The 136,232-nt window shown below is 38.1% G+C and overlaps 1 protein-coding gene across 1 annotated transcript; it reads right to left on the minus strand.

Annotated features, from left to right (window-relative positions):
- Nucleotides 1-10,494: 10,494 nt before the first annotated feature.
- LOC140240624 (contactin-3-like) lies at nt 10,495-121,484 on the minus strand. Its single transcript, XM_072320378.1, has 30 exons — nt 121,276-121,484; nt 112,408-112,698; nt 97,648-97,790; nt 97,035-97,218; nt 94,045-94,332; nt 89,855-90,016; nt 61,434-61,556; nt 56,035-56,188; nt 51,066-51,181; nt 48,359-48,634; nt 47,318-47,584; nt 46,469-46,666; nt 39,866-39,934; nt 38,431-38,554; nt 37,653-37,828; nt 36,574-36,708; nt 34,671-34,844; nt 33,642-33,712; nt 32,788-33,016; nt 32,183-32,253; nt 31,394-31,517; nt 30,327-30,440; nt 27,851-28,063; nt 26,593-26,787; nt 25,904-26,024; nt 24,964-25,094; nt 23,641-23,725; nt 19,756-20,030; nt 10,951-11,030; nt 10,495-10,672 (listed from the first exon to the last, which is right to left on the minus strand). Exons 1-30 carry the CDS (start codon nt 121,352-121,354, stop codon nt 10,517-10,519), a joined length of 4,824 nt encoding a protein of 1,607 aa, XP_072176479.1. The 5' UTR covers nt 121,355-121,484; the 3' UTR covers nt 10,495-10,516.
- Nucleotides 121,485-136,232: the final 14,748 nt, after the last annotated feature.

Genomic DNA, 136,232 nt, shown 5'->3' on the forward strand with positions numbered 1-136,232 from the left:
AATGGCGCTATAGAAATTGTATGTATTATTATAGGAGATCTTGCTCCATTATGATATCTGATCACATCGGTGTAATTGTTATCAATCACTTTATCTGTTCATCTTTATCTACGTAAGTATTTATCTATATTTCCCTTTTCTTGACTATTTGTATAGGCCTACATCGCAAACATTTCAGAAACCATAGCTACCTCTTCCATTCGTTTATCTTTTGCAGCTCTTTTTCGCCAAATTCTAGACGCATATTCATATATAATATTACGATATATTTCCATACATTTACTCTTATAGATTACATACACAGAAAAGAAAAAGGCGCATACTCTGGTATAACAGCATGAACGGATCGCTTTTCCACTCCACTGGGAGTTGTAGCATATCTCCGGCATCGACCAATGAGAAATCAGCTACCATCACAAGAGCGAGGAAGACAAAGGACCTCTCAGCAAGGCCGATCATGATTGGTTCCGTCGATTGGTGTCGCCTGCCATTTAAAGTTTGCGAGATGACATATGCATTTTCACTTAAGATGTGTCATTCTCCACAATGAGAGAATCGATTAACTATACCTTTAGATTGTATCAGAGGAAACGTATGTTATAAAGCTCGATATATTAACGAGTTTGGAAGTGAAAATTGCAACATCATTAAAATTTTCGTACAATATTGGCGAATATGAAAAGAGATTCTCATATTTTTCGAGTTAATGAACAAAAATGTCAAGGAATTGAATAATGTCATAAATATACTCTTCAAGAAAGGGTTCAAACAGCAATGACTCACATCTCATTGTCTACTGACACCTAAACATTGCGTTGTGGTAGTTTGTTAAGATTTTTTTTTCAACTTTACGACAGGCGCTGATACTCTTTGGGCCAAGTCCTCTTCCAAGGTATTACCAAAAATTCCTGCTCATGAAAGGCAATCTTGAGAAAAAAAAAAGTAGACGCGACATCTGTCCGCCTTAGTTTGAACAACCACAGCGAACTTTTAAATACTAATTACGAAGTCATGATGAGTTATATACGACAACATTAACATAAGACGAAATATTAGTTGATTACTCAGCAATTAGAATTAAAATTCTAGAAATCCTACAGAATTCGACGCATCAAACTCATTATCTCTATCCATCTACATCCATCTCAATAGTCAAATTTTTGCTGAACCTTGTCAAAATTCATCCATTGGATGTTTTAAAAATCCACTGGAGACTTCCCCCGGTCTCTATAATGAGAGAACCTTTTCAAATCACTTACAGTGTGCCGCAAAATTCTCACGAGCACCAATCACAGTTAGGTCCCACGTCTTCGAGAATCGGCCGAGCTCTGATAAGTACCTCGCATCCAAATCTCGAAGGTCTTAGCGACACAACAGCATCTCACATTTATTTCTCTTTTACCTCAGAGTCATGCTTTTAAAGAAAGAGAGAGAGAGAGAAAAAAAAATCGTTATCCGTCATAAACCTGCACCCAGCTGTTCTGTAAGGACAGATTACAAAAGGTAGATTTCTTTAGACATGAGTTAGCCTTGTTTTCTTCAAAGAAAGGAAAGAACGAAATAGAGAAGTATTTTTCTTCGTTAAATGCAACTATTGTGGCGTTAGTAAGACATGGAAACAGACACATGGTTGGGAGGGGGCAAGAGTGGATTTGAATTTGTCTATAACAACGGTTCTATAGCCGCTATCGAACAATAACCTCTTATCACAGCTTGTGGCCGTTTTGTTGACAGTATTTTCCCACGACATGCTTTGAATTGCTCAATGTTCACTGGAAATGATTACTGCACCTGAGCAACATAACAAAAAGTATTTGTGTTTTTGTCGCCTTAGCTATCCACGTACGGCTCTAAGATGCATATGTAATACGTGTCACGTGCCAACACTTACTGACAATGTACGGGTTTTAAATACTGTCTTGTTGTTGCTTTGTTTGTGGTAAGATTTGCCTTTTCTCCTGGTTATGATCTTAGATTTTGCATCAACACCTTCGAACCAACTTGTGCCTGTCTCGGTGGAATTAGAGGGAGATGACGTCCTACAGCATATTGTACTGCATTTCTTCGTTAGCTTTTTACCAGGAACGACGCGTCGCCATGGCAGCGGAACATCTTCTGTTATCACCGCTACATGCCGAGGAACTTCATCACAATTCGGCCAGATGTGGTGCCAAGCTTCTAAGACTTGCCAGTCAGATTATTATGCCCCTCAATTCTGATGAAAGTCGGACCATCCATTTAAACGTCAAAGAAGACTACAACAAATAAAAAAGAGTTTTAGATCTGCGACGCGAACGCTAAGACGACGCTTATTAGGCCCAAAATGGTGTTCTACTTACGCGCGAGACAGCCGTTTCCATTGTCCATCTCTGGAGGCTGCGTCGTCTGAGCGTTCGCGTCGCAGATCTAAACCTCGCTAATGTCAAACTGTTACAACGATGTAAAGATTAAAACAACAACAACAACAAAGAGTATTGCAAAATAAATCATTATTTCGTAAAAACATAATTTTCTCTACATGTTAAGGGTAATTTAACGGTATTTCCTCATGTCCTCTGAAAGTTAGTTGTGTTCATTCATTGCATTGTTAAAAAAAAAAAAAATATGTGAAGCAAACTTTGCGATCAGACTTAGATATAGAGGTCATATATCCTGGGTCGAACCTCTCGCCCACGCTATTTGCACAACATGTCTTGGACAAGCTCAGTCACTCATAACGAAGCGAACTCATAACGAAGGTGTTCTGAGTGCTTTGCTTCAAAAACAAAAACAAAAACCGCGTAATTGATTCAGTAAAAATAGATAATGCTCCCAGGGTAGTATAATTACTATAGCAACAGATTTTTAGATTTGTGGTACAGATGTCTCGATAGCCTAATTCTTTCTTGATTATGTCATATGACGGAATAAACCATGCAAAACCTCTACCACAGTATTTTTATAGCAATTGTATATCAGATGAGTACGATTTGAGATTCAGACTACGAGTAAAAAAAAAAAAACAATAGTTTGAACATGCTAAAAAGAAGTCGTTTCTCTCTCTCTCTCTCTCTCTGTGTGTGTGTGTGTGTGTGTGTGAGGGAGAGAGAGAGAGAGAGAGAAAGAAAGATGGGGGAAGCATTAGGTTTGCAAAAAGTGTCCAACCCCATCCCCTAGAGATTAGCTCATTTTCATTTGCAAAAAAAAAAAGGACAAAAAACAAAAACAAAAAACTAGCAACCCAACAGCAAAACAACGTAGAAATAAATGAAGCCGTAAAGGATTTGTTGTGGAAGAAACCCTACAGCAGTTTATTTCTGGATACCATGAGTGGAAAACAAGATCCACCCTGACATTATCAGATTAGAAAGAGAGTTTGAAGTTATCTTCCATCGCTATATTCTTTGTTTCAGGACCCATTTCATCTTCGAAGATCTAAAGGTCACCTTGCCTTATTTTCTTTCAGAGACCATTATTCCTCTCACATCTTCCCTGAAAAAAAAACAACAGTTAAAAAACCATTTGGAAACAGTTGCTTCCGCTTCACTACTAACTCTGAGAAAGCTAGGAGAATTGTGGTTTCAAAACATTGTCATCACTATAGTCTATTTATCAATAATTTTATGGAAGTGAAGTATATGCGACAATGCTACCACCTTCTTCTGTGTAAACACTAATGCTTTGAATTATCACTATTTCGTGTAATAATCTCGGAATAATGAGAATAAAATAGTCTTCTAACGTATTCCAGTTTCATTCGCACAAACAACCACATAGCTATCCCATCCTTTGTCTGAGACTAGCACCAGATTGCAGCGACTGATGCATTTATAAATAAACATCAAAGAAAATGTAGAACTGATGAGAGCGAAACAAGAAATATATTTCATTGTCAAAAACATGCTCTCTCTCTCTCTCTCAAAAAAAAAAGTTAGCTTGCATAGGTCTACCGCTCAGCTAGAACCAGGGCATAATGGACCAGCTAGACGTTTATCAAAGTAGACATTCGTAGGAAACCAGGTATTCAGGTACAGTGTATTCAGGCTCTATCAGAACGCCGCATTTCTGTGACCGTTTTGCATCTTCTAGAATAGCTCAAGTGACGGAACGTCACCTCATTACATTCTATGACTTCTGAGCTTTTCATTGATGTCTAATTGAAAAAAAAAAAATGAGCATTCGCTTTGAATTTCTACTTTAACATCGAACCTGCCTAACGCACAAAAGCGATACAAAGTAATAAAGGAAGAGAGAGAACAAAGGGTCAAGTGAGAGAAAGGGAAATGGGGAGGGAGATACACAGACGTTCATTAAACTTCTATATGCAAAAATATGATGTTTGAATAACAGATTTCAATCCGATAGTCGGGAGTGGAACCTCTGACGCATTTCCATTGTGTACAGCAAACGCAAAAACCATTCACGTCATTACCAAGTTTTACGGTTTCCGAACGGTTAAACGAAGGGCGTTAGCTAGCAAACAGTGAAGACGCCCTTTACAGATAAGAGCGTGGTGTTTTTTCTTCCTGTTCTGTGTTTAGTTTTGTATGATCAAGGTCTTGCTTGCCTCACTTGTGTATATAGGCCTATACCATTATGACGGTATGATTTCATGTTCGCCTTCTCAACTGAGGTGAAAAGCTTCATTTTTTTTTTCAAGTGACGAATTTCATACCTTTCGTTGTTCTGTAGTTACTTCTCTCTTATTCACCCCCCCCCCCCCCCATCGCTCTCTCTATTCCGAGACACGACGCTGCTTTAAAGTGTGTGTGTTTGTGTACATCGTTATTGTTTGACGACCAGTTCGGTGCAACGTTACAAGATGGCATTACCTTTGCTCTGGTTTTCACGTCTCTGTTACGATATATTCGTACATTAACGAGAAACCATGGGATAGCACCACTATAGGGCTTTTATATTGTAGTGTATATCACTTTGATATATCAGATAATGATACACACACACTTGTAGAAAGGATCATATCTGTCAGTAAAATAAATGTTCATTTTCGAGCATTATCCCGGTATAAAACCAACTGTATCACTTTAATGAATACCTTAAGATATCAGCTAAAGTTGTTCATTATTTTGCCCATTTATTTTATGCATCGACCTCCACCACCTTACACAGACACAAACACAAGCAAACACACACGCACACATACACATTTGTAAATCAGGAATGTTAGTCTCCAATTAATTTGTGCACAAGTCTTGACTAAATTATCCCGTTTGAAATGAAATCAGTGTATCTTTCGCATGCAGTTTTGGTATATAGATGAAAACAATTTTACAGCAGCGAAATTTGCGTAGTTTTGATTGCTTCATCATTTACCACAAACACAATTTTCATGACACTTTGAAATGCTATGGCATCATTGTCTCATTTACTTTGCCTGCGTGACTGTCAAAAATCACAAAGCACGAAAAGCATTTCGAAACTCAAGATTTCATCATTATTCATTTTGGGTTCGATTCCAATGAAACTTACTTCCTTCTGTTATTTTGATCAGGTAGGTGAAATTCATCCTCCTGGTTGGGTTTTACTTTAGTAATTAAAGCTAATTTGTAATCAACATTGACTGTCACAACACATGTAGAATACCAAGCAATTATTTTAAGGCACTTCTAAAACAGTCGAAGTTGCATTCTGTACTTTTTTTTAATGTATGACTATTGCTCCACTCTTTAAATTAGGAGATCCTGGGGAACTGGCTTTTGCCAATGCCGAACCAACCCTGTGGAACTCACTTCTTCAGCGTTTGAAGAACCAAAACTCTTTAACTTCCTTAAAGGACAATCTAAAGACCGAGATATCCAAAAATAAAGAGGTCCTAATAAAAGTTGGGTCCCACCTTTTATTAGGACCAGTTTGTTTTACTTTGTTTCTGATATCTCAGCCATTACAAACCGATTTTCTTTCCTCATAGAACTGTATGCTCTTTCATATTTCATAAGTGATTTCAAATTGTAACTGATTGACAAAGTGCCCTACATCGACGTAAATAAGCACCGAATTGATCAGCGTTTTGGTAGTAGTCATGATAAAAAATCATGGGCGTACGTACTCGAGCAAGATTCGAACCTACGACCTCCTGATCTCCGGACAGGCGTCATCTCCACTAGACCACCGAGCTTCCGCCCGACAGCAAGTGTTGGTTCTAATCCTTATGGCATGCAGCGGGTACTGCGTAATTATTCAAATTCATGAAATTCTTCCGTCGAGGTGTTTTCATTGCAACTGATTGACAAATTGCCCTACATCGACATGCTTATTTACGTCAGGGCAATTTGTCAATCAGTTGCAATGAAAACACCTCGAAGGAAGAATTTCATGAATTTGAATGATTTCAAATAATCTCGCAAAAATTTAAAATCTCACTTCCCCATCTCAACTAAAACTATCGAGAGACAAACACAAATACATGTTGAACACACACAGCGTGATACAATATGTTAGAAATCACAATGATTTATTATACATTACAAAAGACATAAACATATTACTTTTTTTGCATTCATTCAAGGTACTTTATATACATATGGCAAGTAAAAATATATGTACTAATTCTTAAAGCACACTACGAATATTTCAAAACAAACATTATCTTACGCACTCACGACTACAGTACGATGCTTAAAGCATTTCAAACACGGGTTACAAACTATCACTCAGTCTTTCCCACACACCTACAATTCCTGGACGAGAGAACAAACTTTAAAAAATCCCAAACAATTATAATGAAGACAGAAATGATGAATGATAGTCCAGTAATATACCTCGTCCATTTTGTAAGCCATTATCAGTATAATTGTCTCTGTGTGCTATATGATGTCATCTATGGCTACCATCAAGCACAGCATCTAATTCAATTTTTCTTCTTGTAAAGATTATCACTGATCAAACTGAACATTTTGATCATGATAAGGGATGACCTTGTCATCAAATTGACAACGTTTAAACGGAGGACTAATCACAATTGAAAAGAAAGCAACATCCAAAAATTCCTCACGGCACGAATGGAAAAGTTCCATCATGAATACCCTGGGATTCTGAGACATGGAGGAAAAAAAAAAAACACTTTTTTAGCACTAGGTATCCATCAGATCGACAGTGACTCAGCACAATACATATTTGGAAAAATTTTTCTGAAAGTTCAAATGTATACAAACAATCACCCACTATTTGTCCACAGATCTCAAAGTTCACCCTGTTGAGGACCAATGGCGAGTAAGAAAAAAAGAAAAAACAAAGTAAGACACACAACGAGAGACTGGAAAACAACAATTTCTATATTTGTACTCCCTTCACTGCATGCAATCTTTAAGTAGCACCACAGGTGAACGAGGGTAAAAGGGAGGTTCAAATTTGATATCATATGTAGTCCTTACATAACACAGTACATGTACACCTGCAAGAAATGCAGCATCTCCGTAGTAACAGAGATGTGCACATGAAGTATAGAGTAAATCTGAGTAGACCTTGTTCCTGTATTTCACTTGGAAGGGTAATCGATGCATAAAACAACATACATAATCAACCAAGACATTGAGCACTGCACAAGAGATATAACCACATCACACAAAGCATAAAGATGTAACCATATCTGTCATAAAACATCTAGTCAGTAACATGTAAAGTCTTTGTGTAAATGTACACAAGCATAATGCATACTCACTGTACAGAGTCAGAAAAAATTGCCATCATCTATGAAATCTTCAGATGATACTAAAATCATAAGTGTTGTTTGCCACTCATTACAAAGCCAAAGAGCCAGATAACTACATAAAAAAAAGAAGACAGTGTCTGATTCCCTACAAAGAGGAAGTGTGCAGTATACACACCACAACTGAAATTTGTGGTTTCTTTTTAAAGGTAATGAGTGTAATGAGCCTCTTAAAAGTGACTACATACTTTTATCCATTTTATCGCAAAGTTATTTTGTGAGAAATTTGTGAGGGGTGAGTACGAGGTAGAGTGTTGGTGTGGTTATTTTTGTCACAGAAGTGTGAGTCACTTAGTGTCCAACTTGGTAGATTTGACTGCCCCGATACATGAAATTATTTCTTGCTGATTCCAGATATCTCTCCTGTAAGCCTAGGTCAGTGTTTCCATGTAAACATCAATGAATGGTATTAAATGGCACTCCATAAGTGGTGATATCACTGAGAGGTCATGTTTGTAGTGAATGTCATTAGATAATTCTCATTCATTTGAGCTGTCATATAAAAACCTGAATCATAAAAAAACAAATACAGAGGTGCAAGAAATTAAACTGCATGCAAGAGCTAAAACAAATTACAGATAAGCGGTGAATAGCAAAGAGTAAATACAAGTAAAAAATCGAAAGAAAAGTATTTTCCAACCTAAAACTAATATGACTCTTTCAGTCTCTTGTGTAATTTAAATATAAAACAACGCTTGATTACTATGCAACATCCCTACGCTCATGGACACCTAAACAGTCATTTCAAGTGTCTTGATGCTGTAGGGATTTCCAAACAAAATCATGACACAGCCGAAATCTTTTTAGGAGTGATATTGGTCCACAGCATCAAGGTTTCTTGTTTTTGTCTAGTAAAACATTTCTATCTACAGATGTAAAAACATATGTTCCAAATACAGAAGACACTTGTGAGGAATTTTGTTGGAATGGTCATAAAAAGGAAAGACAATGTCTGTGTATCAGCATTATAACTCCACTCTTCTTTCAGCCAAAATGAGATAAATAAAATAAAATTTATATATCATTAATGTCAAAGATCACTAAAAAAAAACCCATAGGTATCAAAACCATATCAAGGAAGCAGCACACTCTGATAAAATATGCATACCTGGTATATAGGAGTCGAAAAACAATAGAAACATGGGTTATCCTTTACAAAATTGCATAGGTAAAATGATATATATCAGCCAGAATAACTCTCTATGACATTATGAGGCATATGTGACCCACAGATAAGATATTTCTTTTTTCTTAGAACTCAGCCACTGTTAAAATACTGTAAGGGAAGAAAAAAAAAAAGCAGCACACTCATAAAAATGATATTAGTCATTCATAGGACACTCTGAATACTATCTAAAAAAGATGCAAAATTGAAGTACAAAACAATGAAATCTATTTGTAGATACCTTTACAAAAAGATGATTTGCTAAAATTGCCATGAACGTCTGGATAAAATGGAATGCTCAATGACAACGGAAAGAAAACTCGTGGCTCATAAGACACAGATCTTCAGCACCACTCCACAACTCAAATCACCTCCACCGATTTTGTAATAGTGTCAATTTATGGCACACTCAAGAGATCATAACGTCTGTTGAGAATGAGAAGGCCGTTAAGTTGTCTCGAACACTATGGGTTTAGTGGCAACGTAACGCCCTTATCATTCTCAACAGACGATAAACTCTGTCCTCCCTAACATTGACATACATTTGCCTGATTTATGTAATTGCACTCTCGCCAATGACTCTTTCTCATGAATATCTCCAAAGGGCACATACATCATAGTTTCCATCTAAAAACAAGTCAGCATTATACTCGTTGACTAATGCATTCAAATCCCTGAAGACCGAGTAACGAGCGAGTCATTCCATCTGTCCCTTCAGAATACATTTCAATTCCTGAATATCAATTTGCAAGCATCAGTTGCCGATAAAATTTCTTAAAGGGGAGGCGCCTTTACAAAATTAAAGGGGGATGCATGCCCCCCTCCCCCATGTTTTTTTCTTTTTATTCTTTTGTTTTAACAATGTTTTAACAAAAAAATAAAGAGGGGCTGCACACCCGGTGCACTCCCCTCTGGATCCGCCATTGCACACACACACACACACACGCACACACCATATGAAGAGCTTCATATCTTGTGCAGGAAGCTGTGTGTTTCTGTGAGCACAAGAGCTCTTCAGCAAGTTCTGGCTTGTTGGAAGCATTTGACCTCCATGACCCTGGCAAACACACTTCTTGTGGCATGACCTTCCACATTACCTTCATCGATACCATACACTAACTGCTTATTTGCAAAAGGTCGATTTCATATAGTAAAATTTTAGGATATTTTCCTCCTGGGGATCTTGTAATCAGCAATTCCAAACCTGCTGAATCTACTGAATGCATTCACCATCACTAGGAATACAGTTTGGATGCAACCATCATTGCTATGTCGGGCAAGCCTCAGCAGAGGCTATATATTGTAGTTGTCAGGAGCAACCTTTGTCACAGAGGTATGCAAAAAATTTGAACATTGTAAGTTAGAACAGCTGGTCTATTGACATGAAGCTATGCATTCTAGGTAGAGGTATGCATAAAATTTGAATATTGTATGTAAGGTAATGTAAAGCGGGTCTATTGACATGAAATGAAGCACTCGAGGAATGTTTGCACCTGCTAAGCTGGAGCTTTGAATGTAAATAGTTCTCTAGCACCTGTTATCACATACCTCTCTCCTTTGTCAACAAAAAACTTACAATCTAAGAACTAAGGCTCCTGTGTTAGCTGCATTTTTCAAATATCTCTGCATTGTGATTGGATGATGACCTATAATGTCGTTCTCTGATTGGCTATGACAACTGAAGGGGGACTGTCGAGTGGCCTCATGTTGGGGTCATTTTCCTCTTGGTCTAGTAGGACGGCGATGGCGGCCAGGCTGTCCTTCTTTAACCGTGACTGTCCTTGTAAGTTTGACCGATTCACCTGCAATGAGGAAGTCACACATAGATATCACATGTTAATCTTTATCGTAGAGATCTCCGTGTACACGGCCAACAAATGATGTATTTCTGTTCAACAAAACGATTTACAATAATTGACATAGACATCATCTACAAAAGTAGAACAACTACTCCATGCCAACTAATGACCATGCAAAAATTTTCTAGGATCATTGTCAGGGGCAACTGTCCTTTGTGATATTAATTGAGGGAGACTTTGATGCCAGAACATATTACCATGTATTCTACCCTTTAACTTACTCTAGAGTACAGTGCCTCCAGTCCAGCCGGTGAAGTGTCTAAGATATCACTGTGTACGTTTGGTCTTCCGTTTCTTGGGTCTGTGGAGCAGAATCATGAAACACAGAGAGAGAGAGAAAAAAAATTAATGAGGTTCACACACACTTTGTCATGAAACAAGTAAATTTTGTTAAGTCTCACATTATGCATTAGCACTTGCTTATAATGTGCCATGGTGCCATAAAAGCTGTTATTTTTGCATACAAATATTTTTGTAAACAAGGAGGTCACAGTCGTTTTCGCGATTTGACATTGAAGCTATCGTAAGCGCAGTCATACCTTAGTGTGTGACGATATTTTCATGTGTGATTGAATTTGTGACCTGACAGTGATTCATAAAATTCGCAAAAATTAACCCTTGCGAAAATCAGCTCTTACAGTGTTCCACTCAGATAAGTTTGTTCTTGTACCCCGCTAATTGTGTACGTGTGAATCCTACTCACATATATTCTTCAAGATCAACACCAGTGATATGGAACGAATTGTTTTCTCAGTGTCAAGGAAAGTCACAATTTCTGCTACCATCCCCCCCCCCCCCAAATAATCAAAAGCGAAAGAGAGAAAGAGAAAGAGAGGAAAAAAACAACACAGGAGTGGCTAAACAGCATGGCTAAAGGCAGACTTTTCAAACTTGGACAATGACTGCCCAACGAAGCATAGTGTAAACATGAGGTAGAGAATAGGTACCAGGTACGAGGTAACCATGAAATTCTATTCACAACCTTTCTCTCTCTTTCCTCAGATTTATGAGTCAAATGGACTGACAAATTTCCTGACAAACACTCCCTTTCAAAGCTGCCCAGAATGCGTGCAAAAATTTCACTCAGTCACACAGTCTATTCCACACAAAGATTATCCAATCAAAACCAACCATCACAATCTATTACACTTTGACCATTATGGTAAAGAAAAGGTGGAGGGGGTGGTACCAGATATAGAGAATAAATAAAATACAGATGAATGGACTAGTGAATGTGAGAAAATAAAATGTGCAAAAAGATTAAATTCTATGGGGATGAAAGGGAAAAAAGAAAATAAAACAGGAAAGAAAAGAGTGAAAGACGAAAGGGATAAACATAATAAAATTTGAGACACTCTTGCAGAGTTTTGTTGCAGTCTAGGTCCCTATATGTTACCCTTGCAGTATTTGAGGCTGTGCTCTACGTGGATATTGATCCAACAGATTACGCGTACAATATGAATGCTGACACAATTCATCACAAATATACCACTGAGTCTATACATGCAAGGCAAGGTGCTGAGGCTAAAAAGTTTGCCTTGGTCAAATGCATGTAGAGTAGACTAGAGTATTTTTTTAATAGAATGGTGCTTGCCATCCATCAAGTGTATGGAAACACTGAAAGACACAAAAAAAGACTATCACCTTCAGTTGTTAACTTTACAAGATTGCCCGTTACAACAGACAATTGGTCTATTCTTTGTTCAGTTCAAGTCCATTATGTCCATAGATTCATTCTTTATTTCTGGTTGAGGAATATCATTATACATTCTCTCACTAATTCATTCTTTTATTAGTAAATACATGTATATTGATTGACAAATTCCACACTCACATTGGTATCACTGGCAATGTATTAAAGTGGTTGAAGCCATGCCTTACTGTCAGTTCTTTTTTAAGTTATATATGTTTGATGTAGTACAAAATGAACATTCTGAGCTCTATCCTTTATTATTTGGAGTCCTGAATGGATCTGTGGAAAGGTCCTATGCTGGAAATGGATTACTCAACCGATGGCAGTAAATTTGCTTACATGTTCTCTAGGAAAAAGAAAAATCCTACAGTTGCAGAGAGGAAGAACACATTGTCAAGTTGTTAGCACATGTTACTATATGGTTGGAAAAGGCGATCATTAATTATTACTTAACCAAAAAAGGCCTCTAACAATGTCATATAGACATTGTACTGACTTCACTTACAGTTTATGCAAGGGAAAAAAAGACAAAAAAGAAAAGTGAAAATAACAGGGGCATTAATAAGATAAATAATTAAAAGAGACACAAAACAACAAAAAAGAAGTAAATGCATAGAGAAGATGAAAAAATATTTTTGGTGCTAAAAAATGGCATGTAAAATTGTTATTCAAGGTAGGTCTATACACAGTTTTGCAACAGCTAATAATAATAACAAAAAAAAAAGAATAAAGAATGAAAAAATCCACACACCTAGAAACAGGATGATAAAAGAATTGATGCATTTGTGCGTGGAACATCCAACTCCCTGTGGGGCAAACTTTTTGGTCATTATTAGTATTTTTTATTTACAGCAAAGTTATTAAAGGGACATGCAGACCATTTATTGCTTCAAGGGCTTCTTTTTTTATTTTTTCTGCTCTCTTACATGAATCCCTTTAAGTGCAGCGGAAGGAAAATTTGGCTTCTTTAATTAGCAGAACAGGCAAAAACAAATTCACTGTTTTCAATGGGTGCAGGAGTCTTCAAGAGGTACAGGAAATGATTTTGATCTCAAATAACAACAACAACAACAACAATGTCTATTGCTATCACTTCCATGCTCATAAATGATTTTTAAACCCTTCAACAGCCACTACTCCCACACTGCCATCAACATTGTGTGTAACTACATGTATGTTACCAATGGTAATGACTATGAGTTAACTATGCTCTACAACTTTCTGGCAGATGCTGGAAAGTCTAAGAGTCCCCTCCCAAAGATCTGGCGGTGAAAATACAGTGTCTTGCCTACAGTCATAACCGCTGCAGCTGGCAGATTTGAACCAAAAGCTTCAAGATCAGGAGTTCATGGGCTAATCCCCTGAGCTACATGTACACTTCTGGCTCCAGAGGATGGGAATAGTCTTTTAAGAATATCAGGGAGGAATTAAGATCACTGTGGAGTGACAAATTATAGAAAAAGAAAGATAAATGAATTCAAAATAAAGATGATTACATTTTGTACAATGTACCTTGTGATTAAAGTCACTATGGAATGGTTAACACACTTCCAGCGGTGTGAAAGACAACAACAAAAAAGAAGTCTCAATCATCATGATCAAGACTTTAACAGCACAAACTTTCCATCAATTAATGGTGATTATGAGCTAGAAATATCTTAACTGCATTCAATCCATCCCACTCCACTGCTCTGAGTTTGAGGCTTTTATCTATAAAAAGATGGTCCAAACCCTAATCTCTTCCATTGTCAAATAACCTCATTATGTCCTGTCAGTCTCAAGGCAAGGAAACTTGCAGTTCTTTACACAATGGGAGATGATCAAAGATGGTAGCCTATAGAAGTGACAGGGACGGAAAAGCCAACAATAGACTGTCCATAATATATCAATCACTTTCAGTCCATCACATCTCTGTGCACGGTGTGAGCACAATCACTGTAAGCTTGTTTTCCCCCAAATGGCGCCATATTAACTGACACTTTTCTTACAGCACAGTTGGAGCAATTAAGTTTTCACACATAGAAGGTGTCATGAGATTACACTGGTAAGGGGGGAAAATTGCTTCTGAGTCTACAGAACTGTGCTTGCAGAGTGCCATTATCAAAACCATTAAATAAATAAATGTTCACAGAAATGAATGTTTATTCAACTATCAACCACACTGCCTAAAACTGTCATGGACGTTGGGCACGAATGAGCTACCCATGGTTACGACGGAGATAACTATCCACATGTACTGTCTGATAGATGTTTGAAGGACACTTTAAGGTCTCAAATACAGAAAATGATATCTTGAGGAAAGATGACCACTATATGCATTCAACAATTCTCTCTAAACTTGATGTGGTTGTGGATTTATAAGCTTACTCATGATTGGTGTAACAATGTTTAACAGTCCAACAGGAAGGCCATGGTGATACAATAGGGATTTAGGAGATTAGATAATCTTTGTTCATTAAACAGGGACAACTAGACTTTCATATTGGTGATTTTAATCCTTAACTCACACTTTGGAACCATTTTAAACCCTAAAACGAAATTCTACCAAAGGAAAATTTTTACTTTAAACTCTAGAATGCAACTACATCCAAAATAATTCAATCCTACTTACAAACATATTGCCAAATCACATCACTTAAAGGGAAGGTAAACCCAAAAGGCAATGTGGATTGAGTGAAAGCAGCAACATTAGTAGAACACATCAGTGAAAGTTTGAGGAAAATCGGACAATCGATGCAAAAGTTATAAATTTTTAAAGTTTTGGTGTAGAAACCGCTGGATGAGGAGACTACTAGAGGATATGACGTATGAGTGGACAACAATACAAAGAAAATATAAAGGAAATTCAACAAAAATTCACTTTTCTAGAATTATGAAAGAGCAATGGACCAACCTCTTTCAGAAAGCAGGGGGAATAATTGCTACCCCTAACATATGTCAATGTCAAGTTGATGGAATTTGTAATTTCATGAAAAATGGATTTTTGTAGAATTTTCTTTATATTTTCTTGGTATTGTTGTCCACTCATACGTCATAACCTCTAGTAGTCTCCTCGTCCAGCGGTTCAAACACCAAAACTTTAAAGATTCATAACTTTTGCATCGATTGTCCGATTTTCTTCAAACTTTCACTGATGTGTTCTACTAATGTTGCTGCTTTCACTCAATCCACATTGCTCTTGGGGTTTATCTTCCCTTTAAAGACAAATATAACTACTGCTTGTAATTGCCTTGGTCTGTCTGTATAGACTCTCAACACCATTGTGAGAAAGTATGAGAAGACACAGTAAGCATTTAACCAATTCTCACTGAATTATCTAAAGGCCAAAGCAGCAGTTGTCCCACAGCAGAAGGTAACAAAATTTTGCGAAAGGTCATTCATCATACTCAAGTGAAATGTCTATATCTCCCTGAATCTGTAATATTGTTGCTTTTCTACAGAAAACGAATAGACCAAACGAAAAAAAAAAAAAATCACACAAGCGAAAAAGTTGCATTGATCCTGCAAGTCTGACAACCTACTCAGTTCACAGCAAGTGCAGAAAGACTGCTGACCCCTACTTAACCTTTTATTTTTTAATTTTATTGCTATTATTATTTGTTTCAGGTGGGGGAGGAGGAATAGCTGAAAACATTGGCTGTGACTTTGTTTTCACAACAGAGCTGGCTCAACCCTGTGCCAGTACCACACCGTATCACTCTCTTTGGGGTCAGAAGAAGGTTAGTAATAACTTTGTGCTTGCAGGCTGTCAGTTCTTATTTTGTTCTTCTGCAATACTGAGGCAAGGTATAGTGGCAGACAAGTTTTTTAGATCAGATACTGTCCACACGAGTCAAGACAGGCAAATTTGCAACAAAAAAAAAAAAAAAATTCATTCTTAAACAGCAGATCTTGCAGCCACCTTTTGTATGCTCACCCAATTTCAAATCAAGTTTATCTTTAGTTGTCACCACCACCATATGCATGATACAATGTGCAAGATATCACTTAAATCCTGGCTCCAACTACCTTCTAGTAATGCCAACAAAAATTTGGAATGCACATGTTCACTACAATTGAAATCAAGCTGATTTTCCTTCTTGGTGTGCTTCACTGAAGTAACTTTGAGCCTCACTGAGAAAAAAAAAAAGAAAAGAAAAAAAGAATGACCACTGAAGTGACCCTTGTATGACATCTGTACATTACATCCAGTGTTTTCTAACACTAACATATCTAATAACATTCAAATGAGTCAACTCGTGATGCTAAATTTGCACAGTCCCTATCTTAAAGAGGATGGACATCTTAGCAAGGACTTTGCTATGGTTTTTTTTTTCAATAATTGAACTTTAAGTGATATAAAATCTAGAAGAACTGAGATATATGATGCATGCCCCCAACATGAAATTTGTATTGCAATGTTGAATTGCAAAATAGATATCGTCATTACGATTAGACAAGAAGTAGCATTGTGATGCACTGAAGATATATCCCGACATTTTTACTTCTTATGACAGTACTGTGATACAGTTTTATACAAACTTTGACACATCTCAGTCAAACTTGCCAACTAAAAAAATAAAACTTGCGGTTAGGGTGGTGAAAACCAAGATTAATAATTCCTAAAGCCTGTAATTTGTTGTACAGAGGTGCTTTTGATATGCTCTTACTCTACGAGTTATTGACACAAGTACAATGTACTGCTACTGCAAAAAATCAGCTTGACAAGATGAAATGTTTACATCAGAAATGCACCAACTGAAATTCTCCAATCAATGGAGTGATGTATGATACACCATTCAGCGCACTCACAGCACAGAATGGAAGGCACCGTTACGACATCAATTCAAGTGAGACCGAGTCTGCGGCAAGTTTGAATCAACACAATGGCTTTGCTTTCTGCTTGACTGAGTATTCTTAATATCGATTCATACACCACTGAATATGAATACATTACACAATGGAACCTTGCACTGCCTGGTCCTTTCTTGTCTTACTGTTTCTCTGGGTCTCAGAAATATATGTATTCTAAAAGGCTTAAGAAAAAAAGATATACATGTATATAGAGCCTATATACACACTAAGAGAGAGATATGTATTAAGAGAGAAATATATAACATATACTCACATATATTTCTCTCTGTCTATCTTTCTCTCATTCATTCTAAAGTTTTTGACCTTCCATTGGCTCCTGCAACTCTCGCTCACATTTTGTTAACTTTTTTTTTTTTCAGCCACTCTTTTTGTTTTGTTCGTTGACTTTTCTTCACGCACCAATTGTATGTCAGGGTTTCGAATGACTGGCTCCCACCACCATGCAACATGATAACAATCTCTTCCCACACTGTCCATTGCCTCCCTTAAATGTGTAGATAATCTATCAAAATAAACCAAACATTTCTGGATTTAAAATACAATAATGAATCCCTAACTGAGTTAGAGGCCTCCAAAGACTCTTCAAGTGATGAGTCTCAAACCACAAGATGATTGCTTGCTTGTAATGAGTGAAGTCTCTGTACTTCCCCTATTAGTGGTACATGGATGATATAATTTTCATTCCCTGGTTTGTCAGTTGTCAATTATTTCTCACAAATGCACAGAATGATGAGTCTTTTACGTGATGTAAGCAGTTGGGGCTGTGGCAGTATGGTGTGACTTTTGCACATCAAAGCTTTTTAAAAAAAAAAATATTATTATCAAAAACGTTTCAAACCAAACTGAAAGGAGCTCCTACAATATCAATTTAAGATTCAAGTAATAATCTCTCATTTTCCAAGCATCTTCAAAGCCTCGATATAAAACTCTCTCATATCCTTTGAGCTGATTATCTTTCGAACAGAAAGACAAAAAAAAAAAAAAAAAGCCCGACTAGCAGGGGAAAATAAAACAAGTTTCCATGGCCAGACAGGAGACCAGCCAATTATTTTCATTTTATCAACACAGATCACCACTTCTGATCACATGAGTTGGTTTGAATTGGTCATTACTGCCTAAGACACTGATGCGACATGGCATAAGATCAGATCGGGGAAAAAAAAGAAATACAAGAGGCAAATAACTGAGCAAAGACTGTTGTCATCATCCACTCTCATTCATCCAATTCATTTCTTGTTTAATAAAAGACACAACTTCAAACCAGATGCTAAGGATTTATTACACCCCCCCCCCCCTATATATTCAGCTTACAGCAACTTCAACAACAACAAATATTCTTTCGGAATAGAAGCCCCGCTGTTTTATGACAATTAGAATTTTGGTGCAATAACAAAAAACACATCACAGGGCTCAAGCTTACCAGTAAACAGAGATGAAAGAAATCATCAAATGGAATAATCATGTCAGTTTGCCGCGCATTTGGTTCTCAAGCAGAAGTGAAGTGAACAAGATTGAATTGACATTGGCCATCGTGACGTCACAATGAGTTTGATTTTGGAAAGATGGATGCCTTGTGATCCATGCATTCCTGGTCTGGACTAATAAATAAAGGTGCAATGAGCCTGTCACTGTCAAATAAGGACTGTTTGACAGCCTTCACTTTCTTGCAATGATTTTGTTTTGTTTTCAGATTCTTCACAGTGAGTGCACCAACCTTGTGTCCGTCCTTCCAACTGTAATAGTTTACCTACCACCCACAGTAGGCTATTGTCAATCCCAATTTTAACTCATTTCTTTTTGAAATTTTAAATAAAAGATCTGCAGATATTTGTATGTTATCACTAGAGTGATCAGTTGATCCCGCATTGATTATTTATTCCTTAGATTTTTCACTGCACATACTCAATCAAAAACAGTTCATCAACCAATCGATCATTCAGATGGTCAAGCAGAGACTAAATTCATTATGCATATTTCAGGGTTAGCAAGATAACAGTGATTATTTACAAGAAAATTCTTGACAAAGCCTTGTATATCATTTCATTGACAACTTTCAGGATGTAGTCCATGTTAGCATGATATGGCCGTATTCGGGAATATTTTTCACATCATTCACACCCACGCATTGAATGTGAGGAAATGTCCTGGTGTATGGGTTGATGTTCTTCTGATAGTCTATCAAATATAATCACAAAGACTCGGTACATATTGTACTTCAGAATTTACTGTTTAGAGAAAATTTAATTCAATATCTGCCCAAAGAATCTAGAAAAGAATAGGAAAAGGGTCTGAATGAACGAAGTCTGGTGATATACTATAAGCATATTGGATTCAAGTAACTGACTTGCCCAATGAGCTTTTCATTTTTATCCCTCACAACTTTTGTTTTGCTTTTAAAAAAAAATTCTATCTCTTTTGTTACCTTTATATTTTCTATTTTTAATCATCTAAAAGAAAGCTTTCAGTGAAGGAAACTTACTTGGTGCAGTGGGGTAAAGGTTGACTGAGCCAGTGGTCGGTAGGGTCAGTGTGGGCACGGCCTTCACAGACAGCTGGGCGCTGGCTGGAGAGGAGCTAGCCCTGGGCCGAGTCGGGTCCAGGGGCCCCCCTCCATCCAGCTCATCGCTGCTTACGCCGCTGCGGATGAGGGGCTGGGAGTCCATCATTGGGGTGGTGCCGGGGGTGGAGGGAAGGCCGGTGGAGGTGCCCATACCGCTGCTGTTACTAGGGGAGTGCGATCTACAGACAGAGTTGCTATGGGGGGTTCAGCAAGTCGGGCGGGGTGAGAGGGAGTTTGGGGGAGGGGTGTGGTCGCAAGAGGCAAGAGGGAAAGAAAGAAAGTGAAAGAGGGAGAGAAGGCAAACTTTGAGATCAAAGCTGACTGAATCAAACTACATATTACTCACACCACATAGATTGAAAGATTAGATATCCCTAATAAAACCAATTTTGTGATACATTTAATCAGAGTATTTGTGCTAATGATTTATTGAAAAAAGGAATTATGTGCCCAAATGTAATATGCATTATGAATAATACAGAATTGTAATAGAGTTCAAACACAAGACATAAGACATACTGTTGCAGAAGGGGAGTAAGACAAAGTAAAAGCGAAAAACATATAAATCGAAACTACAGGACAAAGAATTACGAAAAAAAAGAGACTCTTTAGTAGGTGTAAGTCTAATGGACTAGTGGTAATGAGAAAGTATGGAAAGAGTGTCCTAGAAGAAATACACAGCAGAGAAGAAAAACAGACAGGAATTTTAACAAAGGAGATTGATTTGTACACCTGGGGCCTGTTGCATAAAAGTTACAAATATGGTTATCTTTGCCATCCAATGGTAACTACCATGACAATAATACTCAACAGCCAATCAAAATCAAGAATTCCATGGAAGTTACCACTGGATGGCAAAGTTACCATAATTGTAACTTTTGTGCAACGGGCCCCAGAAGGAAAAGAAAATGAAAAAGCTGACAAAAGGATAAAGACTTGACACATTCAAGAAGAACATATTGACAGACAAGACCTGAACAGGAAGAAGGAATAGAAGAGAGGGGAAAAGCACACACAACACAAGGAAAGGAATGTCATTCGTATTTACTCTGCTATTACTCTGGACGCCATAGCAGGTGCCTTTTTTCTTCCCCTTTTCTAAAAAGAATGATCATAAAGCCTGGAGAGTGGGCATACAGAAGGGGAGAAGTCTCAGATGGAAGTGACATGAAAGGTGTCAAAAAAAGATATCTTTCTTTTTTATACCTTTCATCTTTATTCAAGCCTTAAGCAAAGACTGAATGCTATATGTCAAGGATAGATGCACACTCTATGGGAACAGGGTAAAAATTTGTGTGCTGATACAAGAGGGAACATTTGGTATAATTAAGTTTGCACTTTTTTTCCCTGTTTGTGTATTGAATCGTAACAACAGAGTTGGCTGATCAATCTTTTGTGCGCAAGAGTTTTTTTTCACACCATAGGCAATGCACTGAAACTTTCAAAAACCTCACTTTAAAGTATGGTGAACGAGAAAAAAAGGACGATATTCATAAACAAGGTGAATTATACATTTCTGGAAAGCTTAAGTCTCTAGGAATATGAATAATTAACTTTCAGAAGGTAAAAATGTCTCCAGAACGACGGAGAGATGGTGTTTTGAGACCCTTTTTAGACCACCAGAACCCAATCTGACGGCGAAATTGTGGCGACCAAAATTATGACGTCACGAAATGTGCGCTTTGCTACCACTCTAGATCCACACAGTGGGCTCCGTCTATGGAGGGCCATTGCGGACGTGGTTCGTTTGGGGCATACGTATGGAGAGGCAGTGTGCCCGTTTCCATGTATGCCCCTAACGAGTTGTGTCCGCAGCGGCCTTCCATATCAGTCGCCTCTCCCTCTCTTCCTCTACCACTCCGACTTTGCCCCTGTCACTATCAGTGTCATTGTCACTGTCAACACTCAATTCACTCTCGATGTCAAACTCAAAGTCCTTCCATACAATATAAGGTAAAAATTGGTCTTTTTAATGTCTCAGCCGAAAAAGCAGAGGCGACTAAAGACAGGCCAGATTTTGCATCCGCTCACCAAGAAATACGTGCTTTATGAATGGCGGCCTCGATGTCCCGCTGCACTCGTAAAGGGTTTTGTTCATTTCGTGACGTCATTATTTTAGGGCTCGAAAAAGACGGCTGTTCCGGAGTGAATATCGGTGAAGCAAATCAGTCAGTTTTAACTCGCGATTTCTCACTGGCGCAAAGATCTTTTAATAAGTCACATAAAAAATCTGTTCTGGATACATTTTCCTTTGCTTTGACACCTTCTTTCATATGATTTTCTTGATTTTAATGTCTCGTTCACCATACTTTAAGTGAATTAGTATTCATGTAGGAGAATGATGTAATTGACTGATGTCCATTCAGCACATTCAACTAACCACATGATTATACGTTTTATCCCCACCTTTCGCCAAAACCTGTCATACTGTGTACATGCATGATTATATGCTACACATTTGTACATTCTATACATTGGGCAACACCTTCAGTGACTACCCCTGTATGAAGATCACCTGTTCTTATAGCGGCTAGCATTTCCCATTTTCTTTGAGTGTGGTTTGGGTGACACATTTGGTCCACAAACTAAATGTGCTGCTAGATAAAGAACTACTCAGATCACCAAAAGAAAAACACGACATGCTTCTGGGAATAGTCAGGACTGCATGACAGTTTCCACAAATCTGTGTATGAGTCAACCATGAAATCAATAGAATCCAAAACCAAGTAAAAAGATGCTTGATGCTTCTGATAGGCAGTGACTCACTATGTACTTAGATTTCTCTCCCACTAACCCTTTCAGTGATAGGGACATCAGATAGTGCGTACAACGCTGCAGGGTTTTCTGCACCAATCGGCACCAAAGCACGCAAGGGGTCAACTAACAAGAAATGTACACTTGCATCAGTGATTGAAGAATCTTAATCACATGAACTACATGAAATGCGTGGTACTATAAATAATACATTCAAAAAGCACAACTATTCTAAACATGACATGTAGCTGTGAAACAACTGACCCTGGCAAATAATCCTTCCTTTGAATCAAACTCAACTGTGACGATTCTGTCATTTCAAACAGCAACTGAACATTTGAAGAGGAGAAACTGCTACAGTAGTGCATCAATATGTCATTTTCAGCATAAAGTTGTATCTGGTTAATTTTCTGATGAAAGTCGTAATGGATCTAGCGGGGGAGGGGGGCTGTCAAGAGAGGAAGATGTGGGGTAGAGGGCAATATAGGGCTAGGGAGGGCACTACAACCCTTGCTGGTGGATTGATTTTTTTGGAGATCAAGAGGTGAGTAGGGAGGGGAAGCTGCCTGCTTGAGGAAGTTTGAAACTGAAGAGGTGAGAAGGGAGGGCAATATAACCTCTGCTAGAGACAGTTTGAAATTGAAATAAGGTGAATAGGAAGCTGTAGTGCAATATAACACTTGTTGGTGGAAGCTTGGAAATAAGAGGTACATGTAAGTAGGGAGGGCAATATAACCCCCTACTGGTGGAAATTTGGAAATAAAAGGTGGGTAGGGAGTGCAATATAACCCCTTGCTGGTAGAAGTTTGGAAATAAGTGGTGGGTAAGGAGGGCAATATAATCCCCCATGGAGGAACTTTTGACAGTATGGGGTTGGAAGACAGGGCAACATAGCTTATCCTGATGGACATCTAGAAAGACGTATGTGTAGGTGAGGGTGGAGAGGAGAGGGTGATATAAGTCCTGCTAGAGGTTGTCTAGACAAGGAAAGGATGGGTTTGCTGAGGCAACATAACTGATGCAGGTGCAAGTCTGGGACATCCTCCTTACCTTCCCGATCTTGATTGGTTGCCAATTATGCCCTCATCAATCGGTGTGCTGGCTCCGGGAGAGCCCTGCCCATCATTTGGCAACACTGTGGCAGAAACACAGGAAACATACAACTCAGTTTTTTGATGTGTTAGTCCCAGCATGTAAGAGAGATTATCTCAGTATAAAAATAAAAGAAGAAGGGGGGATACAAAAATTTTTCACATGAGGCAAACTCATAAATAAAGATTCAATATCTCTGTTGGGCCATATGGCCGCTAGACTTGAAAAATAAGGTTAAACGTACAATGTACAATCCTTGAGTTTGAGTTTGAGTTCAGGATAGAACAAACATCCCTTTCACATACACTGAACTAAGATATTTGGGGTGGTTTTTCCTTTTTAACACTTTGATGTAGCAGCAAAATAAGTGCCTTATATGACTCAATTTTAGAACACGCTCAGTGTGGGAGGTTTGCTGGTTGCTCTTAAGATGCTTAGAATAGTGACCCTTTGCTATGTGGTAGAATATAAGCATAACAATGGCACAAAAGTTGAGGGCCTTGCAAGGACAAAAGAGGGCGCTACTCCTTTAACTGGTACAGAGCCATCTCTGGCTCTGATCCCTCAATTTTTGTTACTGGTTTCACTTCTAGGTTGAAATGAAACTTGTGGTAAGGTGAGAGTGAGAGAGGGTGGGGTGAGGTGGGTGATGGTGGGGTGAGGTTAGGAGGGGTGGTGTGAGGTGGTAGAGGGGGCAACGAACAGGGAGGTGTTGGGTGAGGTAGGGAGGGTGGGGTGAGATGGGGAGGGAATGGAATGAGGTGGGGGAGTGGTGGAAAGAGATGGGGGAGGGTGGGGTATGGTGGGGAGGGGTGGAGTGAGGTAGGATAGGGGTGGATTGAGGCATACCTGCCAACATTTCAAGATGAAATATCTTACTCGTGGATTGCAAAAATCTGATTTTATATGCAAACTGAAGTTAAAAATCTCACTTCCAGTCAAATCTTCAGAAAATACACATGAAAGGTATATCTAAATATTTTTTAAAAATCTGATTTCTCTGACAGAAAATCTGATTTTGCTATTTTTTACCTAAAAAATCTTACTGAATCTGATAAAATCTTACTAGTTGGCAAGTATGATTGAGGTGGGAGAGGGGAGGGGTGAGGTGGGGAGGGGTGGAGTGAAGTAGGGGAGGGGTGGGGTGAGGTGGAAAGGGGTGGGTGAAGGTAGGGTGAGGTGGGGAGGGGTGGGGTAGATGATGTAGGGGAGGGATGGTGTGAGGTGGGAGAGGGTAAGTAGGGGAGGGAAACATTTTTTTAGGAATTGACTCCAACTCACACAGGGTGGCTTTCCTCTTTATATGCCGTGGCGTTTTTCTGCTGCTGCACCAGGCTGAGAGGACGGCAATGGCCACTATGATGGCCAGAAAGCCCACGCCAATCACTGACAGGAAGAGGATGAGGGAGACCCTGTGCATGATGGGATAGCAAAAAAAAAAAAAAAAGAAGAGATGAGAAATAGGTCTGCAGTCTGAAATCATCATACCTTTTCTTTTCCTTTCCTTTATATCTGCTATATTTTGTTGATACTGATAGTTCTGTTCTTTTTCTCTTTCTGACTATCAATTCTACGAATTCTTCTATTTTTTCCTTTAAAATGAGTTTGCATCGCTGCATCAAGGACAGTGGTATTCTCCCAGAACAATGGGGAAACCTACATGATAACCTGGATGGCTACATGTTCATTTGATCACTGCATATATACAATCTGCCCTGACCCCCAAACAAGTCATGACAATGAGTATGAGCCATGTACATGTACCTGTATTCTAGCAGCCAGAATTCTATTGCTTGACATATTGATAGCACTTTACCAAGCACGATGATTCAGCGCATGATGTCTATTACGTCAACGTGCATACATACATCCATATTTATGAGTTGAACAAGAAATATGTATTTAATTACATATCCATTGATTTGCTTTGTTCAATAATTTATTCATGATTTGTCCAGTCATTCATCCTTCTATAATCAATCCATTCATTCACTCATTCATTCATTCATTCATTCACTGATACTTTCACTTATTTATTCATTCATTCATCCATCCATCTCATCCATCTATTTATTCGTTCATCCATTACCAAGTCATTCACTCATTTTTATTTACCCAGCAATCCATGCATGCATTCATTTGTTCCTTCCTTCCTTCATTTATTCATCTAACTAGCCATCCAATGAAACCATCTAAAATGCAATCATTTGCTCCTACTAACTTGGGAAGGTTGAAGAGATTAAAGAAAGAGGCATTGCCGGGGTCGTCGGATGTTGTGTTAGGGCTTCTTGTTGCCGTGGTGACCATGGGAGTGGTAGGCTCTGTCGTTGGAGGTGCTTTCCCTAAAACAGACAGACACAGGAGACAGACACATGAATAAGGATGCACCTCTGACTGCAACATTATCATGTAATTGTAGATGAGACAATAATCTCACAGAATTAAAGACACAAACATATATCTTTGACACATGAAATATATCCCCTACATCTCTAAAAACTAGTGATACATGACTATACACTATCATTAGTGGAATAGGATACTTTCAATCTTAACATCTATCTGCAGCACAGTAACTAAAGCTTTAAAAAAAAATCCTTATTTTACATGAGTGAGAGTGTAGGAAAATTATATGATACACGTGTGTATGTTCATAGAAAAGAGAACATATTGTGTGGATGCAACTATTGTACACTAAGGTAATGAAACACTCATATTCATAGAATTAGAAGCTGTAAAATGGGATCCTCTCTTCAAATTTATCAAGTGCACAGTATTCATTAAGGAATTAACAGCAGGCATGCATACATTATCTAGACAAGGAGCATAGTATTGACAATAATCTGCTTCAGAACAACACTGTCAAAAATTATCTGGTGTCATACGTTTCAGTCTATTATTAACGCTTACCTGTGAAGACATAGAGGCTGACAATATCTGCCGAATACCCAGCGCTGGTTTTTGCCGCTACCCACACCCCGAATCTCATCTCCGGTAGTAGCCCAGTGAGCGTGTGCCTGGTTTCCGTGGTATCCAAGAAGCCATGCGTCTCGTTTCGGTAGCGATACGTGACCTCCCTTCTCCTCCTTCTCCTTTTCAGTGAACCTAGCAAAAACAAAAACATGACGAGATAGCATAAAAAGAAATGTTCTTCTTGTTTCTTTTAAAATCAAAATGTGGTCACAAACAGAGGATTAGATGTGACACTAAGAATCTGATACCCTCTGAGCCATACTTTTTTTTCAACTATTTATGATACAATTCTGACAGCACAGCACACAGCACAAGATGTAAGCTTGGTTTCAGTGAAATGCTATCTTCATGAATGCTAGATTCAATGATTCTAACATTGCATATAAAGTTATTCTGTACAAGTACTGCTAGGAGTTCATTTCAACTCTGCAGTCTTCCGTAAATTTCAACACTATGATGAATTTAAAGTGCAACTCAACACCAACCATGTGCCTGTTAATCTTATAAAGTACAGTAAAATTAGATGTTGTTGGGGAAAAATTTGTAATATTTACAAAGTTTCACATGTTTGAACTGAAGAGTGGTTCTGATAAAAATCCATTATGCAAATTAACTGACGGCAATGATGCCATTAACTTGGGAGTGTCTTGCTGGCTTGGGCGGAAACTAGTTGCAGAAAAAAATATAATGCTTTGTTATTTAATTTTGTTGATACTTAAAACCTTTCTGGATTCTAGAAGTCACCATTGCTTGGTTATTGCAACACAACAAAAATTTGATCCCAATGTTACACATTCTTCTTTCTAGTTTCATATCAAAAAGACAAATTAAATCTTTTGAAAAGATTTGAGTTTAATTGAGGTGGGAGACTTTTATTACGCCATGACCACGTCAACTCATTTAATTTGCATAATTACATGGTTGCTACTAATATCACATTTTTTTCCCTGAAAGCAACATGTGAACTTTAAAAATACCATAGGATTCTTTCTTTGACATTTGATCTGATGAATCTGCTACTGCATTGTTTGTTTGGTTTCATCCTAATCAAAATACTCTGCAACTGTCAAGCACATTCTTTCTTGTTCCTTTTTTTTTTTTTTTTTTTTTGGGGGGGGGTATTTCTATGTTTGTTTTTTTAATCAAACAATTAAACAATACACACTAGCGAGTCCTCTTACAGTACAAGTTGTACCTGTGACAGGTGCAGCAGTGGAAAGTGGTTCTACAGTCTCTACAGTCTCGGTGGGTGTCACTTCTGTTGTCATGACAACCTCATCCACCGGCATGGCCGTGTACTTGACTCCGTAGCCAATGATCTGTCCATTGGTCACTAGGGGAGGGCTCCACTGCAGCGTGATGGAATCCTGTCTCTGGATCGCCGTCAGTTGAGTCACGGGTCCTGGAACTGCAAGATCGGATATTAGATGGGAAAAGTTACCTTTGACCTTTGGAAAAATTTCTCTCTTATTATAGGCATGACTTGAATCTGTGCCTATACATGAAGCTATGAATGTCGGAATAAACAAATGTACATAATTGATAGTATTTAATATGGCACTTAGTGAATGGTGACACACCATATCAGGGCAGTTACCCCCGGCTAAATACTGGTTAGTGATAAGGCTAGAGTAAAGATTAGGGTTAGGGTTAAGTTTATGGTTAGAGTTTGGGTTAGGGTTAGGATTAGGTTCAGAATTAGGATTAGGGTTTACTGGTTAGGGTCAGGAGAAGGGTCTGAGGTAATTGCCCAGGGAGTAATTATCCTAGACCCCTGATATACATGGTAGCTCTCATTTTGAAAGGATGAATAATGACAAAGACAAAGATGAAGAACTTCTGTTTGTTAACACTGAAATACCTGTTGGCAAAGTCTCTCACCAATTTATCCAGCTAAATTTGATGTGAGGGCATTAACACTTCATACAGTATTTCATATGCCTGAAATTGCTGACCTTGGTGAAAATTTCCTCCTACTCATTTGTACTTAATCTAGTCAGTAGTAAATGACATTACACAGAGGCCATTAGATGGAGATGGGGTGAGCTCTTCTTCACCTGTATAGTTAAAGACCAAGTGTCTTTTTTATTAAAAAAAAAAAAAAAAAAAAATGAATACTCAAAGCATTTTACACAGTGTGCATTTGATTGTTGAGATGATTCCAATATCAGCCGAGTAATATCTACCATATCATGGCAATTACCCCCCTGCTAAAAACTAGTTAGTGACAAGGTTAGAGCAAAATTAGGGTTAGGGTTAGGTTCAGGTTAGAGTTTGGGTCAGGGTTAGGATTATGTTCAGGATCAGGATTAGGGCTAGGGTCAGGGGAAGGGTCTGAGGTAATTGCCCATAGGGTAATTGTCCTAGACCCATATCTACCACACTTAACTTTATAAAACCTTTCAAGTTAAAAGAAAATTCTCTTTTGACAGTTATTCATTTTCTTTTAAAGATAATAAAAAGTTTTGGTACCTCAAAAGCTTCCCTGAATTTCCTTGTCTTGGTTTGTGTTTCAGGTTAAAGTATGTTGTCTGTGAGAATTACTCACCCCAAAGTGCTCTCATGTCTTTAATAGTAATCATGCAATAATGGTTTCGTACCAGTGCCGACGCTGGACAGCGTCGATAAATACATTGTATTGTACGAAACCACTGACTGCGACCAGCAGCGTGCAGCCCATTGTACGCATAGCTAAGTGCGACCAGCAGCCCCATACGCATAGCGTAATGGGGCTTCGCATTGTAGCATTCAGGATCATGACAGAATTAGTATCGCGGGTAAATGTCAACTTAAAATCCAAAAAATTCTTCGATTTGAAGACTTACCAATTAAGTTGAAGTATTGAAAACAGGCTTCGAACAACGTTTGGTTCTGCCAATAGTCCCTTTCTGTTCGAATTGATGACTGAATGTGACTCGGTCGAGAGGACCTTGGGAGAGCTACATACACTGGATACCATGGCCAGCGCATGCGCACACAAACATCTTATCCGTTCATGGATTTGAAATGTGTGTGCATGTGATGTGTTCGCATGCACTGGCTGTAGTATTCAGTGTACTGTACAGCGGTGTAGCTCTCCTAAGGTCCTGTCGACCGAGTCACATTCAGTCATCAATTCGAACAGAAAGGGACTGTAGGCAGAACCAAACGTTGCCCGAAGCCTGTTTTCAATACTTCAAGTTAATTGGTAAGTCTTCAAATTGAAGAATTTATGGGATTTTAAGTTGACATTTACCCTGCGATACTAAATCTGCCATGATCCTGAATGCTACAATGCGAAGCCCGATTACGCTAAGCGTATGGGACTGCTGGTCGCTATGCGTATGGGGCTACTGATCGCAGTTAATTGCATGATTACTAAGACATGAGAGCACTTTGGGGCGAGTAAGTCTCACAGTGTTAGTTATATGAAAGGTACTTTAACCTGAAACACAAACTAAGACAAGGAAAGTCAAGGACACTTTTGAGGTACCAAAACTTTTTATTATCTTTAAATGAATTTGCTGCAAGCTTTCAAACATTCCCATAAATGTATATGAAGTTCATTCCCTATCAACCATCCAAAACTTCTCCAGGAATCAAATCCATCGAGCTTGCTTGATACAATCCTAACTACGTTTAACACTATTGGATAATGCTTTGAAATGCAAATCATCAACATCACAACTTACTGCCATCTGCAGTTGACACTGACTGTACAGTGGTCCTTGGTCCACTCAGCTTCATCCCATCCACAAGGTTGTAGGCCAGGATCTGAATCATGTACTGCTGGGCCACACGAAGACCTGCGAGAAAATTTACAAACATGAACAAAAACCGAGGACATGAAAAATCTTCTTGCTCATGCTGTCTAGCTCCCTCCTCATACACACATACTTGATATACAAGTACATGTAGATGTGCATGTACATCTATCTATCTATCTATCTATCTATCTATCTATCTATCTATCTATCTATCTATCTATCTATCTATCTACCAGGTATTTAATAATATCTTTCTAGCTATCTATTATTATCTATCTTCTAGGTATATGATATCTTTTAAGCAATCTGTCATCTCTCTTCTTGTCTACGCATACCATATATCTCTCTCCATCAACTCCCTTTCTCTCTCACCCTCTCTAATTTTTCTATGTGTATATATTCATTTTTTCTCTCTCTCTCACTTTTCTATCCAACTGTGCATACTACCCCAATACTTCGGTCCCTACACTGGCTTCCTGTAGAAAAATGTATTAACTTCAAGATTCTTCTTCTTGTTTACCGTACACTGCACAAATTTGCCCCTGTCTACTTTCAGAACACTTCACCTTCACCAACCACCACGTAATCTCCGTTCATCAAACTCGCTAAAATTACAGGTACCTCGAATCAAGCATAATTGGGGGGATCGGGCTTTTTCATATATGGGCCCAAAACTATGGAATGGCCTACCAAAATCTCTTAGAGAAGCATCTTCCATTGATGGTTTCAAAAAGAATCTCAAGACATATATTTTCAATTTAAATTGACAATATTGTATATCTGTATGTATAGTAAGTGTACGTATATAGGCCTATTGTTTGTTGGTTTATTGTCTTATTATTTTTTGTGATACTGTTGTAACATGACACAATATGTACTCTGTTCTATAGCGCCTTGAGTATCTTTTTTAGGTAGAAATGTGTGCTTTATAAGAGTCTCACTGTTATTATTATTATCCGTATATTTTTCTCTTTCTCTCTGTCTCTCCTCACCATTTATCTCTGCAGATGACTCCTCAGGCCCAACATCCATCTCCATGTAGGATGCTGTCCCTGCCTCCCGGTAGAACACTGTGAAGCCATCGATGGGTCCACGTCTACTCGATGAGGGCACCGGCTGAGAGAGTGAAGGTAAATTTAAAGGATGCTTCATCTTTCATAACCCCTTTAAATACAGTTCACTTGTACCAAACAGTTTTCACAAAAGTCTTTGCATAATTCTGTGACAGTCATCAAAATACATATACAAATAAGTAATTATTTTATTTGCATCATACTGTTTTAGAGTCATCATGATCGAAGGATGATGAAGTTTTTTCACAGGGGGACTTGTCATAGTTGCAATTAAAATCATTGACAAAAACTTAACAAACACCTTAATATTTTTGTGTAAAAAGCAGTATGAAATGTGTGAGATGACATCATAACTTCATTGAATTTGCCTATACAAGGATGCCCAATCAACCATTACAAAGTCATACCTGAGAAAATTTATTTCATGCAAGGCCTCAAGGCCTTTTCTCTAGTTCTCTTTTTCATGCATGTTTGATATGGCAAATTTATAAATTCTAATTTTGTTTGCTTGCTTGATGTGATTGATTTCATTTTGACTGAACACCTTTTTTTCTTTTTTTTTGTAGCCACTGATCTTTTGTTGAAATGAAAAACAAAACAAAACAAGCAAACAAGGAAAGAGAGAAAGAAACAAACAAAACGAGTTATTCCTTAATGGTATACATGAATAACTAAAAATCAATTGACAGTATCTGTGAGTATTCTTACCTGCCAGGTAATTCCAATACTTGTCTGGTTGATTGTTTCCAAGACCACATCTTGGGGTGCTTCTGTGGGAGCTGTGGAGTCAGAGTAAAAGGGCAAACTTTTACAAGACCTTTATTCAAGTCACATTCTTGCATCATATCAAAACACTTCACTTTGATTTCATTTTTCATTTGAGATCAGATAAAAAAAGGATACATTGTATTGTGCATGGCAAATAATGAAAAACGCATGAAGTACACCACCATGACTTTTTCTTTTTCTTCTTCTCTTCCTATCATTTTTTTTTTCTTATCATTAGCATTTTTTCCCCACTGGGATAGTTATTATTCTACATCAAAAACAGATTTCATCTAAACACATAATACATCATATTTCAAACAAAGTGCTTTGAAAAACAGGCAATGAAATATCATGACTCAGACCATTATTAGTAATAAATCAATAATAATTGTTTCCAGCTATAATCATACAAGCAATGCTGAGCATTACAATAGGATTCATACACATTACAAAAATACATGTTTAACCCTGAACATATGCATATGATATATAAGAATATTTTGACATAACAATGCAGTGTTTGTGATGTTACACATTCTACTCACCATCAGCAATTGTTCTGACCATCACGCCATCACTGGCTGGACCTATCCCGTCCGTGTTGAGGCCATGCACTCTGACCTCATAGGTCGTCCACGGCAACAGTCCGGTCAGGAGGTCGGAGGTCACGTCAGCAATGACATCTTTCCTGCTGTAGTCCTGCAAACTTCCCGCCTCTCGATAGGATATGCCATACCCCAGGATGGGTCCGTTACGGTAGTACTCCGGTATGGGCTTAACAGATCAAGGGAGGAAAAAAACTCAAGTGTAGAAATATACAAAGTAAAGTATAAATGAATGTGCTGCAATAGATAACAAAAGAACACAATGAACTTGTGCATTGAATCTGCAGATTACGCTATTGTAACTTTCGTTTCAACCATAGTAAAGTTTAGTAAAGTATAGTATAGTATAGTATAGTATAGTATAGTGTTTTTGTTTGCTCCCTCATGTAGACAGCTTGTTAACTGCCATCAAACACAGCACTACATTAATTTACAGCGAGTGTTTCAACTGTGCAGATACACAATTTACGAGACTCATAAAATCCCTAATAAAATGCAGCGAGTGAACCATCACAGTTTAACACCTGTTTCAAGACTATCAAAACTAACTGTGGGTACGATCTTCCCGGACTAAACAAAGAAAAGAAAAGAGAGATTTGAATGTCAATCATAGAGAAGCTAGAGCAACATTAAATGTCTATAGGCTCGAGACGCACTGCGTTTCCTGAGGATAACATCGATTCCATAATTCACACCGCTACTGAAGGACAAAAGTAAACTGAAGCGAGACAGAGAGGAAAAAGGAAAATAAACCAATGCCTGATTACATGACACAAAACCTTCCTGGAACTTACCGCCCATGACACATTGATTGATGTCGATGAAACAGCAACAGCGCTAACATTGCCTGGGAAACCATCGGGAGCTACAAGTGTAGAACAAGATTAAAGGACAGTATAACTACATTATAACAACCTTGATGTAAACACATTTAAAAAGTAGCTCCCATCTAAAAGCCTCTAACTTCATTATCATTGTGCTACCATGTTTGTAACACTGAGATTTATTCATTTTCTCTCTTTTTTTTTTTTTTTCAATATGGCAGGTATTCTGTTGCATTTAATGGTTTGTGTTCTGGAATCCAGGTTTTTCTGATGAGTTCTTTGAAATATAAGAGTCATGGTCAAAATTACTAGACAAAAAAAAAAGTTAGATTTAAAGGCTATACACAACAATACTATAATCATGATAATGTTACCAGGAAAATTTGCACAACATGTGTAACATTCAATGAATGTGCATGTGAGTTCCAGGGAACGGAGAGCTTCAGACAAAAGATTGAATAGGAAACACATAAAAGATTATGAATGAAACAAAGGAGATAGAAAGAGAGCAAATATATGCCAAGGCCATTTTAAAATAATAGACGTTATGTGTGCATGCATTTTGATAAATCACAACAACTTTCAGTGGTGGTGCTATTTTTCATGAGGCTGAATTTTCTCCTTCAGTTTAGACACGAGACCCTCTAATCATCTATATTATCTTATGTAGTTCATGTATCGACAGCAAAGAGCAGACTATCACATCCACAAGCCTGAGTGTTTAGATACAAAACTTCCCTCTGAAATTTCATCAGGCAATGTCAGTGCATTTTGGTAGTGTGACTGGATAAGACAGTGTTATGATTCAAAGGGACTCCCTGTGGAAAAGGGGTTAACCTTCTGTATGCTTTGAGTGCTGATTAACACAGAAAACCCTGCAGCATTGTACACATTGTCAAACTACCTGACATAGAAAGAGTTAATAAATGTTTAAACACATCCACTTCAGTATCGTCAATATCAACATTTCCATGGCAATCGAGACAAGACTTAATTTACCAGCCGTTTGAGTCCTCTGCTCCACATAGTCTGTGCAGTTCCCCCACTGTCTCTCCCCGTTGTGCAAGGTGGCGGCACACACCCGCAGCATGTAGACGGTGTTTGGCCGCAGTCCGCCCACCGCGGTGGTCACCGTAGCTTGACCACTGCCCGGAATGTGCTGCGTTCCGTATTCTGAAATACAGTAAAAGATGCAAAATGTAAACCATCGTTCATCCACAAAACATCACGGTGAATGATTTATACATACACTGAAGAAAATATTGAAATACTAGAACTATTGCCTATTAAAATAAGTTATTCACCACAGAGCAAGGCCCATGCAGTTAGCAGGATTTGTCTGGTTGGCATGGTAGCAGTTTTAATGGCATAATAAGTTCAATTACTGTCTCAGCAACTCTCTTATTCCGCGGGAGAATAAACACTGAGGTAAAATGTTGAGGAAGTGTAATCAATCATTTATATGCTACAGTGTGACCCTGGGGTATAGTTTTATGCCATCCCCTGTGGTGCGGTCTTACAGCAGAGAGAATCATATGGTAAATGCTGTCTCTTTGTTGATTTGTGGTAAGGAAACTCCTGGGCGGCACAATCACTCTGTATACTGTGAAGAGTATCACTGGCATATCTGTCAAACTTGACGCCTGTCATCTCCCATGGGCATGAAACAAGGGTGCGAGAATGACATGTTGGCTGACTGACACAGTTAGACTTAAAGGTAGGGGATACCTTTTACAGACCTCCCAAAATGCAGCAAAACATTAAATATGAACCTCAGGGGACTTGTTTAGGCCACTGCTGAGAAATTTGGAAGTCAACAGTTATCTACAATTTGAATAATGCACAAAACTCAACTACTCAGTAGTTCTGTGTGTCAGCCACACTTAAGCCTTTTTGTTGCAGTCTTCTGTATTTTTTTTTTTATCTATAAACACAAATCTAAAAGTATAAGAGCTGATGTAATAACAGAGTGTGTGGCAAGAATGTATATAGAAATGTTTGTAAGTTTTGATGAACTTTCTTCACAAAATATACATGATGGACACACATGCAGTGCATGGGTCTGCAAAGGTAGCCTAGTAGTGTACTGGAATTTACGGTGAGCCCCGAAAAAAATTCAATTCAAAATCTAACGGTCAATAAAAATGTACTAAATGTTACCTTCCACTTTCAATACTTTATGGGAGTTTCTAAAAAGATATTCTCTTCAACATACTACTGTATTTATACAACTCTTCATTTAAGGCATGCAAATGGGATTCCCTACCTTTAACATTTGTTTCCAACAAATGCATGAGATTTGTAAATAAGCATCGGCTAGATGGATAAAAGGATGGACAGACAGATACATTATGTAGATACACACATGCATACTAGATAGACAACAGAATGAAGATAGATAGATAGATAGATAGATAAATAGATAGATGGATGGATAGCAATATGGACAGTTAAAATAGATAGGTACTATATTGACAGATAGATATGTAGAAAGATGGATCATAGATAGATAGATACAATGTAAATGGATAAAATAATAATCAATTACATAAATAATCAAATAAATAACTAAATAAAATAACAAATAAAATCAGTAGATAGGTGAGTGGATAGCCAGGAGCTACACAGATGGACAGATACATCTATAGACAGGTATGTAGTAGGTAGATGAATAGAGCGACAGACATATAGAAGACAGTTCTAAGCATAAATGTTGCAAAATCACTGTGGAAATCTAAATACAGAATGCACACAGTGATAACAAATAAATTTGTGCACAGTTCAGTCCCTTTGTGCTAGGAACAATCACTTTGACCAAATCTTCTACAAATCAGTTATATTAATGACATTAAAAGTACCCAAGGTGGAGACAGAAGAAACCCATGGCAGAGAGGTTATTTACCATTTGTGTTGAGCTTGGTGTACTCTATGAGGTATGTGTCGATTGGACCATTCCTGTCCACAGGGATCTCCCAGATCAACCCTACTGCCGTAGCATTGAACGATGTCACACGGAAATTCCTTGGAGCAGATGGACCTAGGAAAAGCACAACCAAGGGAGAAAGATCACAAGCTATTGAATACTACTACAGTAACTGACATCGCTGCTGCTACTTATAACTACCCAAACAAATGCAATGATATATGACAATTTTATGTGACGGTAATAAGATTGTATAACAAAACTGTACCAATAACCAAAATACTACAACTATTACTATGTGTACGACAGCAATGATAAAAATTGTAATAATAATGTATCAACAATATTAATACCAAAGACAAAAAGTCAAAAATTATAGAGAGCTTGAATGGCACTAAAAAATGACACAAGATAATGTGTTATGTAAACAGGAGTGCTTATATCCCTTTATAAGTATGGTACAACTTCATGTTATTGATGACATTGACTCACACACAGCCACTGACTTCTTTTTTTTTCTTGTTGTAATCATCAGAAATGGTATTGTACATAATCTTGAAGATATATTATACAACTTGTTTTGTGTGTTTTATTTGTCAGATAAAGGCATATCGTATACTGTGTAAGAAGTGCATACAATGGATATACTCTGTATTCATATCACCAATAATATTGAACACTGCAACTGATTGACAAATTGCCCTACAACGTACGTCGACGTAAATAAGCACTGAATTGATCAGTGTTTTAGTATGATAAAAGAATTTGAGTATGTACACCCTTGATTTCTTTTATCATAGCTACTACTAAAACACTGATTAATTCAGTGCTTTTTTACGTTGATGTAGGGCAATTCGTCAATCAGTTGCAATGAAAACATCTCGATGGAAGAATTTCATGAATTTGAATATTGAACACATCACATATATTTCTGAAGTGAAAACCGGAAGCGTAAACGGTATGAAATGAAAATTCATTGTCGTGTGATACCATATGGCTACAAACTTGGTAAAATTGATAATCCTAGGATGACTTGCAGTTTGATCTCAAGGTCTTACCAGTGACAGCGGGCGTGGTCACAATCTCCATGGTGCTGGGGGTTTGACCAATCACATTCTTTGCCAGCACCCTGACGTGATACTCTCTGTTCTCCTGTAGACTGTGCAGGGTGTAGGTTTGGTTACCAGGCATCACTTCTAAATTATCAACGTATGTCAGCCATGTTTGTGATGAGCTGGAAATAAGAGGCCATGACAACAAACACATTCAAAAAAAAGGGTAGAAATATATTACCAGGAAGTCTACTGTACAATCATATAAACAAAGACATGTCCAGTGCACAGTAAATGCGGATATGTAAATCAATCAATGAATATGTCAATAGATGGATAGGTATGTTTGTATATAGGTAGATGAATGGACAGATGGATGGACAGAAAGATAACAGATATATAAACATGAATACACATATAAAACTATGTACATGTGGTCAATAAGTGAAGATATATTTTGTATATCAAAGAAATGTGTGAATATACTATGCATACATACATGTAAAAAAAAACAACAGAACACAGTGTGTTGAAATCTCACAATGTGGGTAAGAATTTATTACTCAATATGTGAATATGCCTATCCCCCTTCATATCTGATTACTTTGTAAGCCAGCCACAATAATTTGTGCACCTTGTCTGTGTCAATTGCATGTTCTATGCTCAAAACTTTCTGCATACAAGTACAAGTTTTAGGTAGTGACAAGAAAAACATTTAGTTCTGTCCTTATACAATTTTTGCTTTCCAATGAGCATCCACATCTTCCTAAATTTTGCTTCCCACCTGAGCTTGTATTGGATTTGGAAGTGCGTCGTGTCACCGGCGTCTCCTCCGACAGTCCACACCAGATACACGGATGTGGCCGACATCGGTGATGCTGTCAGGATGACTGGCTGTCCAGGTACATCTATGCAAATGAGATCATCAATTGAGCTCTCGATCATCATGTAATCAATATTTGAAATAAGATCGAAAGGAATGCATGCTTCAAACCATGCTATAATGCAGAGTTTTAGTGACACTGCAACTTATGGTAACTCCCCCCCCCCCCCCTTTGAAAAGTTTTCCTCAGACATATGTCATCTAGTATAAAACCTTGCTGGGAAATACAGTACAGATGTACTACATGCACTGACAAGTACTCTACACTTTGTCCATGAAATGAATTTTGTGATATAATTTACCACCTATCACTGCAGTACATGTATATATTACTTAGACCCCCATCCCACATTGCTCTGAATTGAATTCCATCAAAAAGAAACTTTTTGAGGGAAAGAGAGGGTAGCAGGATGAAGCAATTTCTTCCTGCCGTCTTAACAAACTGTCATCTCAGTCTGCTTCTCATATATTTCTTGCCCATTTATCATTCTTTTCCCCCATTCATCATCACAGTGACTATCATTGAAATGGTCGATACAAACCATTCCAATGCAGACAAACTGTGCTTGACAGGTGTTTCTCCCTCTATTAGATTGACTCCAACAAATCAAGGCGACAGAGACTGTTAATGTCACATAAATTTGATGGCTCAAGACCAAGATATTAAATCATGAGGTCATTAAAATTCATTGAGTTTAATATCTTTATTGGAGGGCAAATTGGCAAACTGATGTACGACTTCCTGAGTGGATGTCATTCAGTGCTCTCCTAATTTTCTCTTTTAAGATGTCATTTTAAAAAAAATCAATCCCTTCACCCACCAAAATTTGATTCTTTTCACTCTTTTATTTTTCAGATATCAGCAAAAAATTTAAGACCCAATCGTGTGAAAAATCATGGGTGGTTCGATTGACTGAATCAATCTTCACTTACTGCCGACAGGAGTACGTTCGAAAATCACAAATTGTGCCCGTCAAAGAATATGCGCATTGAAGCTCCTATAGCTCATGGGTAGCAGATGACACCTGTCAAGATTCTTTGGCTGTGTGTGAGTATGTACATACACTGTACAGATCAGTAATAATGCTCTATATAATTTGTTACAAGGATTCTCAAATATATTCGAGCCGGCCAGGACAGCCTTCCCACTCCAAAGTATCCCCACGCTGCTACAAATGTACAGTAAGTCCTTAAATCATTAATATGGCTTTCAAGACAGTGGAAGTATAGTATTGTATGGGAAACTTACATTGTAGTCATTACACTGTGTATTGTGCAAAAAAAAAAAAAAATGTTTGTTATGATCTAAGTAATGATAGCAAGGTAAGTAACTTACCTATTACTGTGAGGTAGAATGATTCACGGGCATTTCCCACATCATTGTGTGCCACACAGCTGTACCATCCTATTATGTAGATACACAAACAAAATAAATACAGAATAAACACATGGGAAAGTGTCCATATACAGCATGTCACAGTGAAAATGATTAATCACCCAAACATCACATACACACACATCCACACAAACACATCTGTTTACATTGCGTAAATGTCAAATATGTCGTGGCCTCATCAGAATGTACAAAAGTTGAATAATATACGGCCTCCATGAATCGAAATTAAATAAACATTTATTACATTGATTAATAGAGAATTATTTCATTTCCGACTATCTAATACTATTATCAAACATTCATTGAGACTGACAACATAAAAGTACACTCTTTAGATCTCTGCATCCCCCTGATATGTATGACTATGAAAATCACATACAACTGTACATGTACTATTAAACACAGATGCGGATACAAATGCTCCTACAATACGTAATAGTATCACACATTCTGCATGTGAAAAACTTCAAGTTGATACACAAAGGTGTTTTGTTCGATGGTCACAGCGACATCTGAAATACAAAATTAGATGTAGTCAGTAAGAAATTGAAATATTCACCTCCAGAGAAACTCATACTGTAAAAGTGGAAATTTTTGCACATTTTGTGCAACCAGAAGCAAACTAAATAACTCTCTGTTCCACAGAGAGTCAGTTTATGATTTGATGGCTTACACAAAATAATCTTAAACATCTGAACTTTACACTTTCCATCATTTATATTCCAATCCCAAACATATTCTCGAACCTTAGCATTGAACTAGTAGACTCAAGGAATACAAGAAAACCAGGATTAAATTTGATAATCATGATATTGTCAGATCTTGACTCCACGATGACACAATTATTTGGTCATGGTTGCGATGTGAGCAAACTTTCAAAGACTATACTGAGGAGCATTGCCCTACTTGCAGAAAAAAAAGGAGGGAAAAAAAAGCAACAGGCCTCTAGTCACGGTTGGCGGAAAAAGGAAAGTGCTTGAGCCCTCAAAATTCACACTTCATTACAACCCCTGGAGAGAGAGAGAGAGTACGAGGGAAAGAGAGAAAAGATGAAGAAGAAGAAGAAGAAAAAGTAACGCAACATCCAGGTTCTTCACAGACAATTTGCCCCTGATCAGCACAACCCAATTAACGCCAGAATCTGCCTTTCCTCCCCGATAGCCTTGTTTGTGCTATAACTCGTTGGGAGGCTGGCAACACCTAATCGCTACGGGCAACCCGTTGACGGATTGCATTCGCTGGAGAGCTCAATACATGGGGCTTTTTTCCCCCCTTTTTCAAACCTTTCCCATGGCCCTCTGAAAGGCTCTTATTTTTACTGACACACTTGATCAAAAAAAAGCGGGGATGAAGAAAAAAGAAAATGACCAGCATTAACCTCTGATTTCAGTCATGCATCAGCACATTCTCACTGGTTCTATTTCAGGCTTATTTGAAGTTGTTTTAATTTGTTTTTGACCTTTTCACAGTGACCCCAGTCTCAGAGGCCTTGTTTTCACAGAACAAGGAAAAGATTCAATTTTATTTTGACATATCTTCATCTGCTCACTTCTTTTTTTTTCCTTCATTCTATTAATTCTACCCCTTTCAAATCATAATGGTAAAACTTGTCTCAGTTTTGGTGTTATTATAACAGGTAGAATAAAATTAAACAATGACAGCTACAGTCTCATTTGAATCATAAGTTGAATAACAATATTGAATGATTATACATGTGTACATCATATAACTTTCCTTTCTTATTTCTTGAATTTGCTTTGGCAATCACATGCATACTTCTAAATTGAACTGCAGTTCATTGGGTAGAGACATTACACTTGTACATCAGGGGATTTATGTTCACCTGTTTGAGTTTACCTGACACATTACACTAAAGGATTCTAGAAAAAAAAAAATTACCAAAAATTCAAAGCAGAAAAATATTCTTACTTTTATCTCTCTTGAAATGATGGCAGTTTGAACCACAATATTGACACCCACTTTTCTGGCACCCAGTATTACTGCTGAGTGAAATGTCATGGGTTCTATGACAGTTTGGTAAACTACTCGCACCAGTGCACATTTTATAAAAGGGAATATAGGCAACAGAATTACAATAGGGTCTTGCAGATTGAGCAAAAGCCGCCACAAACTCACCAGAAACTGAATGCATGAAGATTATAACTGATTAATTTTCTTCTTGTATCCTACACTGTGAGGCTGTTTTATTTTGTTTTATTTTTGTTCTGGTTGATTTGCTGTGCCCTGTAGAAATTCACTCTTCCTTGGAAAATTCTGTTATTTGCCATCTTAAGCTCCTCACATGCATTGCTGCAATCTCTTATGTCCCTCCCACCCTCAAGAATTCATTCTTCTTAAATTTCTTCTTTGTAATTCCCACCCCCACCCCCCAATTTCCATGTCTTTTTCACTTCCCCTCTATCTTGCTTGGTATCTTACTTTCACTTCCCCCAGATTTCGATCAGCATCCAACACTTCCTCCGAAGATGGGGACCCAAAAGACAAAAAGGGTAAAAAAGAGGGCAAAACTTTTCTGCGGGGGATCCCACTCTTGATTGAGGCTGACTTCATTCAGCGCACATGATGGGGGTGAGAGATAATGCCCAAGTCATGTAACCCACAGGAAGTATGGACGTTTGTATACAGTTGCTCGTTAAGCCTGTCATTACCGCCAGCAAACTGCAGTGCATGGTAGCAGCAATGGTATTTTGATTTTGTGGTCGAGACGGGGTTAAAGGGGCAAGCATGTATTGTGCTCTAGGAAACTGTGTGTTCTGTGTGTCGAAAAGGGTGACAATTCTCACTGTGCCCAGCTCAGCTTGGAATCATGACAATACAAAATATGCTGCTCAACCTAGAATATACGTGTACATGGCAGCATGATAGAAATGTCAGATTTAAGAAAGAAAGTTTGATGTTTTTACTGTTTTAATGTTTATGATGAACTACATACAACCATGTTAATGCACTCTAAACAACACTCTGAGACAACAAAAAAACCTTTCCACATAACAATTCTCTCTTCTAAAAGACCAATTTACAGGAACGTTCATCAACTGGTATACATGGTTGCACAGTGTATGCCTAATTATTGCAGGGCTTGACACTAACGTTTACCTCTGGTGGCCCCTTTGGGCCACTGAAATTTTTAAATCTGAAATTTTGGTGGCCTGAAAAAGAAATGCCATGGCCCAAAAGAAACACACAAAAAAAAACTATTTTGAATCCCAAGTGCCCGATCAGGCCACCAAAAAATAGACTTTTTGGAAATTTGGCGACCCAAAATCAAATTTAGTGGCCCCAAGCCATCAGGCCACAGCGAATTTTGAGCCCATGACCAAATAAAGTACATTGTAAATGCTTCAATGGTGGACTATCATGGTCCCACAGAAAATCTTGGTTGGGTGTATACTTCAATGACAGAGGAACTGCAACCTTTTGACCCTTGACCTTGAATTAAAAAAAAAAAAAAGAAGGCCAAACCAGACTTGTATGTTAAGGTCAGATGCTGAAAGAGGAGATTCTCAGCCTCAAAAATAATTACAGTCTTAAAAATTTGATGTTTCCATCCCAGCAGATATAATCATAGAAAATCAAACACACAGGAATACTGCTTTTGAGATAATAGGCTTTAAAGAGTTGTTCTGTTTAAAGGTGACTTTGTCAGATAACACCTAAAACTTCAAATCAGCTGGGTTAATGTGAAATGCATAGTTTATTTTTCAATTCATGGACAAACAACCTGTGTCACATTCTGTGGGCTCTGTGTCCCGGGGTCACGTTTGCAGCGAGACCTGTTCCACAGCAAAACACATACATCACTTGGATACTGCCTACTTTAATTAAGTCCTGCACGCACAATTTTGTATGAGGTTTTATGGCAACAAGTGCGAAATGACATGCACCCACTGACAAGGATGTCACCTATACCAATCATCAATGTGTTGTGAGACCCAACAGCCGCCATGGAACATTCAGACCACGAGACGGCTCGGGACAGGCATGAGTGTGCCACACCTCAGATGGAGTCTTAAACTCCGTGTGACCGCGCAACGTCTCTCGTCACTAATGAAAGGAGATGGCAATATCTTTAACTGATTCTCAAATTGGCAACATCCCTCCCTTCAGACTACATACAAGCCTTTCAACAACAACGACAACGGAAGAAAAAAAAAAACATTTCACACTCTTTCCTTCCCCTTCCAACTATGTTTGTAACATTCTGACAAACATCACGCAATCCCTGGCCAGTGGAGCTCACATCGCAGCAGAGTGCACCACTGCCGGACTGCCTATTTTAACGAGCCACCTGTCAGCCAACATGAGTAAGATTACGAACAAAAAAACAAATAAGATGAAAGATGACGGTGCTGATGAAAATACCTCAGATACTTATCACCGATAAACTTCGCATACACTGTAGCATTTGATAAGGCCAAAGAGGCACTAGAGAACGCTCACACTACATTGCTTGTGTCTGCGTGGGATACGCATGTCTCTGCATCTATTATTCTGCAATTTCACGTGACTACTTATCCCTATGTCACTGATCAAAAAGATAAATGTACCCCTAACCCTAACCCTAAGCTCTTTAACTGGTTCCAAACAGGCAACTTGTTGTTCATGCATGCTGGTTTGGATTTTATCAAATGTGAAGTACAGAAAGCTTCTGGTGTACTTCTACCAAAAACACAAACAATCAAAGAATAAAGAATAAGAATTATGAGGAAACGAAATTATAGTATCCAAATAAATTGGTTGGAATGATATATAGGAGACATCAACACCTTTATTCCAAGGTCTATAGAGCATGAAAGCGTCGTCACCTCGGTCCCTCGGAAGGCCAATGAAAGAAACGCCCGCGAAAATAATCCTGTTTATGTCTCCATTACTCTGGAGGATCATATTTCAGACGGGTCACCCCTGATTGCCTCCAATTATCCTTGTCTTCCTGTAAAGAAATATCATGTACCACAGCCCAAGCCCTTAACACTATAGGGGGGGGGGACAGTTCCTTGAGTCGCATAATTACTTGAAATCACATAGGAAAGGACAACAGGGTGTGTGACTTTATGCATTTAGGTTTTCTAGAACATGTGTGTGTGTCTCTGTGTGTGCTTGTGAGGTTCTGTCCTTAAATGTGGAATCATGTGACGCCTTTTGGGTGAAGATATATCCAAGAATCCAACCCTAGAGTGTGAGTTATCTCAAGTTCACAGAAATGATATCCACAGGCTCTAGGAAATTGCAATAAAGTAATGGAACATAAAGACAGGTGACAAGATATACCAACAAGAGCTTCCTTAAAATGGGTGTGAACACAGAAAGCGATGGAAATATGAGAACTACCGTACTTCCCACGTGCTGACATCACTATGAAAATCAGTTGACTCTAATTCTGAAGCATGTCAGTGGAATTATTTCTCGCTCAAAAATATCACATGTTTGGGTGTGATGAAAATCTCACTATCAACACAATCTGAGATCATGTGCTGTGCACATATATCAAAGTATCTCTAGAAGTAAGTATTCTGGAGTAATGTGAGAGGAATATTTCAAGGGTGCAAAGAGTGATTAATGAAGGCAATATACATATTCAGTTCTAGCAGAGATATTTGTAAAGTGATGATAGCTTGGACGGACCTCAGTGCCAGCAGAGAAGTACTACTTCGTGGATCAACAATGTTCTGTGGTAATAGGTAAACAAAATCAATGACACTTGGGTACAAATTTGCCATGGTAACCCAGGGATATGGTTTCGTTCATAAATGTTTTTCTAGATGATAATGTTGTATATAGATGTGTCAACTTTGACACTCTTTTTGTAATTTTGCTTTTCTGCTCTGTTTTTTTCCCCGAAGGGCTTATGCAGCTCCTAACCACTGTTAAGGAGAGATATGCACAGAAAGTTTGAACAAGCATTCAACATCAGTAACAATTATACTGAGATGGTAAAGATATTCCTTAGTACAGGCCATATATCCACAACACACACAAACAATCTCCATGGAGAATTTACTCAGCTATGAGTTCAAGGCTACAGTGAAGAAAATTGCACCAATTTGATACCAAAAGTGTTTTGAAACCTTCAAGGCTCACTAGAATCAGCTGGCATGCAAACTGCTATTACATTGTAATTGGCTGATAGATCCTTTAATACTAATTCTAATTGCAAATAATGTGAAACTTTGTCTCGGCTTTAATTAATCTTGATATACAATGTATAAAAACCATTACTGATATGACTTTAAACACACATGCTTCATTAATGTACAGATTATATATTCTGCAAAGATCTTGTTGAAAAGAACACTATTGTAAAAGGAGGAATATTTGCGTGCATCTCAATTTCACAAATTTTGTGAGAGCCAAGATTCGTGAAATAAAAATGCACATGAAAATTCTTGTGTACACTATATGCCACTGGCATTGAATGCCAGTGGCAATTCACAAAAATTTCATGCCGCAAAGAAGGCTGTCGGCTCCAATACGCGAAAATTTCAAACCGAGCAAGACAGTGGTGATTATGTTTTGTGTTCTCACCTTCGTCCGCATTGCCCAATGAGTCAATGGTCAACAGACCGTCCGCCGTCACTGTGACCCTCCCACCGGTCGACAGGACATCTTGACCTTTCAGCCAGGTGAACATGGGGCTCGGGGACCCGGAGGCGGAGCAGGGGATGGACAGGGGGCGGTTCGCGAGGAGCGTCATATTCTGCAGGGGGTCCACCATCGGCTCCACTGTGTGGGAACAAATGGGAAAATGATGATACAACTAGTGTGCTCAAAAAATGTTATCTGGCTGGGTAACATACATGCACAGATACTAGAAAAGCACTCAGAGAGTGCAAACTTCTGCAAAGCACCTCATTTCTACCCATTAAAATGCACTGAGAATCGCCTTGTTTCCCATGAATAATAAAGAAGTCTTGTTCACACATCTCATCAGCTTTTGCCTGCTCTGCACCTTGAGTGCATGCTCAGTGTATGTATGTAAACCTCAGATACAACGCACACATAGCTTGAACTCACTCATTTGTTGACCCAAATTTGCCAAAAAAATCCTTGCAAAAATTCATAAAAATTCCTGGATCACTACCAAAATTTGATCATCTCTTCCTTGTGATATCATCAACTTTTCCTGTAAATTTTATCCAAATCCATTCTCAACTTTTTGAGTTATTTTGCAAGCAGACAGACAGACAAACCGACGCTGGTAAAAACAATGTTACCTCCTTTGTGGAGGTAATGAGATACCGAATCACCTTGTGAAAATCAATGGAAAAGTAATAATCAAACTTTCAGATTGCATTAATTCTAACAAATCAAAATGAAATCTGCAATTGCATTTAAACAGAGAAACCACATTCAGTTTATATTACCACCACTCACCTAGGACATCCAGAAAAGCTTCAGCTGTAACAATACCCTGGGCATTCTGCGCCACGCACGCGAACTTTCCGATCATCTCGGGCAGGGCCTTGGCAATGCTCAGCATCCGTCCTGCATCGCTCACGTAGCCCCACGAGGGTAGGGCACCACCGTCGAAGAGCCAGGAGAGAGTTGGTTCGGGTATTCCCGTTGCGTTGCAGCTAAAGGTGACCACCATGTTCTCTTGTACCGTCTTATTCTGAGGCCTCATCACAAAGGCAGGCACACCTGTCAGAGAAAAATAAAATGTAAAAATGATTAAAAAAAATATAAAATGTGAATTGAGTGATAGGTCAATAAAAAAATTAATTGCGTGAAAATATTGACGTTTAAAGTAATATGTCCTATTACAGTCAATTCATGGAAAAGCATCAAATCTATCCATGATTCCCAAGGGACAGATCGAACCCTCTGGATGATTCGATTCACTAAGTAAAAAAAAAAAAAAAAAAAAAAAAAAAAAAGTAAAAATTACAAAATAAATTAATAAATTAATAAACATGTTCAGGCCTTTACATACAGTACATACCGGTACTGCAGTAAATCATAGAGTAAATCATCATCGTTTCTGTGGAGTAACACAAGAGTGAGAGCAAGAGGCAGTGATGAAGAATGGTGACATTTTTATTGTCAAGTTTGACATCAAAAAGTACCAAAAAGGCAATGATTTCAAAATGGTCAGTATGAGTGTGATATTCCCCTTTATGGAGTTACATAAAGCGGAAATTTTCGCGTGTGTAGAAATATTTTGTGCAGCATGAAACTAGTGCTTAAATAAAAGCACACAATTTTTTTTTCTTGTAATACAATGTATGTATTAATATTTTGTCTCTTTGATTCCATGGAATAAAAAATGTGATATTCATTGTACTCTACTGAGCGCAAACAAAAAAAAAAAAAATCACTCACATGAAAATTTGTGCTTATGAATTAAAATGTACCTCCCTCTGAGAACACTGATTTTGTTAGCTTTGTTTTATTTTCCTATTTTTTGACACTCACTCCACACAATAAGAGTTCCCTCTGACTCTGCCGTTCCAACCCTGTTCTCGCTGCGACATCTGTACATCCCAGCATGCTCCAGCTGCGCCTCGGTCAGAAAGAGTCCCTGATTGGTCACCACAAAGGACGGGTCCAACGAGTCAAGCTCCAGCACGGCCCCGTCCCGGAACCAGGTGACGTTAGGGGCGGGGTCACCGATGACCGCACAGGGAATGGTGGTCTGGGACCCCTCGGCCACTGTAACCTCCCCAGGTCCAGATGTAATCTGGGGCGGGACTGTGTGTTGAAGGTATTGGCAAGGATATGGACACACATGTAAATGTGTTCACTGTGATGTTAAAGGTTGATATGCAGTTTATGTGACATTTATGGAAAAACATTAACTCATATGCCTTAATATCAAATAAAAATGGCATTTACGCTCTTGATACATTTTTCAGTATATTTGGTGCAGAGAAAAAAGAGTAAGAATACTAGCTATTGATCATCATCACTTGGCAGGGATAGCAACGATGAATAACCACTGATAGGTCATTAACCAGTGATGTTATAAAAAGGATTGAAATTCAAATGGTTAATATTACTTCAATTTTAGCAAATTTCACTCACAGATTTTCTTTGATCTGCTGCTTTAAAACATTTGGTTTGGGGTGCATTACCCTATAAACTGTCACACAGTAATACCTCAATCTTTCATTGAGTTTATTCTTAAAATTTGCTATCTACTGTATATATATCCATCTCTCCCTTTTATGTATCAGATCTACATGTAGATTGATAGATACATGTACACTGTACAGGCGTAGATACATTCCTATACAGGGCTCCCATTATAATGAAGTCCTTGGGATTAATAGTTTCCTTTCGTTATATCAAAATTATTTTTATGCGTAGAAAAATGAGCAAATTTTGTTATAAACTGAGCAAAGTCGATATAAATGTACAGATATAGACAATAATTGACCTGAATTTGTACTTTGTTGTAATGAAATTTTGTTATGACTGTGCTTGTAATGACGAGAGTGCACTGTGTAATGTTTATGGCAGATGCAGCACTACTTTCTCAGACAAACACATTCTACATTGAAAATGGGCAATCTGAAATAATCCACAATTTTCTGCTTTGTCTGGTATTAACAAAGATTCAAATAACCGTAAGCCTGATAAGGTCATCAAAACATCACATTTTCACTCTAATCAAAATAGCATTCTACAAAGAGAGAGTTACCCCTAGGAATCAAGTATTGATCTCGCATCCCATCTGGTGTTTGTCTGATTTGTTTTTTTGTCAATTCTTTATTTCTTTTCTTCCTCTTTTAATGCAACTTTGAGGTAGAAATAACAGGCTGAGTGTGGATTGGAGGGTTGATCTCAGATTTCCTCCAAGAATTGAGTCTGGTATGACGGCAGATTAGCAACGCCATAACAACAAGCAGACGGAGCTTGTCAGCTGGAGAGGGGGGGGGGGGGGGGACTATATCTGCTCTGTCACTTGTCTTCTCTTGGTAAAACAAAAAGAAACAAAGAACAGGAAAAAGAATCTACGCCAGAGGAAATGAGGGCTGGGGTTTGGTATTGTGCAGCTCTCGTGAAATTTGCAATAACATTCTAATTTCCTAATCCCGTCTTCCCGGCTGATCTTGACAACTGTTCAAACCAGACAGGTATTATACTTCAGACACATTTGACAATCCATTCTTTACTTGTGTTGTGTTTGTTTGTTTTTTCTTTACATGGTGTGCAGCATTCCATGACAATGTGTCATCTGTCATCTGTCTAGTCCTTGTGTTTTTAATCAGCAGGTATGCCACAACATTGGATTTTCGTTTAACACTACACGAGCTGTTAATTTTTTTTTTTTTAAGCAGTGTCACAAAACAAAACAAAATGCACACAAAATCACATTCTTTTTTTATATCTGTAAAAATCTTTACTTTAATACAATGTACACTAATATGAGTAGATACCCCAGAATATTATTAATTCATGATTTTCATAGGTGGAGTGAGAGGAAGAAGGTATGTGAGAAAGATGATGTTTGCTTGTTTATTTCACATCATGGGAAGTCCAGCAGATATTGATCATTTCATATCCAAACTGTATAAGAATTTAACCCATTCCATACTGAATTCTGAAATGCTCATAGACTTAATACACAGGCCACCAGGTTCCTGTGCAGAATGGGTTACATCTGTATTATTCCAGAAGTGTGGCAAAGTCAGTAAGGTCAGCAAACGCGTTGGTAAGGTGAATCCATATCTGAGCTCTCCCTTCTCTCTCTCTCTCTCTTTTTTAATACAAAGTTTTGTGTGGCTTTTCACTTTTTAATTTTCCAGTCCACTCTACTTTTTGGTGATGGAAGTCAGCTCCTAAAGAACAACCCAAAGTATTATGTACAACTAATTGTGACGGCACAAAACTGCTGCAAAGTACCAACCATTACGCCACCTTATTAAATTTTTGGTTGGGTACGCATCTTCATGAGATTAGATTAGATGGGGAAGGGTGAAGGTGCTCTTCAGAAAGTCTTGGAAGACTATGAGCAGCTAATGACTGGCTTGATTCATACCAAGTGAGTGATTAATTTGCCGATGATACACGGGAGAATGGTTTTGGAGTCATGATTGTCTCCGATTCAGAACAAGAGCATCACCTAATACCACAACAAGAAGAAAGACATGTGAACAATGGTCTATGGGTGACTCACTCAGCACGTCGACGAATGCGAGCGCCGTGTCGGTACCGTAGGAGTTGCTCGCCTCACAACTGTAGGTCCCTTCATCGATGGCGACAACGCTCCTAATGTGGAGTAGTCCATTCGAACTGGTGAAGTGGGAAGAACACAGCATGTGAAGCGGTAAGAACACAGCGTGGCTTTGAAATGGTGGTGATCTCATCATTTGATATATAAACAGAAATCAATGCAAATATTGGCTGTTACAGTAAAACAAAAATGCGTGCCAGAAATACCACAACACTCCACAACTAATGAAAGGAAAGACAGCTGAAATGAAAAGGAAAGATAGCCCTCCTGGTATGAATTGGTGTACATTCAAACCAGATGCAGAATTTATAATTCCACAAAATTCTTTTATTTTTCTTGACATTATGATATCTAATGGCAAACAATAAATATCACACAAGGATGATAGACAAATGTCTCATGAAAAAAGCTGACAGTAAAAAAAAAAAATTATTTCACTCAGATCCCTGAAATATATCAAAATCTATCTATCTATCTTTCTATCTATCTATATCTATTTATCTATCTATCTATATGTCCATACAGTATTATATTCATGTGTCTATTGCACTATTAAATGCACTTTGCAATTTATTAGATATCATTGTGTAAAAAAGTTTCTACACAAAAGCCCTCCAGATCTGTTGTATTTATCATGGAGGGCAAACAAAAGTTGTCAGTAGCTAAGTGACACACAGCACAACAAGAGCACTAATTGAAGACGAGTGTTCTCCTTCCGTGCGTAATCAACCGTGAAGCTATGGACATCCTGTGATTTGCTGCCAGCTTTCAAAAGTTCTGCACTTCTCTCCCCTCCCCCCCCCCCCCATCCCTACATATGTCTTCATGACTACACATTGTACCCTACAAGGAGCGTAGTCATGAAGTTTCACTTTGACAAAGATACAATCAAAACAAAGACAATAAAACAATGACACTGTTGCCAATTTCAGCCACAGAAGGCCTATACTCATGAGACAAACCCCAGATATGGTTGGAAATGAAAACTACCTGGAGGCCATGACACATAAGGAGTTAAACTCCATGATACCCTTGTCGTGTTTGTGGTCATTTTTCCATTCCTATTATTTGCCCTTCTTTTTGCTTTAAAGTTATCTCCAACTTAAAAAATAAAAATTAAATTTAAAGACTGAGTCTCCATAATAGAAAATAACATGATGCATTCCTTTTTTAAACAACAACAGAAAAGAAAATCAATAATTAATATATGAAGAAATTGTTATACCCTTGCCACCCAGAAAGTATGGAGTTGTAATAACTCAGCCCATGACTAGAGTGGGACTATGACACTGATTAATCATCAACGGAAAATATTTTTGGTTAATGAAAAAGCATTGATGTAATTGATATGACATCACTACAAATCACTACATACGATTTACATGATTGAAATGTGATTGAAACCAATATCATTATTTATGGGATCGAATCAAGAGAATAATCGAAATTCCATAACTTTCTTCTTGTGTGTTTGATATGAGAGTCCCATACCCTACAAGCTTTGCTTTTTAAGTGGGACCCTCCATTTCCATTCTAATCTTTGCATTAGGTATACACCTCAGAAACAAAATTCTGTTGTTACTCGTGACCACTTGTACGTTTTCCTTGAAATTGTCATAAATTTGTTCCGTAAATGTATTGTATATATTTTTTTTTCTGATTATTCAATGGAAATGGAAATAAAATTGAATTGAATTGAATTGAATTGAATATTAATCAAACTCCAACTGTCGTGTTTGTTTGCCTTTATTCCGTCAATCAAAGTCAACTTTAACGTGGAGTGGATTTTCCCTTTAAAAACATTCAGGTCTTTGTTTAATTCATTTTTCTTGTTTGCTATGTTTTCTATAACACTTTTTCTTGGTGATTGAGGCCTGGCAGAACAGCACTTTCAGAGTGGAGAAAGCCATAACTCCACAAAGGGGTAAAAACCTGCTCTTAATTTTCAAGGTAATTGGCAAACACAAAGCATGGATGGCCTGTTATTGTCTTGGGGACGATCTGTGATTTCTGCTCACAACTGGAGCGTCTGACCAGGAAACTCTGTATAATTGGAGGAACATGGGACCAGGGCGATGGGGGGATATACAGAGTGTATGTGCTGGCAGGTGGAGCAGAGGAGATTGCATGACTTGTGACACCAGTTTGACACTTGATAGAAAAAGACCAACTGGATCAATATTTGCCATTAAGAGTACATATTATAGGCCTGTTCACACACACACACACACACCAGAAAATAATGGTTTTCAAATTTCATATCAATTTTTGCAATGGACTGCAAAAACTTGTCATCCCTGTGTGTGAACACAAAAGAAAAAAACAAACAATGTGTGATTATGACATTGTAATGAGAAAATCAGACATTCATCTTGGTTTTCAGAGAAGTTCTCGAAATAATTTGCCTCTTGAATGCAGTGTGTTTGAATGAAAGGCAACTATCTTTTAATATCATGACCTATAACTTGCCACATTATTAAAAGTCCGGGGTGAGGGTGCCTTGAGCCAGTGGGGTCATTATTAGTCATTTACAGTTAAGAGATTTACAGTGCTTCACCATGTAGCCGAGTGAGTCGTTTCATTCAATCAGGTTTTTCATCAGAAATTCAACAATCCACAAACCGACCATTTTACATCCAGTAGATAGTGCTACATCCAGCATACATAATAATTGTTTGGTTATGCCCCTTGACACCTCCTAATACATATATCTGATTATTGTCTTACAATTAAGCCTGGGATCCGTTAACTAATCAGTTTAAAAAAAAAAAAATGTTCTCAACCATGAGCTTTACAATGTATCTGCAGCTTCCAAGACGCAGAGAAGGAAACTACATAGAATGCCTAATCATGCCAGTTATGTCTCACTGGACACATCAGCGAAAAATTCCTCACTCATCTGACATGCAATGAACAACAGGAAGTGGGCAAAATGTCCACTAAGACTTTCTAACGTCTCCAGATTTCAGCAAAGTGCCAGGACAGACTTTTAAAGCCTCAAACTTTAAAGTATAAGACACACAGACCAGGTATCATCAGCAAGCATACACTTGTACATCGTATGCACTATGTTTAAATAATATGTAATATTCACAACTGCTTAGATTTAAATGAAACAAAACAAAAGGACATACATCGCATTCATCGTCATCATACTTGCAGTACATTGTCATGTTGGGGTAATACATTAAGTGTTTGAAACATGTCCATTCCACTATGCTGTATTTGACTGTGTCCATTAAAGTTTTGTAAATGTTTTTGACAGTACTACATTAAGGCTAAAAGCTGCCTGTAGTCTTTAGAGCAACTCAGAAGCATTGACCCTATCTTTCCAAATGTCCTTGCCTTTAAGAAGACATTTATGGTTATATGGTTATGAAGATTATAACACCATTCACCATCAGCATTATCATCATCATCACCAATATATTATTATCAGAATTTATCATCATTATCATTGTCATTATTATTACTATTACTATTATCATGATTGCTTTGCAGTAGTATGACAATGAATGTTAAACAACGGTATATGGAGCCACAATTGCACAAAATAATAGTGAAATGGGACAAATGATCAATGTCACACAACCCATCAAATGACAAGTTGAAAACAGAAAAAGATCCATTAAAATACAAAAACAGAACATTTTTTTATAAAGAGTCTCTATAAATGGGTAGTTGGGCACACAAATTAAAAAAAAAAGTTTTGCAGCTTTGATTTTTGACCAGTTATGTGTGTTTACCACATTGTACATAATATACTTTTTTTTTTTGTATTATCATTTATATCTCAATAAAAACAAAACAAAACTATGCAATGTTATTCCAAGCGGCACTTCCCTTAACCTTTACATGACCTTTAACCTTACCCAACCATGGATGAGACAAAGGAAAAAGAATGATGACTAAAGTAATAACATTAAGATGAATCAGTGTTAGGTGCACCATCGCCATCCCATACATGAGCGCTATATATACGTTCCTCAGCAGGTCGAATGTGGGCATACGTCGGGAGCAATTATACACTGTGATGGAGTGAGTGAACGACACACATGCATGCTGGCGTACTGTCAGAGAAAGCCCACACTCTGATTGGTTGGTTGATAATCTCATGTTCACTTGACAGATTAAATGGAGTCATAGAGAGCTCCATCTCTCCGTCAAGGCGTACTGCCTGTCAACCATCTTGTACCTGATTCGGATGTACAGCAAAGTGTCATGATATGCTTCATCCCAGTTCATAAATATGCAAATTCACTTATGAAAAAAAAAATATACATAAAGATAGAGATTTGAGCAGCTTAGAATAATGAAGTTCCGAACATTACACAGAGCAGTAGATGAGTAGGAGAATCGACATCACACTGTAAGGAGCTAATTTGAGGTATGAATATTGTGTCAATGTGGTCCTTAACCCATTGAGGACGAGCCCCGAGTATAAAGTGTCTATGGGAAATGCAAGTTATAGCAAACTCAGGCTGTCCTCAATGGGTTAAAGAGAAACTGGAATACATGGACATGTAGGTTAAATAGTGCGAAAATTGAAATAATACCAAAAATATCATATGTATGATTGCAGGACAAAGCTAACTTGAATATATCTGGACTTTTGAAACTCAGGATACACATAGTAAGTTTGCAAATTTGTAATTTTACAATTTGAGCTGAGCATTACGTTTGTCTTTTTACAATTCTGTTACTTTACTTTACGCTTGTATAAGTTTGAATATATGTTAATTACCAAAATGTGGTCAGCATCTAATTTTCCCCTTTGCAATGGTAGAATGATGTCAAATATATGATGACCAAACAGACAAGTACATGTATATAAAAATAACACAAATACTGCCTTGAAACTGAGGTGTTATTACTAACACCTATTTCAGAATTAAAACCGAGAAGAACTCACCTGATGGTAGTGCGGCTGTTTGCCGTCAGCAGCCGGCCGTCCTTGTACCAGACTATGGTGGGACGAGGGTCCCCTGCCGCTTGGCAGTCAAGGCTGAGTTCACTGCCCAGAACTACCTCAGTCCTGTTTGGTGGGTTGGTGATGCTGGCACGCACTGGAGAGTAGGGAAAAGCCATGGACACAGTGGTAAAAACATAGATAGATATGCAGATAGATGGATAGACAGATAGATAGATGGATAGATGGATAGATAAATAGATAAATAGATAGATAGATGGATGGATGGATGGATAGAATGATAGATGGGTTTGGATGGATGGACGGATAGATAAAAATAAACATGTAGACAGATAGATAGAAAGATAGATAGATAGATAGATAGATAGATAGATGCAGATAGATAGAAAGAAAGATAGGTATCCATAGATAGATGGATAGATAGATAGATGATTAGATTGAGACAGACAGATACTAGACATTTGATGATAAATGGATACATATCATATACATGTAGGGATGGACAATTGTATTGATAGATAGGTGGATGGATAGGTAGTAGAAAGAGATAAATGAGGATATAAAAATGGAGAAATAAACAGTGAGCGAGATAGAGAGAGAGTGTGTGTGTGTGTAAATAGTGTAAATAGTTAAAGTGAGAAGAGGGTATAAAAAGAAGATAACGATAAGAGTAATACAAAATGGGGTCAAAAAAGCTAGAAATTAAATTAAAAGGGATGGATGAGTAAAAACAAAGAAGAGGATTTAACAGGGACAGAAGACAAGAAAGTGGAAATGAATCATGAAAGAAAGAATACAAAGAAGAGAGTGGAAAAAGCTAAAGACAACATTAGAAGAAAGTAATTACAGATTGCGTAAGTGAAACAAATAGGAAATGAAGGTAGTAGGAATAAAATATGAAGAGGTAAGCAATACACACACAGAAATTGACAATGCATACAATTATATCTCACAACATTGTAACTTCTTTTGAGAGTAGCTACTGTACGCTACAAATAATTCCACTGATTTGATTCTGCGTCTTGAAAAATTTCATTTTACTCAAATACTCAATACTGAGAATTGACCAAGTAAAGTGTGATATGATTTATTTTGGTGGTAATCATACAATAAATGTGGCTGCAATGTCTGAATAAAAAGACATAGATGAGAAGTGCTACAAATATCATCAAATCAATTAATGATCATCTAAAAATCCTCACTTTCAGCATCAAAACAGACATTGTACACGACTGGAAAAAAAAGAAGGTATGAAATGAATAACTTCACCTGTGATCTGATATTTACATTGAAAATAGAGCAATGAGGTACACAGTGTGAGATAATCACTGGAATTATGATGAAGGCAAACCTCTAACTTTATATTTCTAAGAAATCAAAGCTAAAAATGAAAATGACAGTGATGTGTAGTGACTTTCCTCACTACTAAATATCCAGGAGAAAGACAAAATACTCTATTGATGACAAATAACATTTTGACAATCCCTTCTGATGCCAATGTTACACAAAGAACGAAGAAAGTGTGCACCCGAGGAAGTAATAGTATTATCAAGAGGGAGAGGAAAAAAATCCACGCTCTAATTCCATTACCCACAATATAAATGTCAAAAAGAGGACACCGTAAAAAAGAAAAGGCCGGTTCATTGTAATCATCTTGTGACACTATAGAGATCACTATCTATCCATCAATGACAGTAATTGTGTACGTCTCGATTAAAACGTCATCCGGTAGCCGCGGGATTTGCGACAAGAGGCAGGAAATAAGAACTGACAGAGAGAATGGCAGGAAACACGCCCCCCTGACCAAGACAGTTGAAGAGGGTTCCAAAGAGCAGGAAGGAAACTATCATTTTAGAGCTAAAATCTTACGTTTACCTGCCAAAAGGTGAATTGATAAACAAACAAGAACGATGCCTTGGAAACAAGAAAAAAAAATCAGAAAACAAAGTAAACAAAACAAAAATATTGGAATTTTTAGGACTGAAGAGTTGAGATATTTTTATATTGCAAGTAAAGTACTCTTAAAGGGAAATTTCACCCCGACACTATGCTGCTTTGTATGAAAAACAGGAAAATCAGGAGGGGGAAAAATTGAACACATAAAGAAATTGTAAATTGTTCAAGTTCTAGGGACTAAGACAGCTTGGCAATTCTGTGTGTTGAGGGGCTCTCCAGTTTGTACACAAAAATCCATAAATTGTAACTTTTCTCCTGAGAGATTTTTTCTTCAGATTGAGTCTGTTCTTCAGACCTTTACATTGTTTAGATTAACACAAAGTTACATGTCCTCCTCAGAGGATAATTTCTGTTTGTGACAAATATTTGACAAAAATGAAATAAATAAATACACAATGTACATTGCAGATAATCTGATAAGAACCAACAATCAGTGTTTCATAAGATACTGTCATAAACCATATGCACTCAAGCCACATAAATTATTCCAAGTCAAATAATCTCCTATAAATTAATAATTAATCATTCCTTCAAGTCGCAATTGCTTAGTATTCCAATGCAAATGTACAATGGTACAAGAGAGAATAATCCTTGATTAATTGCAGACTGTTCAAATATTTCTAAAACTCAAAAAAATTGTGGCTGCTCCTTGCTTCAAATACTGCCATACCTACCCCCAGCCATCTTACTTCCATTTTCTATTAAACCTCTAGTAACTCACAGTTTGGAGCTTCTTTTTTTTTTCATCATCTACATTTGTTCAATCTAATAAAGAGGTTTTTCTTTTTGCTTTGTTTTGGCTTGTTGTTGTTGGTTTTTTTTAATATAACACTTCTCCTAATCTAATTTTGAGCCTAAAACCACTGCGGACCAAATGTTATGGCGGCTGATACTCAACGATAATTACATCACAGGGACTGTGATGACTGCCCGGCTGGACAAAGTGCTGAAGCAGGCATGACCATGCAGTAATAAGGGTATCTCATTTATTTATGAGTGACTGGACAAATTATGCCAGGTTAAAATATAGTGAGTCATTCCAGTATCCAAACTCCAACCTTTAAATGAATGACTTTATAAACCTTTTCTTTTTCCTTTCATTAGTTATCAACCAAGAAAACAGAAGAATGACACAAAATTGATAGAATATAGAATAGATAGAATGTGTGTTTTAGAATAGAATGTAACATATTTCAATTTATTTGTGTGTATGTATCTTTTATTTGTTGTTCCTGGTTATGTATAATATGTAATTGTTGAGTATATTTTGTAGTATGTTAGGTCAATCAAGAGTTGATTCCATAAGATCTTTTACTGATACTGTGTTATGAGCCTGTTACGACTTTTTCCTTCTGTTTTTTTATTCTTTAAAAAATTTTGTTATGTTTTTCCTTCTGTCAGTGCCTTATATTTAAATGTCTTCTGCCTAATCCAAGATGCAACCTACAATGTAGGTTTTCCATGTTACATTGTTTCTTGATATAAAAGAGAATGTTGATCAACAATATTTGTGGAGAGAGATGGGGCTGGCTGAGACAAAACTTTTTGAAATCATCTCGCTGAAAGTCATGTAGCATGGCCATTCCTGTCCACTCACCTGAACAATAACTCTGAATTATTTCATGACAAAGAATAAATATATATATATATTGACATTTGGTCATAAAATTTATCATGCTACTGAGTAATACTTCCTTAGAAGACTGGGCATATTTTATCGCATTCTGAATAGGACTTGTGGAAACTTTGAAAAACCAACAACAATAACAACAACAAAAACAAACAGAAAATTTCAATAATGATTCAATCATTAAATGTCAAAATCCGGTTGCAATAAAGTTCTGAGAGGTTTTAATCAAATAACACTGTACCTCCTTGCTGGAAACCCGGCCCTGTGTGTGTAAGGTTCTAAGAACTTCCTGTAAGTTGCACTGAGGAAGAAATTGCTGCCTAACATTGTGCAAGAACTGTGGATTTTTACTCAATTCCCAGAGGTTTATTTAATCTATTTATTTTTTTTTTTAAGTCAGCCCTCAGGTGTGTGTGTGTGTGAGGGGGGGGGGGGGGGGGGAGGGAGAGGAGAACTTCCTTACCTGGCATAAATGGCCAGAAATGTCAGGTATTAAAGTGCTCCTTGTTTTGCTTTGTTCATTTCAGCGACAAATGGTTATCAAAACCTCAAGAAGAAATTCAGCACAGTCACAGCACAGTTTCCACAGAAAATTACAGTTTTCCTTTCCAAATCATCTCAACCCTGTTTTTTTTTTTTTCTTCCTTTAAGAAGTGACTGAAGTTATGAAACAAATTTGTTTGTGGGATTCAAGTATAGCAGCTACAATGTGCAGATATGATGTACAGTCAGAAAGCTACAAGTTATATTATACACTTATTACATACTGTATACGCCAAATATTTCGTGAGGTTTTTATTTTCACGAATTTCGCGAGTCGGCTGCTATTCGCGAAATTAAAGACACATGAAAATATTGACTCTGATCCCCGATGTGAATGTGATGTACGCGTGTACTCTTCTCCATTCAGTAGAGGACTCCACAATCGCAAATTTAACCACTCGTAAAATTGTCAGGAATTCCTGAATATGAAAATTTAGACTCGCGAAATATATGGCGTATACAGTACTCCATGGAAGAGATGAGTCACTATGTCTCTGCCGATGGCTTGCTCCGGTATACCTGTTCTTCTCACATGTATGTTATACAACCTTTTGTTTTAAAAGTATTATTTACACTTTTGCAAGAAGTGGCCTGATCTTTCCAAAATGAACACCTTGCAAATACATTGCCTCCCTTAAATAACAGAAATGCAATTTAAGTAGATATTCTCTCCAGGTGAGATATTGCTAACTTTCCTCTTTACGATTGACGATGCTCATTTCTAATGCTGTCATTGTGGTTCTCGATAAAGAATCAAACCACTTGCAAACTGCTAAGTACAAGTCCCTGTAATCTAAAAAGAATCTCTGTTATGCCCTGTCAATATGCATAGACAAAAATAATTGGTTTATTTACCATGTATTTATATTTAAAATTTGATAAGGATGGACAATTGATATACAAATATGAAAAAACAAAACAAAACAAAACAAAATCAAGGTAGAGCGCCTTCTTGAGTCGTAATACAGACAACCCCCATCGATTCCACATGTGGATGAAGATTCATTCCTTATTCCCGGAGGCCTTGTTCACGTCTCGGTGGGAAATCTAATTGGGGTGAAATAACCACTAAATGTCAAAACAAGTTTACGTCAGCCGGGACAGAGAAAACGCTCCGGCCAAATTTAGGGTTGACGAAACAACAAACTCATTGGACTTTTGTGCGAGAAGCTTTCTCCCTGAAGATCAGAGAGCACATCAAAATAAGTTGTGAAAATACACCATCTGGAATGACCGACATGGACATACATACCTGCGACGGTCAATGTTGCCCTGCGTGATGTCACCTGCCGTGGAATGTATTCATTGCTGGCCACACAAAAGTAGCTACCCTCATCTTCCTTGCTGACCGACAAGATGAACAGGTGTCCTTCAGCTATGAATGACCAGAGGACAAAATAAAAAGAAGAAATAATTGAAATAGATAAATTAATACTTGCATGGAATCAAGGCTGACACTTTCTGTAATCATACTTTGATCAATGGTGGAGCAACAAATAAAATCCAGAAATTTTTGGCAGATTTCTGCCTGTTTATTTCCTTTTTTTAACATACCTTGGAAAAAGAACACTTTCTTGAAATTTGCAAAGTGCAATGGTATAATTGCAATTTGTTTCTTTGCTGAAAATTCATATGAATAAATGATAATTCATAAAGATCACTTTTGAAGCAGTTGACTGTGTTGATGAGACAGTGGAATGTCAAAACATATAAATGTAGATTGGATAAAAGATCACATGTTTGTCATGAAAATGAAATTAAACTCTCTTCCATTTCCAAACTTACTATGTCAAAACCATTGAACAAATCAATTGCAAAAAACTTCATGTTGAGAAAGACATGTTTTGAATGAAAGTGACAGCATGTCATGCTTTGGTTAAGAGTGCTAAATACATTTCAATGCCACAACGGACTGGAAATTAAGACATTGATAAAACAAATTTTCAAAGTTGATAAGAGATGATAAAAAGTTGAGAATGATACTGCAGAGCGTGACATTATATTTTGTTACTATTTAAAGATGGCATCTTGTTTGCTAAATTAACTAGTAAGAGGGAATGTCTAATTTTAGGATCACATAGCAAGCTTTTGAGGAGAATTTACCCACAATAGACAGCTGTTCTGAATGACAGAAGCATATCATAGAAAGAGATCAGGAAAATTTTTGAACAAAATGAGAGAAGTGTTAAGGAGGTCTTGTGGGGGGCAGTTATCTTGACGTAGCCTGCTTGGTCACATGAACGTGACTTGAATCCTTGTGAAGAAATCCTTTGTTGTTGTTTTCTCTTTTTTTTTTTGGGGGGGGGGAGTTTGAATTATATGTTACAGTTTTGTTGAAGGAAGTCACTATCCTTCTGTTGTGGAGGAAGTGAAATATTGCTGATTTATTTTCAGCAATGTCACGAAGCCAAGACAAGATGTGCTGTATCAAAATAAACTAAGTATTGGAAATGATGATGTTTCACATCACACACTGTCAATACTGCAATTCTGTGATCAAGATAACTTTCAATGACATGAATGTTCACAAACACTGTCCAACTCTTCTGATTTTGTTCAAATTTTCATTGCTCTGTTATTCATCTTTCTTTGCAAATAACATGTATTGCATAATGTATCCCGTACCATATCATCCCTTGGGATACGGTTTTCAGAATTACTTCATTATGTCTTCGGTGAAAATACAGGGGTTAATTTGCATGGGTGAGCCATTAGGTGGAAGCAAGCCATTAGGTGGAAGCAGGCCAATCTCCACAAAACCCTGCTTTGAGAATAAGACAATCATAGTCCAAGAGACTGCAATATCACACCTCTACACTTCTTCTTTATCCCCCCCCCCCTTTTCTCACGATCCACTGAATTTATTCCAGCATCCTGTTTGTCCTACCTTTGGCGACATTAATCACAAAGTTTGCTCCTTTGTGTTCCACTTTATCCATGATTCTAGGGGGCTTTCCCCATATCATCCTTTTGTCACTACCCCCCTCTCCCCATGAGTGCATTGTTTGCATTTTATGTCACTCGCATTTTAATTCTGCCCCTCCCATTACTCCCTCTCTCTCCCTATCTCTTTCTTTCTCTCTCTCATTCATGCCTAAATAATTTCCTGCTAATGATTCTTCAGAAAAAAATCTCTCACAAAAATATGCTAGCAATTAATTAACAACTGCCTCCTTAGTTTTGGTTTCCTTTCCTCTCCATTCTGAATTCTTTCTGTAGTTCCAAATGTTCTATTCACTGTTATTTCTTTATATATATATACATATATAGATAAGTTTTTATCACATACACTGTAAAACGAGGAATGTTTGTGTGCATTTTAATATCGCGAATTTCGCGAGAGCCAAGATTCGCGAAATCAAAATGCACACAAAAGTTCTTGTCTACACTACAGTGTATATGCATTGAACGTTAGAGACAACTCACAAATATTTCATGCCAACAAAAAAGGCCGTCAGCTCCAATTCGCAAAAATTTCATGCCGTGAAAACATCGTGTTTTACAGTACTTTTCTCCAAAAGTACTAATAGCATGCTGTTTGAAACCAGCCCCGATGACCTCTCATCACATTAACTTCAATGCAGCCAAGATATGTCATTGTAGGATACATTGGAACACACAATAGGGATGACATAAAATTCATGTGAACAAATAAAGAATTAATCTAAATGTTCATAAATGGAGGAAATTGTTAGATAGATAAATGGCAGTCCCTGATACAAGAATTTCAATTCTTTGTTCTCACAAATTTCTCTGTATACCTCATAATGCACAAATTTGGCTGAAAATCAGTGATGTATAGTATGCTTATGTGTATGCACCTGTAGTGCAACGGCAACAGTTTATTATGTGTCTTTGCATTGCCCTCTGAACGGGGAAGTGAAATATAGTATACTCAATAAAGAAATGTAGATACAATTCACAGATTCATATAACATCACTTCACAATACACCTGGGTCAAAAGGTCGAAATCTCTCAGCATTGAGGATGGCGTCTTTTGGACAGGAGCGCGAGACCTGAGATTTTATTGGGGAGAAGTTCCTTCTGTTGTGGAGGGGGAGGGGCACATAGTATAGCTACATGATTAATATTTCCTCTTTGGGGTTGAGAAGAGCAAGAGAGGTAGAGCAGAAAGGGTTGCCGAGGAAGAGGAATCAATTGAAAAAGCCAAACTTGGTGGGTCAACTTTGACAGGCTCAGTTGTTTGTGCAAAACAAGAGCGTCTCTAGTAGTGAGGTATGTGCTATGTCAGGCTTTGCAAGCCATTCGGGTGACTCATTCATTGATGAGGTGGGTGTGAGACAAGTTTGGAAAACATCCTTTCTACTCTTGGGCTCAAAATAGCAGGCTCGTTTGTTTGTTTGTTTTTTTACAGAGTGCTCTACAAAATGCAAACATTTATTATATAGATGTGTGACATGTGTCTTGAAATATTTGGAATACAAGCTAGTGTTATTAAACAGATTGGGAAAAATGAAGTAAATTATGACACCTGCTGTAAGCAACATGATTTTTTTTTTTTTTTTTTTTTTATAGATAGGATAGGAACATTTGACTCATACACCCTTATTACTAGTATGCTGCAAATACCCTAATACAGCATAAATTGGAGAGCATCAAGAAACATTGGTTTTTCCCATAAACAAAGACACTTAAGCGAGGCACAGTCGCGGATGAGAGATCGGCCTCGAATGGAGCGAACTTTCCAGCCAGTTCTCTCGACGGACGGACGCCGCTGCTTGGATTTCGTTCCGCCGTTTCCGAGAACTGGGTCACGGATTGTTCCTCTTCCCCCTATGTGCTGATAGGCAGCTCTGAGTAATGCCACCCGTGGCTTGGTGGTTTCGATACAACCTTAACCCCCTGTCTGCCACGGACAGTAATCCCCATCATCTAAGTACACAGCATACCCAATCCCTGGAAGCAGAGGGTGAACTTAAAGATGCACATTGTTCTCTTACGGTTAAGGGTTGTGAGCCACATACTCCTCTACGAAGTATTAATAGTTGCAATTATCATAAGTTTGATCTTGATGGTCTAAGAATCAATTTAAATTGCAAGTTCCGGCATGGTCACAGTGAATAAGGCGAACTCCTTAAAAATATCTTTTGCAACAAACAAACTCCTATCTGCCCCCCTCAAATAAATAATGATAATAATTGTTTTTTGTTTGTTTGTTTGTTTCAGTTCCATCTGAGAAGATGGCTGGATAGCCCGTATTCAGCTCTGCTAATAAGCTGGTCTCCCATGGGGTTCAGTTGGATGTGAGGCGGGACCACTCACCGGGTTAAACACCCTGCTCTTAGCGATGAATCAATGAAGCAGAATCTTTTATGTGCACAAGTTGGGACTCTCTCACACATGATGGGACCTCAATTTCATGTCCTATCCATGTGACAGAGTGTTTTCAAATTGCCTCTTACTAGAGGGGATGGTATGATTATGCACAATATTGCTGAGTGAGACTCGTGAATCGAATCTGGGTCCTTTGGATCTGGAGGGAGACGTTCTGCCGACTGAGCCAACACAATAACCACAAAGAGTAAGACAGTCTTGCTTGGCTTATTCAAACTAAAAAATTGAACTCACACATTCTATTTGTACTCTCACAGAAATTTATCAAGGGAAGTATGAGACAGCATCATCTTCTCAAAGTACATCATCACCTCATCTATTTCGTACAGGTGTGTGACTACATCACTATTTTCTGAAAGCATGTGAAGAATTACAACTCCATGACTTTCGTATGGCAGGTCAGATTCTGAGGAAACTTATGCCGTTCTATTTTGTATAATTTCGATACTACTCTATTCATTATAGTTACCTTATTTATAAACCTCGGGTAGGATTGTATTTTATCCCTTACTGCACCTTTGTTCGCCGACTGGCACGCGTCCCGGCGTGATCTCTTCAAAAATTGGAACAGATGTCTGCAAACTTAATGTCAATTAATGAATAGAGCTTGCCTAATCCCCCAAATCCATTTTTGTGTCACCATGACCTTGTAGTTGGACTGAGGCACATTGCTCTACACCTGATTGGGCTTGCTCATATTGTACAACTCCTGATAAGTTTGGATGGATTAATGAATGCTGACAAAAAAGCTTGGCAAGTTTAATAAGCTACTGTGACCTGGGCCCCGTTGCAAGAAAGTTGCAATCAATTGCAAATAATTGCTAATTTTGAAACAACCATTCTGATTGGCTCAGGGTCTGCCCTATTAAGAAGACATGCATGCAACAATGATTTTGATTGGCCAGTGACAATCAGTTGCAAGTTGCATTTAAACGCAAAGTTTCTAGCAACGGGGCCAAGGTACATAAGGGGTTAGGTTAATCAACTGATGAGGAAGAATTCAGTGAAAGGTATGATATCCCTCAATCTACATGTATCATATCTGTTTGTGTGTTTGTTTGTTTGGTTTTTTTTTTTATTGGGGGGGGGGGAGGGGAAATTTCTTATGTTAATAAATGTCCTGAGCATAAAGATACTAAAGAGGAGAATCAGAAAGAAATTAAAACAGTAAAAAAAAAAAAACACACACAAAAAAACACTGATGAAATTTATTGCTTCAGGCAAAACTTACTCTTGTCAGAACACAAAAAATTAGGTTATTAGGTTGAGTGCATCAGAAAGCCAAACTGCGAGTCATTTTCCCTTTGTGTGCACGTGCCTGTACGACACACGCAAAGTCAGACAATATTCACCAATACCAACTTTGGCTAATAGCACTGTTTGCCGGGGCAAGTTTTTCCTGCGCTTACCTGTATCGAATTACAGAACCAGAAGTTATCGAGAGAGATGACAGCTGATATGAATATTGGAAGTTTGAAACATGTGTTTCACCATTCCTGTTCAAAAACGGCAACCTGCAGCCATGTGTAAACCGTTCTTTCACGTACAAATAAAATCTCTGGACATCCCTCCAAGGACAGTTTATCTCCCTGTAGGTTATAATCGACCAGTCCATGATGACAAACTATTTAATACAGTATGCCAACTTGGCATATGCTGGAACGAAAGAAATCCATTTTCCAAGGACAGAACAACTGAAAAACTCGCAATTATAATCTGAGAAAAACACTACCATTTGACATCTACAATTTGATAAAAATATGAAAATAGTTCAGAGCCAGAAATCTCTTTTTTAACTTGTATCGATCTGCAACATTAAAGATATGAAGAAATGCTTTTTTTTTCTTGCTTTTGTTTTGTTTACAGTAAAAGGGAGCTAGTCTGTTGTGCACCATTCTTTGCTGACAGAGAACGCTTACAATCAGCACCCATCTGAGATCACTTAATTCCTTGGAGTGCACATTTCTCTTAAAGAACATCATTTATATATCTCTTTAACCTCTAGGCAAATCAGGTTGTGATTTTACACTTTTTGTTGAATTCATATTGTGTGTCATGAAGAAATCATTGACAAGCTTGAAAAAGATAGGGAAGTTAGAAAAATTTGGGAAACACATATTTCAATATCTGCTTGCGTGTTTGTATCGTAAAACAGTTGTTCTCTGCAATATACAATAGTATTGAAAGTTATTGGACCTCACACATACAGCTTTTGACATAATGACAAGATGTTTTACCCAGTGCGTCCCCCTTGGTCAATAATACATGGGTATCTGGCCATATGCCCATGGGGTGGTGTTTAAGCATAGCAAGGGTCTCTGCAAGAGTGACAGATTGCACTGTTCAAAGAGGCAATCCTGGGTATATATAACCCTATTACTGTCATTACTTGAGCCAAGTCCATTATGCATTATCTTCATGGTCATATTTGATGGAAAGAATTACATTCGGCCTTGAGTATGAAGGTCACATAATTTTGCTTGGCCAAATACCTCAACTTTCACTTATACTAGGTCACGTTTTTGGAATTTCCTGACAACTGAAATATATGTACTTTAGAGCACAGACAAGAATAGATGAATGGAGGATATATTAGTAGACCTCGACACGCACAAATTTCATATTGTACCACTATCTGAAAAATGATAAAGGAAGTTCATGGGGACAAAGAAAAACAAAAAGGAGGAAAAAGTTGACGTCTAAAAAGCTCCGCTCAGTTTACTTATAGCTCTTAAATTGGAGGATGAAATGTTGTATATCCTGTTGAATTTCCTCAGGCCCCGGGGGTTAATTCTCGTTCCCTTTCCTTCCCTCCGCGTAGCTCTGTCCTTTCCTACCTTGCGCTCCGCTAACATACCCTCGCACTCACGGATGCAATTAATTACGGTGATAGCTGGGGAAACCTGAAGAGGACAGGAAAACTAAAACATGAACTGCAACACGTGAGCACAAGCAGGCAGGACAATTACAAAAAACAACACTAAATTTACTTTTGTAAAAACGCCAAATTTTAGTGTTAACCCAGTCCAAAATAAAAAGAGACTTTCCGAAACAGTCTACAAAAAAGCACTCGATTTTGGGAAAAATTTTTTAAAAATTGATCCATCAATGTGCAAAAAATGGTATTTTCTACTGAAAACGCTGCTGCCAGGTTCGCCAAAAAGCGAACCTGGCCGCCAGGTTCGCCACAAAGCAAACCTGGCCGCCAGGTTCGCCAAAAAGCGAACCTGGCAGCCAGGTTCGCCAAAAAGCGAACCTGGCAGCCAGGTTCGCCAAAAAGCGAACCTGGCAGCCAGGTTCGCCAAAAAGCGAACCTGTCCGCCAGGTTCGCCAAAAAGCGAACCTGGCCGCCAGGTTCGCCAAAAAGCGAACCTGTCCGCCAGGTTCGCCAAAAAGTGAACCTGGCTGCAAGGTTTGCCAAAAAGCGAACTTGGCTGCCAGGTTCGCCAAAAAGCGAACCTGGCAGCCAGGTTCGCCAAAAAGCGAACCTGGCAGCCAGGTTCGCCAAAAAGCGAACCTGTCCGCCAGGTTCGCCAAAAAGCGAACCTGGCCGCAAGGTTCGCCAAAAAGCGAACCTGGCCGCCAGGTTCGCCAAAAAGCGAACCTGTCCGCCAGGTTCGCCAAAAAGCGAACCTGGCCGCAAGGTTCGCCAAAAAGCGAACCTGGCCGCAAGGTTCGCCAAAAAGCGAACCTGGCCGCAAGGTTCGCCAAAAAGCGAACCTGGCAGCCAAGTTCGCCAAAAATCGAACCTGGCCGCCAGGTTCGCCAAAAAGCGAACCTGTCCGCCAGGTTCGCCAAAAAGCGAACCTGGCAGCCTGGTTCGCCAAAAAGCGAACCTGGCAGCCAGGTTCGCCAAAAAGCGAACCTGGCAGCCAGGTTCGCCAAAAAGCGAACCTGGTTGCCAGGTTTGCCAAAAAGCGAACCTGGAATACATCACAAAATCCTTTTCAAGCAAGAGAAAATGTTAGGTGCATTTTGATCTCCAAAAGGCTATTCTAATGGTTTTCATCAGATTTTCCTTCAGTAAATGTGAAATTATCACTCTTGGTTTTGTGTATGAAGAGTTTAGATAAGTGAACAAACATTTGTCAGTAACAATCAATTTTACCTGTGTAATTACTCTGTACTAATCGTTAATTTCAGCCCATTGGGCCATGTATGTCCGTAACAAAAAAAAAAAAACATGTTTTTCTTTTAAGTTTTACAAATCACGCACTCGGTAAAGAAGAACACACTAATTAAATGCAAAGCAAGGTCATAACCCTCTTCCGAAACACTCATAAAGAAACTTCTGCTCTGTAATAATTAAGTAATTTGTTTAAAAGTGTACATCTGTAACAGACACATATAGTGTGACTGTATGTGAGCTTTACAATTTCATGAGGATTGATTTGTTGATTTTATTTTCTGATGTTTATTTGTGATTTAATTGAAAGGTAGCATGGAACATCTTGATAACTACGATTAAGTTGGAATACTTGTTGATCAAACTAATTAGCAGTGTTTGTTTGTTCGTTTTGTTTGTTTGTTGTTGTTTTGTAAATTGCATTGCACACATATTCAAAATTTCCGAGAAAGACCCAAAGTATATGGAAATGCTAAATTGCATAGATCTCTCATCTTTTGTGTATCAGGAGACAGAGAGTAAAACAAAGAGCATTGTTACTGTCTCAGATGAGCATACAACACAAGCGAACATCTATACATGTTGATCTATATAATTATGGAGCATATCTTGATTAGGATTAAACAAAAAATACCTTTAACTACCCACAATCCATGTGGTTTCAAATGTACACATACCCAGTTCAAGCCAAGTCTTCCTTGATACAAAAGTAGAAGGAAACTATCAATGCAGATAATGATAAAGTGGCTTTTTGTCATGGTAAGGGTGTACAACGAAAGTGTGTTCTCAGTGGACGGACAAGATAGTACTGTAAAAAAAAAAAAAAAGAAGAAAAAAAAAAGAGCAGTTTGGAGATACATGACATTCATGTGTAAAATGGGCGGGCAGCTACATCAACCCCACAAACAAGCTATGAGGTAGAAATACTAAGAATCCCACAAAAGATGTGATTACTAAAGGAAATGATGTCAACTGAGATAGAAGTTGGATTGAAAGGCACCCCTATTTGCAAATAGCTGTACCTGTACCAAATGCTCACACAGTCATTAGGCCTACTAGTATATAAGGAGCATAATGTGAGTATCAAAAGTACCATTGAATGCTTTAGAATACAGGAAAGTCCAATTAGACAGGTTTAAGATCGATGATTCTATTGTCAGTCTAGATGAGAAACCTGAAGATGACACGTCAGTGAATGATAAACTTGATGTAAATGTTGGGGATTTAGTGTTTTAGATGAATATCACATGGAAACATTTCCGGGTGAGGTTCTTTAAATAGGGTACTAAGGGCAGGAATCTCAGGATCAATGTCAAGCATCCTGCAAGTGGTCACCAAATCACCAGATCAAATATTTTCCTTAAAAAACAAACAAACAAAAAACAGGGTACTAAGGGCAGGAATCTCAGGATCAATGTCAAGCATCCTGCAAGTGGTCACCAAATCACCAGATCAAATATTTTCCTTAAAAAACAAACAAACAAACAAACAAACAAAAAAAAAACAAAAAACAAAAAAAACACTGCCAGAAAAATCACACTACAAACAGTTGATGGCAATCGTGGTCAGTTTACACGTAGCTGGAGTCTGGGACTCGCATTCAAACTCTTTGCTCTGTAAATTATGTCCTTCATCCATTAAAGTCTCAATCATTCCATGTTACACTATTTTTAATACCCCCCAAAAAGTGAAATTATTACTTCAATTTTAACCATACAAACCAGTATAATTTTGATTTTAACATGCTGAGAAATAAAAGATTTTTGGAGTACTCACAATTCATAGAGCAAGGGACACCATGATGTGTTTTCAAAATCCACATTTTCAAAATCCACATTAAGATTATTATTCTGGTGATCATGATAGTTTACTGTCAATTTGTTTTTATGTACAAATGTATCTATTCTTTTTTATTTCAAAACTTTGATCAGGTATAGAGTCTACAATTCAGATATGTTTGAAAGGATTTTGTGTGAAATGCTTGCAAAATATAGTAGGCCTACACCATCAATTTTTCATGTGTGGTGCAAACCATTTCTGCACAGCTTTGTGTGTACTGCATACATGAACAATGGATCCCTAGATAGTTTTATGGTGGCATTAATCAAATCTGATTCCAATATTAAATTAATTTCTTTTCTACAAATTAATATTCTAGACAATAATGTGTTTGTCAAAATGAAATAGGCTACAACATGACCAACTGACAAGCTAATTTACCATGAAAGGATATTTCTTTGGATAATGTAATCATCCTGTTGCTCAGTGAAGCATGAACTGTATGCAAGGTGATGATTTGGGGAAGGTTTTTGCAGATTTCAGTAAAAAAAAAAATGCGATTGTCATCTCAAATTATTAAGATTAAGACCCTACAGCATGAGAAGTCACTGAATTCTGGTAAAGGGATCTTAAAATAAATCCATCAAAATAATAAAATTAATAACTTTTTCAAAACGTACGTCTGTAACGGAAATTTTGTACGTCCGTAAAATACTGTACGTCCGTAACACAAAAAGGGTGCAATTAATTGCTAATTTAAAAAAAAAAATAATTCTTCATTTCTGCACTTTTGGGTTGTTTAACATCTAATTGAATGAAAAGAATGAATTTGCTGGAAAGTACCCCACAATTCACAGAGTTTTCCACTTTACATTCAAATGTCAGAAATTTCAACTCATGCGAGTACGTCTGTAACAGCCTTATTTTCATCATATCAAGGTCAAAGTATTGATCATATTGAATATAATTTTGTGATCACTTTACCTTCGAGATGGATGTTAGAAATTAAAAGTATCAAATCTTGTGAATGAAATCAAGTCTAGTTGTTAGAGCTTTTTAAAGTGTATGAAATGTACGTTTGTAATTATGGAATTGCCCATAAAAGACAATGAAAACAAGAGAGAAAGAGATAGATGGCGTTTCTCAGCTCAAACACAAACTTTGATGCACTACAGATTGAAAAGTAGTGACATTACTTCAATTTTTTTTTAATGTATCAACAGAAAATATACTTCTGCTGATATTTTGAGGCCTGATACGCAATTTTACTGCTGTGGTGTGTCTCCTTAAAATGAAGAAAATGAAAGGAAGGTAGGATCCCCTCCATAGGCTCACGTGTTATGAAGCTTGCGGTTTCATTACTATATAAAATGACCGCCGTTGGGCTCAATGTGAGGCCCCATGGCGTACTACATCCATTTTTGTGCGAAATCGCGAGAGTATACACCCTCTTAGCCTAGCTATGTATACTATTTGCTATGAGTTAATAAACGCAACTTTTCAGGAAGACGTTTATCACAGGGCTTTGGAAACGACTTTTGATAGTGGGTATGCATGGAAAGCCTTTTTGTAATTCGCGGAAAGATGATAAATGCAGCCTTTAGGCCTATGCTTCTCCTATATTTTCTATATCACACCTGAGAACTGGATTGTATTCGGCTATTGATAGATAGCCCTGCTTGTGGTGTGTGTGTGAGTGTGTGAACATATACATACATGTAATTATCCATACATGGCCTTGCATATGCAAAGTTTGTATGTGCTAGGCTTTGCATTATGCGTAACAAGTTTGAATATTTTGCACACTACACAGTATGCACATGAAGTAGAACATTATCATTTTTATTTTAATGCAATTTACGTGTAATGGTAAAGCAAGAACTGTAACTATTTTATACCGGTACACAATCAATGCAATATTTTGCAACAACATTCCCGCATGCATATTGATCAGAAGAAAGCTATATAAAGTTATAGGGCCAGTACCAGGTATCGCAGGTATCGCACAAACATTTAATACGTACAGTCCAAATAACGTCATTGACAAACACAAGTAAGTCAAATGCTCACAACTCAAAAAAGGATATAGTTCTGGACACTCAATCGAAATGTTTATGCACAGCTCCTAATCATTGCATGATCACCATCCAGTGCACCACTGGCCTCATCCTGTGAAGTGAACAGTTTACAAGAGAATATTGGATAGACTTACAGTTGTACAAACTACTATGAAATCCGTTTAACAATATTTGTGAGTCAGGACACCGCTCTCTTATCACAGTCGTCATCTTATGGCGAGTGCTCTTCTTCAAATGGCCATGTTCACGATGAGCAACATATACATGCTGGTTTCAGAGGATTTATATTGTTGGGATAGAAAGTGTGAAACGATGTCTGGCCTATGTCCATCAGTGCAGGGGTCAGAAAAGGTCAAGACCTAGCCAACTGCCAAATCCGCAGAGGGTTCAGTGAGTGGAATGTGATAATTCAGACGCACTAGCACAGTGCCTGCACTACATTGTAGCTGTACAGTTCTCATTGCAGTGTGTCTGCAAACCAAGGCCATAGACAATGTTTTGGTGGGACAAAGCCACTTGTATGAAATATAATATTAAACTAACAATCCCACCTCATCCCTGCTCGTGGATATACAGTTCTGTATCATACACTTGAACATTAAAGGGGATGGCTAGTAACTGTTCAGTGGGAATCAGTGGGAATGCTGGGGGATGATCAAGGATTGCAACAATCACCCCTCAGCATTCCCACTGATTCCCACTGATCAATTTGGTAAGAGTAGCCATCCCCTGTAAGTATGCATTTCAGTTAATTGAAACAGGTTTGTTTAGTATTTGTTAGTTCATGTGTTTGCTTGTTTTGGTGATCATGGCGATCATGGAAATTTATTCACGTCATGAAACACAACTGAAACGTGTTTATTTTTTGTGGGCTTGTTTTTGGAGATGGCCTGTGTTCATGGATATTTGACAGAAGTACATAATCATACCCAATTTAAGGATAACTGTGACATACTTGCCTAACTAGTAAGATTTTATCAGATTCAGTAAGATTTTTTACATTAAAAATAGCAAAATTAGATTTTCTGTCAGAGAAATCAGATTTTTAAAAATTATTTAGATATACTGTACCTTTCATGTGTATTTTCTGAAGATTTGACCGAAAGTAAGATTTTTAACTTCAGTTTGCATATAAAATAAGATTTTTGCAATCCACAAGTAAGATATTTCGTCTTGAAATGTTGGCAGGTATGCTGTGAAGATAAAGGCAATTTTGATTTTGATATTTTACATAGAGATAAACATGGTTTTGCTATTGTCCTGTCGCAAATATAACTTTAATTCCCAGTAATTGGTCCCTTTTAAACCTGGTTAAACCCACTTGTGATGTTACTCTATTCAAAATATCAGGATACACTTTGCATTTATGCATATGTCAGTGTGCTTTCACTGAACAGACAGGTCGCGGGCGCAGTGCGGCTTGCTGTGGCGAAATTAGTAGTCCCAGAATACTGTATGGTGTCTTCAAGGAGACAAATTGAAAACAGCATCCATATCCATTATCGGCCTGCAATAAACATATGCCTTGTATTAAAACATTGTTTGGGCAATATGCTTTTGGTGAAAAATGATTTAAATATTTCAAAAAATAATGGTTTGGGTAACTAACAGGAGAATAAATTGGAACTATGAGAATGGTGCAAATTGTACACTACTAGGGTACAAAATGAGTGCTGAATTCACAAATATTATGAAGGCATTAGCATATAAAATGGGGATCCCAATTGTTTAAACAATGCAGCAAAGATGTGTCGTGTCCAAGATCCAATTCGTATTGGAATTCATGAATGACTAATAACTGTTCTGGAGATACATTTAATGTTTTTACCCTCAGGCTGACCTAAAAATCATGATTCAAAGTGGACGGAGGGGCTAATATTCATTATAGACATTGCTTCTGAAAGCTTTGTTTACAAGAGGAGATTCCTACAGTAAGTGTTGGCCTATACTTATTCGTAATCTGTATTTTCTGACATCAGTCTTAACTTTTTTGTGTGTGCGTGTGTTTCTTTTACTTTCACCATTCTGCTTTCCTAAGTTGTGTGTTTGTACTCCTTATAGCGTCTCCTTTTGTTGCAACTTCAATTTTTCTTAATACTGAAATTTGATAGCATTGACTTGATCCTTTGTTATTATTTGATAGTTAACAAGAATTTGAACATCTACAGTGTAAAAAAAATCATAGTAAATGAAAAGCTGTTCCTGGTTTTTATTTTTGGGCGATGAGCTTCTAATCTGTGTGGATGTAGCTCTTTCTTTTTCTTTCCTTGCTGTCTATCTTAGCTTATCCATCATTTTCTTTGTCCATTCCTATCTCATCTTAGGTTGATTCTGATTTCAGTTCGATGAAGCAATTTGGAGACTGAAGTTGTTTTTTTTTTTTTGTACAAAATAGTCATCAATGGTACCATTTAGTGGAAGTGTTCAAAAAAAAACAGATAAACACACCAATTTTCTATCTTACTGACAAGAGTTCATTTTTCTTTTCATATCTTCGAGGTAAGGCAATGTCTGCACGGAGTTATACACCTTGAGCTTATACCTTGTTAATCTTTATCCTTTTCCCTATGATATGTCATTCTGTCTCATTATGTTTTATATTATCTTGTCATATTTTCCCACTGTTCCTCCCCTTATGTTATTTACAGTATTGTTTTATTTCATCTCATCTTCCATCTTTCCTCCCCTTTTATCCTCTGTCAATCATCATTTTCCCTTTTTATGATTCCATCATCTTCTCTTCTTATGCTTTGTTAAGTGTTATTTCTCTCTGTATATCAATTTGAATGGTTTTCATTCCGTGATATGGACTCTTTTCGATGAGTCCCCTTGAAGACACGCGTATAAAGCTTTTATGGGCTAATTTTGCCCCAGCTAGCCACACCGCACCTGTGATCTGATTGTTTAGCAAAAGCCTGTTTGGAATACGAGAAGTACAGAGGTTACACTCTAGAAAGATATGTTCATACAGGGTGGGTCGTGGCTCAAAAAAAAAAAAAAAAAAAAAAAAAAGGCCTAACCAGTTTCCCATGGTCAGTTTCTGCAATATTTGTTATCAGTAATTTAGATGCGCCATTTTCTAAGAAAAACGATACCAAGAATGATCGTCAATTTTGGTCAAGTAGTTTTTGTTTTATGCTACAAATCATACTGTGGAAGGAAGCCCCACCGCCATGCTTATCTACCGATGAACGCCACGGTGGGGCTGAATTCACGAGTAGGTTTAGGCCTATAAAGCAGGCGAGTCGTCGTAGTATTAGTACAGAAACGCAGTGGTGGTGGGGCTATCGTGAAATAGGCCCCACCGCAGTGCGTGGGCACCGTACCCGTGTGTTTATAGCAAGCAAGGGTAGGTCCTAGGGTTTAGGGTTAGGTAGGGTTGTATTCATGGTTAAATTGGCCGTAAAATTAGTCGAGGGACATATTAGGAAGTCATTTTCGCCGCATTCACGAGTATTGACTATGGAAGGCAGCCCCACCGCCGTGCTTACCTACCGATGAACGCCACACGATGGGGCTGAATTCACGAGTATTTAAACAGGCGAGTCACCGTAGTATTAGTACAGACACGCAGTGGTGGGGCCTATTTCACAAGTTTGCCGAAAATAATGAATATCCAAGCGTACCACAGTTGTAATCTGTATTATTGGCAGTATTAAATCCGATACAATTCATTGAATATTCTTTTGTCTAAAGGCTTAGCCAATGACAATAATGCAGCGCCTGCTATGCGCTCGCTAGCTCGCTCCCCAGCCAGCGCTAGCCGCCGGCCGGCTGTCGCTGCGCTGCGCTAGCATAGCCTTGCAAGCTCGCTGGCTATCAACCAGACAATCAATATCGACGACTCCGTTCTTAGATGTCATCACAATTTAGAAGTGATAGTGCCAAAGTATAGAAAGTTTTCCAAAACCGAGGAAATTGCATCCATTATGTTAACAAATGTAGAACAAAATTCAGAACAGTACAAAACCCCGCACGACCATAGAATTACTTAGAATTTAACATTTGATATTATTACATCATTAAGAAAAAAATGTCTAAACCATTTTATTAGGTCTTTAATGTCAGGCCTTGTTTGATATTTTGTATCAAATTATAATGCATGTAGTGTTTTGTTCTTGTTTGTATGTCATGTGTTTTCTTCAATAAAACATCGAAAAAAAAAAGAAAAAAAGTTTTACTCATCAGACTGCAATCACATACCCTTTCTTGGGTGGCCGGAAGCAGCATACTTTGCATTCGATGACCTGACCTTACCCAGAGACTCCAACCCCAAGCACCTTCTGATCTGGAGATTCTCCCGCCCGAAACCCCTAACAGACGGGAGACTCCAAGTTGATATGTGCGAAGCGCGAAGTTCCTAGGGTTTTAGATGTTCTCTGGTGCTATCTTAGGCTTATTTTTTCAAAATACGATAGCAATAAGTAAGAAATCCTTTCCACCGGGAGACACAGAGCCAGGGCGGGAGAAATCAAATCTCAATCGGGAGAACGGGAGATTTTGCGAAAATGGGCTTTCAGCGGGAGATCTCCAGTTGAAAACGGGAGGGTATGGAGTCTCTGCTTACCCAACCCTTTGTATATTAGGCCATGTTATTCACGAAAAGTAGGTAACGCGACACGAATATGATCACCTAATGAAACAATGTAAAGCCTTATAATTGAGGTTTGTTGAAGTCAAGGGTAAATCAAGAAAATATTGATTTCAATTTTAGGGCATAACAATATCACAATGCCAAAACAGTTTAGAACTCTGCTATTAAAGGAAAAAGGGGTAACTGAAAAAATTTTAGCAACTAAAGTATGGAACATGTTAACAATATTCTTAATCGGGGGTCCTAAGTCAAAACTTGTTATCCGTGACATTAACTACCACATTTCTGTGACAAATTTGTTCTGCGCCAATCCAATCATGTAAGGATTTCATTACAACAGCTATAATTGCAATTTGGCACTCATAAAAAGTTTCATGAAAAGGGCCCTGGACACTATACTTTCTCAATGCAGGAAGTTGTATGTTCACAATGAGTGCAGAGATGCCAAGTTCAAAAAACTTTTATGAGTGAGATTTTTATGACTCGGCGTCTTGGCGCTCATGCGCATGCGAACGAGGAGGGTGTCCCACTCCCATTGTAGGGAGCTTTTTTAAATTATTAGCTCTTAATGATGCGATCTGGTGCATACTTTAGTGACTATTTTTTACTAATTTTGAAAGGCAAAAGGGAAATATACCTTCAATTGCAACTATCACTTTAATCCTTTGAGCTATGCTCCTTATTTTTGGCCCAAATTGCAGACTTCACCAGATGCGTGAGAAAAATGGGTGCCATGCATGAGATCGTGAGACAGACCCTAAATGCTCGAGTTTCACGCATTCTGCGTGAGACTTGGTAGCTCTGTGAGTGTCCAGTGTATGCTGTATTGTGGGGAAAGTATTTAACTTTTGCCCCTGTACAGTTCAGGGGTCAAAAAGAATGTCACCTTGATAAGACTTGGCCAAAACATTCACCAGACTCATGGTCAGGGGAGAGTAAAGTAACATTAGCCCACTGTATAGCACTTTGCTGTGTGCACCATGCACTCTGTGTGCCACCAAGTTTGGTTGTCTTAAAGGGACCCTTAACTTTTGCAAATACATTCATTCTGGCATAGGCCTGTACAAACATTACTGTTCTGTCACCACAGCCAGATTAGTGAGATCCCTAGGGCTTACAATTAATCAATTACATGGCAGTATAGCTAAATTGGATGAAAAGGATGAGGACCTCATATCAAGGTGACTTAAAAAAAAACAGCTTTCTATAAAATAATACCAGACGTTCTAGACATAAAAAAAGAAAAAAAAAAATCATGGGTACATCCCATCATCTTTGCACTTTTCGTTTGAATAATTCTTAACACAAACGCAAAACAGACACACACACACACACACACACACACACACACACACAAAAAAAAAACTTTAAAGAAATTGAAAACACTTGGATCGATGTATAGGACTGCCTCTATCCACCTGAAAACTTCATAAATAACTTTTTTTTAAAAGGTGCCCATTTGCATAAATTGAGATTCTATTCCCCTCGGGATGGATGCTACCTGCCAAGTTTGGTGAACTATGTTGTATCAGTCATGGGGTTTTCAAGAAGAAAATGAAAGTACAAAATTAACGCATGACGCACATCACACACCGGACAAAGAGCACACGCAATAACTCAATTGAGCCTTCAGCTCAGGTGAGCTATAAAAAGGATGTCAAAAAGTACAGATTATGAATATCAAGTATGGGTTTCCTCCTGTTATCAATGTCTGCAGATGCAATGTAGCCCCTCTGTTCACTTTGAGTAATGATTTTCATATGTCAATGTGAAGGTAATTGATCTCCATAGCAAATGTATGAGTCTTTATGTTGCTTGAACAAGGATCAAAATTTCATTTGTGATCTTATAGTCGATCCTCATCAAATGCTAATGAATTTTCATTCATTAATTGAGTACTTATCTTAATGCACTAGTATACTTTTGCACCATTCCTTTTGAATTTCTGATTTCTCCTGTTTACGTAATACCCCGCTCATTATTCTTTGAACGGATGAATTAAATCATCTACTACCAAAAACATAGGCCTTCAGGGTACTGCCAAAGCAGTGTTATTGCTGTGTAGGCCTACATGCCATAAGATCGTTACACTGCCATTAATCATGGATATGGATGCTGTTTCAATGTGCTTTCTTGAAGACACCATACAGCTTTTTTGTATGCTCCAAGCAAGCTGCATCACTGATCTTATAAAGGATCAGTTGCCGCATCATGAATGACACGTCCACCCACGGCCCAACTGTTAAGCTTAAGTTATATATACGCCAGAGCAAAAGAGTATCCTGATATTTGTATGTCATGTCTATATACGTAAGAAGTGGGTTTTTAGAGGCAGCTTCTAGGACAATAAAGAAACCATGCAGCTCACTATAATTCTTATTAAGCTTCTAGCATTCACATGTAAATTATCAAAATCATCTAAATTGCCTTAACTTCACAATCAACATAAAACTGGGTATGTTACTGTGGAGTTCTGTCAAATTTCCATGATCGCCATGATCGCCAAAACAAGCAAACACATGAACAAGCAAATACTAAACAAACCTGTTTCAATTAACTGAAATGCATACTTACAGGGGATAGCCTGTATTACCAAACTGATCAGTAGGAATCAGTGGGAATGCTGAGGGGTGATTGTTGCAATCCTTGTGGGATTCTTTTATGAGTATATTATACATGTATATCTATTGTTGAATGAAAATTATTTGCCTCAGAATGATCTCATATTCAAGCAATGTGCAGTATATGCCCCGTCACTGTCAGGCATGCTAACCTGGAAACATTGAACTGCACATAACTTGAATAATAATTATATGAGACCATTCATTCTCAAGCAAATAATTTTCACACAACAATAGATACCGGTATATAAAGTAGTCTATCCCGCAAGGATTGGAACAATCATCCCCCAGCATTCCCACTGAACAGTTGCTAGCACTCATTTTGGTCCTTTCTCACTCTAAAACTTTATTTCATTTGCATGCATTTCTATTGATATCACTCATTTTGACTCCTAAATTATAGCATTGGCCTATGGGAGTCTCACTCTCAACTAAAGTTTCCAATTATGGCAGCCCTGTACTAGCCATCCCCTTTTATAATGTTCATGTGTATGATATATTCACAAGCAGGGATGAGGTGGGATTGTTAGTTTAATACATCTCATACAAGTGGCTTCCCACCAAAACATTATCAATAACCTTGGTTTGCACACACGCTGCCATGAGAACTGTATAGCTATGTGTAGTGCAGGCTATAGTGTGTCTGAATTATCACATTTCACTCACTGAACCCTCTGCGGATTTGGCAGTTGGCTAGGTCTTGACCTTTTCTGACCCCTGCACTGATGGACATAGGCCAGACATCGTTCCACACTTTCCATCCCCACAATATAAATCCTCTGAAACCAGCATGTTATATGTTGCTCATGTGAACATGGCCATTTGAAGAAGAGGACTCGCCATAAGATGACGACTGTGATAAGAGAGCAGTGTCCTGACTCACAAATATTGTTAAACGGATTTCATAGTACGTACACCATGTAGTTTGTACAACTGTAAGTCTATCCCATATTCTCTTGTAAACTGTTTACTTCACAGGATGAGGCCAGTGGTGCACTGGATGGTGATCATGCAATGATTAGGAGCTGTGAATAAACATTTCGATTGAGTGTCCAGAACTACTGTATATCCTTTTATGAGTTGTGAGCATTTGACTTACTTATGTTTGTCAATTTGACATTTGGACTTCATCAAATGTTGGTGCGATACCTGGTACTGGCCCTATAACTTTATATAGCTTTCTTCTGATCAATATGCATGCTTGAATGTTGTTGCAAAATATTACATTGATTGTGTACCGGTAGTTACAGTTCTTGCTTTACCATTACACGTAAATTGCATTTAATGATAATGTTCCACTTCATGTGTATGCTGTGTAGTGTGCAAAATATTCAAACTTGTTACGCAGAATGCAAAGCCTAGCACATACAAACTTTGCATACATGTGCAGGTCAGGGCTGCCAACTCTCATGCATTGAGGTCCTTTCTCACTCGATCTAAAACTTATTTCATTTCCATGCATTTCTATTGATCTCACGCATTTTGACTCCTAATAGCATTGGCCTATGGGAGTCTCACTCTCAACTAGTTTCCTATGTTGACAGCCCTGGCATGTATGGATAATTACATGTACAGAGCATATGTATGTTCACACACTCACACACCACATGCAGGGCTATATCTATCAATACTAATAGCCGAATACAATCCAGTTCTCAGGTGCGATGTAGAAAATATAGGAGAAGCATAGGCCTAAAGGCTGCATTTATCATCTTTCTGCGAATTACAAAATTACAAAAAGGCTTAATTTCCATGCACACCCACTATCAAAAGTTATTTTTTAATATGTGTGCAATGCAATCTACAAAAAAACAAAACGAACAAACAAGCACTGCTAATTAGTTTTGATTAACAAGTATTCCAACTTAATCATAGTTATCGAGATGTTCCATGCTACCTTTCAATTAAATCACAAATAAAGATCAGAAAATAAAATCAACAAATCAATCCTCATGAAATTATAAAGCTCACATACAGTCACACTATATGTCACACTATATGTGTCTGCCTCGCTTTTTGGTGAACCTGGCAGCCAGCTTCGCTTTTTGGCAAACCTGGCGGCCAGGTTCGCTTTTTGGCAAACCTGGCAGCCAGGTTCGCTTTTTGGCGAACCTGGCGGCCAAGTTCGCTTTTTGGCAAACCTTGCAGCCAGGTTCGCTTATTATCGAACCTGGCGGCCAGGTTCGCTTTTTGGCGAACCTTGCAGCCAGGTTCGCTTTTTGGCGAACCTTGCGGCCAGGTTCGCTTTTTGGCGAACCTGGCGGTCAGGTTCGCTTTTTGGCGAACCTGGCGGCCAGGTTCGCCTTTTGGCGAACCTGGCGGCCAGGTTCGCTTTTTGGCAAACCTTGCAGCCAGGTTCGCTTTTTGGCGAACCTGGCAGCCAGGTTCGCTTTTTGGCAAACCTTGCAGCCAGGTTCGCTTATTGGCGAACCTGGCAGCCAGGCAGCCAGGTTCGCTTTTTGGCGAACCTTGCAGCCAGGTTCGCTTTTTGGCGAACCTGGCGGTCAGGTTTGCTTTTTGGCGAACCTGGCGGCCAGGTTCGCTTTTTGGCAAACCTTGCAGCCAGGTTCGCTTTTTGGCGAACCTGGCAGCCAGGTTCGCTTTTTGGCGAACCTGGCAGCCAAGTTCGCTTTTTGGCAAACCTTGCAGCCAGGTTCGCTTATTGGCGAACCTGGCGGCCAGGTTCGCTTTTTGGCGAACCTTGCAGCCAGGTTCGCTTTTTGGCGAACCTGGCGGCCAGGTTCGCTTTCTGGCAAACCTTGCAGCCAGGTTCGCTTTTTGGGGAACCTTGCAGCCAGGTTTGCTTTTTTTGCGAACCTGGCGGCCAGGTTCGCTTTTTGGCAAACCTTGCAGCCAGGTTCGCTTTTTGGCGAACCTGGCTGCCAGGTTCGCTTTTTGGCGAACCTGGGAGCATCATTTTCAGTAGCAAAAGCCATTTTTTGCACATTGATGGATCAATTTGTAACAAATTTTTCCCAAAATCGAGTGCTTTTTTGTAGACTGTTTTGGAAAGTCTCTTTTTATTTTGGACTGGGTTCGTTGCTTTTTTTCCCCTCCCACTTATATTTATGGAACTCAATTGCTAGTTGCTGAGATGTTTTCAGTTTTCACAACAAATACATGTACTTGAAGAAAGAAAAGCTGAATTGGAGTATGAAAACTTTGAGACTTTGAAAAGATAATGAATATTTTCAAAAAGCATGATTGAGAAGAGTTCTTATTAATTCTACTAAATGTATTCCATCCATAATAGGGATGTATGCAGACCTGGACGCACAATGTGACAAATCAGGAATTGTCAGGTACCTAGTACATAGGTGTTGCACACGACCCATATACCTTGAGGGATCGGGAATTATCAGGAGGGGGGTTGATAGGGGAATCTGGGCTATACCCTAATATCCGAGGCATCACATGGTTGCCTCCTCTCCATCAACCCCCTCCCCTCCCCCCCCCCACCTCACCACCCCCAGCTGCCCTAATGAACTTCCATCGACACTTTTTGAAATTTGGATTGTTATCCAGTGAGGATCTCCCTGCATGTACATTCTTGATCTTCTTTTTTCCTTGCGCCCCCCTGAACCTCCTTGTTTTTGTTTGTTTGTTTGTTTGTTTTGTTTTGTTTTGTTTTTTTTTGGGGGGGTTGTTTTTTTTTTCCACCCATTTATTGTTTCATGTCTGCAGTACTTTTGATAATGGCTATATCTTCATTTAACATCATTTTCATTTTATTTCTATGCTAAATGCTATCAATTTGTCTACTATCCCCAAGTATACAACTTGGAAATATATCTTGTTCTACCCCTCTCCACTATCTTCCTCCCCTCTCTCTTTTAGCACAATCTTTCTCTCCAACGCAAATGTTCTCTCTCTCACATACGCACACATTAAAAGTTAAAACCTACCTAACTTTGATTGCACTTACATTCATCACAAAACTTTGCATTCTGACATACAGTTTGGTGACAAACATACTGTGTACTGCTTTATTATATTTGAGATCTTGGAACACAGAATGATTAAGACACACAGCATAGCACTGATTCCCCCATATATCTGTGGACAGGTGCACCTACACGTAGCTAACTGATAATGTAATTGAGTAAGCTGTTATGTAATCACATGCAGCAAGCATTGATATTACTATAGCAACAAAACCAAACCTGCAAACAACACCAAACCAATATTCTTCATATATCTCAATCAACTTGTTGCCACGCACAAGGACATACCTTCCGACACTTTGTATGTCAGCAAGTATTTCACTGGTAGCTGTACCTACCCTCTGTACTACCAGAAGCACACAATCTGCACTTCAGATGACAGAAACGCACAGCGACATCATATACCACGTGACTGCAAATGTGTGTAGACGTGTAGACAATACGTGTTACAAATGTAAGTATCTTTTTTAGCAAACCTATTGCATATTGGGTCCATCAGCCACACAACCCAAACATCTTCATGTTCATTTGAACAGTTATTGGCATATCTTGCAGTCCTGGACAGTAGAGAAAACAGGACATAAAATTTGAATCCTGTTTGGGTAGCGACAAAGATAAAAATAGGTCAATCTGCTATCTTGCGCTCATCTACGGCAACTTATCCAATCGTCGTTCTTGCACTGGCTAGCGGCATCACACGGTAAATCTGGAGTCAGGTGCGCCCGTATCACACGGCATCAAGGCGGTGTGCGTGCCACATGTGAAACCAACGGGGCAAGGCAGGCCGTTTTATCTGTTCTCGGCATGCTGCAATTAATTTGATTTAATTCTCCGTTGAAGTGTCATCCACAATTTCTAAAACCACAGGTACTGCACACACACAGAACCATCAGCTAACAGCATACATGCATTACGGCAATCCTACATTTGGTTTTTTTTTTTTTTTTTAATTCAACCCTCCCACTTGGGACATATTAGATTATTTCCTAAAATACTTGATTTCGAGGAAATCTTTCCTCATGGTCTGAATTAGATGCTGGTTGCGTGTCTATCTTGGTGTGCCACATACACAGATTTATGTTCAGCAGGTCTGATATACTCTGTTTGCATAATGTAACATGATTGTTACTTGGGGAATTCTGTGAAAAGCCATATACTCGGCTTCACTGATTACACCCAAGAGATAATAGACACACTCACCATATCAGAGCAAGTTTTCAAGCAATCAGTGGTTATTCCATACATATTGTAAATAATTGCATTTCATCTACGCTTTTACAGCTTACAGTTTAAAGCAGCCATACAATGAAATATTAGCACTTTATGAAATTACATTATTATTCCATCTAGCTGTATCAACGACACAAACTGCATTTCTCAAACAGGCAGAAGTCCTAAATGCCTTCAAATTGTACAACTGTACCAGAGGAGGCACACAGGTCACTCCTAGATAGAGTTCATGCCCTATTTTCAAACATCTCACTCCAGAGAGGGGATGAATTTAGCTGCCCCCATGGGTGCTGGGTCAGGGGTGCAGCCATAGCGCCATGGACACGCACCAGTGCACAACACCCTGCCCTCCACCCTTGACTGGGAGGGTGCCTATACCGGGCGTTACGGCAAGGCGTCAGTCCATTTCCCCACCGACTGGGACGGGGAAGCGTGCTATCCAGGCGTAGCGCAAATATTTACGATTCGGGGGCTCCTCGTCTTAATTGGGTTTTCCCCTCGGCTTAAAATGTGCTAGGAGGCACAGCCTGATGATAAGATAGCAATGGTGCAAACTCACTTAGGGCTATATTCCCCTAAGGTGTCTAAAAGTGGAGAAAACAGGGCTGGAGTCTGCATGGTGAAATGAATTCTATTTCCAGAGTGGCACTCTCTAGTCATCACTTGTCTGACCTTCCTTCCGTCAACTTCCAATGTTTTAACCAACGTTGAATCCGCCGGCATCTCCGTCTGTCTTGTCATTGACTAGAAAATCTTCTCTTTGACCCTCTCTCTTGGAGTTTGAACACAAACACACATTCTTATTCTGTCCTTTCCCTCTTTTTCTCCTTCATTTCTTCCTTCCCTCTATCATCCCATCCTTCTATCTTCTCTCTCTCTCTGATCTCTTTTCCTGCCATTCTTTATATCAGGGCTTGACACTAACTCTTTTTTTTCTCTGGTGGGCCATTTGGGCCACTATTTAATATCTTTAAATCTGAAATTTTGGTGGTTTGAAATAAAACCAAACGTAACAATTCATTTTGAATCACAATTACCCAATTAAGGGACCAAAAGATAACCTTTTCTGAAATTTGGTGGCCCAACATCAATTTTCAGTGGTCTTGGGCCACCGCTAATGTTGAGCCCATTCCTTTTAAATTCACTGAACTATTCAAAATCCTACAACTTTCCCCATCTACATGTAATTCTCAGTCAAAAATAACATACTCCAAGAAATTGATTTTTATTCTCAATGATTCTGTTCTGACCCCTCTTTGGCTTATTACTGTGTGTGAGCAAATGCAACTCTGCACAACTTACCCAGCTCTCACACACTAGAATACGAGGTCGTCAGTCATACTTCATAAGTCATGAAGTCATATCGGTTGCTCACCGGCCTAACCGCTTCCTCTAGGGAGTTTTATCTTTATATTCCACTTTGTGTGTTCTGTGCATGGAGTAAAGTGATGTTCAGAGGTAGAGGATGGGGTAAGGGGATAGGAAAGTGGATGGGTTGGGGGTGGGGAGGGGGATGGGAATCTGACATCCCTTCTCCCAGGGTTTAACATAAAATTTGCAATATCTCGCTCAGAAGGCACACAGTTCTTGGCCTCAATTTCCCTTTCCTCCTGTCTGTGTTCTATCAGCTGATACCATAATCTGGGCATTCAGGTAGAATTTCCGTAAAAATTTCTTGGATCTCCATTTTATCCTCCCCTTTTTTAAAAATCATTTAGTCTCCTTGTCCTCTTCTAGGTAGTTAATCCTTGGAATCTTTTGTCTCCTGGTGCCAGCCTGTCTCTGAAGTTTGCATGTACTTGTAAACTGCTATCAAGGTCTCATATCCCTGATTTTAATATCTCATAGGTGTAAAAAGTTTGTCTGAACTCCCCCTCACCCCTCCTCCCCCATCCTAGCTTCATCTTTTTGTACGATCTCTTTATGACTGTTCTCCCTATCATGGCAAACCTAATTTCCTTTATAGCATTTCTTACTCTGCATCCCCCACTCGTAACTGCTTAAGAGCCTACAATGAGAAAATTAGCAAAAAAAAAAAAAATGGGATACCATTTTCTTTGTGTTTTTCATTTAAATACATTATATACACTGTATCTTTCTACGCAATTTCCCTTGTTTGCATTTCTTAAAAGTTTGTTAGTTTGTTTGTTTGTTTGTTTGTTTGGGTTTTTTGTGGGGGGGTTTGGTTGTTTTTATGTCTTTTTGTCTTCTCTCTGCCAAACTCTTTTCTGGGTCAAGCAGATTCCTTTTACACTTTGTTTGTGACTCTTACTCTTACACAAGATAGTGGTTACCTATTCAGTTTTTGGTCTATTCATCATTCTATCTACCCAGATATCTATCTATCTATCTATCTATCTACCTATCTATCTGTCTATTTATCTATTCATCTATCTATCTATCGATACCAATCTACCTACCTACTTTCCTACATGTACCTACCTTCTTACTTACTTATCTATTAAAGATATTATATCTACTTTATCTATTTATCAACCTATCTATCTGTATCTCTCTACCAATTACATCCTAATAAACTATGATATCATTCTCTCTTCTCTTCTCTTCTCTTCTCTTCTCTAAACACACCCCTGGGAATAATGGCGGTTAGGAGAGATAACTAGGGTGAGATCTGACGACTTCCCAGGACAGTGTCCAGTGTCCTTGAGTGGACGGTCTGCTGTGGGATTAGCCTCCCAACCAGCCGACTAAATATATATTTTTCCTTTCCAACAACACATTGAATTAATAGTAATGTTTTTAAACCATCACATGCATCAAACTAGAGACAAACAATGTCAGATTGAAAGCAAATATTTGATATTCAAGATATATGATTTTGAGAATTAAAATGCCATGAAGATACTACTGTCAAGATGAAGGTAAAGAGATAGGTTGTATGCAAAGTATCAGTGATATTCATGTTATTGTTCCCAAATACATGTGTAAATGCATGCAAGTATTTCTGGTTTTACAGTACATGTATCTGGGCTATATAGCTAGTCTTGGCTGACCTGACTCTAATGCAGAAGAAGGGATGGTACATGTATCTTTGAATTTAGAATGTTCCAGTTTTTTTTTGAGGCAGAACAGAACATCAAATGATAGTTCAGGCCGGGATAGTCGAGTCTTAAACTCAGCAGGATCATCTCTTTCAATAGCAATGAAAAGACCAGGAAGCTAAAAATCATCTCCAACCAATAAAGACGAATCCTGAGAATATACTCGGGCAAGTGTCTATGGGAAATGCATGTTGTAGCAAAAAATCAGTCCGTCTTCAACAGGTTAATGTGCATGTGGACTATGATAGATGAAACTAGTGCATGTGTGTTGTTCCATCATATATGTGCCGAAAGTCATACCTAAACCATAGGTTGTGCAAAGTATTGAACCTAGCTCGCAAGGCATTTTGAATCAATCTCTCTCAAATTAGATTTTTTTTTTTGTAAATTTCTCTCTGATTTAGGGTAAATATAATGTACTCTCAACCAATTCAATCTATTAAATCTTTTTTAAACAGTAAAATGCAGAGTTGGGCATTTAATGATGACCAGATGATTATTTCTGCAGTAAAATTCTACAATAACTTGATGTAATAATGGATGGGATGGGCATTGGTTCGGGCAAAGATTGGACAAGGGTTCCATGACATTTGCTCCTGTGACAATTGCTCCAATGAAATATCTGCACGCTAAGCCAAAAACATACAGTGTAAATTCTACCAACAAACATAACCCTAATCCTCACATCAAACTAAATCTAAAACCCTATCACAACCCGAAAGCTAACCCAAAGTCCTTGGAGAAAACAAGATCGGAGCAACTGTCACAGGAGCACCTGGACAAGATGATAGACAATGAAGGGAGAAGATGATGAAAGAAGAGGACGGGGTAGAGACAGAGGGTGAGAGAGCTCCATGAAAGAAAATCTGCAGCACTGACTTACACGTCACAACGGCTCTCAAGTGTGGGGTGAAGACCTGATCATTCTTAAACCAGGTGACGTTGGCAGGGGGTCTACTGGCTGGTGGGCTACAGGCCAGGGTGACCGGCCGACCCTGGAGCTCCTCGACGTCAGATGGCTCGGTGACAAAGTTCCAGTCCATACCTGGCAATTGGAAAGGAGGGAAACATAGATTATAAAGCCATGACAGGTGTCTCGGTGTAAGAGTGTAGATGATGTTATTTCAGGCAATCATCATATCAAATCAAATAGTGTCACGCTTGTGTCTGTCAAATTTCAAAGCAAGGTTTTATTGCGCATGTATGTACAATATGCAGGATTTCATTCTTGAGGCAATACACCGCCTTTGCAATGTCTACATGTCCTAGGTACCACTTCTCTCATTTGACCATTAATGCCAGTCTCCAAACACTTTAACTATATTATGTTGAATGTTTCGCAAGGTTTTCATTTTCACAAATTTAGCAAGTTGGGTGTTATTCGCGAAATTAAAAACATGCAAAAATATTGAACTCTGATCCCGACATGAATGTGATGTGTACAGATACATTTCTCTGTTCAGTACTGGACTCCACAGTCATGAATTTAACCACATAAGAAACTGTCAGGAAGTCACAATTCACAAAAAATTAGCCTCACTATTCTTTTAATGGCGTATAAAGTGACTCCTTAGTATTTATATCTGTGATTCTCAGAAATGCAGTAGGACATAACGTCTTTTTTAAAAGTTCAACATAAATCACTGGGAAATTTTGATTGACAGCTCAAACTACATTTAAATAGATCATTGAGAAAGCAACTATGTAATGGCTCTACAGATTATTGCTCATCTCTCCATGAGTTTATGTCTCATGACAGGTTGGTATTAATCAGACAGTCACATTAAAATGTGCTTTCAAGCCAAAAATATCCCTGAAGAGGCAATATTAAAGTCATGGCTAATTCTAAATAAAGTGAGAGCAACCTGAGTCAACCTGGACCTTGAAGAAACCTAGTACGTATACATCTCGCTTTCCCCCTCTTCCTTCCCTGTTCTTTTCATCTCTCATCTATCTTCTCTTTCTTTTCTTTTCTTTCTTTTTTTAAAAGCAAATCTAGCAAAGGAACAAGAGTAAAAATGCACTGCATATGCAAGATGCATGATTTGCAGTAAACTTACAAGGAAAGGATTAAAACAGAATATGATGGAAAACTAATGTCATTATTAAACAATAATCTATTATGATGATGGTGATGATGATGATGATGAAGAAACAACATTTATATACAGTAACGCCACTAATCTGTAGTAACATTCGAAGGTGCCTAGCTCCCACAATGTGTCACACATCACTTACGAAGTTGCTGGAAAAAAATAAGTCTTTAATTCAGATTTGAAGCTATTGAGGTTGTTACAATTCCGAAGTGGGATGGTAGAGAGTTCCACAGATATGGCGCAACAGAAGAGAATATGCAACATATTTTGCAAGTACATGTACATTATTTTGCTAATTGCGACTCATACGGCAATTGAGCAAGCGGTTGAATTTAGGATTGAGGACCACAAATAACAGAATAAAAAATAAGAATTTTAAATTTGTTTTCAGGAGAATAGTGATATCCCACCTTTGAAAAGATAATACTGTGCATCTGTGTCACGGGAGGCTACATTTTCATGAGTTGATAATTGCAAATATCAGTTAACTCGCAAAAATAAACACAACACAAAATGTAGCGTGCATACGGTAATTTCTCATCTAATTGAGAAATGCATTTATGAATTTCACAATAAGAAAACATAAAATGCACTTTTTGTTAATGAAAACCTGCCAAAGACATCACATTTTTCCAAGAAAAACAAAATGAGAACCCACAAAATACCCCGAAAATGTACTTAAGAAAAGGACACTCAAAAAGCAGAGAACTAGAGCAGGAGCTCAAAATATCCACAGATGGGGAAATGCTAAGGAAATACAAGCAAGGAAATTGACACCGGCACAGCTAATCTGTCCAGCAGAACATGGGAGTGCAGCCATACACTTTCTACTAAAAATCAAAACAATAGGCAATTTGCTCTTTTGGCATCATGAGTATCTACATGAACATTTATGCATTATAGAGTGTAACTCATTCAATTAGCAGCTAATGATTACCCAGTTAAATATAAGATCTGACAGCAGTATCCCAAATTAACTTGGCAACATTGAGTTGGTGGTTTGGTCTCTATCCATATTTTATTCTGAATCAGCAATCAATCTCTTATCAGAATAGGAAGTAGTTCCTTCAGCCCTTTCGGAAAGTAAAGCAAATAGAGGATTGGGCTTTAATGCAACAGTTCCATGACATTTTGCTCCTGCGACAATTGCTCCCATGGAATATCTGCATGATATTAAAGCCAAATATAAATTCTGCCCACATACCTGTACACAACCATAACCCTAATCCTAATCCTCACATCAAACTAAACCTAAAACCCTATCACTACCCTAACCCTGACTTTAAGTCGTTGGAGAAAATAAGACCAGAGCAATTGTCGTAGGAGCAAATGTCGTGTGATGAATGCAACCCACAAGTGTGTTTCTTGCCTCTCTGATGCATCATTTTCTATGTATTAGAAAAGTCACAGTAAGCTGACTTATTACAGGTTAATGGATTTGAATTTTATTGCGAATTAATTCAAAATTCATATACCTCCAAAATATGTCGACATAGACAGTATTCACACAAATGCTAATGACATAAATTTCAGCTTGCAATTTCAAAACTGTGAATGCAAATACATGTATGGTATTGAAAATTTTCAAATGAGCTTGATATTAACTAAAAGTCTTCAATTGTAAGAGCACTGCCAGTGCTTTGCATACATGTAGTGTGCATGATAGAACACTTGCTGGGCATTCTCATTTCAAATTTGGAATAAGTGCCAGAAAATCAACTGAAAATTAGAAAATTAAATTATATCTTCTTCTCTTGTGGTTAAGAATGAATTACACTGTACATGTATCCAATCCAGGAAACCTCTGAGTCACTTTTTAAAGTGGTGCACACATGCTTTCACGTATCCACTCAAATACAGCCCTACATGTCTGCTATATTCACAAGTACACATAATATTCAGAAAGTATGCTCGACATATATGTGTGTGTGTGTGTGTGTGTGCTTGAGAACTTTTAAAGGCATTAGTTGTATTTACCATTTGCAGATGAAGCAAAAACCCACTGGTTTATTGCTTCAAAATAGTTCTAAAATGTGAGTTAGAGATGGAAACAACCAGTATAAAAATGTCAATCAGTATAATCAATGTAAGTACTGTTAATCATACAAAATGTGAACAGTAATATAATAAAATTGTTTCTAGAATAAGCCATCTACAGTTATGGTTTATTACAAAAAATAGTAATATCTCCTTATATTTTAGGCTTTATTGCAAAATTTTCATATGGTGGGATGCTTTGTGATACAACTGACCTACATATATGCGTTGAATGTGAGAACTCGATAGCTCCAAATGGTAAACAGTACCTTTATTAAGTGTGGGAGGCAGCTGTGCTTATTGTTTTCAAACTGCAAGTGATGATGATTGGTACTCTGTGTGAAAATCATGGCTTTAAGCATACATATAAACATGACCCCAAAGAGACAGCATAATCTTGAATATTTCAACTTAAAATTTTAACCTATGATGTCCTGTGAACATGGTTTTAGATGAAATCTCACAACTAAACTGACCTAGATCCCATTAGAGACAGGGACTGAATTGATGGGCCTACAAAAGGGAAATTACTGTCTCTAGTTTCCTATTTTTTTGGCCATGTCACATTATTGTCTGCATGGCCGTGGGTATACAGACAGGAAAGGGCAAATCTATTAAAGAATACACTAAGGACTGGTAAAACTGAATTCTTCCATTATGGGCAACTTTTTATTACCCCTACAATAACTCTCCCTTCCTCCCCATTATCCACATTTAAACTTTTCTTAACCAGTCCAACCCCAACCAGTCCCCTACCCCTTGTAATTATTTTATCCATTCCCACTCCTTACCCATACTCATTCTACCTACCCCCCCCCCCACTTCCCATCTATACATTCACCTCCCGTTCCCTTGACCCATTTACCCGCTCTCCGCCTGAAGAAATGAAGTGAAGTGACACCGAACAGAAAAATTAAAGACACTTTCCAGATATACTCACTTGCAACAGTCAGGGTGGCGCTGCTGGTGGACACCGAACCCAGCCGGCTGGTTCCTGTGCAGACATAGCTAGCCTCGTCGTCCAGGCTCACGGACGAAAAGTGCAGCGAGCCGCTAGACAACACGACGGCGTTGGTGGAGTTGCTGAGGTCTGCGGGCACCCCATCAATGAGCCAGGCGATGATCGGGGCGGGGTCACCGAGAATAACGCAGGGGAAAGTCGCTGGTTGGCCCACAGGAACGATTTGACTGGTAGGCCCGGTACTGATGTACGGGGCCCCTGGGTTTGCTGTAGGAATGATACATCAGGCAAAAACAACTATAGGCCACCTAACTTATTCATACATCACATTTGTTGAATGAATTCATGGAACAGACTGCTTGAATGGACCAAAGTAGTTTGTGGACAATGCAACGAACAAAGTTACCTGTGATGGATTCAAGAAATGATTCAAGAACTTTAAAAATCTGGGTATAAGTGAAAAATGAAACCGACAACATTCCTCAGATCAGGGCCTTTTGTTATGTGCTCGTTAGAATAAGCCAATGTAATTTCATCAATATCAATCTTACAAGTGATTGCAGCTAATAAATACTACGAGTCTATATGCTATCTCTCTATTTGGCAAACATTTTCAAGTTTTGATGCAAGCAACTGTTATTCCAATCATTGAACAGCATCAATGGTATGATACTTTGACTTCTGAAACGTTGAAAAAAAAAAAGTAATTTTCTGAATTTATAGAACAATTGCTTTTAAGCAACTTCTCCAGAGAAGAAGAGGCTGCAGGATAAAGTGAAGAACCATGCATTTTTCTGAAACAAGTTACTGTACTACTGCAGTGGGCAGCAAGCCAGATGGAGATTATAACTATTAAACAGTGTATTAACCCGTTGAGGATGGTTTGATTTTGCTACAACACGCATTTCCCATAGACACCTCCCCGAGTATACTCGGGACTCGTCCTCAACGGGTTAAAGGGAAGATAAACCCCAAGAGCAATGTGGATTGAGTGAAAGCAGCAACATTAGTAGAACACATCAGTGAAAGTTTGAAGAAAATCGGACAATCGATGCAAAAGTTATGAATTTTTAAAGTTTTGGTGTTGGAACCGCTGGACGAGGAGACTACTAGAGGTTATGACGTATGAGTGGACAACAATACCAAGAAAATATAAAGAAAATTCTACAAAAATCCGTTTTTCATGAAAATTACAAATTCCATCAACTTGATATTGACATATGTTAGGGGTAGCAATTATTCCCCCTGCTTTCTGAAAGAGGTTGGTCCATTGCTCTTTCATAATTCTAGAAAAGTGAATTTTTGTTGAATTTCCTTTATATTTTCTTTGTATTGCTGTCCACTCATACGTCATATCCTCTAGTAGTCTCCTCATCCAGCGGTTTCAACACCAAAACTTTAAAAATTCATAACTTTTGCATCGATTGCCCGATTTTCCTCAAACTTTCACTGATGTGTTCTACCAATGTTGCTGCTTTCACTCAATCCACATTGCTCTTGGGGTTTATCTTCCCTTTAAGGCAGTGAGGTGGTTCAGTCCATTAGTACATCTGTCTTGTAACTAAATGGCTTGGGATTGAGTCCCACTGAGTCGAGCTGAGCAATGTAACTGTGCAATCATGTCATCCACTCTAGTAAAAGATTAAAATACATTAACCCTTTGTGTGTCTTGAGTGCCGATTGGCAAAGAAAACCCCATAGTGTTGAACACACCATCCAAAATCACTGGTACAGAAGGGCATAAATGGAGGACCCATGCGTTGAGTCATGACTCAGAAATGTTAAAGATCCCCCTTTAGTGTGTTGGTTAAATAAAAACAGACTTAACTCGACAAAACTGGACAATCTCCAAAACAATAGATCATCGAGCACTACTGATGTATCAAAAATGATCAATCATCAGCCCCGGCAATACATCTGTCCAGCACAGCTTCAATGAGCAGCAACGCGTGAGCTGTTTCCCTGGTTGCTGACTCTCTCTTCAACTGCATTAATCATGATTGATATGGAGGGACTGCTGGGGAATGCGCAGCATGCAGGTATTCACGCACAGCTGTCCAATTTCTACATTTCTGATTCCCCTTGAAAAAACCACCAAAAGTGACATGGTCTCTTATCCCTCCCACTATTCCCAGCTCAGATCACCTTTAATCCAGACTTGATCCCTCCTGCAAGAACTGGAAAGTCAGACCCTCCGAAAATAGGTCCTAACTAGACACAATATCTGTTGTGTAGCACTCAATATTCCATCCATCCCCTCAAGTGTATGACAAACTCTTACTCAGAATCACTGGGGACCACGTACTGATTGAAAATGTTATTTACAGGTATCAATTTCCATGACTCTTACCCCCCCCCCCCTCTCTCTCTCTCTCAAACTCTATCTTTCTCCATGTTAGTCAATGATTTAAAATAGCAACTTTAACATTCCCCTCGTATGACTAGATTTAATTGTGCTTGCTCTTTAACCATTATAGGTACACAGTGTTTATTTTAATTATGACTCACAGTAATATAACATTTTCTCTAAATATGCACTGTGTCCATGACATTGCCAAAAATATCTACCGGTAGACATATCATGGACACCATCGTTAATGTAGCTGTCTGTAAACTGACATGCGGTTAGGAATTATCATTTTACTAGTACTTCACTTTTTGTCTCTATTAGTGTTGATGCTATAAATGCGATTATACCATTCTTATCTTGAAATATCGGCATGAGCCACTGCACCAATTTGATACAGACACGACTGATTGGCTGCTGCCTTAGTGTTGCCATGGCAGCACATATCACTGCATGAGTCGCCAGTGAGGCAGGATCATCACTTAAAAGAGCCCTGGTGCTCTTGTTTTAACTTGTTTCCTTTTGTTCAAAGCTGCTTTCCTCTAGCCTGCAGACTACTAAAATTGGTAGAAGCCTGAATCTCCTATTGTACTGTATGATCTCTCCAAGTTTGGCCACTCACCATTGACGGTGAGTAATCCAGGGGCGCTCCTCATGGGCTGGTTCGGTAGGAGTGGGTTGGTCACCACGCACCGGTACAGCCCGGCGTGGGACACTGTCACCGCATTGATCTGCAGTGTTCCGGACACCTTCAAGGAATTCTGATCCCCAAACTGGGATGAATAGATCAACATGTCCATCTCCCCCTGTGGCAGGCAGGTTGAGAAGAAGACAAAAAGTATGACAACAACTTCACAATTTCAGCTGAACTTTAATCAGGGTTCCTGCATCTGCTACACATTGATATTCAAGGCCTTTCATTCAGCTAGGTCATACAAACCTGGGAGGGTAGTAATTCAAAATCCAACACTTGTCATTACATTCAATGGATAAAATTCAGACAAGTGATTTGAGAAGTCATATAAAGGTGGGGATTTCAGATGGGTGTAAAATAAGATAACATCCTCATACATATACAATGTATAAGTAAAATTAAAACTAATGTCACATACGGCTTTCACTGCCATGTTTCTTTGAAACTTATCTATTTCTAAAAGTTAACTACACATAGGACATCATTTCTTTGGACAGGGTCTCCACTTTTAAAAGTGCTGCAGGCCCTAGTATTTGCTTACATCACGGAGTGGCTGGCCGTCTTTCTCCCAAGAGACGCTGGCGAGGGGCAGACTGTCCCCCGTGATGCACTGGAAGTAGGCCGGTGTCTCTTGCCTGTCCACAGCGGTCAGGTTGTTGGGCTGGTAGAACACCTCCTCCAGATCTGCAGGGGAAGAGACAGGACAGACAGAGGGTGAGATATGGGGAGAGATTGAGGGAGAAAAGGAGAGGGAGGGAGCTGCAAATGGATCAAATCCTGCATATATATATGGTATAGCATTTATTGCTGGTAATTAATTTATCTTGCATAATATAAAAAACATCTCTTGCTGGGTATTTAAGCAATGCTAATACTCTTTTCAACATCAAACTTGCTCATAATCATGATCACAATCACTTGTTATAGATGCCCATGTCCAATTTTTCCAGCCAGAGATGCAAACTTCGAATGTACATACAGCCTGTACTTACAGGAAATTTCCTTTGTGCTACAATGTACTTCTAAAGATATAAAGGAGAAGTTTCCCAAAATATTCAATGTACTTGAGTGATTGAGTAAATGCTGCAATATCAGTAGAATACATCAGTGAAAGATTTTCCTCAAACTTTCACGGATGTGTCTTTCTAATACTGCTATATTCACTCAATCCATTGTATATTTGGGGATAACTTCCCCTTCAACACAACCACCGTTAACTCAAGCAGTAGAGTACAACAGCACTGCAGTGGCCAAATAGCCATGTTTACAGCTCTGACAGCTGTTGCAAATCTTGCACTGCAATCAAAAGCTTACTGACAGATAAATCAGAAATACGTAGGAATTCTATGTTATTACAATTCAAAAAATTTCTAGCTACACTATCATATTTAGCTTCAGGTCATCACTTTTATTTGGTACTAGACACCTTATACAAACAACGCAACATGTCTTGATACACCACAGACAAAGATCCCCAGAAGGTACTGACAATGTTGTGTACAACCTTTAAAATGTGCATAAGGATCTCCAACTTTTAAACAACAAAATAGATGCCACATTATTCAGCACCATATCTCTCTTTTTATCTATCTGAATTAGTATTGATAGTTATGAAATAAATAAAATGTGAAACACTTTTAAAAGTAGATTTTTAAAAATGATATTGATCATGTAATGATACTAATGCCATATTACTGAAAATGATACAATTTGACTGTTTGCTGGAAGAAGCAGTTGAGAAATAGGCCTACATTTGTATTCACTCCTAAATACTATCAAATTGGGGGAGAGCACGCCAGTCTGTTCCTGTTTTGATGGCTATTTTGATGTTGGCGTAGCTTGTGGTCGCAGAGAATCGTGTCGAAACGGAGTGTGTGGACGAGACTGGTCTCACATCAATAGGAAATCAATTAAACTGACAAGGAACGAGAAAGGAAACAGTTTGCCCTTGTTGCCAGTGTAATTATCACAAATTTACGATGTGGTTTTGACAGCAGACATGACTGGATTACGACTTTGGGGCTTTGGGACATGCGACACTGAAATTGACAAATTGATGGGCGTTTAGATCATGAACCTAGAGTGATTATTTACAGCAAAAGTAAAGAGAAGTCAAGTGGCACAACCAGTTTAGAGCAAATCAATTTTGTGCTCGCTTAATTCATTCTTGCCAATTTGGTTTTTGCCATTGATGAAACATTTTGACAAGGTACATTCACAGATGAAATGAAACTGAATTATACAATCAAAGATCCCAAGCCTGATCAATTTTCTTCTCTCGCTATAACCACAGAATGTGAACAGGAATGATACATAGAATTGTTAAACAAAAATGCATTTAAACATTAAGAAAGTCAAAAACTCATCTAGTAATTTCTACTATATCTCTAAGAACTACTCTATCATCCAAAGAGAGGACATACAATATATTGAACAGTAGAGAATAAAAAAGATTATAAATATAAATACAGTTTAAACATACTGTATATCCCTGTCATTTGTAAGACCTTCTATTATAAGGTACTGTACATATAACAAAACTCTTGTTAAGTGGTATACTACATAGATTCTCTCTGCTACGACAAATTTTCATATTCAAAGCCACCTCTATTTTCTGAGAAATCGCTACAGGGGCACGAGGAACTAATATTACTCAAAAAAGAAAGAAAGACTGAATGAAAACAGTCCAAGAATAGAAATGATGTTGAAAATTGGAGACGCGGAGACAAACAGATGGCTAGCAGTAAAGTAATATCAAACTGCCAGCCCCTTGCCCTCTCATTCCCCTTTGAATATTGGGGAAAAGACAAAAAAAAAAAGTTAAATGGAAAAAAATGCAACACTTTAATAACAGGTTGAAAAGCATAGGAGAGAAATTTGGTAATGACCTCCTTCCCCAATATCCTCAGGTGAGTTTGGATTTTAACGAGATTGTTTGCTCAGCCAGTTGGTGAGCTCACTCGACCCCAGACCACTGCCACAACCCCCCCCCCCCTTCCCCCTTCCCTTGACATCCCGCGACAACACCCTAGAGATTTCAAAGCTCCTGTAAGTAATTTCCAAGAAATCCTGCAAAATTTGTGCAGTGGCTTTTCAACTGTCTAAATTCTGATATTCAGAATTTTTTTTTATCCCTGAGGGACCAAAATTTATGACTCCACTGCAAATGATCAAATAAATTTATTTCATGGGGGGAAAAAAAAATCTTCATAATGAATAGAGACTGTACTAGCATCAGACTGGTATGTTATTGTAATGGATTCAATTTCATTACTCAATGTGCAATCAGGAAAAAAAAATAATCATACATGTACACTTGTACCTAAAAGTTTAATATTTAAGCTTCTTGAACTATTCATAGTGTTTTTGGGTGAGTGAAATCACAAGAATTAAAGTTGATGAATTTCTTCCGTTATGTCAGACTTAGACAGTAAATTTGTTCACTGCATGGGTTAAAAAAAAAGATGAAAAAAAAAATATTGTGCAATTCTCACCTCAAACTATGATTTCAGTTTGATATTGGCAAGTCACCAGCCGGTTTCTGAATAGTTAGAACTCTCGTGTGACATGGACAAGACCACTGAAGACGTCACAATGACCTCACAAAAAAAAAATGCACTTGTGTATTAAGATTTTGTCATGAATGTACTTAGCAATTACATCATAGGCTGGCTTGATTATGCCAACTTTTTACAATATGCAACTTTGTGGTTTCAGTGGGTCAGAAAAAAAAGAGTCTGGCAAGTACCTAATCACTCACAGGAAATGAGGTTGATAAGGGAAGTTATAAAGAAGCTGCTACAGGGAAGGGGAAAGGTCAGCCTCCTTTCACACTGAAAATTTAAACAACAACAACAGCAACAACAACGAAAACAAAAAGTGCCATTACAGGCCTACACCATCAAATCTTGCACCGGAGCATTATCATAAATTAATATTAATTTTATAGGCAGATTCTGTGGGACTCAGTGAAACAGAGATATCATTAATCCTTTGAAATGTCAAGCGATAATTTCCTTGCTTTTCTCATTGCATTGACTGAGGCATCTGTTCAATCAGCAAAGATGGTTTTGATGATATTACAGTAACTATGCTTAAGTGTCTTAGAACGAATTGTGGAGAATAAGTACTGCAAACTATTGACTCTTCTATGGTATAAGATTGCTCATCACAATGCTCACAGCATTGTACATGTATATATCATCAAATACGAAAGAGATTATTTTATTAAAACGGCACAATCTGGTCATGCTGAATGCATGTTGTAGTGCATGAATAAACTCAAAAGTTCTTTAAACTCATGATGAAATTCTTTAAATCAGCAAAAATTATACCTGTATATGGGCAATTCCATGAGAAATGTTCACTTTGATGAAAAAATTAAGTTTTGAGTTTCACTTAAGTTCTCAAATATTCTGAAAAAGTAACAAATATATTTTAATTTTTCACTAGTCTCATGTTTGTCATTACAAAATTTTTTTTTTTTTCAGTCAATGAAAATACTGTATGATGTGTTGCAATGAGGCAAAAATTTGGCTATTTTTAAAGAGTTTAGTGTTCCTGTCTCTAAAGCAGGCCAGATATGTCCTAGAGGCCTTGTTCAGCTTTTGAATTATAGTCCAGTGTATACATCAACGGAAAATCACAACCAACTTCCTCAGCATTCATCAGTTTTTGACCCATTGATCCTCAAAGTTGTGTGATTTCTCTAACATTTGAAGCGTCATGTCCGTTACGTTTTTTACTATAAGTTTTCATAGCCAAGAGGAAATTAGTGTAAAGTTGCTGCAAATTAATTTTCTATGTTAGGATTGAATCCCCTTGCATGTGTGGAAACCACTTTTCCATACCACTTCTAGTTTTCCTGTAAATGGCGTAACGGACATGACGCTTTGCGTAACGGACATGACACCTCATATTAGACAAGTGGCAGAAATAACACTGTGGCTCAGTGAAACAAGGTGGTGATTAGTTTTAATTGCTTGAGGATAGTAGGACATTTCTATACTTGAGTAAATAATTAAGTCTGCACATCACTCAATAAAACAAAAACAAGCAGACTTTGCTTTCTGCCACTGGAAGACTGTTGATTTCAGATGATCTTGCTACCCGGTTACACCGGTTTGATCCATTCCCACCTCTTGTAATCCTGACTGATAAACAGCAGCTGTCATTCCAAGGAGTATTTAGACAATGGAGTTTTCACTGTTGGCCTTCCCTTCAATACTTAAAATGAGCACTTTCTACATATAAGTACATTGTAGACAACATTTAACACATATTCGCCATGGAGTCAACACAACAGCCAGGAACTCCTGCACAAATGCATCCTCGTGCATCCAATGAACATGATCACTGATGATACAACAAAAAATCCAAATGTCACCAGCGTCAATGTCTTCAATGATAATTAAAAAAAAAAAGTTTGTGCTGCATCCATACATGTACCTCTCTGATCTCTATGACTCTATAAATCCACACCTTCAGTGGCACGTTAATGAGATATCACTTGCCAAGAGGGCTGAGAATGGAATTGTTTCTTTATTAAGCGTGTTGACAGTACATGTAGCTCTATCGTCAGAGAAAGTCGGTCTAAATGCTGCCTATCCATTTCATCAATACAAAAAACTACAGTTGAACCTCTCGTATCCGGACAAGTCGGGACCGGGGCTCATCCGGATAAGGGATTTGGCCGGATACGGGAGACTCAATGCTTTATGCATGTACATATACATACACATGTGGGTCCTACTGATGTAGCCCATTGTAGTACCACAAGTAGTAATGTGTATACTGCAACCTTTTCATTGTTACACTCAGTAACAGACCCCAAAAGAGAGGTGTATGTTAATGTTGGAAGTAATATGTAATTCATGTGTGTTTGTGTAGGAGTTCTCAAGGAGTTGGGAATCCCCCTTTCCTCCCGTAATTATAAAAAAAAAAAAAAAAAAAAAAAAAAAATAACGGCGAGATTGCGTCTGTATAATAGAGAGATCCGGATAAAGGGAGGCCGGACAAGAGAGGTTCAACTGTAGATGTACCTCTATGCCAAGGGATATACCGGTATATATGACAGCGCACAGCATCATACAAAAAGCACAATTTTGAGATGCTATGAGAAGATGTTTATCCACTGAAAGGTACATTGTATAATCATTTACAACCAGTTTGTAGGGAAAGCATCCAGTATTTTAAAAAGTCCTACTCACAAGCTGGTGAGAATAATGTAACCAGTACACCACTCTGGCAAGCCTAAGCAAGCAAGAAGTTGATTATACAATTTGTATGAGTTGAATTTGCCGTGAAGAAAACAAGAAATACTTTGTTGCCCAGGTGACCACTCTACATGGAAATGGATTACCGGTATATGTTGTGAAAATTCTCAGAAAAAAAAAGGGGCTTGATCATTCACTTCTAGCCAAGAAAATAAAGCATTTGTTGACAATGATAAAGTACTGGTACTAGCAGTGGAAGTTTTTACAATAGTCTATCCAAGATTGGATAACAGAGGATGATTCTACTCCAAGGATGACATTAATGCCAAATGAAAGAACTTTGCAGAAATAAAATTTACATACCTTATTTCTTTCAGATGATAACATTAATTTGATAATGGTACCAAACAGTTTTGTGGTCCTGTTTCATTGCATAAAAGTTGATGCAATCCTGAGTTCATTTTAATGATGTTGTATTCAAACTTTTTATTTCATACAGATCTGGTTCTGGTTTGTTCTGTTTTCTTTGCCTATCCGCAGATATGGAGACATGATCTTCTATGTTGTACATGTATGCCATTGTGGTACTCTGGGCATTGTACTCCATGTGCTTTTATAGAGTAGCTGTTAGATCACTGAAACCTGCAATAAAAGGACTTTTTGATGTTTTGTTCAAGAACATAATGTAGTTAGCAGTGTGCAGTTATTTTAATCTTTTTATTTTGAAACAAAGAAGTGAAAATATGGTTCACCTTACAAGGGTGTCATGTCCGTTACGCTAGTGTATACTACTAAGTATCAAATATTAGGCCACTAAAAGAAAAAAATAACCACAGTATAAGATAGTAATATGTCCTGTTTTGCTATGGTGGGTGGTAGTAACTGGAAATTTGTCACTAATTGTAGCTAGCTGGCTACTGTGGCTCAGTGAAACAAGGTGGTGATTAGTTTTAATTGCTTGAGGATAGTAGGACATTTCTATACTTGAGTAAATAATTAAGTCTGCACATCACTCAATAAAACAAAAACAAGCAGACTTTGCTTTCTGCCACTGGAAGACTGTTGATTTCAGATGATCTTGCTACCCGGTTACACCGGTTTGATCCATTCCCACCTCTTGTAATCCTGACTGATAAACAGCAGCTGTCATTCCAAGGAGTATTTAGACAATGGAGTTTTCACTGTTGGCCTTCCCTTCAATACTTAAAATGAGCACTTTCTACATATAAGTACATTGTAGACAACATTTAACACATATTCGCCATGGAGTCAACACAACAGCCAGGAACTCCTGCACAAATGCATCCTCGTGCATCCAATGAACATGATCACTGATGATACAACAAAAAATCCAAATGTCACCAGCGTCAATGTCTTCAATGATAATTAAAAAAAAAAAGTTTGTGCTGCATCCATACATGTACCTCTCTGATCTCTATGACTCTATAAATCCACACCTTCAGTGGCACGTTAATGAGATATCACTTGCCAAGAGGGCTGAGAATGGAATTGTTTCTTTATTAAGCGTGTTGACAGTACATGTAGCTCTATCGTCAGAGAAAGTCGGTCTAAATGCTGCCTATCCATTTCATCAATACAAAAAACTACAGTTGAACCTCTCGTATCCGGACAAGTCGGGACCGGGGCTCATCCGGATAAGGGATTTGGCCGGATACGGGAGACTCAATGCTTTATGCATGTACATATACATACACATGTGGGTCCTACTGATGTAGCCCATTGTAGTACCACAAGTAGTAATGTGTATACTGCAACCTTTTCATTGTTACACTCAGTAACAGACCCCAAAAGAGAGGTGTATGTTAATGTTGGAAGTAATATGTAATTCATGTGTGTTTGTGTAGGAGTTCTCAAGGAGTTGGGAATCCCCCTTTCCTCCCGTAATTATAAAAAAAAAAAAATAAAAATAAAAAAATAACGGCGAGATTGCGTCTGTATAATAGAGAGATCCGGATAAAGGGAGGCCGGACAAGAGAGGTTCAACTGTAGATGTACCTCTATGCCAAGGGATATACCGGTATATATGACAGCGCACAGCATCATACAAAAAGCACAATTTTGAGATGCTATGAGAAGATGTTTATCCACTGAAAGGTACATTGTATAATCATTTACAACCAGTTTGTAGGGAAAGCATCCAGTATTTTAAAAAGTCCTACTCACAAGCTGGTGAGAATAATGTAACCAGTACACCACTCTGGCAAGCCTAAGCAAGCAAGAAGTTGATTATACAATTTGTATGAGTTGAATTTGCCGTGAAGAAAACAAGAAATACTTTGTTGCCCAGGTGACCACTCTACATGGAAATGGATTACCGGTATATGTTGTGAAAATTCTCAGAAAAAAAAAGGGGCTTGATCATTCACTTCTAGCCAAGAAAATAAAGCATTTGTTGACAATGATAAAGTACTGGTACTAGCAGTGGAAGTTTTTACAATAGTCTATCCAAGATTGGATAACAGAGGATGATTCTACTCCAAGGATGACATTAATGCCAAATGAAAGAACTTTGCAGAAATAAAATTTACATACCTTATTTCTTTCAGATGATAACATTAATTTGATAATGGTACCAAACAGTTTTGTGGTCCTGTTTCATTGCATAAAAGTTGATGCAATCCTGAGTTCATTTTAATGATGTTGTATTCAAACTTTTTATTTCATACAGATCTGGTTCTGGTTTGTTCTGTTTTCTTTGCCTATCCGCAGATATGGAGACATGATCTTCTATGTTGTACATGTATGCCATTGTGGTACTCTGGGCATTGTACTCCATGTGCTTTTATAGAGTAGCTGTTAGATCACTGAAACCTGCAATAAAAGGACTTTTTGATGTTTTGTTCAAGAACATAATGTAGTTAGCAGTGTGCAGTTATTTTAATCTTTTTATTTTGAAACAAAGAAGTGAAAATATGGTTCAACTTACAAGGGTGTCATGTCCGTTACGCTAGTGTATACTACTAAGTATCAAATATTAGGCCACTAAAAGAAAAAAATAACCACAGTATAAGATAGTAATATGTCCTGTTTTGCTATGGTGGGTGGTAGTAACTGGAAATTTGTCACTAATTGTAGCTAGCTGGTGCAGGAGCGAATTTTTTTATATTTGTTTGTTTTGTAAATGTACAAAGACTACCCCCCCCCCCTAAAATGATATAAATATAAGAAATATTACATGATTGCAGTTATGATGTGTGTCCATATGTTCTAACCTTACTATGCCAACAATAGAATATCTGCTATACCTTGTAATAAAAAAAAATTCTCTTAGCTTACAAAAAGTGGACAAAACTGTCATGTCCGTTACACTCGAAGTGTCATGTCCGTTACGCAATATTTTAAACTATTAAAAAAGAATGAACAGTAAAACTACTCTAAATTAGGACTTTGTGAGTAAAGCATGACCTAAAGGTTTAATCAAGACCAAAACCAGATGCTCTGCATCTTATCCAAAAATTCACAGGAATTTTCATAATGGTATAAGTAGATCAAAATGCCTTGTCCATTTAGTGTCATGTCCGTTACGCTCGCTAAAAATGCAATTTCTCAACAACCACTTGATAAATTTCCATGAAATTTTCAGTGTACGTTCCATATACTTAAATGTGTCTCATAAACTCAATTAGAAACTTTTGGAGACTCCCAATTTCACTGTGTGATGGTTTGAATCACAAAAAAGTGGTCTAAATGTCATGTCCGTTACGCTGGAATTGACCATATATGGTATTGTTTGTACCTACAATGTACATACAGCGTACTGGTACGCTGAATCTGGCAAATATATGAAGCCAGGAGAATACTGCAGGGGCCATAAGGAAATTAACAGAAAAGTATAATTTGTAACCAATTCATTGATATTTCATAAAATTCACTTTATTGTCCTAGAACAAATATGGTGGTCCTGTATATCATCTCAAATGCCAAGCTGACAGAGATACAGTGTATTCCAAATTTTTAAAGTCCCCTCAAATTGATGCACTCAACAGGAATCAAGAAAACTGAATGCAAAGATGTTCCATTATAATGTCGAAACAGGACTAGAATCCTATACTTTGCAGCCACATCCCAAGTTACTGGTACTCTACAATGTATTCTGTACCTCTAGGACGTCATGGTGCAATTATAACCCATTTTGAATTCAAAAGAAAAACTTGTACCATGGGGAAAGAGCTACGCTCTGCTCTCTAGGAAATATCACTGAAACCTCGACCACCACTCATGTTTATTCATTCATGTATAAAGATTTTTATGGTGTCTTCATCAAGACAGACAAGGCAAGGTAATCAGTAGCCATAACCAGTTCATCACACAGGAAGCAGGGAAAGAATGCCAAATTGTTGATTTCACAGTCACTTAATAACAGAATCCAGACCTTAAAATCCTCATATCAGGATGATTTTAATGCTCTTGGGAATGCTACCTTTTAAACATATTGACAAATGTGTGAGTGTGTGTGTTTGTGTGTGTGTGTGTGTGTGTCCTTGGAGATCAGCATTTGGGAAAGAGAATTTTGAAACAGAACCTGAATAAATAGGAGGGGGAAAACTGGGGCATTAGACTTGAAAAAGAGAAGCGAATCGGAAACGTGATAAAGAGAGTGAAGAAGGATGTCAAGGGTAGAGGAGGGAAAGAGTGGAGGATCCGTTACGATGAGATCATGGCAGGATGCGAGGACGATCATGGTTCAGCGGTCGGCAAACAGCGAGCAACGACTTTGCCTTGCTCGCCGTCCCTTGTCATCGATCTCCATCTTTCTCCTTTAAAGCCCCGAGTACGTTCTTGGGATGTTGCCAGATTTTACGAAAAGAAACCCAACATATAGATCATACAACTTCCATGTAAGTTTTCCCTTAAAAAATCCTTTGAAAGAAGACATCATTATATGTATTGTTTGAGACATGTGGTTTGAAGATATTTTAACAATAAGCTCAAGTCAATTCCACAGATTGGACAGTAAAACTTTAAGGGGATTACTATTATTGTTATTATTATGCTTACTAAAATTACCTCATTATCATACCTGTAGTTGATGTCGAATATTGTTGTTATGATAACCATTATCATTTATTCCATAATCATTATGTTTATAGCTTTGAATATCTTAAAAGGATATGTATCAAATTCTATCTTCAAGTGCCACGTTCAATGCCGGGACCAAGAGAATTTTGCGAAATAGGGGATGTCATATGCTTGTTAAACAGTACAATGAACATACTGTAGTTGAGTAGTTGAATTGAATGCTTTCAAGTTAAATGAGCCCAACTACAATTGACTGATTGTATACGGGTACTTACAAAGTTATACTGCCATGTTCTCCAGCTCAGTCTAAGGAGCTCAGCCACAATTATCGTATTATTATCATGACTATGTGTATTAATCATCATTAATCATTGTTATCATGATTGTTGATATTATTATTATCATCATCATTACTGTCATCATTATTATCTAAAAGGGCTGGCCCATCCAAAAGTGCTATCCATTGTAACGTTCATCAAGTTATATTGATCCTTATGTGCAGTTTTCACAGTGAACATTGCTCAAAAGTTTTGCCAAGTTCCAGAATGTTTGCTATCCTATTGATGATCTATGGGACACATGTAAATGGCAAACTATGAAGTCATCATTTATGAACAATTGTGTCTAATCTAATGATGGCAAATTCATGTCCGATGTCATGCATTAAAAGTATATTTACAATTTAAGTGACTCAAATATTAATGAGATAAGCCATCAATTTTTCAAAAGTATTTAATTTAAGTGACTCAAATAGTGTGTATCTATGAGATGGAAGCCATCAATTTTGCAATCCTGTATGAATTTGGAGCAGTTGCTCCACTAAAGCCTAGAAGAGAATCATTGTTTTACCATTGGGGAGTGTGGCGCTTCAAGAGCGTGATTTGTACAATGGCTCACAGCTCACATCTGTAGGCATGCAAGCCCTAGGTCAGGTTCCTCCCCCATCCCCACATCCCCACGCTACATGTACAGTGTATGTCAGTCATGGGCTGCTTGTCACCAAGGCCAAGTCATCAGAGTCGTGTGTCACGGTGACAGCTCGATGACAGGACACCAGTCAAGTACCAATCTGCGGACTGATTGACCCTCTTTCCAGAAAATAAAAAGGGGGAAAAAATCTATTCATCCTACCCCCCTCCCACATTTTTATCCTACCCCGTCAATCCCAAATCTAGCTGTGGAGGAGTCATGCATGCCTGTAGAAATCAGGGAGGTGAGACGGTAGAAATCAAATCTCGGCAGGTTGTCCACTGGGTCCTATTGAACAATATCCGGTCCGGTCCTGTCACTCTGTCTTGTCCACTATCTAGTCTGACAAGCATCACCGGTATAATACCTGTTGCATTACTTCATATCCCCTCCTACTGTTAATTTCACTTCTTTTTTTCTCCTGCCTTTCAACCCCCACTCCAGCCTGACTCCATGATTACACTGTACGTGTGCTTCTTTTATTTCAGATTTAGTTTAAAGTTCTTTCACCTGTACAATGTGGTGCTCTTGCTTGATGAAATGTCTCACAATAAGAAATTATGACAACATATAACATGAGGAGAAAAAAAAATGCAAAAAAATTACCCTCTTTCTTCACTTCTTTTTTTTTTTCACTTATGTACTGTCAACAATTTCAACTGATTGCTTCCTCAAACAATTGTACCATGTACAGCCATTCCCCTTTCATGAAAAATGGTTACCATTTCAGAATCTGTAATTATAGTTTCCTCAGGAACTGTCGTGAACCAAATCTGTGACGTTCAAGTTGTCGTTGTTGTTGTTTTTTTTTTTGTGGGGGGGGGACTGTTCCATTGAGAAACATGTAACACAAACACTGTTGTAGATGCACAATGTATGCATTCTTTGAAATGAAGAAGAAAAGTGTGAACACAATGTAAAATACTTGTATGAGAATTAAAACAGACCTTGACGAAATCATATGCCTACAGGGTACATCATAACAGCTGGAAAGAGCTGTACTAGAGTCTAGTCAGCTGCTGTTTAACTCCGTCACTTGGAATCGTTTGAACATAGTAGACTACTGAACCAGGGAGGTGGGATTGAACATACAATGTACATGTACCTTGTTTTATAGCCATATTCCTCCTCTAAAAAGAATTTAGATGTGACTTTCATAAACACTGTGTGAATGGATCTGTATGCTTTTAATAGCTACATTAATTTTGTATGTGTGTATATAGAAGAAGCTAACAAATCGTGCCCTACGATAAAGTCGAGCAAGTTCTAAATTCACAACAAATGGTTGAAGCGGATACATAGACAGGACCCTGCATTAGCACAAAGAGAGTTTCCTATTCTGACATAATGCATTCTGGTGTATCTGCCATGTTTAAACTTTGGAGAGGAGGTATTAAAGCTGTAATACCAACTACGATGCAGTAGTGAGTACTGACTTTGCGCTATAAGGTTGCATCTCCGAGTTAACCAACACTTGCCAGTCATCACCTGCGAAGAGTGACTATCTGACTCCAGGCTACGTCCACTGACAGGCAAAACTGATGGAGCGCGACGGAGTTAGCAACGAACGTGATATCAGCGAATTACACGCTTTGTGGACCGCGGATTTAACTGGTGACAGATCATGACTGTGACGAGATTCTTTTTCATCCATTTACTACACTAACACGAGGCAAGTTCATGATCCTTTTTTCAGGAGGGGGGGGGGGGTGGCCTGTTTGATTGGTTTGATTATACATGTAACTTTACAACTGGACCTTGTCGTACCAAATGAAATCTTACATTCACTCTGCTCCGCCTGAAGTGGGATCATGCTTACAGTTGCATACTCTCCAAATGTGAACCGTAACTCATACTTCGGTGTTCATTAATTAATGTAAAAGTGGAAATTTCGCAGTGTGGAAATTTTCATGCATTTTGCGCAACTAGAAACCAATGTGAAAATAAGAGTAAGCAAATATTTTATAAGCAAATATCTTTGCATACAAGATGTTATTACGAAGTTCCAGTAGTTCATGTCTTGATTCTGTGGAATTAAAAACACGCGAAACTCATCATACCCGGCCCAGCATGAAAAATTACTTACACAAAAATATCTACTTAACATTTTGAATCAATCATGTTTTAACATGACATTGTTTTTTGTTTCTTTCGTCACATTTGAAATAATAATTTCATTTTAATAATTCTGTGATTTAGATGGATATTGTTGTCCAGTTTAAGCAAGCAGTTCCAGACATTTGCGTGTGTCATATGATGTTAGACAAATTTATCAAAGTAATACCTGAAACTTTCTAAAACTCTTTAGGTCTGTAAATACCACATGTGACACACTTCCACAAAATATAACCCCCCCCCCCCAAAAAAAAAAAAAAAAAAAAAGGCTCTAGATGTCAAATATTGAAAACAAAACAAAACAGAATTACATGAAGAGGAAGACTCGTTTCAAACACTGATGCACCTCAGGCGGCGTCATATTGAACCGAAAGTTGTCAGGTGCCCCCGTGCGGGAAGATCGACATTTAATTCACACTATTTCTCTCGCTTTCCAGCCACTTCCTGCGGGGGTGAAAATGTTGTTGACACCGTCCCTCTGGAGACGAAGACACAGGCAAGCTAGAGAAGGCATATCTCCTGGTTCTTGTTTATTAAGTCTTTACTGGTCTGCCACCTGCATTTATCTGATGCAGACATGCTGAGGTAGGCAGTAGACTTTGGAGAGTTGGTTTGAATACCCCTGTAACATTTTCAGCTCTTATTGTGATATATGGTTATCTTTCCCTATGTCTCATTCATTCAGAGCCACATGTAGGAAGACAAGAAAAGTAAAATGTACAGAAAAAAAAAAATCAGTCATATTCTGGCTTCAATGTCAGAGATTTGTGCTTCAAAACAGCATGCAATGACAACATCCTCTAATGCAAGCAGAGAGAGCTGTAAAAATGATAAAATTTTACTTGAAATGAAATGTCTGTGATGGAATAATGACCTACAGGTAGTTGTTACTCATTGAGGAGTCTGTCCCCTGAAAAAATTGAACACAAAACTTGGCAGAGTTTGTGTGCATTTGTACTCACAGGCAAACTGGAGCCTAGCAGGTGTTGTTGACCTTGAATCTTGGACCTGACCAAGGTTGTCGATGGCGCTTGCGGTGCAGCTGTAGTTGCCCTGGTCTTCGCCCTGCGTGGTCGAAAGGTACAGGGTCCCGTTTGGGAACAGGGAAAAGCGCCCTCCCAGCTGGACTGTGGTGCCATTCTGTCGCCACGATGTCACGACCATCCCCAGGTTCATGTCGTCGTACGAGGCGCAGTGAAACATGGCCGGCTGTCCCATTACGACCACTGTGTCCTGGGGCGTTTCTGTGAACACTACAAGACAAAGACAAGAATAGTGTTGCTTGAATACTGCTAATTGCACTATGACATAACCTAACACCAATATTCTCTCCCCTTATTGGCACTGGAGGTCTATCACAACTATCATAATCTATTGAATTTGACTTCACACTGCTATCATCACCATACAAATAGACATTTTTTCAGTCCTTCCATAACCTAGTCAATAAGCCTACATGGAAGGAATCCTGATGAATCAAAATGAAGAAGTCATGAGACTTGTAAATAACTATTGTAGGAACAAAGCTTTCCCTGTACTAGAAGTGAGATGTGCAAGAGTTTGTTAAATTAGTAATAAAACTTAATGCAAAGAAGACTATCAGTACACTAAAAATGCCTGAAATAAGAAAGCTAATCTCCCACACTCTGAAGGCTTTATAGAATTGTTTCATAATTCAACGTACCTCTTGGTATAATGCAAATGTCACATTACATTGCAAAAATAAAGTATACATTTGTGGTTCTCATGGATTGCTAGTTACAGTCAGCAGCATGTAGAAATTTTCTTTAGATACCTTTAAGAAATAATGATCCTTTACAAATTTCAATGCCTATTTAACATACCTGCATAAATCTGCCTTTACTTAAGAATTCATACCTCTCCTCGATAGCTGAATGTCTTAATTGTTTACAGTACCGTATCAGTGAAGTATGACAGCTTGTTACAGCTTTCATTTCATGTTCAACATAACGGTTGAAAGTTCTGTGACAGGAAGGGGCTAATTCACTTTCAATTGTACATGTGTAGCATAGCAGCATGAAGTAGAGCACACACTGTTTTTGTAGAACTTTGTCAATATAGTCACAGATGGCCTGTAAGTGAGCAATTAATCATTATTATTCCCTTAGAATGCTGGATGTACTTATTACACACATAAACACAGCTACTGGACACAAACAAGTACATAGCAGTATGTTTTGTATCAATGAAAACATTTGAGCAATATTTGATCCCAAAGATACTTGACAAGAACTACAACATGCACAGACCCTAGAGTCAGATAATATTCAATCAAAAGTGGGCAAATGGGCAAGTATCGCTGGCACTGCATTTGTTAAAAATTTGACAGTTTGGTGGGACTGTTTGTTGCTCAAATAGAAACAGTGCACCTTACATGACTGGGTGTCCCAGATTTCAAGGCGCCTTGATCACTATGGCACCTACAGTTGTGTATCCCTCCCCCACACCCCCCCCCCCCCCTTCCCTGGGTCATGTCATTACACATTAATCCATCACTTCCTCTTGGTAGACATTACACTGGAGACAGCTAAATTATCCCCAGTTAACAGCTTAAATAGGGGGGATCAGTGTAAGGGATTAACTCACTCCTTCCCTGCCTTAATGGCACTATAGCAGTCATGTGCTGATCAATATTACTTTACACCATATCCAGGACAGGCAGTTTTAATCCTTAATCCGCCAGTAAATCTTCCACCACAACATTTGATACACTATGTAATGCTATGTGTTCAGGTTGCATGGTTATTGTCCTTTTCATAATTATTATGATTGATGGTGTTTGTGTATCATGTGTATCAGAATGCATAATGTGTGTGTTTATTTGTGTCTGCTCATATGTGACAACATACAACCCTTGTATTTTGAAATTCAGTTTTGATACAGTATGTGATGACTTCATCACTGATTGAGTTTTAAAAGAGTTCTAGAGTTTCTATCAACAGGTAGATATACAAATGTACCAAGGTGTGTACCAAGAATCAGGGAAAATTCAAACTCTGCATTAAAAGCTTTGCTTTCAAAAAAGTCTGTCATTCATACATTGTGGATTGAGGAGGGAAATGTGTGGCATAACACCAAGTTTAAAGAACCTACAGTGTATTATTGTTTTTCTTTGTATCTCCTGCACCTATTCCCCCCCCCCCCCCACACACACACACATTTAATATCCACGATCCACAACCTGATCAAGGATCAAGAATTTGTATAGTTATGTTGTGGAACACGATTTCTGTGGAATAAAAAAAATGGCATGCAGCCATTGGGCATTTAAAGGTGGGATCTGCAGGATCAGCAAATTCAGTCTGCATTTTAACATCACATTTAAAAACTAGATATATCGCTATGGCGACTGATATGCCTCCGCCATAATGCATGGGTCTCCTAATAGGTCTGTAGTACAATGTCTTGACAATGTGTGATGACAGTTTCACACAATTGGCAAAATATTAAAATGACAGGTTTGCCACAAATGTGCTGAATGTTCACTTTCCTAGAACTAGGTTCAATTGGATGAATGATTAAAAATGTCAGAGTGCAGGTATTTGGGGAACTGATGATTTTTACTTGACTTTTGACCCTTTTATAAGTTTATGCATTGAGTAATTTTCAAGGTATTGAGAAAAAGTATAATTTTAGTATCAAATGGGAAAATAGCATTATCTAAACCTGGCCTTTGACCTTTGACCTCACAGTTCCAAAGAGAATCACTGTTAGGTTGAACATGCATAAACATGTAAGTTTCATGATGATACCTTGAGTTACTTTTGAGATATGGAGGAAAAAGTGCAATTCAACACTTTCACTTGACCTTTGACCTTTTGACCTTTGACCTTTTGGCAAGAAACTTCCCACAGAATATTCATCGGGTAATACATGCATACATCAAGTTAAAAAAAAAACTCAGGCATTGCATAAATATAAGGAAAGTAGTGATATTTTGAGGAGTTGACCTTGACCTTTGACCCCCTGACCTTTGAACCATGACCCCCAACTTCCTTAGATAATCACTGCCCATTGGAACAAGTATATATACTAAGTTCCATTAAGATACCTTGAACCATTTGCGAGATATGGAGAAAAACATGAATTTTCAACCTTTTTTTTCACAAAATAACCTGTGACCTTTGACCTTCGACCCCGTGACCCTAAAATCCAAACAAAGTATTATCCCCCCAGGATATACCCTCATACCAAGTTTGATGTAAAACCACCACACGGTTCTTGAGATATCGACAAAAACAAAATGGGACGGACGTACTTACGTACGGACGGACGACCCGAAAACATAATGCCTCCGGCCTTTTCGTTGGCGGAGGCATAAAAAAAATTGATCGCGAAGCAAGGCCAGCGTCGCACACACAAACAGACCCTGTTAAATTTACGTTTTCATGTATAATTAGACGGAACAAGCGAGGGCACCATCACCAAAAACAATAGGCATCTTCGTTTTACCATAACACACCTTCATGCCAAATTTGAAGATGATCTATTAAGAAGAACTGCAGCCAGTAGAGTGCTCACAAGAAAATCTCTGCGGCGGACGCGGCGCAACGAGGCCAAATCCATAGTATGAGTGGATGACCTATATGTCAACACTCAGCATACTTTCACACCCCATGATAGCATACTATGCAAATGATATGCAAATGAGTCCATTATGCCCATTGCATATGGATATGAAAGATTGAAAATACTGAAAAATGTGAAATACATACACTTTGTATGACTACGTTCCTTTTTAACTTGAACATTTTCTCTGTGTGTACAGCTATAATTGTCATCTACAGAAACATTCAAATCCAAACTTCAAAACGTTACCTATTCCTTTCACACTGAGGACTATAATTGCAGTCTATAATGTTCGGAACAATTGTATTCTTTATCTGGTATGTGTTTGTTGTTGTTTGCCATTTTCTTCTCTGTTGTCATGTTTGAACATGTGTTATATCTATCTTTTCATTTATGAAGCGCCATGAGCACTAAAAAGCGGACCTGTGCGCTATACAAGTACGAGTAGCCACTATTATCATTATTATTATCATTGCTACTTCTACTACTATTACTACTACTACTACTACTACTATACTACTACTACTACTACTACTACTAATAATAATAATAATAATAATACTAATAATACTACTATTAATACTAATACTAATTGAACTCTGCAATACATCTTGTAAAACTATGTCTGCTGATTCTTTAACTCCTTTGTACATGTATCAGTGTTTTTTTGGGAGTGAATACAATATATATACAATGTATGCTACTGTCATACATTGTATAGTACATGTGTGAATAATGTGCACAGCTATTAATATTTACCAGGTACCATATTTTTTCCTTTCATTGATTTCACATTTTTTCAGAGGAAGACATTCAAAACTACAGAAGCACTCTGAGAGCGCAGACCTCCGCCAAGCATGCAGCTCATTTCGACCAAGTCTGATCTTGTTCTTCCATAGAAGTGATTTCCACCCATACATATACTTATAGCATTGTGTGCTGAAAGTTGCCCAATTTCCCAATATAGAAGCCTTTGTTACGTCATAAACCATCAGCTGCACGGCACGCCTCACCCTAGCAGAAACTAGAGCACGCACTTAGTGCGCGCATGCAAACCTCAAATACGTGCAGCCTGAACTCCCAAGTTCACTGACCCTACCTGCCAAAATATCAAAAATCCTTCATAAATTCCTCCAAAATTCTCAGATCACTACCAAAATTTGGTCATCTGTTACTTGTATCAATCTAAACATTTCCTGCAAGTTTCATCCAAATTCGTTACCTACTTTTTGAGTTACTTTGCACACAGACAAACTAACTAACTAACTAACAAACAAACAAACAAACAAACAAACCAACGGTAACGAAAACATAACCTTCCCCCTTGGCGGAGGTAATAACACAGTAACAGCAGATTTGTGACAGAAAAAATCTACTTTGTCTGCAGACTATCCTATCATTGTTTTGATAGCAGAAATTCTAAAGAATTTGATAGGATTGGGGTTTTAGGTGGTATGGAATTGTTATGGTATTGTTAAATTCAAGTATCAGAATGGCTAATCACTTTCGACATCCAGCTGAATCCCTGCTTGGCAAACTGCTTGGCACACTCTCTTATTGCCACAAACTAGCATTACACTAACATCAAAACATATGAGTGGGACTGTAAGGACAGCAGCAATTCTGCTTCACCCACCACCTAGGCTTCAGTTTCTGTACCCGTTCACATGGGTGAACCAACATTTTAGAATTTTTAGCTGGCAGAAATGTATCAATACATTGCTTTGAAAGTGATTGCAGAATCAGAGCGTATGTGAGTTTTGTCCTGGCAGCTCATATTACAGGATATAACAGTAGTTGTTGAATTCATGTTCATGGAATACAGCAGTGAACACAGAAATGTACACATGCATCCGTGTTACATGATCAGGAGTTGATATTTTCACATGTTGTTAGATTTGCGAATAGTACCCAGATCGCAGAATTCCCACAAATAACCCCAGGAAAACAGGTACAGTATGAAGTCTCATTAATAAAGATTGTCTTTGACCCCGTTTACAGTGCGGGGCCGGGCTCGGCCGCGGCTCGGCCGCGGCCGAGTCCGGCCTCAATTGCGCGGCCGAGCCTCGCAATTTTGTCCGTTTACACTGCTGGGCTCGGCCGCGCTTTTGATTCAAACCTTTCAATATTTTGTCGTAGTGGCGCTCTGCTTGTAAACAAACGCAATTTGGTATTGTCTGGTTTTCAGACCCTTTGCCAAATGAATTCCGTGGCGACGAAGTCGCCGTTCGGGCAAAGGCCTTTGCCGAAGAAAAAAAATCCTTTGCAGGACAAAACCACCTTAAACTATACTAGTTTTCAACGTTGAGGGGGTTAATATCCTGAATAGCGAATGATACAGGCAGAGGGTTTGGAAGCCAGACTAAAATTGGCCGCGCAATTGGCCGCGCATTTGGCCCAGTTTGCGTTTACACCAAGAAGAGGCAGGGCTCGGCCGCGGCTCGGCCGCGGCCGAGACCACCTCCAGAGCGAGGCCAAATGCGAGGCCAATTTTGGCCTCGCATTTGGCCTTTTGCGCGTTTACACTGAAGCGGGGCTGGGCTCGGCCGCGGCTCGGCCGCGGCCGAGCCTCGCACTGTAAACGGGGTCTTTGATGCGTTTGAGGTGACAAAAAATGATGTCAAGTATCAAAACTAAATGCAATCGTAAAATTTGCTTTGTATTTGCTTTGTGTTTGCTCTGTGTTGTGGGCTGCTCAGGTACAGCCCTGTCGCGATTTATACAGCGACTGGGCTGTGTATAGTTAGTGTACAGTGCATTTACATATGCACAGCCCTGTACAGTGTATTTACATAATATGTGTATGCACAGGCCTGTCACATCATTATCACAGCAAGTCATGACTGTGTATAGTTAGTGTACAGTGTATTTACATGGGCCCCTGGGCCTGGGCCCACTTGGACCACTTGGGCCACTAGGCCGGGGCCCGGGGCCACTGGGCCTGGGCCCACTTGGGCTCTGGGCCCCTGGTTCCGGGCTAAGGCCCGTGGCCTTGGGTCCGGCCTTAGGCCCCGCCTTTGGCCCGGCTGTACTTTGTACATGGTCTATGTGAAATCAGGCTTGTCTGTAACTGTATAATTACAAATATTTACAAATAATCACAAATGATCAACAGGTCCGTACTACATACTGGACTATATGAATATATGAATATATGATTATATGAATATATACAATGTATGTGAATATATATATCATTATATATGAATATATGATTATATGAATATATACAATGTATGTGAATATATATATATTATTATATATGAATATATAAATGTGATCAGGCATTCTGTTACGGTGTCAGATCTGCAGTCATTCATATATATAGCAAATTTTATGCATATGGCATACATTCATGTGTACAGTATGCTACTTGATTGAACCAGCCAATGGAGAAAGATCACACCACTGAATAACACTTGAAAGACATGTACAGTTCAATGACTCAATGCTTGTTATTATGAACTCTGTAGAGGTATGCAGCCCTCTTCAGATCTGTGGAAAACATACAGTTGGCTATCAAACAGAGCTTGCAAAACCATTGACAATTTATTGAGTTGGATTTGTGTGTGTGAGTGTGTGTGTGTGTGTGTGTGTGTGTGTGTGTGTGTGATAGAGCTATTTGGCTTGTTTCCTTTGCATGCATCATCACAAATTCCCGAAGTCTGAATAAAGTGAAACCAAGACCTTCATATAGATGTGCTGCATTGTAAGGTGCTGGATCAGAGCACTACCATAAGATTGACACCATGGCGGGAATTGTGCTAACAGTGTACTATCCTTCCTGTGCATTTATGTTAAAGTGTACCAATTTTAAAAAATAACCTGTGACCTTTGACCTTCGACCCCATGACCCTAAAATCCAAACAAAGTATTATCCCCCCAGGATATACCCTCATACCAAGTTTGATGTAAAACCACCACACAGTTCTTGAGATATCGACAAAAACAAAACGGGACGGACGTATGGACGGACGGACGGATGGACGACTCGAAAACATAATGCCTCCGGCCACTTCGTTGGTGGAGGCATAAAAAAGGGGGGGGGGGGGGAGAGTGGGCAAAATTACAATACCCTGACATTAGAAGTGAGTTATCAATCCAAGATCATTCTGTATTGCTCATGCTAGTGGTTTTTGACAGTAACTAGGAATGTAATAAATATATGTAATTATCACTCTGATTTCAAGTATGGTCCTATGCCTCCCTAACACTATTTTTGTGTTTGATATGCATATATTTGTATGGGACAGTTAGAACTCCAGTTGTGATATTTTACAAATGATTGATGATAAGAAATATTAGTTTCAAAAAGAAGTTTGATTCTTTCTTTTTTTGCTCACAAAAAAAGTTCACCAGTGAATTCTAATTATAATACATCTCTAGCATTAGTGATAAGGCTAGGGAAGCACGGCCCAGTTATCCCCAGTGAGACACAGTATATGGGTTATGTAGGGACTGGATTCTTTAATAGAAGACATGTTTGAAACAAATTCTGGGTAACTATAAATCCGCTGTTCTTGTTGATTGATTAGCTTTATATCCTGTCAATGTAGCAGTGGATCATACGTTGTGAGGGGAAAAACTGCAGAAAAGAGCATGGGATGGATTATGCCAATAGATCGCTGGGTATGTGAATTGTAGATAGACCTATAGATACATGTAGATAAATAGATAGATAGATCAGACAGATAGATAGATAATGTAGATAGATAGATAGATAGATAGATAGATAGATAGATAGATAGACAGATAGATAGATAGATAGATAGACAGATAGATAGATAGACAGACAGATACAATATGTAGATGAATAGATTGATAGATAGATGGATAGACTGATGGATAATTATGGATCAGATAGATAGATAGATTAGAGATTTGAGTCTTTGTGGAAAAGTGATTCTAACTTTTTTGTCAAAATTTATGTGAGTGACTAAAAATTGCGCATTTGGAAACTTTTGAATATTTTCATTGTTTCGATAATCAAACAAATAAAATATTTTTTTTTTGGGATAATCATGAGCTCTAGTTGCTAGTCTTTTTTAAAAAAAAACATGCATCAGTTTATAATGCTCTTCAGAAGAAGAAAAAAAATTATTTGTTGAACATTAGATCTCATTTTGTTTCTTTTTGAAAGGATAGTATCTCACTTGCATGTTATGGCACGCTGATGAAAGATGGCTTTAAAGGGAAAGATGTGAAAATCACAAAAGTGTCAAATAATGCTTTGTACATACCAACAATGGCTGTGCAGCTGGATAGAAATAAGATGGCAGCTATGAATGCTGAATATCGTAATGAATGGAAATCTGCCATGGTGGCGTTGAGAAATCAAGTGCTCCTGTGGATCGTCTGCTGCTGAGAATGACAGGGTTTCTTCTATCAGCTAGACTTTTCACCGTTGTGCTTCTAAACCTGCAGTCCCAAACATAGACTTCTGGGTGAACATCGATCAACTCCAGGTTTTCCTCACTTTGTCACGCAGTCAGTTCCAGTGACATATTCCTCTCTTTCTTTCTTTCTTTGTTTTTTTTTTGGCTCAGCCTCCAATTTTTGCCCACTGTCAAATGCGCCCTTGCATCACTCGCTCAAGTCTGGAATTTGGCGAACGCTCCCCCGTCACAGGATCCGAGCGGAAATCTGAGGAAATGAGAGAGGAAATACAAATTTGTTGGGAGTATCAAGGAATTTGTGGAAACATGCCACTAGCAACGCACACATTGGATGAATTTATTTATGTGCCATTTGATCAGTCTTGATCGGCAGTAATGCAGGATTTAAAACTCAGAATATCAGTCTATCGGAAACATTTCTGCCCTGTGACAAGTATTTTGTTTTGAAAGCATTCCACATCATAAATCTTCCATTTATACAAATTTCAACCGATAAAAACAACATGATCATGCAGAGCTGCGACTCATTCCCGACGATAGCTTTTACACATATCATCAGTGCTTTGGATCCCTTCCTGCTTGCTGGACAATTTAATTTGATTTAATCAGTCAGGTACCAAAGAGGGGATTCCCCGGCCAATTCAAACTGGTTCAATGATGCCCTGAGGAACACCATTAATGCTCACTGACCGAAAGATTACTGTATACGCCATATATTTCTCGAGTCTAAATTTTTGTGCATTACAACTTCCCGACGATTTTGTGAGTGGTTAAATTTGCGATTGTTGAGTACTGTACTGAACGGAAGAATGTAAACATGCATGTCACATTCATACGAGGATCAGAGTCGATATTTTCGTGTGTCTTTAAATTCACAAATAGCACCCGACTCACGAAATTCACAAAAAATAAAAACCTCACGAAATATTTGGTGTATACAGTAATCCTAATGATAATGTTCTGCGTGGCAGATAGGAGCACATAGAATATTCAGTGGCGGATCCAGAGGGGGGCGCTCCGGGCGCGCGCCACCTCTTTATTTTTTATTAAAACAAAGGAAATAAAAAGTAAAAGATGGGGGGGGGGGGCGTTGCGTGTGCCCCCCTTTAATTTTGTAAGGCGCCTCCCCTTTACGGAATTCCTGGATCCGCTCCTGATATTGGATTACTAACATTAGACCAAACCCTACTCTTCCCGAGAAAAGAAAGATTAACCCGTTGAGGACGAGTCCTGAGTCTACTTGAGCAGGTGTCTACGGGAAATGCATGTTGTGGCAAAATCAGTCCGTCTTCAATGGGTTAAACAGAAGGAGACTGTGTGTGTCTTGCTAGAATGCCTGTGTGATCTGAATGTAAAGATAAGACCACGGTAAGTCCACAAGGCAAAATGTATATTGCATCAGAGAGAAGGTTACACTATAAAAACTCCTCACAAGCAGGTCTGCTTGAACATAAATTGATAATTCCCATGAGTTTATTCAGATTTACTCAACTTTCCCCACTTGAGCAGACTGTTTTCATTAAACAGCTTTCTTGCTGAGTAAATTCTCCCTCAAAAGAACTGCAAAATGATAGCTTGTTCAAATTCAGATTTTACTATTTTAAACTAACAAGAACTTTTTTCTTTTCTCGACTTGCTTAATGTCTAGGGGGTCAATGTCAAATTTATAAATCGCATTGTTTGATGTGAGCTTTTGATCTCCTTATTCTATTTCCCAGTCTGAAAAAAGAAATTAATGATGAGTACCAGTCTGGAAAATTATGAGTGACAGTGTTCAGGGTATCGATCAGTCTCACCCCTGGAGGTCGACTGTCAGATTTATTGAACACGACGGGGAAGCTTCAAGACCAAGGTCAACACAAGGAACAATGGGAAACCAATTCTGACATAGCGACACCCCATCGACAATACTCAGCTGCCTCTAAAAGCTATCTCATAGCACTTTGCTTCTCCCTCTTTTTTTTTTCCTTTTTTTTTTGGGGGGGGGGGGAGTGGGTTGTTTCTTTTTTAATTTTTGCTCTTCTCTTCAGTTAGAATAATGTTCACTCTGGTAGATCCAATAATGTCTACAGTACAAGAACAAAAGATGATTTTTCCTGTTGGAAAGTTACAGATCTCTTTGTTTTGTTTTGTTTTGTTTTGTTTTGTTTTGTTTTGTTTTGTTTTGTTTTGTTTTGTTTTGTTTTGTTTTTCTTGATGGGCCACCATTATGGAACCCCATGCAGTAGTCTTCAGCCATGCAACAATGGGATCAAAACAAAACAAAACAAAACAAAATGGGAGTTGATCCTATCCTAAATTGGTCTTTCCTGTGAACTTTTAAGAAAGAACAAATGAAACTCTCTGAGAAGTTCATGACCAAATTTAAACTAAATCTGATTGGTCCCTTGTTCTGATCATTTGACGAGATGCTCAGAAATTGCTAGTGTGACAGTCTACATTATTTGCACGCAAACTCTGACAGTCTGAGGCTTTATTGAAACGCTTTTCCTTCTTGCATTAATCTACTTTCACGCACATCTCACACATCAATGCACTGCACTCAATGAAGATTGAGTGTAGTGCAAATTACAATCTCTATTATTTCTTTTGCTTTCTATCAAAAGGTCTCTGAAACAATGACAGAAGACTGCAAAGAAATTAAGGGTGAAAGTCCTAAATATACCAATTACACATTGTCAGAGGCTCTGTTAAGTCCTTTTTTAACACACTGTGAAATCAGCATTTCACTTGATCTCATGGCAAGTTATGAGGTAAAACATGTCTGATATGCTTAAAATGTATTTTGCGTCTCTCTTGAGTACTTGAATACGAAATCAGAAGGAAACCATAGGAATTAATGTTTTATCATGCTCAATCAAACCTGCGGAAGTGTAAGATAAATTCTAAACTAAGCACATTCACTTAATATCTGATCAAAACAAAGAATTAAACACATATGAATATGATCCTTAGCTAATGTTTCACCAGCACTTCCTATAAATACCGCATAGTACGATCAGATCTTTTCTCTGCATGATCTTGATATTGTGGCTACTTTCTTTTGGTTTACCTTTACACGAGTACAATGCACTGAAATCATAGATTGTGGTTTCCCCATAAAAAGGGAATTTCAGTCACCCTGGGAAAGTTGGTACAATGTCACCTACAGTATGAGTGTGACTATGTACGCACCCCGATGAGCCTTTGAGGTTTTCATAAATGGCCAGTATATGCCAAGTCATCATTATAAAATTACACATAATTTTGTAACTGTCATGAATAACTGTGCAACACTTTAAAGCAAAGTCAGTTAATTTTGCAAACAAACAGATAAGATTCTTCTTTTTTTTTAACTGTAAAGGATTGTCTAAGATGTTTTGAGAATAATGAGCATTTTTAATAGAAAGATAGAATTGCTGCAGAATTAAGTCAATAACACAGAAGAAAAGTACAATGTAAACATTGATCGATATCTAACACCAAAATATTTGTGGCAAATTCTCTTTTCAACACTGTGTTTAAAATTTGTTTCGGCATATATCCCTGGCATTCTTGATTGTTTTTTTTTCTTTCTCATTCACCTTTCCTCTTTTAATCTATAAATACTTTATTTGTCATCTGTCTGTCTGTTTGTCTGTCTCTATCTTCCCATTCATCCTCTTCTCCCTCTTTCTCCCTTCCAAACTTCTCCAATCTTTATCACTATTTTGATTTGATTTTCTCTAGGATTTTCTTTGAAAATTTTCCTTGTTTCTCCATCTTCTTCTTCTTCTTCACTATAAGTACAGGCTGCCATCAGGTGTATTTTCATCCTGTATGAAGAGGTTTAACACTTTTAATGATAATATATTTCAAATTACATGTAACAGGGCAGTAAAAGATACAGTGTAGAAGCATGAATTGTCAAATAGGAAGGTTTTGATCCTTTGTGTGCTACTTCAGTGGCTATAAAAACTGCCCCCCCCCCCGAAAAAAAAAAGAGGTGCTTCTTATTTGCACCTAATAATGACTGTCTTCATCATTAGAAAGTTCTTCAACTTGACAATGGAACATATCTTTGGCAAATGCTAAATGTGAGAGGAGAAATTCTTATGAATACATTTAAACAAAAATATGACTATGACATTGTATTAATGTCATAGTGTAGAGCACTTCTGGTATCCATGATTAATCTGCACAAATGTTATTTGATGGCTTCTACCAAAATGATCATGGCAGCCTCTGCCATATCCATTAAATCTATTACTTTATTTCCTGGAAACTATATTTGGGGTGTAATACTGTCTTGTGATCAACAGGTTTGTCGCCTTCAGCTTCAAAATAAACTTGGCACCGGCATACCAAAGCTTGGCACTAACCGCACAACTCTCAAGGCACACAGAGGGATGGAGACATCTCATCCTCGTATCAGGGCACCGTTTTATGAAAGTTGTCAGCCCTGACAAGTTGTCAGTCTCTGACGATCGCCATAGTAACAGTCAGTGACCAGAGCTTCTCAGCCAATCAAAACCATGGATTTTACTGAAATTGTCAGAGACTGATGACAACTCATCAGGACTGACAACTTTCATGAAACAGTGCCCAGGTGTCACAAATTTTTCTGGTTGTTGAACATGCAGGCACATTTGCAAAGAGATAACAGCCAAGTTAGAATTAAAATTTGACAAAAGAAATAAATATAACCCATTGTTCTACACATGATTATAAGGGTTCAGGGGTTGATCTAGGTTGTGAAATAAAGTTTAAAATGGACCATATAAAAAAAAAAAAAAAGATGGCAAGCTACTGGCGTGCTCTCATTCTAATTTTCATCATGATGAGAGTAATACACTGGTCAGATACAAGTGAACCGAGTTATGTCCGCGGATGTTTGTTCGAGTTTTCCTCTCTCTTCCACCGACGAGCAAAAATTGCTTGCTTCCATATCTCTCACCGATTTTTGTGCGAGTCAAAAACCTTTTGCTGAACAATGGAGCCGACTCTCTGATCGTACAGAAGAAAAATAAAGCAGAAATTAATTGCTTCCTAAAATAGATAATCAAATTATTGTGCCAAAGCCTAGAGGGCAACAATTTCTCAAGACTCTGGAACTGAACACGAGATTTTGTACATTCTTAGTAAAATGATGCAGCAGTAAATATAGGGCAATTCAAGGCAGTTGTCCCATAATTGGCAGAAACAAGTGCATACAATATAAACAATCTGAAATAAAGACACACTGTGTATGACTTGTGTGTGTGTGTGTGTGTGTGTGTGTGTGTGTGAATGTTTTCTGTCCTTTCTTCAATCATTTCATTTTTTGTAATCTACATCTTCAAGACAATACATAGAAACTTAAGACTGGCAACTCAATATGCCTTTATCACATTGTACAACTGTGCAAAGCAACCACTGACACCCTCCTTGATACATAGGGCCTACATTGTACTTATGTGACCTAAAAGTACACTACTACATAAGTGCTGTTTTGAGACTCAAAAACATGACCCTCCCAATCCACCCCCCCCCCCCCCGCCCCCCTGACCATTCACTGAATTTCTCTATGTGATCAGTGGCAAAAGGAAAATCCATCTGTTTTCAGCAAGCAAAAGGCAAACAATTACAGAAGATTACTGCACGAGGACAATGCTCAGCCTTGCCCCATGCCTGACAGACAGCCTTTCCATGGACTTGACTTTTTGTGGCGTCTTCACAGATCACCATCCTTCAGCCTGACCGAGAAAACTTTCTCGGGTTTATGTCCTGCTTCCTTGAGTGTCCAACATGATGTGAATTACATGCTTGTCGACAGTTTTTGGAAAGGCACAATTTCATCTTTTTTCCCCTCCAAAATATTTTGTAAATGAACGACGGATACCATAAACATATGCCTTCAAAGCTACATACAGACATGAAAACTGGCAAATCAAAGTTTTGACAATTTACTTATTGGCATAAACCTCTCTGTCCAAAAATATAAAATGACAAGGAGAAATTGACTGAGATCATACAAGTATCTGTCCTACATTCCTTTGTCTATTAGATCTATATATATAGATGCTAATGCTAGTTCAAATGAGTAATGATGTTAAACTTAAACAGAAAATTGCTTCCAATACCGAAGTTTTGACAATTGTATCGACAGCAAAAATAAAGAAAACACATAAAGTGTACGACAAAACTACAGAGATGAGCAAAATATTGTTGTCTTACATTTGCATGTCTATGTTGGCAATGGACAAAAAAAAAAAAGCTCCTCCTCTCTAAAATTTAATCCCACCCAGTCAAGTTTACACACCATTTTTCCGCACCTTATATAATCTTTTCATTGCATTTTTTCTTTATCCTTATGCTATCTATTTTCCTGAAACACAATCAACTAAGGCACTTAACATGTTGTTTTTATTTCCAGGGAAATTAGCACATGAGACATCTTAATACAGATTGAAATACACAGTCAAATTTCCTCATCAGGAAATTTGACAGACTTCATTTGATATATTTCCTCTACTTTAATCCTTTCAAGGAAATAGACACACAGCTCTTAGATTAAGGACAGTTCAGTATTTTCAATCTAGAGTATTTTTTTGGTGCACTTGATAAGGAAAGCATCTAGAATTCTAATGTGAACACAATCTGAATTAATCTGTCAGATTAAAAAGAACTATTGCTTACATATCTTTCTGTCTTCTCTGGCAAAACCCCACCCTTTCTTTCTCTCTTCTCTTGCATGTCGCATCATTTACAGGGTTCATTCCTGTGCTAATGTGAGCACTGGATCAAGTGTGTTTAAATGTTCAATGATTAACTGTCATTTTTTTTTTTTACTGATCATACAAATCTATGAAAGAGCCTTTGGCAACTACACCCAGGGGAACAGACTTCAGTTGACACATTACAGATCTATGTTTTAGGGTCAGAGATCCTTTTCCTTTGACAAGATGGGCGTAAAATGCATAAAATAAGTGGTCCATGTCTACACATAAACTAACAGCAGCAATTAAGATTACATTCCTTTGTAGATAAAAAAAAAAAAGAACACTAGCTCTAAGGGAATTGTTGAATTAGATTTCTTTCTTACTGATAAAAAAAAAAAATGAAAGAAAGAAAGAAGGAGAATACCAAACGATCTTAGCACAAATAAACATGCATGAGTAAAGATGCAGTGTGTTTGATGGTTAAAAGTCATAAAAACATTATGTCAATGTTATTTGGTCTGATTTATTTGTGCGAGTGTGTCCCAGAATATATGCAAAGCTCTTAGAAGACCGCTCTAAAGTAATTTTCACATGCAATATACATGATACATTACATGATACATCATTATTAGTGCATGGCATCCTTTTTTCTTTTTCTTTTTCTTGACTTTTCAGGAATGCTTATAGGGCTGCCAACCTCTGCATTTAAGAAAAAACAAATCAAAACATATTGATCCACATTAAAGACTTATTAGTTCAAAATGAAAATGAAAAAAAGAAAGATAGGCCTACATGCCAAACATGCTAAATCACATCTTTGAAAAATAGTTTTCCATTTCTAAATATTATTCATGTATTCCATAAACCACTGTTACTATTGATGAAATAATAATAATTTAAAAAAAATATACTACATACTATCGTAATAACTATGTTTCTGGGAGCTCTGGGTTTTCATGGATGAGGCTTTATAGCTCTTGATTGAACTACATCATAGCTTTGGAGCAAATTCTCAATAAAACTAACCATAAAAGAAAATCTCTTTGATCTCTTTTCATCAGATCACATATCAAAATATAAAACTAAACTCTCAAGAACATGAACAACATGCCTTCCATTATTCAGGGCATATTTCCATTCTAGTAATATTTAAATGATGATATTTCAAATAATATTTTAATGTGATTTCAATAAACTCAAATCATTTCAGTCAATATTACAGCCCTGATGGAGAGAATACGAAGTGTATTATTGCTGAATTTTCAGGTATTGATCATCAGTCATTTTCATATGGGGGGGGGGGGGAACCTACATATACATTGACTATCTAAACACTGTTACTAAAAAATTGTACGATGTTTTCATCCTGTTTTATATTACAAGGTTTTACTGTCTTTCACATACGATGCCAACACTGTTTGGATAATCTCCCACCTTATTTCCTGCCTACACATGTATATCTGTCGGTCCGGCGATGACTAATTCCAAAAGGTACTTCCCAAAAAATGGCCTAATATACATTAGAAGCTGATGGGCATACAGTATGTTCTGCTTTCTACTTCATTTTCATTTGACTCTTTGATCAATGCAATCAAATACATGTGTAGTATGAACTCACTCAAACCCAGTTATACCTACAGTGTAGTCTGCCTTAGATATTGAGTGTAACATACAGTACTGTGGTGTCCAATTTCAAGGTACATTCTTCACTGGATACATCATGGAAAGATTGTTTTGGATGTGTAGTATCTGAATACTACTGACTTTAAAGGGATGGTACAGTATTGTTAGAGATGAGAATTGGGCTTTTAACTTTTTGCGAGATACCAAAAAAACTATGTACTTATGAAAGAGTACAGAGCATACCATTTTAAGAGGAATTCAAAGTTTATTTGAAGAAAATCGGATTTGGAATGACTGAAACATCCAAAAACAAAGTAAAACAAAGCGATCATAATAAAAGATGGGTTCCACACTTTATTAGAGTCACTCTGTTTTGGATATCTCAGCCATTTCAAAACCAATTTTCATCAAATAAACGTTGAATTCCTCATGAAATTACATGCTCTTTCATATTTCATAGGAGGTTTCTCATTATCTCACCAAAAAATGTTAGAAACCTGAAAGTAGGTCTTAACCAAAACTATACAATCCCTTTAAGCTCGTACTTTGGTTATTCATGTAACAAATTACTTAGAAATCTAAGTGATTGGCTAGAACACTATGCAATAATAGCATTTTCTTCAATATTCTAGACAGAACAAGTTGTAAAATGTGTTGATTTTGTTTCAGTTGAACTCCCTACACTGCACCATACAGAAAGTTGTAATCAAACCAGAATTCAAATCTCCAACTGAATTTCAGACTGGAAGCATTGGTCATTTTTCTTTTAAACCACAATTGTTTCCAAAATTACTAAAAACTTAAGCATAGTGATACCGGGAGTTTGACATGGATTTTGTTTTACAAAGACCTGGGGCCAGTTGCATAAAAGTTACAATTATGGTAACTTTGCCATCCAATGGTAACTTCCATGGAATTCTTGATTTTGATTGGCTGTTGAGTATTGTTGCCATGGTAGTTACCACTGGATGGCAAAGTTACCATAATTGTAACTTTTATGCAACGGGCCCCTGGAGTAGTTATAGTACTCTGCACCCTTAAAGATGAGGCCTAAAAAGAAAAAAAAAATCACGCAATGTATTTTTATCTTGTATCATGTTACACCTAACAAGTGCAATTATCTCTCTTGTGTGTCTCCTGAGAGTCATTAATTAAACAGCTGGAGGGCTGAATAAGGGAACCTTATTGTGCCACATTTCCTTTTATAACTCCTGCTGAGTTTGCTGTATCACTTCAACAGCATTCCTGAGGGTACAAGAGGATAAACACAACATTATTGGCACTTTTTTTTTTCTGCTTCAAATTGTAATTTGTACTTTTTAAACCTACCCTTAAGTATCAAATAAATAGTATTGCTTGAATCCTAGACACAAAGTAGTGGGTGGCCATCCTCTTTGCTTTGCCCCATTTCATTCTCAATAGCAACCAGCAGAATATCATTTAAAGGACAAGTTTACCTTCATAAACATAAGGATTGAGAGAATGCAGCAATATTAGTAGAACACATCAGTGAAAGTTTGAGGAAAATTGGACAATTGATTCACAAGTTACGAATTTTTAAAATTTTTGTTTTGGAACCGCTGGATGAGGAGACTACTAAGGCTCGTGATGTCATATGAGTACAACAGTATAAAGAAAATGTAAAAGAAAATTCAACATATTTTCACTTTTTTCGCATAATAAAAGAGCACTTGACTTGCCTCTTTCTAAAGGCATTGGGAATAATATTACCCATAACATATGTCAGTAACGAGTCAAGGGAATGTGTACTTTTTCCAAAAGATGAAATTTTGTGAAATTCTCTTTATATTTTCCTTATATTGTTGTACGCATGTGACATCATACACTGCAATAGTCTTCTCATCCAGCGGTGACTGCACAAAAACTTCAAAAATTCATAACTTTTGAACGGATTGTCCGATTTTCCTCAAACTTTCAATGATGTGTTCTACTAATATTGCTACATTCTCTCAATCCTTATGTTAATGAAGGTGAACTTGTCCTTTAATCTAATTACCCATACAACGTATATTGCACAAATGTAGTATGCACATTGTGATAGAAAATCTTTCATTTCAACATGAATGCAAAAGGTCAAGCACTGCCAGATTTTAATGTTACAATTTTCCCAGCAAGAATGGGCAGGGGCTAAACTAAAACTTCTACACAGTAATGACAAAGCAGCATGTTTGGAGTATGGTCTTCACAGAAAACAGGGAATATGCAAGAAACTCTTTTTTACATTTACCTTGGTTAAAACACAAATTGGGAATCTCTGATAAGTACAAGTTAGTGTACGTTTTACACTGAAAAGTATTACACATTGTATCGTACAAAAGAGACAGTGTAAATATGCTTGTACAGTACCGTACGCTCATGTATCTTTTGCTTCACTAAGTCCCATCTTTGTCTCAATATCATGAAATTTTAATATTTTTGTATGTTGGTTGCTGATACCCCATTCTTTTCCCAAACATTTTTAGGCAAGATGACTGAACAGGTTTTGTTTGCTTGTGTGTTGTTGGGTTTTTGTTTTGTTTTTTCTTTCATGGAGGGACTACCTCACTAAGGAGTACCTCCTTTTTGGGGACTACCTCCTTTGGGACTATCTCCTTAGGGAATACCTCCCTAGGAACATGTGCCCTGACAACCATGGGGCCTTGTTTCCGGTGCGAGGCTTGAAGAACGGTTCCAGGAGGATATGGCTTTTTCCTCCGTTATCAAGAAACCATCTGAATGTCTGTAACAACATTGGAATACATAGAGCTCTACACTGTGCAGTCCTCAAGAAAAGTTGAACCACTAGTCTCTTTCTCTCCCTCAATCACTCTGGATCTATTTCTCTCACTCACAAATACCATTTACATCTGTGGATCTCTACCTCTATCTCTTTATCTCCTATCTCCTCTATATCTCTCTCCTACAAGTATCTCTCGTTTTCCTCTCTTTTCTATGCTGTCTTTATACAGTATCTTATATTTATCTCTCATCGTATACTACACTCTATCTCTCCCTCTCCTACAGGGCAGATACTCTCCAACTTTTACCCCACTGTCAACTTCCATCATGCAGAACACCTCTCTGCAAAAAAAGGTAGAATTTCATTCCAATTTCATTTCTTAAGGAAAGCTTAGACATTAATGTGGCTAAACATATCACATCAAGACATTAATGTGGCAAAAGGTGGCTAACATCACACTGGGATATTAATAAGGCTCTGACATTAATGTGGCTAAATACATCAAATCATTTTTCACATTGTACAGTACTGATATTTCCTTTTATTGAGTAATTCTTACAACATTGGCAACGACAAGCAAAAATTTCTACCTTACAGTGACTTCTTAGAAGTACAGCAGATTTGGAATATTCTTATACTCTTCACTATTACTGAAGAAATACAACAGATTTGCAGACAGAACACAGGTGTCTTTCCATTCACTGACTGCATTCCTCGTATTAAAATCATCTCAACACACATATTTGTACTTACCTTCCCATTTACTTGGTTGATATATTCACCAATGACTCAAAGCTCCCTCTCTTGTTTCTATCCTCTCTCTCTCTCTGTCTCTCTTGAACTGCACAAAAGAGAAAGATTTAGTGCAAAAGGTCCACTGTGCTGTTGACACATTGACAACTTCCTGCCCACTTCGTCACAAAGCAACCAATTATTTCCTCCCTCGAGTTCACAGACTGGTGTCCAATCCACAGAATGATGATATGAAAATGTCACATGACACGCATGCTGAAGACACTGTGTGACATCCCTCCTGTCAGCAATTGTAAATATTCAGTTCCTCCTTACTCTACACCACTTCAAAGAATGTCCACATGTATTTAAACATGAAGAATCAGCAAAGATACATTTGGAACACAGGAAAATGCCAACTTGGCCAGGATTCAGAAATTCATATTGGCATTTACAACATGCATGGGACGAGGAGTGCAAACTAAGACTAAGAGTGCATTCATCCTGGATGTGTGTGAGGGATCTGCCGGGTCGGGGTTAGAATGAAAATGTATCATTTGCGGAGTCTGACAGCAGCATAGCGGGATGCGTGTCTTCACGCTGTAGTGCCCAACACGCAACTGCCTCGGTTGCTGGCTGGCTGCAGCTACAGCTTCACAGCTGTGAGTGACTGAGAGTTTTGGCACCCAGAGCACACCCACGATGCGTCGCAGCGGAACGCGTCACCCAACAATTAATTCTTTCATTGGCTGACTCAGCCACGCACAAAAAGTCAGTGACAGTATACAAGAAAGGCAGTTTGCTCTCTCTCTCTCTCTCTCCTTTCTCCCTTTTCTCTTTTTTTTTCTCCCTTTCTCTCTCTTTCCTCTCTCTCCTTCCTCTCCCTCTCTCTCTTTCTTTCTGAGACCATTACAAACTCTCAAAAACTTTCCCTATTAGCTGTACTATATTTTTCTTTTCTAAATTCTTCCTTCGTGTATCTATTCTCATTTCTGTTTTTGGTAACAGTGACCTTTTCCTCACACCACTAGGAATGTCCTCAGTGGTACAACCATGGCACTTTTTACAAGGTCACATACCGACTGTGTTCATGTCCACAGTTGCTGCCACATGCTACAGTATACCACATGATCCCCAGGCACATGAATGCTTAGGGCATTCTAAAAATACCTAGAATTTCCCAAGCTTTCCCAAGTGGACTACTGGGCAAGTGTCAACAGCCACAACAAAAGTCACTATGCAAGCATCCACATTTCACTTGGTTGCCCTGAGCTGTCATCAGGCTCTGCTAGACTGAATATCACAACAAAGGGCACAAATAGATAATGATAAACTGTACTTGTTCTTACTTCCACAACTGGGTTGTAAAAAAAAAAAAAAAACCCACACATTATTGATCAGTTCTGTCAGCAGAAAATGTTACCTCTCAAGATACCTGTTTGAATAACTTTTTACCATGCTACACAACATGCAAATTATTCCAGAGTGGCAACAGCTTCAATGTTCAAAACAGAGTGAAATTCTACATACATTGTAAAGCATCTTAAGCTTAATTCAAAACTTATAGCAACTCTTGAGATCTTTGTTATGTGAGAATATGATTAGATGGAAAGCTTGGCACATCAATCAATCACAGAAGAAAAAAAAAATCAACCACTTTTCAAACAATTCTCTATTTGCCAATAATTTTTAGTTTTTAAAGAAAATATATCTGCCAGAATACTATGACTATCTACCCAGAGTGTGTGAAAAATGATCATTTGTGATGGTCAGCAACAACCTTTCCCCTTGAAGCAAGTACTATTTCTGAAGCACTAAAAACTACAAATTTGTATACTCAAGTCAGATAGTTGAAGGATGCATTATACAACTGTATCAAAATATCCCAAGTCTGAAATTGTCTACAATCCATGATGCTTCCATACTCCTTGTGATGTGTTACTCCCTGCTGAACTCCTACCCAAGGGGCGGATCCGAGAATTCTGTAAAGAGGGGGTGCCTTTACAAAATTAAAGGGGGGCACAAGCACCCCCATTTTTTTCTTTTTGTTACCTCCCCCAAGGGAGGAGGTTATGTTTTCGTTACCGTTGGTTTGTTTGTTAGTTAGTTAGTTTGTCCGTGTGCAAAAATACGGCACGAATTTGGATGAAACTTGCAGGAAAGATTGAGAACGACACAAGTAACAAATGATTAAATTTTGGTAGTGATCAGAAAATTTATACGGATTTTATGAAGGATGTTTGGTATTTTGCCAGGTAGGGCCGGTGCGCTCCCCCTGGATCCGGCAAGTGCTGCTACCCTACACACATTACTGGTGACATACAGGTACAATGCACTTGTCGTCTGATCTGATCTCACAATCATTGTTTCACACTGCACTTCCACAACTTATCTCCACTTCCCATCACTCGCCCCCACAAAGGGAAACTTGCACAAATTATGCTACATGCACAGCACATGGGACAGTAAATACAGTATGTAGAGAGAGGTACAAATCTCAGACCTTGACATGCAGTTTCCTGACTTGCTTTCTCGCTTTCCTCCTGACCCACTTTTGAAGTGGTCCATAGAGGAACTCTGCCATTGACCATTGATGCAGTGAAGGCAATCACTATCATTCTGTAAGCACTTCATACATACTATTGTTAGGGACAAACTGTCAATTTTAAATTGTGAATAAAACATAAAAACACACAAAGTTGTTGCTTTTGCTGTTCTTTTGTCTTATTTTTCAACAAAGAAGACTGTTGCAAATTGATAGGACATGGCAGAGCATAGTTCATACCAGGTACATTGTACCTTTTGTTTTACTATACATTTGTTTTCATACATATCATGTTTTTCATTTCTCATACTCTGAAAAGGGTTGTAAGAAATGAATTGTGAATTTATTATATAAAGTTCAAAATTCAGTTCAAGCTCAGTGATGTCAAATAGATATGAAGCTTGAATTGTAGTACACAATGTAGTACTATAAAAGTTACAGCTTAACAAATTTGCATTGTAATGTTTATCTACATGATACGCTGTACTTCCTGAAGAAAAAT

The sequence above is a fragment of the Diadema setosum genome, chromosome 17, assembly GCF_964275005.1.
Source record: "Diadema setosum chromosome 17, eeDiaSeto1, whole genome shotgun sequence".
In the NCBI taxonomy this organism is placed as follows: Eukaryota; Metazoa; Echinodermata; class Echinoidea; order Diadematoida; family Diadematidae; genus Diadema; species Diadema setosum.

Excerpts from the sequence above, each read along its gene's own strand:
- LOC140240624 (XM_072320378.1), bottom strand. The coding sequence starts at position 121,354 with ATGGCAGATTTCCATTCATTACGATATTCAGCATTCATAGCTGCCATC. Across the intron at positions 23,726-24,963 it reads AAAGAGGAAAGCCACCCTGT|TGTTGCCAAATGATGGGCAG; the intron begins GTGAGTTGGAGT and ends TTTCTGCCACAG. Across the intron at positions 10,673-10,950 it reads TGGAGGCACTGTACTCTAGA|GTGAATCGGTCAAACTTACA; the intron begins GTAAGTTAAAGG and ends TCCTCATTGCAG.